Source organism: Budorcas taxicolor, chromosome 2 (assembly GCF_023091745.1).
Source record: "Budorcas taxicolor isolate Tak-1 chromosome 2, Takin1.1, whole genome shotgun sequence".
NCBI lineage: Eukaryota > Metazoa > Chordata > Mammalia > Artiodactyla > Bovidae > Budorcas > Budorcas taxicolor.
Genome location: NC_068911.1, coordinates 139,372,807 through 139,485,308, shown reverse-complemented (window position 1 = coordinate 139,485,308; position 112,502 = coordinate 139,372,807). Strand labels below are relative to the sequence as shown.

The following is a 112,502-nucleotide window of genomic DNA, read 5'->3' as shown; positions in this document are numbered from 1 at the left end:
TGGCACATAAGCTCAGTAGTTATGATGCACGGGCTTAGTTGCCTCGGCATGTGGAATCTTCCTGGACCAGGGATCAAACCCATGTCCCCTGCACTGGCAGGCAGATTCTTATCCACTATGCCACCAAGGAAGCCCAAGAAATCACATCTTAACGCCACTCTTCCCTATTCCCTTATAAACTTTGTGTATTGTTGTCCTTCAGTCACTAAGCCATGTCCATGTGACCCCATAGTCTATAGCCCACCAGGCTCCTCTGTCCATGGAATCTTACAGGCAAGAATACCAGAGTGGGTTGCCATTTCCTTCTCCAGGGCATCTTCCCAACCCAGGGACCAAACCCAAGTCTCCTATGTTGGCAGGCAGATTCTAACCATATATGTTAGCTTCCTAGAGCTGCCGTAGCAAAGTACCACACATGGGTGGCTTAAAACAACAGAACTTTATTCTCTCACAGTCCTGGAGACCAGGAGACCTAAATCAAGGTGTCAGCAAGGCCACACGCTCTCTCTGAAGGCTCTAGGAAAGAATTCTTCCATGCCTCTTTTACCTTCTGGTGGCGATGATTGGCATTCTTGGCTTGTAGCTGCTTCATACCAGTCTCGGCCATTGTCTTCACAAGTCTGTCTTCCCTCTGTGTGTACCTGTTTCCAGATCTCTCTTGGGAAGAACATCAGTCATTGCCTTGATTGTTGTTCAGTCCCTCAATCGCGTCAGACTCTGAGATCCCATGAACTGCAGCACGCCAGGCTTCCCTGTCCTTCACCGTCTCCGGGAGTTTGCTCAAATTCATGTCCACTGAGTCAGTGATGCCATCCAACCATCTCCTCCTCTGTAGTCCCCTTCTCCTCCTGCCCTCCTCCCAGCATTGCCTTGGGAGCCCATCTTAATCCAGTCTGACCCCATCTTAACTTGATTATATCTGCTAAAACTGTATTTCCAAGGAAGGTCACATTTGGTGATACCAGGGATCAGAAATTCAACATATCTTTTTGTATATTTGTGAAACTCACAATACTTACAATTACCTTTAGGTAACATTAAAAAATAACTTTCAATAAGCTTAGTTTTCTTATTGATATTTTCTCTAATTGTAAACTCACAAGGAAGTGTTCTCATCTTTCTTTCCTTACAGAAAACCTCATCTGAAATATGAAAATACCAAAATAAATAAATAAACTTACTCTAAGAAAGAGCTTTCATCAAGTGTCTTTTGAGAGCTCAACATCCCTTCCTTCAATCATTGTTGATGGAGTGTCAACCATCAGCCAGCGCTAGGAGTTAGAAATATGGGGGTGGATAAGATAGACCCATTCTTGCCTTTTGAAACCTAAAGTTCATCAGGGATCATAATTACACCAAGGGCTATAGCTGTAGTGAATCTCAGCATGAGAAGTACAGTGTGCTGTGAGGGCATATGCCCGGGGATGTGATCAAAGAAGCTGACACAGGAAAGCATACATCAGTGTGTTGGAAAAACTGCAAAAAATACCTTGTGTGGCCAAAGCCAAACGAGATGAAGCTGAGAGAACGAGTGGAGAAGGGCAGATGAGAGTTGCACAGGCTTCTGGGTGAAGAATGACCCAATCAGGTTGTGATCAGTTTGGAAAACATATTGGAACCAAGGCGAGACTGTTTGCAGAAGACTGGTATCAGGAGGGTAGCAGAGTGATGCAAGGAAGGGACGATTACAGCTAAGGCTGAAGGCTGTAGACTTTTGAAAGACATTAAGGAAGTAGAATTATCAAGACTTGATTATGGATTGGCTCTGGGGAATCTCAGAAGACTCTGACTTCTTTTGGTTAAGTAACTGGGTGGGTTTATCAATATGAGGGAAAAAATGGTAGAGGAAGATTATTTGAGAAAGAAAGAGAGAGTGTGTGTGTGTTTGTGTGTGTGTGTGTGCCTGTGTGTGCTTGTGTGTGTGTGTTTGTGTGTGTGTTTGTGTGTGTGTGTGCCTGTGTGTGTGTGCATGTGCTTGTGTGTGTTTGTGTGTGTGTGTGCCTGTGTGTGTGTGCGTGTGCGTGTGCTTGTGTGTGTTTATGTGTGTGTGTGTGTGTTTGTGTGTGGGTGTATGTGTTAGGTGGGAGAGGATGTGCGGTGCCCGGGTACAGAAGGAATAAACTTAGTTGCTTACATTTTGTTTTTTCCTTTAATCTTTGTATTAGTTGCTTACATTTTGATTCTGAAATACCTGTGGGGGTATCTCAAATAGATGCAACAGATAAGAGAACCACATACTTTCTGGAGCTCATCAGGATCTGAACTACGTTTATCAAACTGGGAGTTGTTGACTTTATATATATTGGGTTGGCCAGAAAGTTCGGTCGAGTTTTTCTGTAAGACTTTAAACTCGAACCAACTTTTTGGCCAATTCAATAGAATTGGGGCCGTAAGCATGATGGAGATTGCAGAGAGAGAGAAGGCCTGGAGGAACTTAGCCTTTGATGATTCAGTAGAAGAGCTGACAGAGGACTGACTGTAAGCGGGGTGATCAGAGAGTCAGGACAGGCCCTGGAATCTGATGCCACGGAAGACCAAAAGGCATTGTTTGGGGATGAAGGCTGGTCTGCACTGTGGGATGCTACCAGGGGATCAAATCAAATGAGACCCGTGAAGTCCCCAGTGGACCGAGGACACCAAGGACATTCGTGACTTTGATGAGAGCCCAGCAGTTTTGTGGAACAGGGAGGCAAAAGTGAAACCGGTGTGGGCAAGGAGGACTGAGCCCCAGGAACTACAGACTTGCTGTTGTGCCAGGGTACTGAGTGCTGTGGGCCTGAGGATGTGTGTGCTGAGAACAGAAAAGGGCCCCATGAGGACAGGATGGAAGCTCTTTCTAGACAAGGAGACATCTAAACAAAGTCATGAGAAAGAAGAAGGTGTTAGCTAAGATGGGGGTAAATGGAAGGGTTGGTCCATTCAGAGAGAGCAACAGGAGTATACAAAGGCAGAAATATAAGGCAAAACTTTCTGAGAACTGCCAATTCATTTTATCTGTAAAATAAAATTGGAGGTGAAAAGTGTCAGAAAGTGGAAAGGTTACCTAATCTTGTTAAAACCAATGAAGGACTTGAAGGGAGGGATGGGAGCAAATTTAAATTTTGAAATGATCACTCTGTTCATAATAGGAAGAATGTATTGGACGGGAGAGAGCAAAAGTAGTAGTAAGACCAGTTTGGGGGTTTTTTTGGCAGGTAGAGTAATTATGAGGGCCTGACTGAAGCGAGGCGGCAGCAGCAGCAGCAGCAAGAAGTGGCCATGAAATATAGAAAAGGTGCTAGATTTGAAGATACAAAGTTAACAGAACTTGATCATCTGAGATATAGGCTAAGAGAGAGCTGGGGATGGGGACGAAGAATGCCCCAATGTGTTTGGGGTCTCGACATATGGTGGAGTCATTCCCTAAGACAGAACTTCCCAAACCATTAGCCACAAATGGGTTGGGACATGGAGCTAGTGATCTCCTTAGCTCCAGAGACTGAATCTGGAGCAACTGGCGTCCCCAGGCTGGTTGCCTCTATTGTCCTGGTCATTTTCTATGTGTGCTAAATAATGAAAATGATTGAGAAGCTGTGGTCAAGGTAAGGGCTATAGAAGAAGGAGCAGGTTTTCCAGAGGCATTTGTGTCCAGTGGGTAAGAGACACATGGTCTCTGGAGGCCAGGAGAGAGATCTGGGCTGGAGATGAGGCTACAGAGTCATCAGTAACTAACTGGTAGTTTTTTAGAAGTTGATAACTATGGTGACCCTGTGGGGAAGGACCTGACTGTTTGAGGAAGGGAGACTTCTTCACTGCTTGGTCTCTCGCGCCTTTTAAATTTCATTCGGTGGGCATGTTTGACACATTCAAAAATATAAATAAGCAGAGAGAGACATATCTGGATGGATGGGTGTTAACGTTCAACCACCACTGGAGAAGGAGGAATGTGAGGAGAAAGATCCTCAAGACAGCAATAGAGAACAAACTTCAGGGCACAGGGATAAGATACCAACAGGAAGCATCTCTTCTGCCGAGACCTCAGAAAAGAGGAGAGGTGATGGATAGGATGCAGGGAACTTTGTAGGAGGTGTGGATTCAGAACAAAAATGGCAGCAAGGCCAGGTACCAGTGATCAAAGTCTAGGGGGAAGCTAGGGTTGTAAGGAAAGAGGTGAAGATTTGAAGTAATTTGTTAAGAGGAAAGGAAAGAAGGACAATGGAAAAAGTCATAATTTTCTTTTAGAGCTAAAGGCTCAATGGAGTTTAGAGACAGTGACATTTGTAATAACTCCAATGTACATTTGTGTGATTCCCTGTAATGGTGCTCAGCTGCCTGGATGCAGGAAAGGAATTCCAGAGGTATGATTTGCAGTAAGTTCCAAAATATCAGAGAGTGCTGCCACCCCTCCACTTAGAATACAAATAACATTTGGAATAAAGATGACACTACACAGTATTTCAACAAAATGCTGAGTATTTCCATGATGACTTTATGTGGCATCTCAAATTATCTTCCCAAAGTTTTTATGTTTCTCCTATTTTTTTGTATGTGTGTGTCTTGTTTGACTGGTACCCTAAATGGGTGCTCAGGTGATTTGGTCATTGGTATTGAACAAGGGAACAGAAAATGACTACACTTTTGTTACTCTGCTTGGCACTTGGGTTGGAAGCAAGTGAGGCAGTGAAGATGAGGGTAATTGAAAGAAAGCTGATAAAGTAATGGACTACAGGGGGTCTCTATTGGATAAAGAAGGAAGTAATAAATAGAAATAAAATTTAGAAAATCTAGGCAGGTGTAGGATAATATTGAAAACGTTTAACAATCAGTGTGATGCAGATTTCAACCAATTTAAGAAGTTGCTGCTCCTCAGAATGGATTAACTAGTAAAAAGAAGCTGGCAGGGTACCAAAGAGTGCCCTTAGTCATACCCAAGAAGGTTTAATGAGGTCACAGTACCAGCAGTGCAGGGAAGTGCAGAGAGACCACAAGGAAAAGAGGTTATGCGCAGAGGGTGGCTTTTGAGAACTGAGACCCAGTTCTGGCTGGTGGTCAAATCACCAGGAGTGGGCCAGACCAAACAAAGCCTCAAGACCGCATGCAGGTGGGAGTGGGTACAGAAGTCCAACAAGGAGTTGCATTTACCTCGAACTCTTGTATGCTCAAAATGTAAGGCCCTCTTTTCCTGCCTGGCAGGCAACAGTTGCAAACTCCTCTTACAATATTGACTGATAAGGCAGTCATTCTAAACTTGACTCCATTGACTGGTTGTTAGTCCTAAATTTCCCATAACCCTTGCATAGTAGAAGGTTTTCTGAAAGAAAATTACCTGATTTTATGCTCTGTTTTTATTAACAAAAGTTAAGTCATATACATATATGTGTTAGTCATTCAGTCGTGTCTGACTCTTTGCAACCCCATGAACTGTAGCCTGCCAGACTTGTCTGGCGGGAATGGAATTCTCCAGGCAAGAATGCTGGAGTGGGTAACCATTCGCTTTCTCCAGAGGATCTTCTAACCTGGGTCTCCTGCACTGTAGGCAGATTCTTTACCATCTGAGCCAACAGGGAAGCCCCATACACACACAGACACACACACACACACACAGACACACACACACACACACACACACATGTATGTGTGTTCATTCATTTGATGATGACTCTGTCACCATTGGACCCTTGTACCTTGCCCAAAACACTGTTTCACAGATTCCAAGATTAGAGCATTGAAAATAATCAGAACTTGGCAGATTGTGGAAATTTCTGCTTATTATCATATCAATGAGATAATTCATGTATGAGATTTAATCTTTTCAATTAATTTAATACTTAATTTCCCTACTTTTAGAAACTGACTTAAACCAAGAAGATGTAGAGACTGCTTTACCAACAAAAAATGATCATCAGGGACATCGAAAAGTGTCAGATGGTAGGTATATCATTTGGAAGAAAGAAGTGTGCTTTTATCCAAGGCTTAACATGAAATTTCAGAGAAAGGATCATCTGTTAGCTATAAAATGGGAGTTAAATCTTTCATCTCCCTCATCCTATACTCAAAAATATCATTGTTAAAAATCTGTTGGAATCTTTGAAGGAAAGTGCCGGATATTCACTAAGTACCTTCTAGATGCTGGTCACTGTGAAAGACACTGGGGCCCATAGTAAGGCAGTTGTGGCCACACAAACACAGGGGAAAGAGCCCTGGAGAATATGAAAAAGTAAACACCAAGATACACAGTGGATTAAAAAATGCAACAAAACAGGGCAAGATAGTACACAAAGGAACAAAGTAAGTAATCTAGAAACTCACATGGAAAGAAAAGATCCTTGTAGTGTATGAAGGAGGAAATTTAATAATATTTTGAAATCTAGTTGAGACTTGAGATGGTAAAAAAAAATCAAATGGGCACTTATTTATTTATTCAGAAACTGTGCTGGTTTAGTCACAAGGAGGAAAAAATTCTAGCAAACTGCCATACCACGATGTACATATGTTTAACAGTTCTGTACTGTAGACTTAAAATTTTGTGAAAAGGGTAAATTCCATGTTATATATTTTTATCACACACACACTCACACACACACTGTGAGAGGTGCTACAAGTGTCAATATAGATCAGACATCTTCCTTGCCCTCCAAATGCTCCCCATCTAGCGTGGGAGACAGCAAAGCAGAGCAAAAACTACCCTGTTGAGAGATAAGTGTTATGACAGAGAGAGGCCCAGGGTATAGGGAAGCCACATAAAGAGTGTTAGGGAAGGGGCTTTCAAAAAGAGAGAAAATGGGAACTGAGCCTCAAAGGAGGAGGAAGAATCACTCCTGTAACCTGGTGAAAGGAGGTGTGCTAATGGAGGGGCAGGTAGGGAAGACATTGTGAAAGGTGTCCCACCAGAAGGAAAAACAGGAGCAAAGCAGGCATGTCAGGGAGTCCAGGCAGGGCCAGAAGTGTGAAACTGTTCAGTTCAGTTCAGTCACTCAGTCGTGTCCAACTGTTTGCGATCTCATGGACTGCAGCACACCAGGCCTCCCTGTCCATCACCAGCTCCCGGAGTTTACTGAAACTCGTGTCCATTGAGTCGATGATGCCATCCAACCATCTCATCCTGTGTCATCCCCTTCTCCTCTCACCTTCAATCTTTCCCAGCATCAGGGTCTTTTCAAATGAGTCAGCTCTTCCCATCAGATGGCCAAAATATTGGAGTTTCAGTTTCCCCACCAGTCCTTCCAATGAACATTCAGGACTGATCTCCTTTAGGATGGACTGGTTGGATCTCCTTGCGGTCCAAGGGACTCTCAAGAGTCTTCTCCAACACCACAGTTCAAAAGCATCAGTTCTTCAGCACTCAGCTTTCTTTACAGTCCAACTCTCACATCCATACATGACTACTGGAAAAACCATAGCCTTGACTAGATGGACCGTTGTTGGCAAAGTAATCTCTGCTTTTTGATATGCTCTCTAGGTTGGTCATAACTTTTCTTCCAAGAAGTAAGCGTCTTTTAATTTCATGGCTGCAATCACCATCTGCAGTGATTTTGGAATCCAAAAAATAAAATTGGCCACTGTTTCTCCATCTATTTGCCATGAAGTGATGGGATCAGATGCCATGATCTTAGTTTTCTGAATGCTGAGCTTTAAGCCAACATTTTCACTCTCCTCTTTCACTTTCATCAAGAGGCTCTTTAGTTCCTCTTCACTTTCTGCAAGAAGGGTGGTGTCATCTGCATATCTGAGGTTACTGATATTTTTCCTGGCAATCTTGATTCCAGCTCTTGCTTCATCCAGCCCAGCATTTTCTCATGGTGTACTCTGCATGTAAGTTAAATAAGCAGGGGACAATATACAGCCTTGATGTACTTCTTTTCCTATTTGGAACCAGTCTGTTGTTCCATGTCCAGTTCTAACTTGCTTCCTGACTTGCATACAGATTTCTCAAGAGGCAGGTCAGGTGGTCTGGTATTCCCATCTCTTTCAGAATTTTCCACAGTTTATTGTGATCCACACAGTCAAAACATCAAATTGGTTCTTTGGCAGCATCAAATTGTATTCAGATGATAATCAGGGTAGCTGGGACAGAACAGGGAATCCAGAAAGGATGGAGAGAGCTGAAAGAGATAGGTAGAGGCCATCAGCTGTTCAGCTGAATGGTTGATGGAGGGCTCCGCAACGTGCCTGGTGGGTGGCTGGACAAAGCATGAAATGGATGGGAGCAGACTTAATGAATGAATCTAGCTCCCTCTAGAAGTTGGTCAAGCTGACCAAATCACTGTCCAGAGGAGCACAGTAAATTCAGTTCCTCTCAGAATACTTAAGAGATTTGGTCAGACAGTGTCTCTACGTATCTGGGTAACAGTCAACCCAGCTGGTGATAAGCAATGCCATGGAAAGAGGGAGCCCACTGGGGCCCCTGTTGGGGGACTGAGCAAACACTATAAGGTCTGTCATGAAGGGGATGACTGGCAGCTTCCCAGGACAGAGGAGGAAAGGCCAAATTGTAGTCTTTGCACCAGAACCATATAAGTTGTTCATTAAAATTTTAGGCTCTTAGGCTTGCTGCTGCTGCTGCTAAGTCGCTTCAGTCGTGTCCGACTCTGTGCGACCCCATAGACGGCAGCCCACCAGGCTCCCCCGTCCCTGGGATTCTCCAGGCAAGAACACTGGAGTGGGTTGCCATTTCCTTCTCCAATGCATGAAAGTGAAAAGTGAAAGTGAAGTCACTCAGTCGTGTCCGACTCTTCATGACCCCATGGACTGCAGCCCACCAGGCTCCTCTGTCCATGGGATTTTCCAGGCAAGAGTACTGGAGTGGGGTGCCATTGCTATCTCCGCTGTTAGGCTTAAGTAATTCATAAAAAATTTTAGTAGTGGTTAAGCGGGGAAAATGGGGTTGAATTTGGGTTGTTGTGGGGGCTATTTGTTTAATGAGCACTGGAATCAATTATAACAGTATGGTGTTTTCCATATTGAAAGGTGAACTGTGAAAAAATTTAGTAGGTATGAAGTGGATGTAATAACTAGCATTTTTTTTGAGCTAGAATAAAATAGATAATAAAAGGTAAGTAAGAAGAGCAGAAACTAAATATTCTATTTAGTACATTTTTCCAGTAAACTAAATAGAATATTAATAGAAAGGAAAAGGTATGTAGAAAAGAGAAGGGTAAGAATAAATTAGAAAAGGGTATTTTCTCATGGAGCTTTTTGTTTCATTACATGCACACAAGTGCAGGTATTGATCTGGAATGGGAAAAACCAAAAATTTATAGTGGGTAATGGTCAAACAAAGTTTGAAAAGCACTCGCATAGAACATCTCGTGGGCTGTTAGTTATGTTCCAAACCCACCATGTTTTATCTAATTTTGTTTCAGACTATAAAGATCTGTTTACTCATCTAATGCCAGATGATGAAAAAGGTCTAATTTTGTCGGATGGTGAGTCTGTTGAGTGATAAACAGTCTCCGCAGTGCTGATGATCTTGGCAGAAATCATCCAGTCCTAGAGAATGGCCTTGCGGTCAGAAAACACAGTCCAGCACCTGAAGTAACTTTGAAAGAACTCTCCTCGTACTCACAGATGCTTTGAAGGAGAGATGAAAAAGATGGAAGGAAATTTTATTTTAAAACCAAAATTGCTTCCGTGTCATAATCATGTCATCTCTCCTCAAATACTCTAATTTCAGCTCCAGCTCCCATGTCTCATTCTTCTCACCTTTTCTTCTCAATTCCTCATTACAAAACTCAAAATAGCTGTCATGCCAAGTCAGGATCCTTCTCAGAATGGGGGTGAAAGGAAGACCCTGACAAGCCCACGTTAGAAATCTCTTTAACAGGGGAAATCTGGAAAATTTTATACATGCTTACATATATGTATCTTGTATGTATTTGTATAGAGGCTTATATATTCTTAAAATCTGCCTAAGGAGTCGTACATCCAGAAGATAATAATAACCTATTCTGTTTCCATCTTGACTACTTCTTTACTTAAAACCATCTGTACAGGAGGGAGCCGGTAAATGCTGAAACATTGCCGGTGACCAGAGTTTCACAGGGAGGTTGGTAGACACTTCACTGAGAAGTTTGGCTAGAAACCCATTTGCCCCTGACAGTGGCTTATCCATGACACCATATAAAAGTGATCTGTAATCCCATGTGTAAAACAGATAGCTAGTGGGAAGCTGCTGTGTAGCACAGAGAGGTGAGTTAAGTGTTATGTGATGACCTAGGGGGATGAGATAGGGAGGCTGGCTTGAGATGGAGGGGATATGTGTATATATATAGCTGATCTAACATACCAGAAACCAATACAACATTGCTAAACAATTATATTCCAATAATAAACAACAAAGTGACCTGACATCTTGCAGCTTTCAAAGAGGGCAAGGCATTCTAAGGACCTTGGAGTAGAAGGAAAAAGATAGGGAAAAATGAGAATAATAGCAAAAATCAATATACTTTAAATACTAAAAATGCTGTTCTTCTAATTGTCTATTTACTGCATTGGATTTTTTAGATCTGATTCCTCAAACTGGCTCTGAAAAGCCACAAAGTCAAGAATGCACAAATAGTAGGTGGTAGACAGACATTCACATTAAAAAGTGATCTTTTCTGTTATAAATAAACTGGGTAGAAGAGCTCAAGTGTCCCTGTGATACATGATCCCACATCCCTAGGAACTCAGCCTTGTTTTCTGACTCTCTGGAGCCTGGCTCCCTACTTTAAAACCAGGGTTATGACAGTGACAACAGAACCCTTCCCTCAGAATGAAGAAGGAAGGAAGTAGACACAAATACATCTGCAGATCCAGATTCTCAAAGTTTGTAGCTGAGTTGTTAACAATATTTTACACAAACAAGGCAGACACTGATGTCTTTGTGGTTAGCCAACTCAGGATATTCACTTATGGCCTCACATGTATGCATGCGTACTCAGTCGTATCCTACTCTTTGTGACCCCATGGCCCCGCCAGGCTCCTCTGTCCATAGAATTTTCCAGGCAAGAATACTGGAGTGGATTTCCATTTCCTTCTCCAGGAATTTTCCTGACCCAGGGATTGAACCCACGTCTCTTGTGCCTCCTGCATTGGCAGGTAGGTTCTTTTCTAGCTGAAAATGTTAGAACGGGGAAACGTTAGCACTTCTATTTCTATGTCCAGTAAGATGAACAGATCCATTGCGCCTTACATTCTGAACTTGTGCAGTGTGGTAGGCTTTGGAGTGGGGCTAGCCATGGGGAATTAGAATTGGTGCATAGAGGAAAAGCAGGGCCAAAAGAGGAAATGAAACTGACAATATAGCCGCAAGCAAAATTGAGAAACAAAGGGGCCAAGAGGAACTGCACGTATAAATAGATTAAAGTCAGGCAAAGTGGCCAGAATTTAGTTTTGCTATATGAAAATATCTAGTGATGATCAGTGGTTTGATTTCCTTCATAGGGTCCCTCTCACACATGCAGTTCCTCAGCTATTGAATCAGCTTGAGTATAGGAATCCAGTAAAGGAAAGGAAGGGGGTAGCCAAAGAAAAGCCAATGAAAACATGTTGACCAATGTATTTTTAAAACAGTTACATCCTTTCAGGGATCCCCTGGTCAGTCAGTAAAGAGTCTGCCTGCAATGCAGGAGACCTGGGTTCAATCCCTGGGTGGGGAAGATCCCCTGGAGGAGGAAATGGCAACCCACTCCAGTATTCTTGCCTGAAGAATTCCATGGACAGAGGAGCCTGGTGGGCTACAGTACATGGGATCACAAAGAGTCGGACACCCTAACACTTTAGAGTGACTAACACTTTGACTTTCATATTCTTTCATTACCTTCCTTTCACAGATTCTGAAGGCAAGGCTATGGAACAGTAAGGGATCAAATCAGGCCAATTATAAGATTATTTGGTAGTATAATAAATATGGAAAGACCATCAATATCTGTATTTTGTTGTTGTGTGGTTGCCAAGTCCTGTCCAACTCTTTCCGACCCCATGGGCTGTAGCCCACCAGGCTCCTCTGTCCATGGCATTTCCCAGGCAAGAATTCTGGAGTGAGTTGCCATTTCCTTTTCCAGGCAATCTTCCTGGCCTGGGGGTCAAACCCATGTCTCCTGCATTGACAGGCAGGTTCTTTACCACTGAAGCACCAGGGAAGCCTGAATATCTGTATTCAGGGAAGAATAATTGGAAAGATTTGCTTCAGTCTTTAGCTAATATTGTCCTAGACAGTTCAATAAGAGTGGCAGCACACGCACAAAGCCAGGTCAGTCATTTTGTATTACCTGGATTCATTGATGGTTGCTTATTGCTGTCTCTGCTCTGCTCAGTCACTTCAATTATGTCTGACTCTTTATGACCCCATGAACTGTAGCCCACCAAGCTCCTCTGTCTGTGGGATTTTCCTGGAAGAACACTGGAGTGGGCTGCCATTTCTGTACTTTCTCCAAATAATTTGGTACCAACTGCTGTTTTTTGAACTGCGTGGAAATAGAATTGTCAGTCATTGCATCCCTGCTTATACATCCTTCTGAAAGAACCTGTTCCTCCCACAGACCAACCCTAAGACATGGGCCTAGTGGCCACGTTTGCTCAAATGTCCTTACCACATCAGCCTCGACTGACTGGTACACACCTGACTCAAGGAGAAACAATCAGAGCCTTCTCTTGCTCTCTCGAGAAATTTGAACTCAGCAAAATGGATGAGTGAGTTGGTGTCTGAGTGATAGCAATGGTAGTGAGCAAAAGGAGGCCACAAGGTTCTGTCTGTGGGGTCTTTAGACCTGGTCAGTTTCACGACCTTCCCAAGACTCAGCTGTGTGTTGTTTCTCCTTGGTATAAGTGTCATTAGAACAAACCACACTTTTAGTCTAAATTGAATAGATTCTGTTTCTTGACACCGCCTGTAGCCCAGGTAAACTATATTTTTTTAAAAAAAGCACAATCTTACACCTGGGCTTCCCAGGTGACACCAGTGGTAAAGAACCTGCCTGTCAACACAGGAGACCTAAGAGATACAGGTTCAAACCCTGAATCAGGAAGATCCCCTGGAGGAGGGCATGGCAACCCACTCCAGTATTCTTGCCTGGAGAATCCCATGGACAGAGGAACATGGTGGGCTCGCTTGCATACCTAGTAATTCCATGATTTAAGAAAAATTCTAGTTTTTTATTAAAGCAGTAGTAGTCATACCAGTCTGCTCATATATTTCAAGCTTTTGTTGTTGTTGTTTAGTTGCTAAGTGTCCAACTCTTTTGCGAGTCCATGGAGTGTGGCCTGCAAGGCTTCTCTGTCCATGAGATTTCCCAGGCAAGAATTCTGGAGTGGGTTGTCATTTCCTTCTCCAGGGGATCTTCCCAACCCATTGATTTAACTTGCATCTCCTGTGTCCCCTGCATTGACTGGAGGATTCTTTAAGTTTTGAAAGACCAAGAGTCATGTTAAAAACTGCTGGCACTTGTGCTTTCTCTGTAGTTTTAAATGGTGCTTAAGGTACAAATTACTTTCTGAAAATTCAGGGAGATTTCAGACGCTTCTACATTGCTTCTGTACTGTCATAATAAAATGTATGATTTTAAAACCATGGCTAACTTTGGCTTTTTTTTTTTAAGTCAGCACCTTATTTGTAGTGAAGAAAACTTAATGTTAAGGACTTCAAGTGAGGTCTTGTGCCCTAATCCTACCACTTTCCCCTGCCTCTTCTCTTGGGGTTCTCAACCAAAGCGGTGAGACCACCAAGGACAGTAGCTGGAGGAGAACTTGCCTGTCCTCAACACACAGCGAGGCATGTGACAGTTGCCCCCTCAACATGCAGGGCTTATTCATGGTAAAACTGAACTAGACTGGAACGTGTGACTCAGAAACTGCAGCAAAGCGCCCTGTTCCATTCACCTGGAGTCAGTTTTGCCCATCAGTTATCAGACGGAACTAGGAGGGAAGTCAGTGAATACAACCATGGACGAAACACCACCTTTCAAGCCAGTGGCCCTGCCCTTGAGTGAGACTCTTCCCAGTGGGTGTCAAGTGCTGACCAATCAGATAATCAGCGCTTCTCCAATAGGTGGACATCTAGGAAGGGGTTAGAGAGAGCCCTGGGCAGAGCTTCTCCTCTCTGGGGACACTGTAGGAAACACTCAGCCCCATCTCCAGCAGGCTGTATCTCCCAGTATGAATCAGCACTAACACTTGTTTGAACCACTATGGGGTGACAGGATGCTCTACGATAGACGACTCCCATAGGCAAAGAGAACAAAGTGATTTTAACCACTATACCTACTACCACACATCTGCTGAAAATTAATATAAGATACAGAATGATGGGAGGAGGAAAGTATTTGTGTTTGCTATTGGTTTAAAAGTAATGATGGTGCCATTTCAAAACTAATATCTTTCAGAGAATTACTATTTTGTTGTGTTTGTTTTTCAGCTGCTGCGCTGGTTCTCACAGTAGCTTATTACATGTAATGAACCATCCTGGAAAATTTTCAAGTCTGGTCTTCCCATTAGGAGTAACTTTAATATGAGATTATTAAAAGATAATTTCTCCATGTTATTAAAATTGTCCGATAAAGGCATGAGGGAAGAATATTCAGTCGGAATTTTAGAATATGACTCAGATAAAGTCATTATATATATAAAGTGGTTACTTTATTGGTACCTGGAGTATAGATTAAGTGTACATCCTTGAAACTGTAGCAGGCACTCTTAGTTGCCCTCTTTACAGCCTTGCTGCCTTTCTCCTGACTAACTGAACTCTGATTTTGTTGGGATGGTCAATGGGCCCAACCTTAAGCCGTGAATCTTGATTCAATATAGTCTCATTTACCAGTGATTGGTCTAGGGGCAGGCATGTGACCCAGTTTTGTACAGTGATACATAAGGAGAAGTCATCTTCCAGAGGGGCTGTATGTGTGAAAGAGAGAGAGGTGGGGTGGGGCCTGGAGATGGGGAAGGCAGAGAGAAAGAAAATGAGTGAATGATATGCAAGAAGAAAGCACTTTGACTTCTACCTACTTCCTTCCTGTTTAACACGTTCTTCTACCAGAATGTAATGCTTGCAGCTTGGAGGATCATTTTGTGGCAATAAGGACAGACATCACCGGTAGGATACCACCATGAGAATAGAAGTATAGCAAGAGAAAAACCTGATACCTGAACCCAAGGCCTCAATGACTTCAAAAGGCCTCAGAGCCAACCTTGGATCAACTTCAGAGTTTCTGTCAAACAAATGACAAGCATAGTTTAAGCCCCTGTTGTGGTTTCTGTTACTTAAACAGCCAAAAGCTATATAACTTGATGGAGAAATAGCTTTTATTTTGTTATCATTATTGGGAATGAATAGGAAATATATTTAGATAATTTAGACAATTCTCCTACTCAGGTTCCAAAGCTGTATTGACTTTCATATTTTTAGTGTTCTCAGTTCCAGTTAGTAAGTGTTGCCAGCCTAGTTCAGTCCTAGACCAGTAATTTTCAGTGTCAGCAGGAATCAGGATAATATGTCAAAAGCACATTGCTGGGCCCCATCTGCAGAGTCTCTGATTCAGCAGGTCTTACGTGGGGTCTGAAAATCTACATTCTTCACAAATTCCCAGGCGGCGCTAATGTTGCTAATCTAGGGACCACACTTTGATAATCACTGCCCCAGCTAATGGGCAGTCACCTCCTAAGTCAACCGCCTCCCCAATTCCCTTTATCGACACCTATAGTCCTGAAGCTGTGGTTTTTCCAGTAGTCATGTATGGATGTGATAGTTGAACTATACAGAAAGCTGAGTGCACAAGAATTGATGCTTTTGAACCGTGGTGTTGGAGAAGACTCCTGAGAGCCCCTTGGTGGGCAAGGAGATCCAACCAGTCCATCCTAAAGGAAATCAGTCCTGAATATTCTTTGGAAGGACTGATATTGAAGCTGAAACTCTTATACTTTGGCCACCTGAGGCGAAGAACTGACTCATTGACCCTGATGCTGGGAAAGATGGAAGGCAGGAGGAGAAGGGGACAATAGAGGATGAGATGGTTGGATGGCATCACCGATGCAATGGACATGGGTTTGAGTAGGCTCTGGGAGTTGGTGATGGACAGGGAAACCTGGTGTGCTGCAGTCCGTGGGGTCACAAAGAGTCAGACACAACTGAGTGACTGAAGTATAGTCCTGACACTCACTTTCTGGCCACAGGATTCCACTTACCAGCACAGTGTTTCAGGACTTCTTCATGCCACCCAGACTGGTCTGCCACAATCCTCTGAGCTTTAGTTTTGCTGCCTCCCCATGCTCTCAGACCACTGGCCCTGCCGAGAGTCTTATCTCACTGAAGCCTCCTTGGGTCTGACACAGTGGGGTGACCTTCCTTCTCCTGGACAAATCACTTCTTTTTATCTCAGAAAGAAGGAAATTATGGAATTCCAACAGACAGATTAAAGAGACTTTTCCTCCCTCTACTCCCCGCCAGGTGGGAAATAATGTTGTATATAACCTTCATTTGCTCCTTTGCTGGCCTTAACATGAGCATCTTTACCTCTAAAATGGTCCTTGCCCAGAGCTGAATGCTAACTTATTCTGCAGAGGACACAAAAATGTTACCTACACTGACAGCTTAGCTGCTGGAAGCAAAGCCCATAACCCTCCCAAGCCTGAGCAGCTGCTCTGTGTCTTTGATTAATTTCTTCTGGGCAGAAATTATAAGCCCTCAGAGATCTCTGATCACAAGCTTCTCACTTCATTGGTCCAAGGAAGCATGATTTCTGTACAAAGAGCCGGTAAGCAGGGTTTTGCAGAGGCGTGGTTTTCTTCTTTCCTTTAGGTACATTACCTGTCTTAGGGAAAGTGGCCCCAGGCCCGAGTGTCTCTTGCCCAAGAACAGCAGGCAATAGTCACTCAAGTAATGCCGCCAAGTCAGGTTTTCATCCACAGCCCCCAGAAATCACCGCAATGATCGAAAAGTCTCATGATGCATCCTCAGTCCTCACACAGATTTGACCCATCAGCAGTGTTTGACGCGGTGGATCATTTCCCTCTCTTTGTATCACTTGCCTTCCAGTGCAGGGCACTCCCGTGGTTTTCTTCCTACTTCATCCCATGAGGTGCCCCACTTTTTCCTCTGTATCCTAATTCCCCCTCTTCTCTTGTAAGGTTGGAGTGCTCCAAGAGTCTATCCTTGGTTATCTTCTCTATCTACACTCATCTGACAATAATTCCGTTTAGTTCCATGGCTTTACATTCTGTGTGTAGGTAACTCTTCAACTAATATCTGCAGACTTTCATCTCTTCCAAAGTTTACACTTTTCTATTTTTCTTCAAATTCCCAGTTAAATGGCAAATAGGCAAATAAATTGGCAAGTCCCCAATTTCTCTTTTATTCCAGTATCTCACACCTCTGACTTGTTCCTCCCCCAGAATCTCAGTGAAGGGGGACTTATCCTTCCAATTGCTCAAACCAAAATCACTGGAGTCACTCTTTACTTCTCGTTCCCTCATGTTCTACATCCAGTCTCTTAGGAAATCCTACTGGCTCCAACTCCAAAGTATTCTCCTGTAAATCAGATAGCACTGAAATGGAGCAGGACTGTACGGTCCTTGCCACTCCAGCGTGTCTTCTGCCTGCCTTTTGCGAAAGAATAAGTTTAATCAGAAAAGTGAGAAATGCTGAGACACAGGAAAACAGTCAAAGGAGACTAAATGACAATAACGTAGACAGTAAGCATAGTCAGGGGTGGCTACAATCTGTGGGGCTACAAAGAGTCAGACATGACTGAGCAAGCAATACACACACAAATACGTATACCAAGTACAATTCAAACATACTTGGGGCTTCCCTGTAGCTCAGCTGGTAAAGAATCTTCCTGCAGTGCAGGAGACCCAGGTTCGATTCCTGGGTTGGGAAGATCCCCTGGAGAAGGACGTGGCAACCCACTCCAGTATTCTTGCCTGGAGAATCCCATGGGCAGAGGAGCCTGGCGGGCTACAGTCCATGGGGTCGCAAGAGTTGGACATGACTTAGCGACCAAACCACCACCACTGCCAGGGACCTTTCGTTCTTTCTCAAGCGCTATAGATAATATTCTGGGCCATATCCGGTGAGCTGTCTCATAGATGCCAAAACACCAAGTGGAGAGGTTAACTACATGGTGACCAGACTGTACCCAGGACATGAGTGCCACAATTCTGAGAACTGACCACAAAGAAATGGGAACAAATGGACCCTGGAACTAAGGATTAACTGTACCTCAAACAATCAAGATGATGCTGGTCAGACCACTGGTGATCAGTTTGAAGAAGACTGTTAGAGATGACAGTGCTGTTTCTGCATGTAACCCCTCACCCCTGTCTATAAAAGCTCTCACTCCCTGTTTGTCCCGGGGGAGGGAGGTTGGCCTTTGGACAGATGTCTGCCACCCTCCACCCTCCCCTTTCCACCAACCTGTTCTGTTTATTGGCTTTTGAGCACCAAGTGGCCAGACCCAGAAATTCCTTTTGGTAATAGTATCTCATCTATGTTTAAAAGTCTGTAGAGGCTCTCAATTTACTTCAGGGTAACGGTCAGAGGATGAGATGGTTGGATGGCATCACTGGCTCAATGAACATGAACCATTGAGTTCACGTCCGGGAAATGGGCAAGGACAGGGAAGCCTGGCATGCTGCAGTCCATGGGGTCGCAAAGCATTGGACATGACAGAGCGACTGAACAAAAACAAAAGGTCAAATCTTTACAGTGGCCTCTCCCCACCCCCACACTCACCTTTGCATCTCTCATCTCTCCTTGGAGAAGGAAATGGCAACCCATTCCAGTATTGTTGCCTGGAAAATTCCATGGACAGAGGAGCCTGGCAGATCACGGTCCATGGGGGTCACAAAAAATAGTCAGACACAACTGAACGATGAACATCTGTCTCTCCTATTCCTCTTTTCCATGCTCTTCCCACTCGGCTCTGGCCGCACTGGCCTCTTAACTACGACTTACATCTGCCAAGTACTCTCCCTCCTCAGAGACTCTACCTGGCACACTCTTTCTCTAAATGCTGCTTAGTCAATGCCTTCACTTCCTTCAGATCTTCGCCCAACTTAATAGAGCCTACACATGCCACACTATTTAATACTGTCATACTCAGCAGTCTCAAATCTCTTTATTCTGCTCTACTTTTTATTTTATTCTATGGCACTTATAATAATAAGTATTATTATTTATGTATTATTACTAATTATAATGTCCATCTCCCATCTAGGATGGCAGGGTCATCATCTGTTCTCTGATCTTTTCTAAGCACCTAGAATAATGCCTGAGACAAAATTGTGATCAGTATATGTTTTTGTCCCTCTCTTCTAAATTCTAATGGCAATCATTACTTTTTTTTTGAAGTATATATAAAAAAGGGAAACCAGTAAGTTTCCAAGGAAGTGAGCTAGTTTTCTTCTAGGGTGATATTACCTAGGTAGAATCCAGCACCAAAGTCTTATCTTCAGCCTTGCACAATAAGAAGTGTGGTTCTCAGGCACTATTAACCATCCTCAAAAAACCAACCAAGACTAATGATAGAACTAGAGTGCCAATTTATAAGTCTTAGGTTTAAAATAGAACCATCAAGGATACCAGATGTCCACAGTCCTGAGAGTGAGTTTACTTCCCATGCAAGCTACATGGGGACACAGAATATAATCAGAAGACTTGGAGTCAGAACAAGGAAAAGTATTTAGATGAATTGGAAATCTGAAAACTTCAGACTCTAATTAACTTTATCTCCACAGTAGAGCCATATGCCATATGGAGTGTTTGAGACCATGGGCAGGGTACTCTCTTCCTACACAGTACTAACTAGTCTCTCCTGACTGACTTTTCCAACACATTTCTTGGGTGCTTATGACAGCTCATACAACATGGGAAACAAGTACGCAGGATACAGAGAATAATTCTGCTCCCAATTCTGATGTGTGAGGGTCTTCCACACCACTAAGGTATTCCCTGAGATCAGCTGCACATCCTATGATTCAGCTCAGTTCTTACACTGTCTACCTGGTGACAGGTTCAGATCCCACAGGCTGAGAGCTCAGTCCCAACACACACACACACCACTTCAGACACCAATCAAAAGGTCAGATTGTCACCAGTGCTTCTGACCAACGGCTGTATATCAGCAGTTCCAATGACTCCCTCCTTGGGTGAAATTAATCTCCTAGAGCATCTCACAGAACTCAGGGAAAGAGTTAACTCAATAGATTACTGCTGCTGCTGTTAAGTTGCTTCAGTCGTGTCTGACTCTGTGCGACCCCATTACTACATTACTAGTTTGTTTAAAAAAAAAAAGATATAACTCAGGAGCCAGATGGAGGAAATGCAGAAGGCAACATATGGGGAAAGGTTATGAAGCTTCCATGCCCTCCCCAGTATGCTACTGTCCCCAAATCTCCACAGCCTCATCAGCTGGGAAGCTCTCTGAACCCCGTCCTTTGAGGGTTTTATGAAAACTTCATTGTAGGAGTGATTGATTAAATCATCATTGCTCTTCAGTTGCTCAGTCATGTCTGACTTTGTGACCCCATGGACTGTAGCACCATCTCTCAGAGCTTGCTCAAACTCATGTCCATTGAGTCAGTGATGCCATCCAGCCATCTCATCCTGTCATCCCCTTTTCCTCCTGTCTTCAATCTTTCCCAGCATCAGGGTCTTTTCCAATGAGTCAGGTCTTCGCATCAGGTAGCCAAAGCATTGGAGCTTCAGCTTCAGCATCAGTTCTTCCAATGAATATTCAGGACTGATTTCCTTGAGGATTGACTGGTTTGATCTCCCTGCAGTCCAAGAGACTATCGAGAGTCTTCTCCAACACCACAGTTAGTAAGCTTCAATTCCTCAATGCTCAGCCTTCTTTATGGTCCAATTTTCACATCTGTACATGACTACTAGAAAAACTATAGCTCTGACTATACGGAACTTTGTCAGCAAAGTAATAGCTCTGCTTTTTAATATGCTGTCTAGGTTGGGCACAGCTTTCCTTCCAAGATACAAGTGTCTTCTAATTTCATGGCTGCCGTCACCATCCACAGTGATTTTGGAGCCTAAGAAAATAAAATCTGTCACTGTTTCCTTTGTTTCCTCATCTGTTTGCCATGAAGTGATGGGACCAGATGCAATAATCTTAATTTTTTGAATGTTTAATTTTAAGCCAGCTTTACACTCTCCTCTTTCACGTTCATCAAGAGGCTCTTGAGTTCCTCTTTGCTTTCTGCCATAAGGGTGGTGTCATCTGCATATCTGAGGTTATTGATATTTCTCCTGGCAATCTTGATTCCAGCCTGTGCTTCTTCCAGCCCAGCGTTTCTCATGATGTACTCTACCCATAAGTTAAATAAGCAGGGTGACAATATACAGCCTTGACGTACTCCTCCTATTTGGAACCAATCTGTTGTTCCATGTCCAGTTCTAACTGTTGCTTCCTGACTTGCATACAGGTTTCTCAAGAGGCAGGTCAGATGGTCTGGTATTCCCATTTCTTTCAGAATTTTCCACAGTTTACTGTGATCCACACAGTCAAAGGCTTCGGCATAGTCAATAAAGCAGAAATAGATGTTTTTCTGGAACTCCCTTGCATTTTTGATGATCCAGCAGATGTTGACAATTTGATCTCTGGTTCCTCTGCCATTTCTAAATCCGGCTTGTATATCTGGAAGTTTTCAGTTCAAGTACTGTTGAAGCCAGTCTTCGACAGTTTTGAGCATTACTTTGTTAGCATGTGAAAAGAGTGCAGTTGTGCGGTAGTTTGAACATTGTTTGACATTGCTTTTCTCTGGGAAACTGACCTTTTCCAGTCCAGTAGCCACTGCTGAGTTTTCCAAATTTGCTGGCATATTGAGTGCAGTGCTTTCACAGCATCATCTTTTAGGATTTGAAATAGCTCAGCTGAAATTCCATCACCTCCACTAGCTTTGTTAGTAGTGATGCTTCCTGAGGCCATTTGACTTCGCACTCCAAGATGTCTGGCTCTAGGTGAGTGATCTAGGGTAACCATCGTGGTTACCCAAGTCATTAAGATCTTTTTGGTACAGTTCTTCTGTGTATTTTTGCCACCTCTTCTTAGTATCTTCTGCTTTTGTTAGGTCCAGTTTTCTTGAAGAGCTCTCTGTGCTACATGCCTTGCTTAGTCGCTCAGTGTGTCTGACTCTTTGCTACCCTTTGAACCAAAGCCCATCAGGTTCCTCTGTCCATGGAGATTCTCCAGGCAAGAATATTGGAGTGGGTTGCCATGTCCTCCTCCAGGGGATCTGCCCAACCCAGGTCTCCCTCATTGCAGGTGGATTCTTCACCGTCTGAGCCACCGTATTTCCCATTCTATTGTTTTCCTCTATTTCTTTGTATTGTTCACTAAGGAAGGTATTCTTATTTCTCCTTGCTATTCTCTGGAACTACATTCAGGTGTGTATATCTTTCATTTTTCCTTTGCCTTTAACTTCTCTTCTTTTCTTAGCTATTTGTGAATCCTCTTCAGACAACAATTTTGCCTTTTTGCATTTCTTTTTCTTGGAAATGGTTTTGATCACTGCCTCTTATACAATGTTGCAAATCTCCCTCCACAGTCCTTCAGGCACTCTGTCTATCAGATCTAATCCTTTGAATCTATTTGTCACTTCCACTATATAATCATACAGGATTTGATTTAGGTCATACCTGAATGGCCTAGTGGTTTTCCCTCCTTATTGGCTATTGGTAAGTGATTCGGCCTTGAGGTCAACAGAGTAGGATGCAAAGTTCCAACCTGCTAAAAGAGTGGTTGGTTTCTCTGGCAACCAGTCCCCTATCCTTAAGTGCTTTGGAAAGTAAACTCATTAATATAGCCAAAGAAAATTCCACACTTTCATCCCTTAGGAAATTCCAAGAGTTTAAGGAGCTCACTGCCAGAAGGTCTTCTGGAGGAGAAAATGTCAAGGCAGGCTGCAGTCCATAGCGTCACAAAGAGTCTGATACAACGAAGCGATTGAGCACTGAGTGTGCCAGAAAAGGAACAAAGGGGCAAAATCCAAATATACATATTTCTTGTTATGAATCACAGTATCACACAGAGATAAACAAAGATCTCTTCTTCCTGCCTCTGAGGAGTTTGTTTTCTAGTAGAATCCAATAGTAAGTTAACAAATAAAGAACCCAGATGACCACAGGCTGTGCTAATAGTTATGAATAAAATGGAGGTATGTGTTGAAGCTGCTTCAGATCAGGTGTTCCTGGAAGACCTCAGGGCTTCCCTGGTAGCTGCGCTGGTAAGGAATCCACCTGCAATGCATGAGACCCAGTTCAACTCCTGGCTCCGGGCGATCTCCACTGGAGAAAGGGATAGGCTACCCACTCCAGCATGGCTCAGTCGGTAAAGAATCCGCCTGCAATGTGGGAGACTTGGGTTCAATCCCCTGATTGGGAAGAACTCTTAGAGGAGGGCATGGTAACCCACTCGAATATTCTTGCCTGGAGAATCCCCGTGGACAGAGGAGCCTGGCAGGCTGCAGTCCATGGAGTCACAAAGAGTCAGATGTGACTGAGTGACTAAGCACAGCATGGAAGACCACAGGGAAGCCTGAAGAATGAGTTTGTACCCTTAGATCAATACCTCCCTTTCCCTGCACATGCCCTCCCAACCCCACCGTCAGCCCGCAGCCTCTGTAACCACCATTCTACTTTCTGTTACAATGAGGTTGACTTTTTTTCATTTCTTTTTAAATTCCGCAGGTGAGATCATGTGCCATTTATCTTTCTGTGTCTGTCATTTCAAATTCACATAATATCCTCCAGGTTCATTCATATTTTCGCAAATAGCAGGATTTCCTTCTTTTTTAAGGCTAAATAATATTCCATTGTATATATACACATCCCATCTTCTTTATCTATTCATCCATGGTTGAACATTTATGTTGTTTCTGTAGCTTGCCTACTGTGAATAATGCTATAATATACATGGAAGTTCAGATATCTCTTTGAGATATTGATTTTATTTCCTTTGGATGTATAGCAGAAGTAGGATTGCTGGATAACAAGGTAGTTCTATTTTTAAACATAGTATTTTCCATAATGGCAGTACAAATTTATATTTCCACCAACAATGCACAAATGTTCTCTTTTCTCTATTTTTTCTTGAGTCAACTTTGTTAACTTTATTCATTAAAAAAGTTTGTCATATATGTAAATATGTATGTAAAATTATCCTGTAATTTATGTAAGGGACTACCTACACATTTTAGGGTGTGATGTGGGGTCTTCCATCCACATCACAGGGATCTTCTTTGTCTCTTGGGAGTTAGAGTCTTCAGATGTATGTATAAAAAGCTATCAGATATCAAACAGAATACTGGCTGCTTCAAAAAATAGTTTCCATCACAATAAGGAACAATCACCAGTTTCTGACTGGTATGGAGTCCGTCCAAATCAGGGCAAGTTGTGATGGTACAGGCAGATTGAACCCTCTTCTCACCTGCTTCCTCAGGGTGGAGCTACTCTTTTTCAGAAGGTAAAGACATTGGGAATGACAAAATTGTGATTTACAGGCACTACTGCCATACTGGGCTTCCCAGATGGCAATAGCAATAAAGAACCTGCCTGCCAATGCAGGAGATGTTAGAGATGCAGGTTCGATCCCTGGATTGAAAAGATTCCCTGGAGGAGGGCAAGGCATCCCACTCCAGTAACGTTGCCTGGAGAATCCGATGGACAGAGGAGCCTAACGGACTACAGTCCATGTGTTGTAGCCACGTGTCCCGGGAAACAGACTCACTCAGAAGGACAATGCAGAGAGGGGAGTGCAGTTTATTACACCCGCGGGCCCAAGGCAGAGTCTCCTCTTAGCCAAGGACCCCGACCAGTTTTTGTGAAAACCTTATATACCCTAAGCGTTCGTGCCTTAAGCCTAGGTAGTTAACAGTGGACAATTATCAATAGGCCTGTGGTCACACCCCAATAAGCATAATAGAATGTACGATTCTATTCCATTACACAGAGTATTTTTTAGGCGAGGGAGAGCCCTGGGGCTCTTCCTTCTGAGGGCCTGGTTTTCCAATTGGTATGTCGTTTCTATAGATACTGGGCATATTGCTCAAAGTCCACAGTCTGGCCCAAGATGGAGTCTTGCTTTCAGGATAGAGCCTGTTCTGTTTCCTCCTTCACATGCGGTCACAAAGAGACAGACATGACTGAAGCATCTTAGCATGCACACACGCACTGCCACACTAGTGAAAAAATGAAAACTTGTCAATTATCTAAATGTTGAAAAAATATAATAACTTGTTTTGACGTATAACCCAAAACAAACTACGAAGAAGAAAAGTCTTAATGTGACCAAGTCTATCTGAACTTGAACCACGAAGTGCAACAGGAATTAAAAACTTTCAGTTAACACAAGTAAGTGAACCTAAAACTGTCCTTGGATCTTTCATCTTAGCTATCCAAAACCAGGCAGGCTCAGGACTATCGATTTGCCTATTCGCTTAAATTACTTTCCAACATCCCCTAGTTCGTTCTCATGTACTTAAACATTTGTCTGTTTTATTATATCATTTGCCTGGAACTTCAGACAGACAACCTTCTTTTGGGGGGACAAGATTTTTGATCCATCTAATCAATCAGTGCTGGAGATTGGCTCAAATCTAAACATTGCAGCATTCAGGAAAACTTCAACCTTCCTCTGTTGCCAGTACCTCAAGTATTATGCTGTCTTGATGCACATATAATGAAATTTTAAAACTTTGAAATCTGTTCTCCAGTTTAAGTCTATATCACTCAAACAGATTTCCAGTGAGACAGATTTTCTCTGTTCCTAAATTGTCTTATCTGCTCCCAGAAAATCAACAAAATTTATATAGAGAAAAACAAATTATATACTTTCCTCCCTCCACTTGATCCCATTCTTGTCCCATTACTAATCAATTTTCATTTTTTAAATGTCCCAAGTTTCTGGTTTTACAAAACCAGTAGTGCCATACTAATACTTTTTGAGAAGAAAGGAATAAATTGGCTGTTGTTAGAGTTGATACTGATTTTTCTCATGGTGTTTTCTTAAATGTATTGGTGACCACTTATTGTCGTAGCCACACGTTCCGTGGAGTGCAGTTTATTACACCAGTGGACCCAAGGCAGAGTCTCCTCTTAGCCGAGGACCCCGACCAGTTTGTGTGAAAACCTTATATACCCTAAGTGTACATGCGCAAACCCACCTCCCTAAATTCCCTGAAACTAGTCTGACCAAAGGAAAAAGAAAGATTCGATCAAAGTTAACCCGTGATTCATATGCCTTAAGCCTAGGTAGTTAACAGCGGACAATTAACAACAGGCTTGTGGTCATATCCTAATAAGCATAATAGAATGCATGATTCTATTCGGTTACACAGATAATTAGGGTATTCTTTTAGGCAATTGAGAGCCCTGGGGCTTTTCCTTCTGGGGGCCTGGTTTTCCAGTTGGTATGTCATTTCCCTAGATACTGGGCATATAGCTCAAAGTCCACAGTCCGGCCCAAGATGGAGTTCTGCTTTCAAGATAGAGCCTGTTCTGTTTCCTCCTTCGTTATGATAATTGTTTTAGGAGCATCAATTGTGTTACAGGGAAGAGCCAACCTGACTCTATCTTGAATCTGTTACTTTAGCCTTTGCTTCCTATTGCTTTTTTCACTAAAAGGGTACCGTTTATATATAATCTCCTGCCCCAGGGAACCCTACCCCTTTGCCTGAAAATTAATTCAAAGTGCATTTGTTCAGGACCACATTCACCTATGGATGGCTACAGGAAGGAAGAAATTAACGCATCCCCTCCTGGAGGCTTGTCATTCTAGGAGATATTTGCAAGATTAATAGCCTTTTTACTTTGTTTCCACACCTCCCCCCATCTCCATTCTGTATAAGTGGTATCCAGACTCCTATAAAATGTTATTTTGAGAGATTCATGATGAGAATATGAATAAAGTCATATTCCTTGCCTCAACACTTCATCTCTTAGAGCAGAGTGAGCTTGGACTCGGTGACAGTTGGGAGCGAGGACTCCCTGATGTTCTGGTTCTCTGGGCACTGCTTCTGGAGTAATGTACCCATGCTTTGCATTCCAGCCCTTCTGAAAGACAGGTCTCCAGCAGCCTGGTGACGTTAATGGTAAAGTTCTAATATATTTGGGTTCATATGACATCATTTTTAAAAACAAAACCTTATTAGGATTACAACAGGTATATTTTTAATTTGAATTTTAAAAGGGTGTTTTCAGATTATACTTAAAACTTAAGAGGAAATGTGCATTCATAAATTATTATTATCCTTTTAAAGTCATATTTGGTACCTTAAAAAATCTATAGCTCTATTTCTGTATTCCTGAAAGAACTAATAAATGAATTAGAGTCTATTCCTAGGTCACTCTTATTACCTGGGATGGTTAGTAAGGTGGCTGTTACCCAGGATGTGGGGCCTTTCTTACTGTCTCTTAAACTCTATGGTAACCCCTGCTCTGGACAGACACAGAAGTTTCACTTGTCTCTCCCACACATATGAAATCAATACAAAATAGCCCTTTGAAACAGCGCTGTAGGAGTGGCCTTAAATTATTCATCATCTTTATTACTAATGAATGCACCTCTGTGAGCCCTTAAAAACAGGGCAGCCTCAACATCAGTTTCTTGTGTCATTGCTGGGCAGTCAGAACAGGACATTGACTCTCCATAGGAATGCCACATCTGGCAATCTGTTAGTACTCAACCTGTCCTTCTTCCAAACCTGCTGAGTAACCACTGCAGAATGTTTGACTAAACTGATTCCCCAAGGACACTAAGGAAGGTAAGGACCTGGCATGGAGGCAGATACACTGTGTTTCCAGGAGCATTGTTGATAGGATGGCAGGCTGGACCCTTCTGCACCTACCTGAGGACTTCAGGATGGGCTCAGGAGAACACCAAAAGAGTTCTAACCTGATGGCCCTTGCTACAGCTTTTCAAAACAAACCTTACTTGACCATATTTGGAACTTTCTTGGTTTGAGGCAAGTCTGGTGTTATAACTGTTGCTATCATATTTTTAGAGAAATAATGTAAATCAATTTTGTTTTGGTATCTCTCTGTAAAGTATTGCTTAACTGCCCAATAATTTGTACCTTAATTAATACACTCATTAGAAGAAGAGAAGTCCTTTATAAGCCTAATTATCATATAACTTTTTTAAACATTTTTCAACTGCTCATATTTAGAAATGCCTTACTCTTAGAACTGCTTAAGGTTTTATTATAAAATAACTTATTCTTTTTGTTGAAAGATACTCCATATACACATACACATAAACGTACACATATATGCAATAATATGTTCAAGTAGATAATATTTTTCAGGTATTTAATGTATAGCATTATTTAATATAGTGATATTAGAAATTCAAGCATTGAGAGCTTCAAATTTTGTCCTTCAAAATTCAAGTAGATTTCTACTTTCTTGAAGTGAGACTCTAGTCCACTCTTAAAATTATAATGTCTCAAAAGTTCTAAGTATTCGCCTACAGCATGATGACTAATAGCTAGCAATACTGTATAGTTTTGAAAGTTGCTAAGAGAGTAGATCTTAAAAGGTCTCATCACAAGAAAAAAAATGTATAACTGAGTATGATAATTATGTTAAACCTATTGTGGTGATCATTTTGTAATGTATACATATATCAAATCATTATGCTATATACCTTGGATTAATATAATGTTGTATGTCACTTATATCTCAGTTTAAAAAAAAGTTCTAAGTATTCACCATATTAGTTTAAGGATCTGTTTCCAGTTTCTGAGATACAGCTCTAAATCCCTAGAGATGGGACCCATATAAAAAGCCTCTCCCTGCTTTCCTATTTTTTATCCTCCAGGAGATTTCGGTCTCTCTGAACACCTTGTAGTCATTGTGCCTCAGGTAAAAGGACTTTGCTTAGCTGTCTTTTTGCTTCCTATCCCACTTGATCACTTCATAAACCTCCTGCTTAAAATATTGGTTTGTTTCCAGTTACAAGGACCTTCTTCCCAACTGTCATTCCAGGAAATTCCTAAAATGGACCCAGATAAACAAGGTAAGTATTATTATGTTTCTGAGCACAGTTTGCAAACACACAGATGTATTTTCAGACTTCCAAGTTGCAAAGGAGTGACCTTTGGTAAGTGCCTGGCTGATAAAGAAACTGTTGGGGATAGGGAAGATTTTTTCTTTTTCTAAATAGAAATTCATAATATGTTGAGTATTTGGTCTGTGGTCCCCAAAGCACCAAAAATAATTTAACAAGGACTTGATCTCAATGTAATTGCATTTTAAATTGCTATTCAAATATACAAAATAGCTTATCTCATTTATGTGTGTCTTCATTTTTTATTAAAATGACATCATTGTAGGTATTTTAGTTTCAGGGGTAAGTTTACAGTTCCATGTGAGGCCAAAAGTGGGAAAGAGACTTCCCTGGTCGTCCAGTGGTTAACATTTCACCTTCCAAAGCAGGGGTCGTGGGTTCAATCCCTGGCTGGGGAGCTAAGATCCTATATGCCTCATGGCCAAAGAAACAAAACATAAAACAGAAGCAATATTGTTAACAAACTCAATAAAGACTTTAAAAATGGTCCAGATCCCCCAGAAAAAAATCTCAAAACAAAGTTGGGAGAAAAAAGCTCACAGCTGTTACTGTATGAATATTTGACATTTGATATATGGACAGAGGAAAACTGATTCCCTCTTCTTCCAGCATCTCTGAATGCCAGGGTAGACCCACGATTGGCATGTGACAGTTTTATTTCAGAATCTAGTAGCAGCCTTATTCCTCTGGCTAAAATCTAGATTAACTTGGCTTGTTTTACATAAAATTCTGCATTCTCTTTAGTTATTTATCTAAAACGGCATTCTGAATATTTCAAATTATCTGTGGATTTCTAAAATTGGGCCTTCATACTAGTTAAGCTTCACACAAAGCAGTAGATAATGTATTCAAAGCCCACTTTTCTCTCCCTAAAGGGGTTTTCTTACATATAGTATGTCTGCATCAGAATCACTGGAGGGTTTGTTCAAATGCTGGGCTCCACCTCCAGGGTTTGTGACTCAGTAGATCCAGAGTGGGGACTGAGAACATGCATTTCTAACTAGTTCCCAGGCCATGCTGATGCTGCCCACCTGGGACCACACTTGGAGGACAGCCAGCCTAAAATATCTCTTTCTGGATCATCCAACTACATGAGGGACTGCCGAAAGAAATTTTTATTCCATTCTTAGTATCTGTAGAAAATGACACATATTTATTCAGCTAAGTAAAAATATGAGTCGTTTAAAGCAAAACTTGTTTCCCAGTTAAATTGCTTCCATGAACAAGACCATATGTAGCTTATGTTATTATTTCTTTGAACATTGCACATTATTTTGTTTATAGCTTTGGGTCTGATACATCCAGCAATTTCTCTTCTTTTCTTGAGTTTTCTCCTACCAGCAGGAGAAAGAAAAAAAAGAAGAAGAAGAAAAAGCCTTGAGGAAGCAGGACTGATGGTGAATCACCTGGGATGCTCATTCATTTTCCCCATGTACTCTATCACAGCTTGCCATGTTACGCTGCATAGCTTCATCAGATGACACTGCAAAACATAATTTGACAGGAGTGTGATGGGCCAGATGGTAGGGTAGCCATAGAATCACTCTTCCACCACGAGCAGCATCTGGGAACCTGCAGACTCCCTCGTCTGCTGATTCTCTGTGTGCATTTGGTGCATCTGAGAGGAATCAGGGCACAAAACTTGGCCACTTTCCAAAAGGAAAACCAACGTTGTACACTACATTTTTATAAGTCTTTTGCACACTATGGTGGCTACTCTCCATGTGTTTTCCTTCTTCAGACATGGAGCAGAGAGGTGTGGCTTCTTCCCTTCTCTAACACTGGACTCTCAACTGAAAGCTAAGCCTTTTTAAAACATCAGGAAATAATAAACAACAAAAGAGTTAAACTGTAGGTCTCTGATATGGTTATACCTCTTCAAAAAAGAATTTTAAAAATATGGAGGGTTTTAAAATGAGCTATCTTGTTTAATGACAGTTTTAGGCACAGCCCACATTCCCCAGAGGTAGGTGTTTTGGGGGCTTCCCTGGTGGCTTAGATAGTAAAGAATTTGCCTGCAATACAAGAGAACTGACTTCATTCCCTGGGTCGGGACTCATGACCGTATATTGATCACTGAATCAGTGTATGTTTAGAAACAGGCCAGAGGTGTGCTCCAAGGCCTCAAGGGTGGGTCTGACTTGGTTCAGTGCCATAAAACCCTTGAAAGTGAAAGTGAAGTTGCTCAGTCATGTCCGACTCTTTGTGACCCCATGAGCAGTAGCCTGCACCAGGCTCCTCTGTCCATGGGATTTTCTAGGCAAGAGTACTGGAGTGGGTTGCCATTTCCTTCTCCAGGGAATCTTCCCAACCCAGGGATCGAACCCAGGTCTCCCGCATTGTAGACAGACGCTTTACCGTCTGAGCCACCAGGGAAGTCCTAAGACCCTTGAGTGGCTTAGAATAGTGCCCAGCACTCAGTGTAACAGCTGGAACAGTTAGGACTTCAAGCCACAGCACTCAAGGGCAAGAAACAGCTGCTTGTTTGTTTGTTTTTTACTTTCTGGCCTCGGCCCATAGCATGTGGGATCTTAGTTACCTGATCAGGGACTGAACCCATGCCCCCCGCGTTGGAGTCATGGAGTCTTAAACACTGGGCCAGCAGGGAAGTCCTGAAACAGCACTTTCTGAACCAAAATCAAGTCATTATCACTTGGTATGAAATTTAGACTGAGTTGTTTGGGAAGCAGCCGTCTCGCAACAGAAATAACTCAGATTTTAATCCTGAAAATCTGGTCTCAAGTGGTCAAAACATCTGGTCTGAAGTGGCATCGTGGTTGCCACTCACCCTGCTCTTTGCCTTTGGCTTTGGGGTCCACTTGAAGACATGGGACTCCATGTCAAGACTGGATGCAGAAATCCTTGCCAAGCCTGGTGGCTGGTCTCCCTGGTTACACCATACAGTCATTCCCTCCACCCAGGCAACTGCTACTAATAGTAAGAGCAGCCCTGGAATCAGCCCACAGATTTTAACCCCAGTTAGGCATCTCCCACTTGCCTGTCCACGGATTAGCATCTCTCCCACCTCAGGGTAAAGAGAGTCATAGCTAGAACAACACTAACATCAAGATTGGTTTTCAAAGGCAAGGGAGATTCTAGAATGTCTGGATGTGTATGGGTTAGGGCTGAGGGGCCAGGACAAAGGAAGAGGTTGAGATTCAGGCTCTGAGGGATCCAGTCAGGTGATACTTACCACGGAAAAGTCCCTCTCAGAGGCAGCCTACTCTGCTGACCATCCTGCATCTTGTCAAGTTTCTTCTGGTGAAGCAGTGCACCTATTTTGTTGTGGAGGAACAACATCCCCCTGATTTTAGTCCATGTAATTGCAGTGTTGATTCTCTCCTGTGCATGGATGACACTGATTCTTGGATGGGGCTTTCATACTAAGGCCTGAGTGGGTTGAATTTGGTGTGGGCCCCTAAGCACTGGCCCCTTAAAGGATGGTAAGGAGTAAAGAGAACTTAAGCCTTGGAACACACACACACAGAAATGGATGTGGAAACATTGCCTTTTCATTCTTTTAATTCTCCCACTGCTGTGAGAACAAGGAAGGAATTAAAATCACCATAATTTATCCTGCTACCTGTTTTTGAATCAAAGAAATCTCCCTCCTTCCCCCCAATAATTCCTTGTTTTGTTTTGTTTAGGGCCTACTGTGTTTCTAGTCACAAACACTTCTCTAACACACAGACCATTTACTCCCAGTTGCCTCAGTTTTATGGTAATCAGGTGATGATAAATTTGAAAATAGCTTTATTTTCCTCAAGGCGTCTTCCCTTCAGCATAATCAATACAAGTCAGTCCTGGACTCAAAGCTTGTTTGCATGTGAAATCTTGCCTCCAAGTAAGCATTAGGGTGTAAAGTCTATTTAATTGAAATTTGTCATCACAGGAAATATTAGAGATGCCATGTTGCTTGGCAGTTCTTTCCAAAGTGTGTGACTGGTCACCTCTCTCAACGGCTGCTGTAACAATTTCAAATCTTCATCATTCCTCAAGTTTTCTGCTCACTGTCTCCTCCTAACTCTGAGTGAATTTGTTCCTCACTTCAAAAAGAAAACAGAAGCCCTTAGAATGTCCTCTTCTCCCTGCTGCTGCTGCTAAGTCGCTTCAGTTGTGTCTGACTCTGGGCAACCCCATAGACGGCAGCCTACCAGGATCCCCCATCCCTGGGATTCTCCAGGCAAGAATACTGGAGTGGGTTGCCACTTCCCTCTCCAATGCAAGAAAGTGAAATTGCTCAGTCATGTCTGACTCTTAGCGACCCCATGGACTGCAGCCTACCCTAGCCATCATCATCTCCATATTTTTCTTCCTCTCAGGGAATGAGCTTCTCCCCAGATCTAATGCCTTCACCTATGTATCTTCTCCGAACCATTGCCTCTACCTCAGGGATTGTATCAGTTAGCTATATTTCAATTGCTTGTGGGAGAAAATAGCCCAAAGAGGCCTTATTACCTTGTATAATTAATGACCCAAGGGAGGACTAGCTTGCTCTGGTCCTAGATAATGTCACCTAGGGTGTGACTTTTCTCTGTCTCCAAATTCATCTCTACTCTTCTTTGCGTGCGGATTGCATGCTCAAGCTATCCACCCAGATGAGAGAGTAACTACCTCTTCAATCTCTGATTCCAAGTTCAAGAGGAAAAAAGTAATACAGAGTCCTTGATCCAAGTTTCGTGGTGTCTTCCTTGCCTGATTTGGGTAATGTGCCCATGTCTGCAGAGGGCAATGATGCACTCACTGATCAGGCTGGCCAGGCCACATGCTCCCCATGGAAATAGGAGCATTGGAATGAACACAACTAGAATTTCATGGACTAAGATTAGGGGGAGATTGTTCACCAGAAGAAAGATGAATGGATGCTGAATGGCTGAAGTATGTGCCCTTATATGTTTAGTCTATATATAGACTTTGCTGTATGAAATACTACCTGGATCCCCACTTCTTGGACCCTCAACCTCATCCTCTCTCCTGACTCCCTGTTCTGACCCATTCACATATTCTGGAATCTCTCCTGCCTCTGAAAACAAGATTTGGGCTCTCTTCAGAGTAAGGCTCTTGAAAGAGTTGTTTTTTTACAGCCCTGTGCAGTTTGATTTTGGCCCCCATGTTCCCATAAAGCTGTTCTTTGGGAGCCTTCAATAGCCAGGTTAATCATACACAGAGGTTAGTTTTTAGCCCATAATTGATCTCCTTGTGGCTTTCAGGTACTGCAGCATTGACTTGTCTCTACTTTCTGAAACTCACCTTCCTTGACCTTTGTACCATCACTGTCTGCTGGTTTCTTTGGCTTTCCCTTCTCATCCTTCCTCTTGGGTTTCTCTTCCTCCTGTTACTTAAGTGATTATGTTTCTCAGGCATACCATTACTTAGCCTAATTTTATCTTCACTTAAAGCATTCTTCTTAGATAGCCTAATAGTTGAACATGCTTTTGCCCAAAGCCAGCACTACTGACTCCTAAATTCTATCCCATCCCAAATAGCAACCCTGACCTCCAGACACAGAATCAAAAATTGACGCCTGGTCAGCACCTGAACTGCTCTCCTCTCCCAGCCAGCATTCTCTAAAACTGAGCTGTCAGTCTTGTAGCCACTAGCCACATGCAGCTACCAAGCCCTTGAAATATGGTTAGTCCAAAACGAGATGTGCTACAAGTGTAAAAAAGACAGTAACAATAGGAAATATCTTAATAATTTTTATGTTGGTTACATCAGTTCAGTCAGTTGCTCAGTCATGTCCAACTCTTTGAGACCCCATGGACTGCAGTACGCCAGGCCTCCCTGTCCATCACCAGCTCCCGGAGCTTGCTCAAACTCATGTCCATTGAGTCAGTGATGCCATCCAACCATCTCATCCTCTGTTGTCCCCTTTTCCTTCTGCCTTCAATCTTTCCCAGCATCAGAGTCTTTTCCAATGAGTCAGTTCTTTGCATCAGGTGGCCAAAGGACTGGAGTTTCAGCATCAGCATGTTGGTTACATGTTAAATAATAACTTGATAGATTGCCTGCTTGCTTAGTCTTGTCTGATGCTTTGCAGCCCTTTGGACAGTACCCCACCAGGCTCCTCTGTCCATGGTGTTTTCCAGGCAAGAATGCTGAAGCAAATTGCCATTCCCTTCTTCAGGGGATATTTCTGACCCAGGGATCAAAACTGCATCTCCTACATCTCCTGCATTGCAGGCAGATTCTTTACCCACTGAACAAAGATTAGATTAAATGAAATACATTAAAATTAATCTCACCCGTTTCATCTTAAAATGTAGCTGCTAAAAATTTAAGCTGACATATTTGACACATATTGTATTTCTCCTATTGGACAGCAATACTCTAAAAGACTCTGATGGCTCTTCATGATGCTAGGAAATCTCTTGAAGCTTCTTATTTTCCCCACCGTGTGGAACCTTCTGTCTCTAGGCCAGCATTCTCAGTTTCTGACCTCTTACCTTTCACCTGGCCTCTGCTTGACCTCCAAGACTTCTCAGAAAGACACCTCGACCGACATGTATACCTGATCTCTCAGATCACCTTAGTTCCAGGCTCTGCAGTCCAAGGACCATGCCCTTCATTCCAAGCCCAGGCCTCGAGGGCCAAGTCCAGGTTCCACATTCCTGGATTCCCAAGTGTCTAAGAGGGGGTTCCAACTGCCTTCTGGGCATCTCCATTCAGATGTCTTATAGAAACCTCAAACTCAGAGGTTAAAAATGAATCCACCTTCCACCTCTATGTGCAAACTTTTTCCTCCCCCATTATTTCCTACACTTGATCTCCCTCCCACAACCAATCAGCCACCAATCCCTGTCAATTTCACTAGCAAATTATGCCTCATATTTCCCTGCAATTTTCTCTCCCTAGCTCCATTCAGATCCCTATCATGTTACAGAAAGTAAAAAAATTAAACCCCTCCCATAATGTACTCCTGTCCCCAGATAAATAAAGTTTGATAGATAGCCTTCCCTACTGTGTTTATTGGGTTCTTCTTTTCTATTTTTTATTATTTACAAAATAGGACCATACTAAATTATAGGCATATTACCATGGATTTAGGCTTATAATCATGCTTTAAAAAATCTTTCAACCTCAAGCTCACCAAAAATTTCTTCCTTTAATCATCTTAGAGCTTTAAAAATTCATGTTTAACTCTGTAGTACATTCTGGGGTTATTTTTGTTTATGATCTGAACTAAGGTGCCTATATCATGTTTTTCCAAAGAATTATACATCCAATGGTCCCAACATTATTTACTAAATAAACTCTTTCCTCATTGGTATAAACCACTGATATAAACCACCAGTATAAAGGGAAGTTGTTGATTCTCACTGAGTTAAAATATCATGTTTATCATATGCTAAAACCTTTTGTATACATAGGTCAATTTCTGATTCTTTCCTATTCCTTTACCCTATCTTTTCCTGAAATAAACACACACTGCATTTATTCTTACAGATTAATTTTATATTGGTTTGTCAAGTTCCAAATAATAGTTGGAATTGGGGTTGGAACTGCCTTAAATTTTGGGCTTCCCTGGTGACTCAGCCAGTAAAGAATCTACCTGCAATGTAACAGACCGCCCGCAATGCAGGAGATCTGGGTTCCATCCCCGAGTTGGGAGAGTCCCCTGGAGAAGGATATAGCAACCCACCCCAGTATTCTTGTCTGGGAAATCCCATGGACTGAGGAGCCTGGGGAGGGGGCCACAGCCCTTGAGGTCATAAGAGTTGAACACAATACAGGGACTAAACCACCAACCACTACATTAGTTTAAATTTATAGATTCATTTGGGGTAGAATTCACATTTTCATGATATTGAACATTCCTATCCAAGTATATCCAGGAATGGAGGAAATAGATGTCTCCATGTATTCATATTATGTTTAATGTCTTTCAATAAAACTTTATAAGGTCTTATACATTGTTTCATGTACTTTAGACTATTTTTTAGATGTTAAAATTACCTGTTCTAATTATTGTCAGTTTAAAACAATGGTCCTCAAAGTATAGTTCCAAGACTGAAAGCACAAACATCACCTGAGATTAGAATGCAATTCCCAGACCCCCTCCAGACTCTGGGGGTAAGACCAACAATCTGAGGCAAGATAAATTTGAAAACCACTGATACAATAGGAATTTATTGATTCTCAAGCAATTGTCCTAAATCCAGCCACCTTGCAGATGATCATCATGAATTATCTAAATAGAGATCATCCATAAATCTCTTCCTTCCTGAAATTTGTAACTCTTATTTTTCTATTTCTGTAGATTAGAATTCCAAAACAAGGACAGCAAATAAATTCCTATTATATTATTATGTACCAGCTCCAATGGACTGATATTGCCATTCTGGAGGGCTATCCTTCAAGATCTATCCAAGAGATTCTGCCCTGTCTGGCACAGTTTGGAGGGGACAGAGTTGGCCCTGATGCCCTGTGGTTTGTTTCTCTGCTTCAGACTAGTACTGGATCATAGCGCTGACATGGGGGGTGGGGCTGATTTTTTTCCTAGTTAAACTGGGATATCTTTTGTCTATCACATTTATTAAAATTTGCCTTTTATTTCTGACATTTTAAGTATGTTTCCTTCTCTTCCGAGATCATGTACCAAGATCAGTTTTTAAAAATCAGAGTGGCTGATGAATTTAACTAACATACTTTGAGAATTCACGGATTCAATAGTTTTTTCCCTTCTTTTAATATATAAACCAACTGTTGAACAAATTTTAAATTCCTAAAATAAATCTTTCTATATACTGGAACATAATTTTTAATATGTTCTTGAAAATGTTTGATAATATGTTTTATCTTTGCTTTCATCTTATATATCTTTATTGTTTATATATCTGATTTAGGGGACATTTAGATGAGATATTAGACTTTTGAGTTGATACTGGAACAATTCCATATTAGACAATTTCCTTAGGCCAGTTACACCAATTTCCTTCAAAGCTTCAACTCAGAATTTAACTACTTTCTCTCAGCTATAACAGTGTAATTTTTTCAATAAATCTTTATCAGATATTAGTATTTCAGTTATGCCAGTGTCCTAAAATAAACGGGGGAGTTTTCTGAGTGTTCCCAGTTTTTAGAAGAGTTGATTAAAAGTAATTCCTCTATCCCTTGAAAGTTTAAAGGAATTTGCCTGCAAAACCATCTCTTCTTATGGTTGTTTATTTTTGAAGACTATTTCTCCTTCTAAAAATCTTCTGCAGTAACTAATCTTTCAACTATTTTTAGTATATTTTGATGATGTCTATTTTCTATTACATATATGTTTTCAAATTTGTTGGTATAAAATTATACAGAGCCTTTTTCCATTTTAAAATATTCTCTGTAACTGTAAATATAAAGACTTTCCCATTTCCAATGTTGTATATTTTTTCCTTCTCTATTCTTGTCAGTTGTTTGCTTAATTTACTTTTTTTTACCAAAAAGCCAGTTCCTGTCCCCTCCCCCCCGTCCCAATTCTATTACTATTCTGGTTTTGCTGCTTAGGTACTTATAGTATTGATACTTCGTCATTCTTTTTTCATCTTTTTAGCCCCTAGATAGTGCTTAATTTCAACTTTGATTTCTAAATTGACCTCATGACATTTAGAAAAAATTTAAAATATGTTTCACAATGACAATTAAAAAAAAAATCTTTTCATTGATTATTTCTAGTTTTATTGTATTGTGGGCCAGAGAACATGTCATTTCTCTGGTTCTGTAATATTTCTGCTACTTTTGAAATTCATTAAATTTTCCTTGTGGGTAAATCATGATCAATCCTATCATCTGGACCTGAGTCATTGAAATAAATTCACCAGTAGTCCATTCTTCACAGCTGCTGGGGTGAGCTTTATAAAGTTTGTATCAATCCCCAGGAGGACTTCCCTGGTGGCTCAGTGGTAAAGAATCTACCTGCCAATGCAGGAGATGCAAGTTCGATCCCTGGGTCGGGAAGATCCCCTGGAGAAGGAAATGGCAATCGACTCCAGTATTCTTGCCTGGGAAATTCCATGGACAGAGGAGCCTGGGCAGGCTACAGTCCACAGGGACATAGGACTTAGTAACTAAATAACAACATCAATCAATTCCCATGCTTGCAAGAAAACTGCAAGCTCTTTAATGAACTCATACCAACCTCCGCATGCCCTCACTCCCCTAAGCTCTCTGTTCCAGCCATACTGATCTCCTTGGTCCTCATACCCCTATGCCTTTGCACCAGCTCTTCCTAGACCTGGAAAACACCCTTCCCCCAAACTCTTCACCTGACTTAATGCCCTGAAAATTCCCTATTTCTCCTTCAAGAGTCAGCTCTCACTTCATCTCCCCTGAGAAATCATCTGTCTGCATTCCTACATGTTTAGCCTATTTTCAGTTCAGTTCAGTTCAGTTGTGTCCGATTCTTTGCAACCTCATGGACTGCAGCATGCCAGGCTTCCCTGTCCATCAACTCCCAGAGCTTGCTGAAACTCATGTCCATCAAGTCACTGATGCCATCCACCCATCTCACCCTTTTTTGTCCCTGTCTCCTACTGCCTTCAATCTTTCCCAGCAACAGGATTTATTCAAATGAGTCAGTTCTTCGCATTAGGTGGTCAAATATTGGAGTTTCAGCTTTACCATCAGTGCTTCCAATGAATATTCAGGACTGATTTCCTTTAGGATTGACTGGTTGGATCTCCTTGCAGTCCAAGGGACTCTCAAGAGTCTTCTCCAACACCACAGTTCAAAAGCATCAATTCTTTGGTACTCAGCTCTCTTTATAGTCCAACTTTCACATGCATACATGACTACTGGAAAAACCATAGCTTTGACTAGATGGACCTTTGTAGGCAAAGTAATGTCTCTGCTTTTTAATATGCTGTCTAGGTGGTCATAGCTTTTCTTCCAAGGAGCAAGCACTTTTTAATTTCATGGCTGCAGTCACCATCTGCAGATCAAAAAGATAAAGTTTGTCACTGTTTTCATTGTTTCCCCATCTATTTGCCATGAAGTGATGGGACTGGATGCCATGATCTTAGTTTTCTGATTGTTGAGTTTTAAGTCAACTTTTTAACTCTTCTCTTTCACTTTCATCAAGAGGCTCTTTAGTTCTTCACTTTCGGCCATAAGGGTGGTGTCATCTGCATATCTGAGGTTATTGATATTTCTCCCAGCCATCTTGATTCCAGCTTGGGCTTCATCCAGCCCAGCATTTTGCATGATGTACTCAGCATATAAATTAAATAAGCAAGGTGACAATATACAGTCTTGACATACTCCTTTCCCAATTTGGAACCAGTCTGTTGTTCCATGTCCTGTTCTAACTGTTGCTTCTTGACCTGCATACAGATTTCTCAGGAAGCAAGTCAGGTGGTCTGGTATTCCCATCTCTTTCAGAATTTTCCACAGTTTGTTGTGATCCACATAGTCAAAGGATTTGGCATAATCAATAAAGTAGAAGTAGATGTTTTTCTGGAACTCTCTTGCTTTTTCTATGATCGAATGGATGTTGGCAATTTGATCTCTGGTTCCTCTGCCTTTACTAAATCCAACTTGAACATATAGAAGTTCACGGTTGAAGCCTGGCTTGGAGAATTTTGAGTATTACTTTACAAGCTTGTGAGATGAGTGCAATTGTGTGGTAAATTGAACTTTCTTTGTCATTGCCTTTCTTTGGAATTTGGATGAAAAGACCTTCTCCAGTCCTGTGACCACTGCTGAGTTTTCCAAATTTGCTGGCATATTGAGTGAAGCACTTTAACAGCATCATTTTTTAGGATTTAAAATAGCTCAACTGGAATTCCATCACCTCCACAAGCTTTGTTCATAGTGATGCTTCCTAAGGTCCACTTGACTTTGCATTCCAGGTTGTCTGGCTCTAGGTGAGTGATCACTTCATCGTGGTTATCTGTGTCATGAAGATCTTTTTTGTATAGTTTTTCTGTGTATTTTGCCACCTCTTCTTAATGTCTTCTGCTTCTGTTAGGTCCATACCATTTCTGTGCTTTATTGAGCCCATCTTTACAAGAAATGTTCCCTTGGTATCTCTAATTTACCTGAAGAGATCTCTAGTCTTTCCCATTCTATTGTTTCCCTCTATTTCTTTGCATTAATCACTGAGGAAGGCTTTCTTATCTCTCCTTGCTATTCTTTGGAACTCTGCATTCAGATGGGTGTATCTTTCCTTTTCTTCTTTGCCTTTAGCTTCTCTTCTTTTCTCAGCTATTTGTAAGGCCTCGTCAGACAACCATTTTGCCTTTTGGCATTTCTTTTTCTTGGGGATGGTCTTGATCACTGCCTCCTGTACAATGTCACGAACCTCCATCCATAGTTCTTTAGGCACTCTGTCTATCAAGTCAGGAAGCAACAGTTAGAACTGGACATGGAACAACAGACTGGTTCCAAATAAGAAAAGGATATGTCAAGGCTGTATATTGTCACCCTGCTTATTTAACTTATATGTAGAGTACATCATGAGAAACTCTGGGCTGAAAGAAGCACAAGCTGGAATCGAGAGTGCTGGGAGAAATATCAATAACCTCAGATATGCAGATGACACCACCCTTATGGCAGAAAGTGAAGAGGAACTAAAAAGCCTCTTGATGAAAGTGAAAGAGGAGAGTGAAAAGGTTGGCTTAAAGCTCAACATTCACAAAACAAAGATCATGGCATCTGGTCCCATCACTTCATGGCAAATAGATGGGGAAACAGTGGAAACAGTAGCTGACTTTATTTTGGGGGGCTCCAAAATCACTGCAGATGGTGATTGCAGCCATGAAATTAAAAGACGCTTACTCCTTGGAAGAAAAGTTATGACCAACCTAGATAGCATATTGAAAAGCAGAGACATTACTCTCCCAACAAAGGTCCGTCTAGTCAAGGCTATGGTTTTTCCAGTGGTCATGTATGGGATGTGAGAGTTGGACTGTGAAGAAAGCCAAGCGCCGAAGAATTGATGCTTTTGAACTGTGGTGTTGGAGAAGACTCTTGCGAGTCCCTTGGACTGCAAGGAGATCCAACCAGTCCATCCTAAAGGAGATCAGTCCTGGGTGTTCTTTGGAAGGACTGATGCTAAAGTGAAACTCCAATACTATGGCCACCTCATGCAAAGAGTTGACTCATTGGAAAAGACCCTGATGCTGGGAAAGATTGGGGGCAGGAGGAGAAGGGGACAACAGAGGATGAGATGGCTGGATGGCATCACCAACTCAATGGACATGAGTTTGGGTAAACTCTGGGAGTTGGTGATGGACAGGGAGGCCTGGTGTGCTGCGGTTCATGGGGTCACAAAAAGTCAGACACGACTTAGCAACTGAACTGAACTGATCAGATCTAATCCCTAGAATCTATCGGTCACTTCCACTGTATAATTGTAAAGGATTTGATTTATGTCATACCTGACTGGTCTAGTAGTTTTCCCTACTTTCTTCAATTCAAGTCTGAATTTGGCAATAAGGAGTTTATGATTTGAGCCACAGTCAGCTCCTGGTCTTGATTTTGCTGACTGTATAAAACTTCTCCCTCTTTGGCTGCAAAGAATATAATCAATCTGATTTCCGCATTGACCATCTGGTGATGTCCATGTGTAGAGTCTCCTCTTGTGTTGTTGGAAGAGGGTGTTTTCCATGACCAGTACATTCTCTTGGCGAAACTCTGTTAGCCTTTGTTCTGCTTCATTTTGTACTCCAAGGCCATATTTGCCTGTTACTCCTGGTATTTCTTGACTTCCTACTTTTGCATTCCAGTCCCCTATAATGAAAAGGACATCTTTTTTGGGTGTTAGCTCTAGAAGGTCCTGTAGGTCTTCATAGAACTGTTCAACTTCAGCTTCTTTAGCATTACTAGTTGGGGCATAGACTTGGATACACTGTGATATTGAATGGTTTGCCCTGGAAATGAAGAGAGATCATTCTGTCATTTTTGAGAGTGCACCCAAGTACTGCATTTTGGACTCTTCTGTTGACTATAATGGCTACTCTATTTCTTCTAAGGGATTCCTGCCCGCAGTAGTAGATATAATGGTCATCTGATCTAAATTCACCCGTTCCAGGCCATGTTAGTTCACTGATTCCTAAAATGTCGATGTTCACTCTTTCCATCCCCTGTTAAAGCCCTATTATAGACCTACATATTTTGTTTCTCTCTTGACATTGAGAACTCCTGATTTTCCGTAATGCCCTCAGTACCCAGCATAATACCTGGAACCTCATGGGCACTCAAATCTTTGGTGTTTTGTGTACATGAAAGGGGGCAAATTCATGAATAAATAAACAAATATGAATAGCTATTTTATGTTGACTTACCTGCAGACGTCTCTATAAGCAAGCTTTCACACAGAGTAGAAACTTGAGAAATACTTTCTAAATTTGTGGTGTGGTTTTTTTTTTCTACAACTATTCCTTCATACATTCATTTAACAAATATATATCATTTATTCCTTTGAAGACACAGATGATTCAAGCAAGAAGATCCCATCAAAGTTTGGCCATTAGAGAGAAATGAGCATAAGGCAAGATAAAGAAGGCCTTGGGCTGGGAGAGAGGTCAGCCGTGGCAGCGTGGGAGTGCTGAGTGAGAGAAAGAGTAATCACGGGCTTTCATGGGTCACCACCACCATTTCTACCAGCATCCTCTAAAATGATAGCAAACACCTGTAACATCAAAGTGTGACTTGCAACCCATTTGGGGGTCATGAAATCAGTTTAAATGGTTAAACTAGAACTTTTTTTTATTTCTGTAGGTTATTTATTTACTTATTCTAAATTTAAGAATTTTAAGTCCAGATAATATGAGTTCAGTGGTCAGTGGCATTCTTTTAGATTTTCCTTTTTCTATAAATGAAGGCTAATCATTTCAGTCTTAACCAATCAAAAGTTCTATTTTGAGATTGTTACATGTCTCTTAAACAAAAATCCAACTTGAAAGATCAGTGAAACAAATTAAATTGTAGGTCCTTAGCAGAAGGAAGAGAGATAATTATCTCTATTTTCTTATTTAAATCATACAAATACTCTAGGAGGAGTGTAATGTGATCCCTATTAATCTCATGAATCCCTGAAAATCAAAGTGAACTAGTTTCCCCAAAGGAAAAAGGAAAGAATGGACCTAGATATGGCTCCAGCACTTTCTCTTCTCCACATTGTGAAAGGAGTTTTTACATACTCAGTGCCTGGTAAGGGCTCAGAAATGCTAGCCACTATTGTAGTGATGTTGGTGGTGGAAAAAGAAGGTATATTAATAATTCTTTTCTGACTATAAAAGTAACATGTGCTCTTCACCAAAAATTTAGGTAATATTGACAAGTAGGAAGAAAATAACCAAGAATTCTAGCACTCAAAGATATACACTGTTAACAATTTTGATGAATGCCACTAGCAATTAAGCTCCTCGGGGCAAGAATTTTTATCTGTTATGTTAACTGCTGTATTTCAAGAGCCTGGACTCCTGCCGGGGTCATATAGCAAGAACTTGATAAAAATCTCCTAAATGAAGGGATGAATAGGTTTTCAGTCATTTTCATAGATGCATAAAGATGTGTGCACATATGAGTAGAATATGTTAACGATTTATATTCTACAGATAGTTTTTTGTCTTTGTGTTTTGTTTCACATGGTCATTTTGTTTTTATATAAAAAGCCGATAGCTTCATAGAGGAGTCCTTGTTGGGGGCTGCTTAGTGAGTGTAGGGGACTTGGAGGACGCTCTCTAGTGCCACATGCAGCCTAGGATAGTGTTGCTGTTCAAGTCGCTAAGTTGACCCTATGGACTATAGCCCACCAGGCTCCTCTGTCCTTGGGATTTCCCAGGCAAGCATACTGGAGTGGGTTGCCATGCCATTTTCCAGGGGATCTTCCTGACCCAGAAATCGAATCCATGTCTCTTATTTCTCTTGCATTGGCAGGAAGGTTCTTTACTGCTAGCACCACCTGGGAAACTTTTTTTTTTTTTTCGTGACTGCACCTCATAACTTATTGGAGAAGGAAATGGCAACCCACTCCAGTACTCTTGCCTGGAAAATTCCACAGATAGAGGAGCCTGGTGCACTACTGTCCATGGGGTTGCAAAGAGTCAGACACGACTAAGCGATTTCACTTTCTTTCTTTTCTTTCATAACCTATGGGATCTTAGTTCCCTGACCTGGAATCGAACCTGGGCCCTCGGCAGTGAAAGCACACAGTCATAACCACTGGACCACCAGAGAATTCAAGGATACTGTAGTACATTATTATTTGCTTCCAGGTAGGAAAGAGCAATGGGCTTCCCTGATGGCTCAGTGCTAAAGAATCTGCCTGTAATGCAGGAGCTGCAGAAGACATGGGTTCAGTCCCTGGGTGGGGAAAATCCCCTGGAGGAGGGCATGGCAACCCACTCCAGTATTCTCACCTGGAGAATCCCATGGACAGAGGAGCCTGGTGGGCTACAGTCCACAGGGTCGCAAAGAGTCAGACACAACTAAAGCGACTTAGTACTAGTACTAGGTTTTCCTCACCTGCAAAATAAAGTAGGGCTACATGCTCTCTTGGCTCTCCAGGTGGCTCAGTGGTAAAGAATCTGCCTTCCAATGCAGGAGATATGAGTTCAATTCCTGGGTAGGAAAGATGCCCAGGAAAAGAAAATGGCAACCCATCCCCGTATTCTTGTCTGGGAAATCCCATGAATAAAGGAGCCTGGGGGTAGGGGGTGCAGTCCACCAAGAGTCAGATATGACTTAGTGACTAAGCAGCCTAACGAGCTTGCTTGGATTTCCTTACAAGATTTATCTAATGGGAGAGTCCTTTATCTGTGATATTTCATATTTTCTTTACAGATGCTCTTAATAGTATTGAGAATTCCACTTATAGAACAGCCTTCAAATTACAATCAGTGCAAACCCTGTGTCAATGTAAGTACAGGCTTTCTTGAAACATTGAAATAACCTGACCGTAATGCATAAAGTAAAATGCACAGAGAACCGAAAACTCCCCCATGTGAGTGACTGCTGAATTCAGAAGGTTGGACCTGTGCCTGTACCCCCGACTTGTAACAGAGAAGATAAAGTGGGTAAGATTCTCCTGTGTACTCAGTCCACATGCAGCTCTGCTAATCATTTATGGACGAGAATTTTAATTCTTAAAAAAATTTTTCCTACTTTGTTTCTGGAATTATTATTTTTTGTTTGTTTGTTTATTTTTCAGGATACCATTACTGATGAAAAATAAAATCACAAAATAAGTTAGTTTAATCTAATTTGTAGATTCAAATATAAACAGTTCTAATTTCCCCCTACCCCTTAAAATTTGCATTTTTAAGCTGTTCTCCCTAGCTCTTTCTGAACCTGCAAAAGTAAGTTTTGATGAATAATCCTCAGGCCATAAATTTTAAAAATTTCTTGAGAATTTTCTGAACTGCTCTTTTGCATTAAATTTTATCTGATTGAATGCCACTGTTTCTTCTCCTATATGGTTATAATCACCAAAATTTTAACTACCATATTTTACCAAAAGATGGTAAAATATAGTAAAATGTTTATCCTGTGAAGTGAAGTGAAGTCGCTCAGTCGTGTCTGACTCTTTGCGACCCCATGAGCTGTAGACTAGCAGGCTCCTCTGTCCATGGGATTTTCCAGGCAATAGTCCTGGAGTGGATTGCCATTTCCTTCTCCAGGGGATCTTCCCAACCCAGGGATCGAACCCAGGTCTCCCACCTTGTAGACAGACGCTTTACCATCTGAGCCACCAGGGAAGTCCAAGGTTTATCCTGTAAGAATTCTCCAAAACAAAATGACTTGGGTCCTGACTATGAAAAACAATAGGCATTCAGCATATCTAAATTATTGATTTCTAGTAAGTTTTATATTGCATTTAAAAACCACTCCATGTGAAATGATTTATGGCATTTATTACAGCGGATCTAAATAAAATTTTTACATGTATATACACACATGTACATATAAAGGTTGAAATTTTTTTATACATTACTTTCTGCCTAATAGGTTAGACAGACTGCTGCTGCTGCTAAGTCACTTCAGTCATGTCCAACTCTGGGACCCCATAGACTGCAGCCCACCAGTCTCCCCCATCCCTAGGATTCTCCAGGCAAGAACACTGGAGTGGGTTGCCATTTCCTTCTCCAGTGCATGAAAGTGAAAAGTGAAAGTGAAGTCGCTCAGTCGTGTCCGACTCCTAGCGGCCCCATGGACTGCAGCCTACCAGGCTCCGCCATCCATGGGATTTGCCAAGCAAGAGTACTGGAGTGGGGTGCCATTGCCTGTTAGATAGACTACTGGTTTCCAAATTGCTTCACAGAGTAGACATGGGTATGAAGTAGGATAAGAAAGGATCAGCAAAGCAGGAAAAGAAGTACAGGCAAGCCAAGAAAACCCAAAAGACAACCCAAAAGTTGTTCCTGCACCAGAACAATTCTGTTTTTCTCTCTCTTTCATACTGCACTTATGTGCACTTATTGGCCTAAAAATTTTCTATTCATGGATATAGACAAATCACTAATTCCAGAAATTCACAAAAAACAGAATATGCTCAAAAAAATTCACCCTCAATTATGCTGTTTTCCTGGAGAATGTCTCCTAGTAAAGAAAGTTAGTGGCCAATGTTATATGAGCCTCCATCATCAATGCCTGTAATTGATGCAATGTAATTTGAGGATGTACCTTTTTGAACTTTTTATTACACCTGGCATCAAAAACAGTGAATATAAATAATACTCATGGGAAATAGTAACAGTACGCACAGGGAGAAGCTGGAAATTTCTCCCTATAGAAGATAGCCACACAAAAATTGGAAAACAAAAGGGAAAGTCCCAGACACCAAGATAAAGCATATCGTGAGCTCCAGGCAGCAGGATCTGGGGAGCTAGAGAGCATTGCTACACAAATCTGGTGGTGAGATTAATGGACACCACTATTATCTGTTTTGCTGTAGTATAGGACTCTCAGCAGAAGACACAGCATCCTGCGTACAGCACGCCAGGCCGAGGTGATAGGTTTCGCGATTGAATAATGATAAAAGAGTTTGCAGCCTCCACCACCTGCAGCCAGGTTTTTATTAAAATCACACCCCCAAACCTACCCCCTCACTTCCTTAGACTCTCCCCTTAAAAGTGGTATCAGAGAACAAATTTTAAAAATTTTATTACATTTGCTAGTTTTCTTATCTGTGAGGTTGATTTACGAAGTAGACAGAAACGCGGGGTTTTATCACTGCACAAGCGAAGCATTTAAAATGCCAGCAGCTCTTGGTGCCACTGACATCCCCATCTCTCAGATGGCATGAGTGGGTGTTTACTCATTTTGTCTGTCATTCTCCATCTGCAAGAAACCATAGGGTTGGTTCTACTTCATTCTCCCTTATCTTCATTCCCTTGTAACATTTTTAGGAGAATGTGATAAAAAAAAATATGTAAGAAATAAACCATTATTTTTTGTAAGCAACTTTGGTTTTATTAAGTGCCTTCCAGGATAGTAATACTGACAGGACCAAGATCAAAAAAATAAATATTACTAAGGCAAGGGGGAGACCTAAAGAGTCTGATAATTCAGCAGCTGTTCCCTTATAAAGATCACTGGGTTTTTTAAGTAGCGCAATTGTATTTTAACATACAATATTCCTTCTCGAGCTAGGCTATGCACCAGGGAAAAAAGTTATGTGAACATGAAAGGTGAATTTTCTCAATCGACTTAATAAAGAGTATAAAAAATGTTTTTCCCAACTTTTCACCAGTATTCTGATTTCCTCAGAAAGCTGTTTTCAAGTTTTTCACTTCTTTACCTTTTAATTTCCTACTTTAAAGTCACATCTTAGAGGTTATACTGGGAATAATGTACTAACTTTCCTTCACTAACAAACGTACTTTTCCAAAATCAAATCAACTGTCAGAATAGGAATGCTTGAATTATGTACAAGATGGTGGCTCAGATGGTGAAGAATCTGCCTGTAATGTGGGAAACCCAGGTTCAATCCCTGGGTTGAGAAGATCCCCTGGAGAAGGAAAGGCATTCCAGTATACTTGCCTGGAGAATCCCATGGAGAGAGGAGTGTGGCAGGCTTAGTCCATGGGGTCACAAAGAGTCGGACACAGCTAAGCAACTAATACACTGTATCCAAATTGTGGTCATATGTAACTCCCTTAAAAAATAGCTGCCATTAAAAAAAAAAAAGTCTTATAAACTAGATGATGTTTACTTTTTTGAAGCCTTTTGTTCCTATCACAGATGATGCAGTGTTTCCTTTGCTTCCTGCAGTGGACTTGATTGGCAGTTCTCTGATTCAGCATGTCCTACTACGTCAGAGTCTCTGGGAGGCAGGAGAAAGCACCCTCTCTGTGCAGCAGCTTTTTCAGGCTCTGCAGGAGATGTTCCAGAAAGTCAGAGTGGAAAAACCAGGACAGGTGCACCCCAGGGCTTCAGAGCTCACTCTGAGCCTTCTCACTACAATGTATGACAGGTGAGGATGAAGAGATCAAGCTGTGACCTAACAGGGGGTATGCAGTTGCCTCTGGTCATTGACCAATTGAGGATGTCTAATATTTGCTCAGGGCTTGAGTTCTAAGAAAGCTTCTTTGTTTGTTTTCCTCAAATGTATTACTCATTCAGAAGGGGAGCAAAGAAGTACATGCTTATCAACCTCACTAACATAAATGACTCATGCAAAGCAATGAATAGGAAAATCCACACTTTCATACAAACTTCATTTCCACTCTAGAGAAGAATACACACCTTTTTCTAGGGCAATTACGCATCTATAGATACTGAAAATTACACTTTTTCTTGTTCAGTCGCTAAGTCGTGCCTGACACTTTGCGACCCCGTGAACTGCAGCATGCCAGGCTTCCCTGTCCTTCATTATCTCCTGGAACTTGCTTGAACTGATGTCCATTGAGTCAGTGATGCCATCCAACCATCTCAACCTCTTTCATTCCCTTCTCCTCTTGCCTTCAATCTTTCCCAACAGGAGTCCCTGGTAATTTATTTCTTTATAACCATTTATCAGTTTCTGTTTGTGGGATAAGGTTGAATAACCTGTGCATAAATGGCTAACCTCTTGTCTTAGTCTGTTTGGGTTGCTATACAAAAATACCATAGACCAGGGGACTTAACAGACATCTGTTTCTCACAGTTCTGGAGGCCAGAAGTCCAAGATCAAAGGCAGCTGCAGACACTTGGGTCTGGTGAGAAACCACTTCCAGGCACTCAGAGATCCATCTTCTGGCTGTGTCTTCACATGGCGGAAGAGAGTGAAAGAGCTTTCTGGGGTCTCTTTTATAGTAACAGTAATCTAGTTCATGAGAGTCCCACCTTTGTGACCTAGTAGTCTCCCCAAATCCTACCTCTAAATAGTCTCTCGCTGGGAGGTAGGATTTCAACATATGACTTGGAGAGGGAAGGTACATAAACATTTCCACCTTGTCAAAGGCTTAATTATGCATGCTCTGGAGTCAGTGGTGTTGTGTGTGTGTGAGTGTATCTGTGTGTTTCACTGAACTCAAGTTTATCACTTTTTTTGCTCCTCTTCAGCTGTGTTTATCTTATGTGGTCTTGACCCAGTTGGCTTCATCTTGTAGAATGGGCTTTTAAAAACTCGCAGTGAATATAAAACATTTGGAAAGTGCAGGAAAGAATAAGGAAGAAGCAATATCACCCCCAAAGCCTGCATCCTAGAGACAAGGACAGTTTAACCATTTGGCAAATTCCTTACTAGTTTATTGTTTATTTTTTGTCATGCAATTAATATATAAATATGTTCTCAAGTGATTTTTTTTTTCTTGATTTCAGCCTCCTTAAGCATTAAGCTTTTGGCTGGCCTTTCTATATTCAATGCCTGCCTCTAACAACCCACCTGCCTTTGATACATTGTTCTGTAGCTTTTCTAACTGCATAGCTGGTGGGCACAGGGTGATGAGGCTCTAGACAGCGACCTGAGAGGAAGCAGATTATTTTAACATAAAGATTTGCTCCTTCTGCCTGCCCTTTGGTTCCTGTCTCTGTTGTTTGTTTTCTGGGCCTGTGAACTCTAAAGACAATGAGACCACCTGGTCCAGGAAGAGAAGGCGCATCCCTGGGTCCCCGGTGCCTAGGGTAGTGCTTTGCATTGAGAAAGCACCAAATAAATATTTGTTGAACACATGAATGAATAAATCATGAAGGATGAAATATGTCTATTCAATTCTTAGTCCTGTCAAATTCTAGATAGAGGAAAACAGACCATGAAGAGCGTGAACTTGTAACATGATGTCAGAAATGTTCATTCATAGTCATGGTTTTTATAAAAATAACCCTGCCTTTCCCATTCTTGCCTCTGTTGTTTTTTTGTTGTTGTTGTTGTTGTTGTTGCCACGCAGCACAGGAACGGGTTTTATCAAGCTTGCACCTGCAGCCGCTGCTTTGATCACCCTCTCAGGGGACAGTCCTCTTACAAAATACAGAGGTAACACAAGTAGGGGTTTAGAGTGTCTGAAGTGTGGTGACCGCCAGACCTCTCCAACATGTGACCTTCTTCACTCACTCCTGTATCCCCACTACCACACGGCTCTGGTTCAGCATGTACCAGCAAAACTCAGGATTTTCCAAAATGTTGATCTATGTGTTCTAACTATTCATAATTTGGTTATCCCTGATATTTATTTGTATAGAGATTATTCAGACACCAGTAGTTCTTATTCTCTTAAAGCAGTCCCTACTCCCATCACCAGTCACCAAACTCATGGTCTTTGTCATTGATGTGCTCAATGATCAAAAATTAGAAACGTGAGTGGCTCTTCACTACTTTTCAAGTTACTTAGTTTGGGAAGCTTTCAAAATAGCAAGTGGACAATCAAGAATTATAACTTTCTCTTCTTTCCCCCTTTGAACCAAAAATTAAGTGTTTAGGATTCAAAGCACATACTCTTCAAAGATATATGTAGGTATTCAATTAAAGGTTTCTCTTCCCCTTTATATGTCTAGCTCTTTTTCAGCTCTATGCAGAAAATAACAGGGGAGGTCATGATTTGGGAGCACGCATGACTCGAAGGGTTTTGAGAAACCTGCTAACAGATCTACAACAGGTAAATCTCTAATGCTCAAGAGTTCTAAATGTGTTCCAGTTACATTAATTATTAAAGGATCTTATTCTTTATAGTGTCGATCCTATTTTGATATAGTTCTCCAAGCAATCTCTCTCTTCTCTAGTCATTGGTAATATCTGAGTATAGTCTGACCTATTGCAATTATTTCCTAACTGGTTTGCCCAACTCAAGCCTCTCCTTTCTCCAACTCTTCCTCCACACAGCAGCCAGTGACTCTTCCAAATGTCAATGTAAGTGCCTAAAATTCCTCATTGGCTATGTCTATCTATAGAATAAAACCTAAACTCCTCAGTATCACAAACAAAGCTTTCTCCAATCTTCTATTTTCAAAAAGAGGTAAAATCATGATACTTATACAAATTTAAAATGAATGCCAACAAATAAATATTTGTAACTCAAATAAGGGTAACTCAAAGTAAACAAATATAAAATTTTATTCAATTTTTTATTTATTAACTATAAGAGGGCTCCAGTAAGATGTCACAACAAGTTGAAAGAAATAACTAAAGATCAGACAACCTGATAGATTCAGAATGTTGTAATAAATTTGCAGGTGGACCCAAGAGTGGCTTGGGTAGAGGTGGGAGTTGTTGCTCAACCAGGAGAGAATTCATTTGGATGTCCATAAATAGAAACTATTTGCATTGCGATCACTTGTCAACAAATTGACATTAATCTCTATAGAATTATAAGGTAGCCTCGTCAAAGAGAGTGATGCACATCTCTATAGGTTCAGATAATCCCCAATGGAAAGATATCCAGTGGTTTCCTTTGTGTATTCTACAGTGTTTTGATTTTGCCTTATACTCCTCCCAGTTTTGTGTCTCCTGCATGTCCAAATCCTCACTGTACCTGACATGTTCCACTACTGGCTTGCACAGGTACATCTATCCACAACACCACTGCCTCTCCTTTACATGACAAATACTGTTTGTCTTTCAAGTTTACTCAAAATATTAGTCACCTCATCACTGAAAACTTCTTAAACTCCTTGTAAATAACTTTGTTATAGCACTTGTCAAATTTTATTGCAATCATGTCTTAGATATGTGGTTTTCCCACTAGGCTGCTTCTCAAGGGCAGCGATTATATCTCAGTGATCTTTATGTCTCCAATAGCTTGAAAAGTGCTTGATACTAAAGTCTTCATGTGTGCATGCATTATGTGCTACGTCATGCCTGACTCTTTGCGATCCAGTGGACAGTAGCCCACCAGGCTGCTCTGTCCATGGGATTTTCCAGACAAGATTATTGGAGTGGGTTGCCATGCCCTCATCCAAGGGATCTTTCTGACCCAGGGACTGAACCTGCATCTCCTGCAGCTTCTGCATTGCAGGCAGATTCTTTACCGATGAGCCACCAGGGAAGCCTACTAAGGCCTTTAACAAGTGCTTAATGAAACATAGATGAAATGCAGCCCTGAATACTCAATAGCTGGTTTCCGTAATTTCCTATGCTTTAAGAATGTGCAAATATGACATTGTTTTCATCCAATTAATAAGGAATCTAACCTCCTTAATGTAAATATGCTTCTTAATTGTAAAAAATGATGTAACCAAGCAAGATCTTCTGCAAATGAGTTATGTAGGCTCTGGATTATTTTGTGTACAAGTGATTACTGTCTCTGTATCTTTTACCTCTGCTTTAAAGATGCCTCAAGCATCCTTTAAGGATTCTTCAAGCTCCTGTAAAATCCTTGAACTAGGTTTTCTGCACTGTGAAACTGTAGTAATTTTCTGTCATTTCCCCCCTGGTTTTGGATTGTAGGGAAGAAAAAAAAATCTTTTTCCCTTACCCATCTTAAGTTCTGTGTCTAGGGCCCTGTAAATTAGACTTGTAAAAGAATTAACAAGAGAAAAACAAACCAAAGTTTATTCATGTGTACGGTGCATAGGAACACCCAGTGATGAGTAACTCAAAGAAGTAGATACAACTCAGGCTTGTAAGCTATTTTACGCTAAACAAAGGAAAAGGGACTCTGGGCTTCTAGGTGGGGGAGGCAAGTTTATGAGAAGCTGATCAGGAAATAGATGGCGAACAAGGGTTGTTTAGTAGGGTTTGTTATGCACATTTAAGTCTGTGATTTCTCTGCTAACAAGGATTGTTAAGAGTCCTCCTCTTCCTGGTAGGTAGAGGGAGACACTATTGGTAAAAACAGATTTACTGTATAAATGTAAGTTACCTTTACAAAAGGAAAACCTGTAACCTACTTTTAGTGCTTTTTCTGCCTCTATTGGCTCTCAATGACTTTTAGTTCAAAATAATACATATGCCAAGGAGGTATATTGGGGGTGGCATATTCTGGTACCCTGGAGAACCAAGGATTCTGAACTGGGGATTATTACGCTAAGAGTGGGAGGTGGGTAAGGAGAAAGATTATCAGACAAGGAATATGATTTAGGAAAACCTACCCAGATTATCTTTGCAGGAACTTCCCTGGTGGTCCAGTGGTTAAGACTCCACACTTCCACTACAAGGGGGATGGGTTTGATCTCTGGTTGGGAATATCCTGCATGCCTGGCATGCACGGCAGGCCATGCAGTGCTGCCGAAAAATAAAATAAAATAAATAAAATATAATTACTTTTCCCCAAAAAAATAAAAATTAAAAAAGTTACCCTTGCTTTGATTTGGTCTTAATGTTAAGAGTTTATGTTCATATTGATTGCAATAATCAGTATTTAATTTATTGTGTAAATTTTAAACAGCGTTTAAGATGCTCATATTTCTTAAGTGGAGCAATGATCTTTTTTTCATTTCTAAAGTTCAGACCTCAGATGTAGTTTTCAAAGAGCTCTTCTGGTGGTTGCCCCAGCACACAGATCCTGTCACCAGTTTTCTACTGACTCTCAGGCATATCTTAAGAAGCTACTGCCCCAACGATCCCCGCATTTTGGGGGGAGACTGGGAAAATCTGCTTATGCAACCAGTCTAGTTAGACTGAAGTGGTGAAGTGGATGTGATGAAAGAAAATCTTCCTTCTGAAATCCTATGCCGCTTCCTCACTAGTACAGCTGGCCCCAGGCTGGCTCTCCACCCAAGAGGCCCTAAAAATCTGCCCTTGTTTCAGGCTCAACCAAGGTCAACGAGCTGCTGAAATGGCAGCTCCTGCAGCGCTGTCTCCCCCTCATGCATCAGTAGGCTCCTAAGAAAGCTGTTAGGAAGGTAGAGATTTGCATAGCAAATTATCATCCCATTGACTTCCATTAAGAACACAGAGATGGGTTCCCATAGAGAACTCCAGGCCCCTCTGTGTGATCCCACCCCCTCCCCCGAGAACCCTAATTATCATTTCAAGTGGTGTTCTGCCTACACTGCAGGCCCTCTAGCCAGATTTAATTCTTCCTTAGATTATCTGCAAGAAATTAGTCAAATGGGCACAAAATCTTTGTGCACACACTTTAGAGCCAGAAATGTAGGTTACAACCCACAACAGAAGTGAATTTTCTTTTGACTGATATCAGAATCCCAGAACTGGCTAGTGGATCCTATCTGATTCAATTTCCATACTGTACAAATGAGGCTAGCTCAAGATACCATCCAAATAAGTGGTTCAGTTAGTTCATCAGCATTCACAGGCCAAAGTAGGGGTAATGAGTTATTTTTTCAGACAAAAGCCAAATAACACATCATGTTTAGTTCAGCTGGTGATGGGGTTATTATTAATTTAAAGTACAAGCCATCTTGTCACAATTACACAAATGTTTGTTGACTTCTGCCTGGCTAATTGTCAGCAAAGTGGTTCTAAGTGCCACTTTCCTGATTAGAAGAATGTTTATTCGAGTTGATGGACTCAGCAGGGGGGTCTTTGAAATTACTTCTGAGCTTGGGAGCAATGCCTGCTGACAATCTGTGCTGTAGAAGGCATCAGACATGAAATTAGGACACGTGACCAAATGGGCATAAATGGAGGTGACAGGTACATGTATCTGTGCATATAGTTAATGTCAGGGCTAAGTCCCTGGCCATCTCAGCAGTCACAAGGTGTTCTTAGTCCCTTAGTTAAACTCTTTAATGTGACTGAGTGAAAGATAGAAACCACTGAGTGAGGTAGTGTTAAATCAAGCCATTGGAATACAAATCAGGTCCAGGTGTGACAAAGCTTTGGGAGAACCCCTCAACAGAGTAAAGAGTCTTGGAGGGAGATCTCATTTGTATAGTAATTCGCATCTATTTTGTTTGTTTGTTTTACCTTGAGCAAAATATCAGATCTCAATTTATTTCTTGTTGTAAACAGGATAATAACTGCCCTGCCTCGAAAATTGGCATTTATTAAAATGAGATGATGTGTGTTTGAAAAGGTTTTTCTTAAAACTGCCCTGAACTTTAATATGGTATCATTGTTATATGTAATTTGTAGGTGAACAAAGGCAAGTACAGTTGAGTCTCTCAGTCGTGTCCAATTCTTTGAGACCCCATGGACTGCAACATGCCAGGCCTCCCTGTCCATCACCAACTTCCTGAGTTTACTCAAACTCATGTCCATTGAGTCAGTGATGCCATCCAACCATCTCATCCTCTGTCATCCCCTTCTCCTCCTGCCTTCAATCTTTCCCAGCATCAGGGTCTCTTCCAATGAATCAGTCCTTCGCATCAGGTAGCCAAAGGATTGGAGATTCAGCTTCAGCATCAGTCCTTCCAATGAATATTCAGGATTGATTTCCTTTAGGATGGACTGGTTGGATCTCCTTGCAGTCCAAGGGCAAAGAAAAGTTAAATAACTAGGGTCACAAGGGAAACATGGAAGCCCTCCCTGTGTTGCCCTTATTGCCAGAACTTCTTACTCTTCTTGTCCGAGCCCCACTTCTCCCCACTTGTTCTTTCTTTGTCTCTATTGATACACTGCACAAAATCCACACGTGTCTTGTTTGCCTCATTGAAACAGCTCATCCAGCCTCAGACGCCAGGTATGTGTGACTCTTTGGCCATAAGCGCCACTGCTCAGGTGTGACTAGTGGCCACCTACTTCTCCATTTCTTAATCACTAACACAGGGTTTCTTGCCTCTTGTAGATTCCAGCTGTCGTTGGGGAAAGTCGTGCCCTGTGCTCTGTGGAGAGTGCTACACGCAGCTGTTTCCAAGGGGTGAGTGCCACGCACATGTCCTTGGGAACTGGGGGCAGACACAGCTGCCGACCCATTTCAATCACAGACCTACTACTCCACACGCATCCCAGACAACCTAATTCAGGAGGTAGACTTGCCCCACCTTTGCATGAGATAAACTTCAGCAGAGTCAACAGAAACAGAGGCAGAAGAGGAGGTGAAAATACACTTTCATCTCTACAAGAGACTGCAGTCATGCTTGGAAACATATTTGACTGTGCTACTGCTTTTCAGGTGCTGAGCCCAGTAATCAAAGAAGAGAAATTCCTGTCTTGGTTGCAGTCTGAGCCTCCCATCCTCTTATGGATCCCAACCTGCTACCGACTGTCAGCCACTGAAATGGCCACTCACCCTGTTCGGTGTAGAATCTGCAGGAACTTTCCCATCACAGGACTGAGGTACAGTCACTCACCACTGTTACACAGACTGTCACTCTCCAAATGGATCTGGAGTTGGAGCTTCTTCTCTCCAGATTCTTGTGGTTGTCCTAGTCACACTTTCAGAAATCAGCTGATTTGGGGGGGAGGGGGGAATAATAATTTCCTGTATGAGTGATCCTGCTTATATTTTATTTTCCCTTCTATAATTAATGGAATATTAAGTTCTAGGGACACATACTCAGACCAGTAGATATTTTTATTCCTTAAGGGGAAATTTTTTTGTCTTTTGTTACCAAAACTCTTTTAAATATTTTGTAGTTAACCATAACAATAACAACAGTTTACATTTTTTGTTCTTTAAAAATATTTTTGAAGTATAATTGATTTACAGTGTTAATTTCTGCTGTACAGCAAAGTGGTTCAGTTATACATACATGCATTCTTTTACATATTCTTTTCCATTATGGTTTATCATAGGATATTGACTATGATTCCCTATGTGACAGGACCTTGTTAACGTTTGTTAAATGTTGAACAAATATTAGGTTGTGTGGTTCACATGGTTCGTTTGTATAAAACGTATGGTGTCATTATGCCTAATGGTGGTATTATTACTATTTAGCAGAGAAGCTAAATAACCTAAGCTTAGGCTCACATGGTTAGCAAGTGGCTGAGGCTGTGGACCGAATCCAGAGGCCCTGCTCTGCAGCCGTGATGCTCTGCTGCCTCCTTGTGCAGACAACTGAGAACATTCCTTGAAACCAAAAAAACAATGAGGCTTTATAGGAGCTGCTCATGCCAGAGCTTGTCTTTTCCTGGAGGAAAAGGCAGATTTGAAAGCTAGGTTTGGAAACAGGAAATTCAGATCTTTCCATGGCTTTTAGATGACAGTCAAAATCCTATCTTAGGAAAAGGGTGTTGTAGGTTTCCTCTAAATAAAACAATAAAGAAGTAAAATTTGAGTTATTATTAAAGATGGGGAGGAGAGAAGGAAGCCAGCAAGTGGGGGCCAGGCAAGTGGGTGACCATCACCATGGTGGGTGAACACAGGTGTAACAGGGGCTAGTGATGTGGTGAAACTGACGAGCTAGGACAACCTGGGAACTCCAAACTGGTTAAAAAAGCGGGTATACGCAGAAGGGGCAGGAGAAGTGACAAAAATAGGTCTGATATAAAATAAGTCTGTTGAGCTCACTGGAAATCAGGTTTCCATTTTGCTGAGAAAGTGAATTGATTTTGCTGAGAATTCTGAGGGCACAGTGAAATTTCACTCACAGAAACTCTTCACAAATAACACAAGTTGAAACAATAAAACATACCAATGGCCCCAACTGTTGGTAATCAAGCAACCTAAACCAAAGAAATATCCACACGACAATGAAAAGTAAACTCTTTTTTTAATTGGGCAGTGGGAAAACATTAATATGATTTTCTATATTACAAGTATATCATAATCATTTACTCAATAAACAAGTATTACATAAGCAGTTACACCGTATCCTGTACTGGGCCAGAGACAGAATTCATTTTTGCAGTTACATAAAATACAAATTTAACATTAACATGTTTTTTTCAAAATCATTATGTATAACATAATGCATGTATTATTATTTTTATTTTATCAAGGAGTCTTAGAATGTGAATGACTTGCTCAGGTCACTCAAAAAAAAAAAAATAGCAAAAGCATAGGGCCAAATATGCCATATTGTAAGTTTTTGGTTGTGTCCCTACCTACTAAGAGTAAGATTAAGCTGCTTCTTAGAAATGCCTCTGTGTGACCCATCTTTCCTCCTAGAAATCTAAGGCAATGTATAGTTCTCATACATGCAGACAGCTGAGTCATCTGGGCATGACCTTGAGCTTCTCTAGACCACAGTTCTTTGTAAGCAAGAGAAGGATGGGTGAATCAAAGCATGACTTAAGCTTCTCTTAGCTGTAACCATCTGAGCTTATTAGAAAGTGCTTGAATACATTACAGGTCTAACCTTAAACCTGTGCTTTTGGCTCTCAGAAAACCACAGCTGTAGCATCAAGGCTTTTAGTTTCAGTGAGAGTCATGAAGTCATCTTAGAGCAGAAGTGCTTGCAGATCTGGAGGCAGCAAGAAGAGGGCAAGACTTAGCCTCCTAAAGTCAGAGAGAAAGACCAGAGATTGTGCCTAAGCTGAGGGTCCAATTTTAGCAGGATGTGTCACACGTATACTCCTGAATAGCCGGGTAATTTTGAAATGAGATTAGGGGGAAATAACGTGGTTCTTTGTGAGTAAAAGCTTCAACAACAGACCACCTCGTTATCCACACTGCACCCTTTCTCATGCCTCTGTCGGTAGTTTCAGAGCATGGAGGAGCTAAGCCAAGGTTAGGGTCACCATATTGTCCTAAGGAATCAACTGCAACCATACAGTAAAGCCAAGTAAAGCAGCCAGTCCAGATGGTTCATCAAATCATCTTAATAAAAAATACTTCATGTTATACACTTCACGTCTCCCCGAGTATGCATGTTGAATAATTTTCAAAGTTTTGTAAAACTTTACAAAGGCCTCAGCTTCCCTGGTGGCTCAGATGGTAAAGCGTCTGCCTGCAATATGGGAGTCCCGGGTTCAATTCCTGGGTCGGGAAGATCCCCTGAAGAAGGAAATGGCAACCCACTCCAGTACTCTAGCCTGGAAAATTCCAGGGGTCGCCGAGAGTTGGTCACGACTGAGTGACTTCACACTCTTTCAAGGCCTAGTGGTCAGGATTTACTAGCCCCATTTTCCTCCTTGACTCCTGCCTTTGTATTCTATTTTATATATACATTTGGTGGTGGTTTGGTGATTTAGTTGCTAAGTTGTATCTGACACTGTGCGACCCCATGGACTGTAGCCCACCAGGCTCCTCTGTCCATGGGATTCTCCAGGCAAGAAGAGTGGAATGGGTTGCCATTTCCTTATTCAGGGGATCTTCCCAACCCAGAAATTGAACCCAGGTATCCTCCACCTACAGGCAGATTCTGTACCAACTGAGCTATAAGGGAAGCCCTTATATATACGTGTATTTATTTATTGTTTACTTACTTGATTTAACCAGGTCTTAGTTTCAGCACACAGGATCTTTTAGTTGCAGCATGCGATCTCATAGTTGTGGCACTTCGGATCTAGTTCCCCGACCAGGGATCGAACCCAGGCCTCCTCCATTGGGGAGTGTGGGGTCTTACCACGGGACCACCAGAGAAGTCTCCCCTTGGTGGGGAAGTCTCCCCTTGGTGGTCTATTACATGGGTTAAAATAGCTGGCTCTCCAATTCAGATGGTATCCCTGGGCTCAAAGCCTAATTAAACCATTACCAAGTCATTGTGTAACTTTGTGCGTTTGCTTAAGATCTCTATGAATTTTCAGAACTGATTTAAAGAATTCAGTTTCTTCAAATGAGGGTAACAATAAGAATGCCTTCCCTTAAAGATCTTTCATGGGGATTAACTATGTCAATGCATGTCCCCTGCCTGCTGCATAGTGAGGGCTCAAAAATGTTTTCTATGCTACTATGATAGCCTTTCAACACTCTATTAATACCCCACTGTGAGTCTAGGTGTCAGGGACAGCAGTGAACAAGGGCCGTGAGAGTTGGTCTTATGGCACTTGAATTCTGCTTTGCCTTCCAATGACTTTGGTCAAAAACCCTTCTGCCATCTGGCCTCAGGAACATTCCAACTTTTAATTTCTCTGTTCTCCAGAGTTATCTGTAGGTCTGATAGATCTGACAAGCTCTAAACCCTTCTTCACCCTAGTCTGCGTTACCTCATACCTCCTCTTCTTTCTATGTGGGATTTCCTTCACCTTAATCTCCCACCCAGCATGAGCCTCACTTCTTCCATAAAAACTAATCAGATCATCCCACTCCCAGGTGTCTTCGCCTCTCTCTCTCCTACTCCATTTATTTTCCATGCCTCTCACTCTGCACTTTATCACACGGTACTTAATTTTGCTAGCTAGTATACCTCAAGTCTCCCTACCATGTCTTTGCAGCAAGATACAAAACTTGAAAACTATAGGAATCTTGTCATAGTTTTACTTTTGTAAATTTGGAAACAGGAATTGAAATCTTAAATGCTTTCTGGGGCAAGACAAGTATATAAATGAGGGGAAGAGGATAGGGAGGAACTGTCCTAAAAGAAAAGCTGCTACTTTGCTCTCACCCATTGTTGCCACTGATGGGGAAGACATGACTTTATGTCACAGAAACTGTAGTTGAATATCAGGGTAAAAGGTATAGATAAAGAAGGGAACCCTCCTACACTGTAGGTGGGAATGTAAATTGATATAACCATTATAGAGAACAGTATGGAGGTTTTGTAAAAAACTAAAAATAGAGCTACCATATGACCCTGCAATCCCAGTTCTGAACATATATCTGGAAAAAAACACCGTCCAAAAGGATACATGCACCCCAGTATTCTTTGCAACACTGTTTACAATAACCAAGACATGGAAGCAACCTAAACATCCATTCACAGAGGAATGGATAAAGATGTTTTGTGTGCAATATATATATATATATATATATATATATATACACACTATATAATGGAATATTGTTTATATAATGGAATATTATATATAATGAAATATTATCTATATATTCCATATATAATGGAATATTACTCAGCCATGAAAAAGAATGAAATTATGCCATTTGCAACAACATGGATGTACCTAGAAATTGTCATACTGAGTGAAGTAAGTCAGATAGAGGAGAAATATTGTATGACATCCCTTACATGCAGAATCTAAAAAGAAATGATACCAATGAGAATTCCATGGACAGAGGAGCCTGGCAGGCTACAGTCCATGGGGTCACAAAGAGTTGGACACAACTGAGCAACTTTCACTTTTGGGAGATACATGTACACACTGCTGTATATAAAATGGATAACTAACAAGGTCCTACTGTATAACACAGGGAACTCTGCCCAGTGTTATGTGGCAGTCTGATGGGAGGGGAGTTTGGGAGAGAATGGATACATGCATGTGTATGTCTGACTCCTTTGCTGTCCACCTGAAACAATCACAACATTGTTAATCATCTATACCCTAATACAAAATAAAAAGCTTTTTTGGAAAAAGTATAAATCCCTGATATTTTACAAACGGTAGGATCCTATTCATCCTTGAAAGTTACTAGTTCTTGACTGTGTGGTCTCACCAGCAAACCCCCCTGCAAAAGCACAACATTCTCCCTAAGTGCCTAGAGACACCCTTGCTTAGCAGAATGTCTCAAGATCGCCTCTCCTCTGACAGGCGATTTAAGGTTGTAGCTGTTCGTAATAGAGAGTCTGAAGTACTGACGTGTTAACAAACTTGGCTGTGTTTGTCACTCAATCTTGGCTGTTAGAGAAGGAAATGGCAACCCACTCCAGTACCCTTGCCTGGAAAATTCCATGGACGGAGGAGCCTGATGGGCTACAGTCCACTGGGTCGCGAAGAGTTGGACATGACTGAGCGGCTTCACTTGGACTTCGACCTTGGCTGATGAGGAACTCCCGCTCTTCACTGTATTCCTTCCTATGTACAAATTTCTAAAAAATGACACATTTATTTTAGATTCTTTTACCTATGATTTTATTTTCCCCAATACTACATAGGAATGCAGGTCCAATATCATCACATCTCACAAATTCTCAAGAGAATTTAGAATTCTAAGTTTTTGGAAATCTCCCAGGTTTCTTTGTTGGCAATCGCATTGAAATTACTCAGACACTTAGTGCAGCTACGCAAAATGTGGCCACAAACTTCACAGTGTACCCTAAGTGTTGTTGCACACAGTCCCATGCATATAAAAGGCACTTGGTATTTTTTGGTGGGAGAGAAGATATATCAGGCCTCTTTACTATAGTTTGTTGACAAAATTATATTTATTTAATGTCATATTATAAAAATGATAAAATAAAAAGAAGATCTAACTGTATACTCACTCAATAGCTCAGATACCTTATTTATCTTAGGATGCTCCTTCTTCTGAGTAATATTTTCTTTGCTCACCTATTAATAGTGATATAAGTCACACTTCCACTTTAATTGGCAGACACCGCTGTCTGAAGTGTCTCAACTTTGACATCTGCCAAGTGTGTTTCTTATCTAGTCTTCAGCGCGAGTCCCACCAGAAGTCTCATCCCGTGGTTGAGAACTGCATCCAGGTAACATCTAATGCAATGTACCAAACTATTCATAAGTCTTATCTGTGAGAGCTACAGCAATGAAAAAAATATTTCCATCAGGAAGACCACAGATTCTACTCCTTTCATACATTACAATATTTAAGACTAAAGAAATGGCAAGCTCAACCTTAAATATCTCTCAATATACACATACTTTACACTGTAGATTTTAATAAAACCTTTTGGAGACAATAGACCAGAGTCTAATCTGAAGCCATTGACCGGGTACTATGTGCAAGAAAATGTCTGAGGAGTAAGAAAGAGGGAGAGGCATTGAAAATGGATACAGATTAAAAATTTAAAAACTCTCGTTTGGTTAAAAAAAAAAAATGATGCAATGAGGCCTCTAGTTGCTATTGCATTTCAGGAGAAGTTTTCTTTTTTAACATGTCTTTTCCCCAGCACTAAAATTCAAGTATGTTTCGCTTAGTAAAAACAAAAGAGAAAGATTACTATCTCAGTTTTGACTGGAGCCAGTATAAAACTAGGCTTTATAGCTGACTTTCAAAAAAATTTTAAATATGCAGGAAGAGAACTCAGCTCATGAAAATAACAAAGAGAAATAGGATACTTTTAAGGCAGACAGCATTTAAGATTTTCCAGAAATCACTTAGTAGAAATCAGTTCCTCCATGCAGCTGGCCTTGCTCTCAAATTTCAAATAGTAAAAGCTGTTGACTAATTACCTTTACTGTTGACAATTTTCCCTCATGATCTCTTTACCATGAATGGTCCACAAAAGTCAAGCGCCTCAATCTTGCCAAATAATTTTTCAGAGGATATTGCTTTACTAAACTTTATTAACTCGGATTCTCAGGTTTATTAGCGTATGATCCTCCCGCCTGGGGAAAAATAGATCTTATCGATGTTAGACTGACACCATGTGGTCATTTTGTTATTACACTTTCGATTTTAAGAGTGGAGCATTTTAAAACTTCTCATTACTTTGTTTCCTTTTGGCTTACACGTGGGGTCCGTGGATGGACTTCCGGTGGCCTGTGAATCCACTGAACTTTTATGGAAAATTAAAATTATGGACATTTTTCTGGAAATAAATTTCCAAAGAATCCCTCCAATTAGCATCCATAGACTTAGTTCTCTTTCACATCCTCTTTTAGCTTTCAAATTCCACATTCCAGAAGAGGAGTTATTGTGGAAGTTAGGGGGTATTTAATTTGGAAATGGATATTATATGTATGTGAATAGAGAGAGACTCTGAAGACGTTCAGATAAGATGGAAGTAAGATGATTTTTCTGTGGACATAAAAGTTAGTGAAATAATTTCAGAAACTCATGGCAGCCAGTCCACCCAAGTAAGGAAAGAAGACCACGTTAAGGCTGATCTGATACCCTTTGTACTGTTGGCCATTCCAGCAGATATCAGCAAAGGACAATACAAAACTCATCCTCAGGACTCTCAGAAACAATCTGCTCCAAGGGTGCTGTAGGAGGAAAGAAGCTGCGAGAAGGCAATGGCTCCTGGACAAGGTGAATCCAAAGGATATGGCTAACCATGTACAGGCCAGGTGAGTGGATTCCTGCAGGGTGACAACCTGAAGCCTGGTACTGGGTTTATGCACCCAGCCCAGGGTATCCACAGCAGGGGAAGGGGTAAGATGCTGTTCGCCTCTAGAAACAAACTTTAATTTAAGTAGAACAAGAGACAAAACTACCTTTAAGTGGCCCATCCCATCATTTAGTTATCCCAACTAAAGACCTCAGACAGACGCAGAAGATTTTTAATATTAGAGGATTTGAATAACTTTCTCCAACATCTTTCTTTTTCATTGGTTTACTTTGGAAAGCCTAATTCAGAATTAATGTTTTATTTTAAAAAAGGAAAAGACACATTCCATCACTCACAGCCATATGCTGTTCACATTTCAGTATTACCAAATCAAGAATTATGCTGTAGATACAGATTTTCATTCTTTTTTAAATGGAGAGCATTTGTCCTGCCATTAGTGGCGCTGGTGGTAAAGAACCCGCTGGCCAATGCAGGAGACAGAAGAGGTGGGTTCAATCCCTGGGTCAGGAAGATCCCCAGAAGTAGGAAATGACAACCCACTCCAGTATTCTTGCCTAGAGACCCCCATGGACAGAGGAGCCTGCTGGGCTATAGTCCATAGGGCCGCAGAGTCATACAAAACTGAAGCAACTTAGCATGTAGCTTCCAAAATATCATTTCAATGACCTCTCTCTCATCCTTATAAAGAAGTGCCATAATTTAGAAGTAATCCCTTAACATTTTGATTCTATTCAAATTTTGCCCCTCACTAAAATTCTGTCAACATCCTTATACGTGCATTTTCCTATATGTTTAATACTTCATTAAGGTAAATTCGCCCAAGTAAAACAACTGCATTAAAAGTTGTGAGTTTTGTTAATCCTCAAAATTCAGACTGCCAATCTGTGTTCCAAAGGGTTACTCAAAAGACACCCATCACCCTGGTAACTGAGATCATCTATCACACACCTGAGTACCAGCCTAAAGACGACCTTTTAAAAATCATCATGACCTTAAAGTGTGAAGTCACTATTTCTTTATAATTTAAAACTCCAGAAGAGAAAGAAAGAAGCACTGTTTCCATGGGCTTATCATCATCAAACTTTTGGGTGGAAAACAGCCAGAATAATCCATGCACTCTTATTTGATCTACCAGAAGTGTAAGAATAGATCACTTTAATCAAATTGATATTCATTTGTTAATTTCTTCTGTAATTCTCTAAACTTTTCTCAGACATCTATCAGCATATTTCCATCTCAATCCTAGACCCTATTTCTGTGGTCATTTTGTCACTATAGTTTGGTGTAATTTAATATATTTTTATAGCTCTTTGAAAGGAAAAATACATATTGACTTAGAAATTAGATACCATGCCTATACCTGTACCACACTTACCTAGCAGGTGGTTATCACTGGATTCATAAAGTTAGAGAATTTGGCTAATTCTTACTCATCTTTTTTTTTTTCTTTTTTTTGCTGTACTTGGTCTTTATTGCTTTTGCACAGGCTTTCTCTAGTTGCGGTGACTGGGGGCTACTCTTTGTTGTGGTGCGAGGGGTTCTCATTGTGGTGGCTTCTCTTGCTGGGGAACACAGTCTCTAGAGCTCCGGCTTAGAAGTTGTGGCACAGGGATTTAGCTGCTCAGTAGCATGTGGAATCTTCCCGGGCAAGGGATCAAAGCCATGTCCCCTGCATTGGCAGGCAGATTCTTATCCACTGCGCCGTCAGGGAAGTGCTGGATATCATCTTGATGTATATCTTTAATATAGCACAAATAATTTAAATTTAAAAATAAAAGCAAAGATATCAGGTACCAATTCATCTGCCATCTTCAAGCCATTTATTTCACCTTTCCCTAGTAGAGTAACACTAAACTTTGACAATTAGTCAGCTGGATTTATTGCATATTTGAAATCTTCTCCAAATCCCTCCATTCTCATAGTTAGAACACCAAGATCTATACCCTTGTTTGCATTTCTTTTGGCCACAGAAGCCTGGCTGATCTTTTAAAAAAACACACACAAAATAAGATGGTATTTCTCATGCACTTATTTCCCCCAAACTTAATGTAGGCCTTAAGCCCCTCCAGTAGCTTCCCACTGTTTCTAAGCTAAAGACTGAACATTTCAAGATGACTTAGAAAACCCCTGCATATTTGAGTCACCCTGGGAACCTCTCCAGTGCCATTCTCCCCTCCACACCTCTGTTCTCCAGTTATGTCCCTCTGTCCTCACCATAGGACTAAGCTGCTTCCCTCAATCTCAATACTTAAAACCTTTACCTTAAAGAATTGGTATCTTTAGACCACCTCTCTGCATGGCTGGACTCCTTACCTCTTAAATACTCGCAAAAGGTCTATTCAGATGTCATCTCATCCTTAAGGCCCTGCCTGATTACCTATTTACCATTTTAGCCCCTGTTCCCACTCTGGCACTCCCAAACCTCCTCCCTTGTTTTATTTCTCCTCAAAAGTATTTTATCAGCATCTGACATTCTATGTATTTCACTTTTTTCTTTTTTTGCTTTAATGGAAACTCCATTGGGGGAGGGAATTTTTATTGTTCCCAGTTGTATTTCCAGAATTTACAACAGCATCTCAATATGATAAATGCTCAATAAATGTTTGCTGAATAACTGATGGACTGAATAATAAAATGGGTGGATGCATGATAGAGGAGCTGATGGTTGGTTGGATTGATAACATGGGTCTCTTAGAATGGAGTATGAAGTGTTACAAGGAGTAATTAATTATCCACTGTTGGAAGACGTTAGTGACATTTAAACCTGGGACAGAAAGACAAAGAAATCTTGTTCTTAGCCAGCTCCATGAGTGGCCTTGGGGACTTTGTTTTTTTCACCTGAAGATAGAGATAACTTGTTCTTCCTCCTCCCAGAATAGTGTTTGTGGAGATAAGACGGAGAAAGGGAATTGCAAGCCCTATGCAAAGCTAAGACTTGCCAACATCCATTGAATTATAGAAAAAGGAAGAGAATTCCAGAAAAACATCTACTTCTGCTTCATTGACTATGCTAAAGACGTTGACTATGTGGATCACAAAAAAACTGGGGAAAATTCTTAAAGAGATAAGGATCCCAGACCACCTTACCTGCCTCCTGAGAAACCTGTATGCAGATCAAGAAACCAACAGTTAGGACTTGTATACAGCTGTATACATCAAGGCTGTATATTGTCACCCTGCTTATTTAACTTATATGCAGAGTACATCATGAGAAATTCCAGATTGATGAAGCACAAGCTGGAATCAAGATTGCCCGAAGAAATATCAATAACCTCAGATATGAAGATGAAACCATCCTTATGGCAGAAGGTGAAGAAGAACTGAAGACCCTCTTGATAAACATGAAAAAGCAGAGTGAAAAAGCTGGCTTAAAACTCAGCATTCAAAAAATCAAGATCATACCATCCAGTCTCATCACTTCATGGCAAATAGATGGGGAAACAATGGAAACAGTGACAGATTTTATTTCCTTGGGCTCCGAAATCACTGAAGATGGTGACTGCAGCTATGAAGTTAAAAGACACTTGCTTCTTGGAAAAAAAAAAAAAAAACTATGACAAACCTAGACAGAACATTAAAAGCAGAGACATTACTTTGCTAAAAAAAGGTCCATCTAGTCAAAGCTATGGTTTTTCCAGTAGTCATGTATGGATGTGAGAGTTGGACCATGAAGAAAGTTGAATGCCGAGGAATTGATGCTTTTGAGCTGTGGTGTTGGAGAAGACTCTTGAGAGTCCCTTGGACTGCAAGGAGATCCAACCAGTCCATTCTAAAGGAGATCAGTCCTGGGTTTTCACTGGAAGGATTGCTGCTAAAGTTGAAGTTGCAATACTTTGGCCACCTGATGCAAAGAGCTGGTTCATTAGAAAAGACCCTGATGCTGGGAAAGATTGGAGGAAGGAGGAGAAGGGGGATGATAGAGGGCAAGATGGTTGGATGGCATCAGTGACTCGATGGACATGAATTTGAGCAAGCTCTGGGAGCTGGTGAAGGACAGGGAAGCCTGGCGTGTTGCAGTCCATGGGGTTTCAGAGTCAGACATGACAGAGCGACTGAACAGCAATATGCAGAGCTAAGGGTTCTTAAAATGTCAATGTGTTATATTCTGTTCGCCAGAAAATGCTGGCCCCTTAAACACATAAGTGAAGTGTACCACAGAGTAATCACTTATTTTCTTATACTCTCATTGCATTCTGTAAAAATAAGTGCAATATGTCAGAAATGATTGTATTTGTCTGTTCATTAGATGTAAATTCTCTGTGAGCAGGGAGTTCTCTGTTGTTGTTTTTTTCTAAGTCTTTTTTGTCTGCAATAACTCAAGATGGTAAGATGCTTTAAATAGTTTTTGAATAAGGGAAAGAAATTAAATGCAGTTGTATAAAATGAAATATGCCTGACCTTTAACTAGTCTACTCTATGCTCTTTTAGATATGTTGGTAATAAACACATCTGCACTTACCCCTAGTATCTGACCTGGACAGGATGACCTGGGAGATTTTCTGTACTCATCCCTGAACTTCTTTACATTCTCGTTTCTAGATTATCAGGAGGGAAGGGAATGGATGTTTTGTTCCTCTTGTTGGTTAATTAGCTCTATATCAACTAAGTAGTTGAAAGAGAGAGAGAACAGAGAAAAAGCTGAACTACTTTTTTTTTAATATATATTAGATTGAATAACTCACTTAACATTTTCTAACAAGATTCTTCTCAGTGTCACACCTGATCATTAAAACTTATTACAACCTCTCATAAAATTCTACTCTTATAACAGGCTCTCCATTCAGTGTAATAGATCTGAAGTACCAATGTATGAGTGTACAACTGAACCGGTAGAAACAGCAACCACAGAGATCTTCAAACAAATGCCTCAACGACCATCTCGAGCTCAGCAAACCAATGGCAGCAACCCACACCAGGAGGTGAGACCAAAGAGGAAAAGAACAACCAAAGCACAATTAATCTGGACTGGCATTGGTGCGGTGAACTGCCACGGGCCATTCCTTAATTTGGGGAATGTTTTCAAGCTGCTAATATGATTAACGAAAAATCTAGGTGCGTCTTTCTTTTTCAAAGCTCATTACAAGCTGTTTTTATTGTCATTTGAGCTTCAGAATTATCAACACAGCTAAGAACTAGGTCAGTAGGTTTTCCTTCTTCTAATCCACCATTCAGTTCAGTTCAGTTCAATTGCTCAGTCGTTGTCTGACTCTTTGTGACCCCATGAATTGCAGCACACCAGGCCTCCCTGTCCATCACCAACTCCCAGAGTTCGCTCAGACTCATGTCCATCGAGTCAGTGATGCCATCCAGCCATCTCATCCTCTGTCATCCCCTTCTCCTCCTGCCCCCAATCCCTCTCAGCATCAGGGTCTTTTCCAATGAGTCAACTCTTTGCACCAGATGGCCAAAGTATTGGAGTTTCAGCTTTAGCATCAGTCCTTCCAATGAACCCCCAGGACTGATCTCCTTTAGAATAGACTTGTTGGATCTCCTTGCAGTCCAAGGGACTCTCAAGAGTCTTCTCCAACACCACAGTTCAAAAGCATCAATTCTTCGGCGCTTGGCTTTCTTCACAGTCCAACTCTCACATCCATACAGAACATATTTTTTAAAATAGCTTATTTCCAGTTATAAAGTGCTACATATTTATTGTAAAGTCTGGAAAATTCAGAGACAAGCAAAGAACAAAATTAAAATTGCACTCAATCTCTAACTATTGTTAATATTTTTGGTTTGTTATTTTCTCTGCAAATATTTCAAAGGGATAAAGTTTACATCACACTGCAAAATGTATCTATTATGTAGTTCTATAACTGTAAGTTATATTGTGGCTGTTTTCCCATTGCTGTTACAATTCTTCAAGAACATCTTAATGGTGGTATATTTTTTACTTAAATGTAAAAATTCAGTATTTATCTAACCCAGAAGTGGGAACATTCTGAAGATTCTTCATACAAAATTGCTATTTAGAAAGAATATACCAAATTACACTCCTAGTGAGTTCAAGTAACTCTCTGAATCTTTGCTGCTGCTGCTGCTGTTGAAGCTAAGTCGCTTCAGTCGTGTCCGACTCTGTGCGACCCCATAGACGGCAGCCCACCAGGCTCCCTTGTCCCTGGGATTCTCCAGGCAAGAACACTGGAGGGGGTTGCCATTTCCTTCTCCAATGCATGAAAGTGAAAAGTGAAAGGGAAGTCGCTCAGTCATGTCCGACTCTTAGCAACCCCATGGACTGCAGCCTACCAGGCTCCTCCATCCATGGGATTTTCCAGGCAAGAGTGCTGGAGTGGGGTGCCATTGCCTTTTCCAATTGACTATTAACATTTTAAATTTTGTTAATTTTATGAGGACGATATAGTTTATTTGCCATAATTTCCATTTCTCTGATTAAGGGTGAAATGAAACTTCCTTTTCCCCACATAGTTTAGAAGGTAGTTATATTTCCTTTCTGTTGGTGTCTGCTGCTCATTTGTACTGATGTATCAACTTGATTTATTAATGGATTTTAACTTTTTAAATGTTAAATTTAACTGTGCAGAACATTTCTTTATAGTTATTTTCTTTGACTTTAGTTTTCTTTGACTGTATGCGACTTGTTATATAGACATTTTCAATTCTTATGAAAGTGCTCTCAATCTTAACATTCCTGACTTTTTACACAGCTTTATACTAGGAAAGTTTTTACCATTAAGAAATTAAATGACTTTTTAGTTGTATTTGTTTTAACACTATTTGATTGTTTTTTAACATTTAAAGTTTAAATATACCTGGCTGTTATTTTGATACATGTTAAAAAGTGAGGGTATTCCCTAACTCTTACTTTGCATTTAAATAGCCAGTTTTCTCTGACTTCAAATGAATCTTTTCCTTTTTAAAATTCTATGTAGTGGTTTCTTTAGTATATATTGTAATTTTCACCATTTTAAAGAATGTGTTTTATTGCCATCTATTTGGCTCAGCTGCCTTTAATTTTATTTTTAACACAAGAATATTTTTTAATCATTCTAGCTTTATGATACCATTAGCATATTATGGAACAAGTTTTTCTTTTTCTTCAATTCAAAATGTATTCATTATGATCTTTCATACCATCAATTTAACTCACATGGGATAATTCACAAAGTAACCCAAAGTTGATAGTTTCCATTTTTGTTTGCTTGTTTTTCCTATTGAGATAAAATTGATATATAACATTACATTTTAAGGTACAACATAATAATTCAACATATGTACAACTGTGAAATGCTCACCATTAGTCTAGTCAATGTCCTCCACCACACATAGTTACAAACAGTTTTTCTTTCAATAAGAATATTTAAGATCAACTCCCTTAGCAACTTTTGAATATACAACTAACTATATTACTAACCATAGTCACCATGCGGTATCAGAGCTAATTAATTTTGCAAGTGGCAAAATGTCCTCCTTCGTATGGTTCATTTATATATTTCATGTATACACAGATAGATATAGATATATCACATTTTCCTTATCTGTTCATCCATCAGTGGACATTTAGGTTGCTTCCATGTCTTGGCTATTGTAAACAATGCTGCAGTGAGCCTGGGTGTGAGAATGTCTTTTCACGTTACTGTTCTTGTTTCCTTTGGATAAATATTCAGAAATGGACTTTATGGATCATATGATAGTTCTATCTCTGATTTTTTGAGAAATCTCCGAACTGTTTTCCATAGTGGCTGCATCAATCTACATTCCCATTGATAGCGAACAATGGTTTCCTTTTCTCCACATCCTCACCAACACTTGTTACTTCTTGTGTTTTTCATAGTAGATGTCCTAATAGGGATGAAGTGATATCTCATTGTGGTTTTAATTTGCAAGTTCCTGATGAGTGTCTTCTCATGTTCCTGTTGGCCATTAGTATGTCTTCTTTGGAAAACTGTCTATTCTTAGATTTTCTGTTCATTTTTAAAATTACATTATTTGTAGTTTTTGTTAGTGAGCTATAGGTCGTGTGTGTGTGTCTGTCTATCTATATGTCTGTGTGTCTTGACATTTTTCCTTTGACCTTTGTGTTAGTTCAAACTGCTGTCTTTGTTTTCAGTGGTCCTGAGGCATCTAGAATGAAAAACTAGGAAGTCAAGAAATACCTGGAGTAATGGACAAATTTGGCCTGGGAGTACAAAATGAAGCAGGTCAAAGGCTAACAGAGTTTTGCAAAGAGAATCCACTGGACATAGAAAACACTCTCTTTCAACAACACAAGAGAAGACTCTACACATGGACATCACCAGATGGTCAATACTGAAATAATTTTGATTATAATTCTTTGAAGCCAATGATGGAGAAGCTCTATACAGTCATCAGAAACAAGACTGGGAGCTGACTGTGGCTCAGATCATTAGCACTTTATTGCCAAATTCAGACTTAAATTGAAGAAAGTAGAGAAAACCACTAGACCATTCAGGTATGACCTAAATCAAATCCCTGATGATTATACAGTGGAAGTGACAAATAGATTCAAGGGATTAGATCTGACAGACAGAGTGCGTGAAGAACTATGGATGGAAGTTCATGACATTGTACAAGAGGCAGGGATCATGACCATCCCCAAGAAAAAGAAATGCAAAAAGGCAAAATGGTTGTCTGAGGAGGCCTTACAAACAGCTATGAAAAGAAGAGAAGTGAAAGGCAAAGGAGAAAAGGAAAGATATACCCATTTGAATGCAGAGTTCCAAAGAATAACAAGGAGAGATAAGAAAGCCTTCCTCAGTGATCAATGCAAAGAAATAGAGGAAAACAACAGAATGGGAAAGACTAGAGATCTCTTCAAGAAAATGAGAGATACCAAGAGAACATTTTATACAAAGATGGGCTCGATAAAGAACAGAAATGGTATGGACCTAACAGAAGCAGAAGATATTAAGAAGAGGTGGCAAGAATACACAGAAGAACTGTACAAAAAAGATCTTCACAACCCAGATAATTATGATGGTGTGGTCACTCCAGACATTCTAGCATGCAAAGTCAGTGGGTCTTAGGAAGCATCACTATGAACAAAGCTAGTGGAGATAATGGCATTCCAGTTGAGCTATTTCAAATCCTAAAAGATGATGCTGTGAAAGTGCTGCACTCAATATGCCAGCAAACTTGGAAAATTCAGCAGTGGCCACAGGACTGGAAAAGATCAGTTTTCATTCCAATCCCAAAGAAAGGCAAAGCCAAAGAATGCTCAAACTACTGCACAATTGCACTCATCTCAGTAAATTAATGTAATTTAATTTACTAATTTACTAGCTAGTAAAGTAATGCTCAAAATTCTACAAACCAGGCTTCAACAGTAGGTGAACCGTGAACTTCCAGATGTTCAAGCTGGATTTAGAAAAGACAGAGGAACCAGAGATCAAATTGCCAACATCCGCTGGATCACTGAAAAAGCAAGAGAGTTCCAGAAAAACATCTACTTCTGCTTTATTGACTATGCCAAAACCTTTGACTGTGTGGATCACAACGAACTGTGGAAAATTCTGAAAGAGGTGGGAATACCAGACCACCTGACCTGCCTCCTGAAAAATCTGTATGCAGGTTAAGAAGCAACAGTTAGAACTGGACATGGAACAACAGACTGGTTCCAAATTGGGAAAGGAGTAAGTCAAGGCTGTATATTGTCACGTTGCTTTTTTAACTTATATGCAGAGTACATTAAGAGAAATGTTGGACTGGATGAAGCACAAGCTGAATTGAAGATTGCCGGGAGAAATATCAAAAATCTCAGACGTACAGATGATAGCACCCTTATGGCAGAAAGTGAAGGCGAACTCAAGAGCCTCTTGATGAAAGTGAAAGAGGAGAGTGAAAAAGGTGGCTTAAAACTCAACATTCAGAAAATGAAGATCATGGCATCTGGTCCCATCACTTCATGGCAAATAGATGGGGAAACAGTGGAAACAGTGGCTGACTTTATCTTTTGGGGCTCCAAAATCACTGCAGATGGTGACTGCAGCCATGAAATTAAAAGACGCTCTGCTTCCCTGGTGGCTCAGAGGTTAGAGCGTCTGCCTGCAATGCGGGAGACCTGGGTTCGATCCCTGGGTCAGGAAGATCCTCTGGAGAAGGAAATGGCAACACACTCTAGTATTCTTGCCCGGAGAATCCCATGGACAGAGGAGCCTGGTGGGCCACAGTCCACGGGGTCGCAAAGAATCAGACACGACTGAGCGACTTCACTTTCACTTTCACTCCTTGGAAGGAAAATTATGAACAACCTAGACAGCTTATTAAAAAGCAGAAACATTACTTTGTCAACAAAGGTCCATTTAGTCAAAGCTATGGTTTTTCCAGTAGTCATATGTGGATGTGAGAGGTGGACTGTAACAAAGAAAGCTGAGCACCGAAGAATTGATGCTTTTGAACTGCGGTGTTGGAGAAGACTATTGAGAGTCCCTGGGACTGCAAGAGACCCAACCAGCCCATCCTAAAGGAAATCAGTCCTGAATACCCATTGGAAGGACTGATGCTAAAGCTGAAACTCCAGTGCTTTGACCACCTGATGAGAAGAACTGACTCACTGGAAAAGACCCTGATGCTGGGAAAGACTGAAGATGGGAGGATAAGGGGACGACAGAGGATGAGGTGGTTGGATGGTATCACTAATTTGGTGGACATGTGTTTGAGTAAACTCTGGGAGTTGGTGATGGACAGGGAGGCCTGGCATGCTGCAGTCCATGGGGTTGCAAAGAGTCAGACAGGACTGAACGACTGAACTGAAAGCATCTAGAGTGCGATGAGGCAGGTTAGACAGAAGCCACTGCGTTAGACAGAAAAAATCAGAATAGTGGACTGTGGTCCAGACGTTTCGTTTCTTCTCCAGGCAGAAGCTGAACTGTTCTTGTATTGTTGTTCAGTCGTTGTATCTGGGTGGGAAGGAGATCCAGGGCTTCCTTTCCCACCGTCTTGATAGCATCGCCCTTATTTTAAAAGTGTTGCTGTCGTTCAGTCACTCAACTGTGTCTGACTCTTTCCAACCCCGTGGGCTGCAGCACACCAGGCTTCCCTGTCCTTCACCATCTCTTGGAGCCTGCTCAAACTCATGTCCATTGAGTCAGGACTGTTATTTACAATTATCCTTCTAGGAAAACTTTAAGATCATTTGTAAGTTGCCAAATTAGTCTGTTAGTATTTCATTTAGATTTGCATTAAACCTACATATTGTTTTGGGACTATCTGTCATCTTTGTGGTGTTAAGGTCTCTACTTTTTTCAGCTCTTTTTCTAGCTCCTCAGTAAAAGGTTATATGTAGCTTACTTCTTATCATTCTGTGTTTCTCACTGGGGACACCCTGGGTATCACATATTTGTTGCTATTGTGAATAAAGGTTTTTCTAATTTTACCTTTTTTTGTAATTAGATTGATGATGGTTATGGATTTCTGAATCGTTATCTTGTAAAGAAAAGCCTTTCTAAACTTTCGGTAATTTCAAATATTGCTTTAGCTTGAACCTCTTGCTTCTAGGTAGGCAATCAAAAGGTTTGTTTCAGTCTCTTTCTTTCTAGTATCTAAACCTCTCATTTCTCTTTCATGTCTTCATTCCTGAGAGGCTCTAGATCTTATACAACAAAATTGAGTAATGCAAGAGATGATGAGGCTTATATCAGATGATCTTAAATTGGGTCAGCTTTAATGGGGCATTTTTCTAGTATTTCTTCATTAAATACTATGGTGTTAGTTGTCTGTTTGAGATTCTTTCTGGTATGGGGAAAGTCACTTTCTTTTTCTTTTTTAAGAAGCTTTTTGGGGGTATGCAGTCAGAATTGATTTTGAATTTATTTGTTTTGTATCCCATGTTTTCTCTTCTTGGAAGCATTGCGCTAATAGCGTCCCTGATAGTAAATATTCCTGGGATTGTGGGGACTAGAAGCTAAACTTGTTTATAGTGAATTATTCTCTAACTACACTTCAGATTTTATTTGCTCATTTTTTATTTAGAAATGCATTATTTATGAATCAGAATAGTCTCTCTTTCTCTCTCACTATGATTTTTGTTGGTTTTGAGCATTTGAGACTTGGTAGCTACATGTAAGCAACTAGCTATTATTCATCTTAACAATTTATCTAACATAAGGACCATTTATTTCTTTAGACCAGGTTCAAGAATAAAAGCTTAGGACATGGGAACCTTTATAATTAGATAAAATTTTCAGTTCGCAGTTCAAGAGTTAAATAGACACAGTTCAACAAAACCCTAGGACTTTGGAATCTTTATAATATTTAGATAAATTTTTCTGTTTCTTCAAGCTTAATAATCTCTTCATACTTCTTCATACTTTCTTCAGTTAACTTTGATAATTTAATTTTCTTGAAAAAATTATCTGCTTCACCATTTTCAATTTTAATTAAGAAAGATATTTTAAACTTATCATTTCATTCATTTTTTAAATCTTCAAATTTCTTTTAATTCAACTCAAATAATCTCAGCTTTTACCCCAAGAGAATAAAGTGGCATTTGTATCAGAAGGATCAAACTAAATATGTTAGGAAAACTTGTAATACTCTCAAAATACAAAACGGCATATCTGTCTTTGGCCTATTTAATACACTTCATTGCATAGCTTTTCCTGAAGATAATAGATGAGGTTAATCTGATGTTCACAGGATCAAGTACATCATAACTTTTCTATCCATTAAGAACTATGAATTAATGGCAACAGTGGTACATGCAATTAATTACAGTATAATTTGTATTGCCCATTTGCAGCATTTTTAGAATGCATAGTGACATCCTTAAGGAGATACAAACCTATCCTCATTTACATGTAGCTGAGGAACATGAATTTTCTCTTACCTGTTGCCCCCTAAATAGTGTGCAGTTCCAACCCCAACACATGCTACCTCTGATGTACAACTGTCTTGTTCACTGCCTTAGTAGATAAAGTTTAACTTTGAGAGGATTCTGCCTATTCAATTTTGATATCTTTAAATTACTCCAGGGTCCATAGATAATAAGCCTCCTCCCAAAACTTCAAAATAAAGCTTACATACAGACAAAGCTTTCTTCTGCCCACAATTCCTTAATTTGACAACTCAGTATTCTAAGATTCTATGTATTATAATTTAAAAGTCGGGGAAGGGGGGAAATTAGTTCATCTGTACATAAAATGTTCAGGAATTTTCAAAGGGAAGAGTTGAGAAGGAAAGTAAAAGAAACATAAGAGAGAGGAAACTTAAAAAAGCAAAATCCCAGTGAAATATTTTTCATCAAAGGGATTAGAAATGCTTCCTGGTTTTTTAAGCATACATTCTGCAACTACTTTATCATGTTTTCAATCAGTTGTTGATTTGCCCTCCCATGTGTAACTCCACTTGTAGGCGTTCCTTTCATCATCGTAATCAGTACAGTCAGACCCTAAGGAAGGTCTTCAAAATATGATCATCTGTGATGTTTTTCAATCAAAGAGAAATTAGAGTTCCCATATTGCAGTAGAAGTGAGAGTGGAGAGTAAGCCTTGTGACCACCCAGGAATGGGCTGTGCAGCTGCCTCTGGGTGATGGTCTTTCAGGTCTGTGTGTGTTTTCATCAGCAGCTCAGGCAGCTGAGCCCCTCAGACTACCTCACTGCACACCCAACAAGGCTGGCTGGAGTGCCTGCAGAGAGCTCCACTTTCTGCTTTGAATAAAAGAGGAAGAAAAGTCATTTTCACAAAGCAGTATGTTTCACTTTATAAATTTTTATCTTTTTTTAATTGGAGCATAATTGCTTTACAATGTTTTGTTAGTTTCTGCTGTACAATGGAGTAAATCAGTTATATGTATACATAAATCTCCTCCCTCTAAAGCCTCCCTCCCACCCCTGCCCCCACCTTACCCCTCCAGGTCATCTCAGAGCACTGAGCTGAGCTCTCTGTGCTACACAGCAGCTTCTCACTAGCTATCTGCTTTATACATGGTAGTGTATATATCTGGAGAAGGGAATGGCAACCCACTCCAGTATTTTTGTCTGGAGAATTCTATGGACAGAGAAGCCTGGTGGACTACAGTCCATAGGGTCGCAGAGAGTCTGACGTGACCGAACACTAACACTTTCACTTTTCAGTGTGTATGTATCAATCTTACTCTCCCAATCCATCTCGCCCACTACCCGACTGTGTCCATACATCCGATTCTCTACATCTGCACCTCTATTCCTGCCCTGAAAACATTTAAAATTATACAAATAAGACTTGAATCTGTTTGCCTTATATTTTAAAACAGTTAAAATATTACAGATAAGGGTAAAGTCCTTTTCAGCCATAATTCCCTGCCCAAATCTGGTCCCTAGTTTTCTAGAGGTTATCAATTTGGGGTATATCTTTCAGACTTTATACTACACATACAACTATTCAAGTATTCATATGTGTGTGTGTGTGCCCAAAGGGGACAAATGACTATTATCTATTAAACTTAGAATCTGGGGGAAAAAAACTTAAAACCTTGAACTTGCACATATATGCACAAGAAGATATGAACCGCTTTGTTCACTGCAACACTGCTTATTAATTCTGAAAAGCTGGAAACAGCCTAATATCCTTTTATTGCAAATGACGAAATAAGTCATGATACCTGTTCTCTGGATATACCACGATACATCCAATATGTGCTAACCTTTAATGCTTCTCAGTTGCAGAACGGTATGCATCATATGATAACATTCATATTAATGATGTAGATTTCACTGATTCACTGTGACCTATGCTAGGCATGTAGAAATTATTTGAATATTTGAATGAAAAGGTAGATAGGCACAAGTCACTCAGAAGGGCCACAGAGAGCCAGTACCCAACCAGAGAATGTGACTTCAAGTCTGTAGCTCACTTTTTTCCCCTGCCCCACCCTCTTTCTCTTGTTCTATGGAAGAACATTCCCCAGGTGCCCAGTCCCTCTTCAGATTATTTATAGGGAGGAGAGAAGGTCACAGAGTATAGCTGCCTATCAATGTAGAATAATGAAATCTAATCTCCCATCCAGACCTGTTGACTGGTACATGGTGCCCCAGGAGCCTGGGCCAGGCTGGGTCAGGTCAGGACTTGCTCTTAGGGTGCAGTTCAGGAAGTAACTTAGTTTGGTGAGAAAATTCTGTATGAGAACTGAGCTGATGATTATTAACTCAAAGAGACTCAGTGAATGCAAAGAGAAATGATGAATCTCAGGGCACATGAAATGGAAAGATAAGAAACTTTCAGTAGGAGGTACAAGTGAAAGATTTCTTGAGCCAAGAGAAATAAAATAATCCAGCTGCTTTTTGCAGATGCCTTTGGGGAAGATATTCCAGGCAGCAACAAAACTCAGGCAAAAGACTATTGTGACTTATTTTTAAAACCTAAAAATTTTACTCATGTTTGTATATCTTTAAAGAAAAGTGCCTCATGTAAAACTGAGATAATGTGGTTGCACTTTGAGCCTACAAACACTCGCCCCTTTTTGAAAAAGAAAAATTTTGAAATATCATTATCATGTTATTATAAATTTTTAGGAATATGGATTAAATTCAAATCAAAGACTTATTTTCTTTATTTCTTGCTTCTCTAGACCATACTCAGCATTAGGAATGAACTGTGGAGTACCCACGAATCCATTAATGCTCTCCATAGAGACAGAAGGTAGGAACCACATGTATGTGGACAAATACTAACAGCAGAGACACGTCAATAGCATTACAGTTTGCTTTTATAGAAAAGAATTTTGCAAAGTTTTTAGTGCATTGCTTCTAATCTGGAAACAGTCCTTAAATGGAGAAATCCTGTGATTCCATATGAAGGTAATGGGGAGATTTGAGTGGTTAAGCATAACAAAAACCACTCGGATAGTTAGATTAAATTTTAGGTTTTAATTTATTTTATTTCTTGAAATTTGCTTAAGCATTTTCAGAGAGGTATTCTGTGTGTCTCTTGTGTGTCTTACCTGCCTCTATAGAAATCAGTATCCCTTCTCTAGCAGCATCTTTCTCGAAGATTTATTAGGTTGGTTGGAAACTGTTTACCATCTTAGTGTGTCTCACAGGCAGATCATTCTTGGAGTCCCTGTATCCTGTTGTCATTCCTTTAGAAGACAGAATTCCTGGCCCTCAATAGGAAGGACCCCTGAGGGAAGATCTTTGTTTGCAGGCACAATACCTAGTATCTAGTAGATGCTCAGTAAACTAATGTATAAATATATGCTAATAAATATGTATTAAAATAAAATGCTGTCAATAAATCCATTGAGCATTTAATATAGCTTCATCATATATGTACCCATATATACATAATGAGATGTGCTTCATAATATAAAAATATGACAGATAAGGAGCATTTAAAAATTCTATAATAATTCATTAAAAGAAGCTTAACAACACTTTTATAAATAATTTAATGTTAAAAACAATGTTGATCGTTTTTCTTTTTCATGATGTCAGTTCAGTTCAGTTCAGTTGCTCAATCATGTCTGACTCTTTGCGACCCCATGGACTGCAGCATGCCAGACCTCGCAGTCCGTCACCAACTCCTAGAGCTTGCTCAAACTCATGTCCATCGAGTCAGTGATGCCATCTCATCCTCTGTCGTCCCCTTCTCCCGCCTCCAATTTTTCTCAGCATCAGGGTCTTTTCAAATGAGTCAGTTCTTCACATTAGGTGGCCAAAATATTGGAACTTCAGTTTCAGCATCAGTCCTTCCAATGAACACTGAGGACTGATTTCCTTTAGGATAGACTGGTTGGATCTCCTTGCAATCCAATGGACTCTCAAGAGTCTTCTCCAACATCTCAGCTCAAAAGCATCAATTCTTCAGTGCTCAGCTTTCTTTAGAGTCCAACTCTCACATCCATACATGACTACTGGAAAAACCGTAGTTTTGACTAGGTGGACCTTTGTTGGCAAAGTAATGTCTCTGCTTTTTAATATGCTATCTAGGTGGGTTATAGCTTTTCTTCCGAGGAGCAAGTGTCTTTTAATTTCATGGCTGCAGTCACCATCTGCAGTGATTTTGGAGCCCAAGAAAATAAAGTCTCTCACTGTTTCCATTGCTTCCCCATCTATTTGCCATGAAGTGATGGGACCAGATGCCATGATCTTCGTTTTCTGAATGTTGAGTTTTAAACTACCTTTTTCACTCCCCTTTCACTTTCATCAAGAAGCTCTTTAGTTCTTCTTCACTTTCTGTCATAAGGGTGATATCATCTGCATATCTGACATTATTGATATTTCTCCTGGCAATCTTGATTCCAGCTTGTGCTTCATACAGCCTGGCATTTCTCATGATGTACTCTGTATATAAGTTAAATAAGCAGGGTGACAATATGCAGCCTTGACATACTCCTTTCCCAATTTGGAACCAATCAGTTGTTCCATGTCCAGTGTTAACTGTTGCTTCTTGACCTGCATACAGATTTTTCACGAGGCAGGTCAGGTGGTCTGGTATTCCCATCTCTTGAAGAATTTTCCACAGTTTGTTTTGATCCACACAGTCAAAGGTTTTGGCATAGTCAATAAAGCAGAAGTAGATGTTTTTCTGAAACTCTCTTGCTTTTTCAATGATCCAACGGATGTTGGCAATTTGATCTCTGGTTCCTCTGCCTTTTCTAAATCCAGGTTTAACATCTGGAAGATACGGAAAGTAAATTAGACATAAACTTAAGGAAAATAGTATAGAAATAAAAAGGTGTTTTTGAAACAAAAAATGTAGAACTAAAAAGGTAACTTTGAAATTTAGTTCTTAAAATAACTGAACCAAGAATTCTGTCTTAAAGAATGACAGCAGGATACAGAAACGCAAGGAATGATTTGTCCTTTGAAACACAATAAGAGTATCTCAAGCTATTGTTTTAAACTAAATGATTCCATTTTATATACTTCATGCCCACTAAATACACCTTTGGTCTCCTAGTAAAGTATTTATCAACACAAAGAATACCAGTGTGAACTTAACTAATGAGTAAAATCTATGTGAAGGCTTTATCTTTGTTCCTGTGTACACCACTGTGTTCATCAAAGATTTGGATAAAATGGTAGAGAGCATACTTCACAAATGTGTGTGACATGATAGAAAAGGCATAAATAATAAGTCAAAATAGTCTTAAATGTCTAAGATGCTGCAGTCTGGAATAATGGGGTGATTAATAAAGACTAAATTTTAAAAGATTAAATATAAATCCTATAATTATAGGCCCAGGTTCACAGTAAATAGTGTGGAAAGGCCTGAGATAATAGAGTCAACTGTAAGTTTAATAACAGACCACATTGTGTCACTGATTATTTAAAAAGCAATGTAGTCTCAGGCTACATTACAAGAAAGAGTATCATTCAATTACTAGCTATCTATTTGTACTCTCTACTAGGTGCTGATCAAGGAAAGTAACTATCACTACTCTGTACATGATTAATTTGCCTTGTGAATATTTGTGTTCTGTTTGAAGGCCTCCTACATGGGAGATTCAAGCTCCTTAACTTCAGAAAGCAGAACTACATATAAAGATCTAATTTATAAAGACTGATTTCAGATCGTTTGAAAGGAATTCTTTCTCAAATAATCTGAACCATGTTAGCAGTGAATATTTGCACAGAAATATGGGCACTAGGTAAATTATGTTCACCAGAAACTATGATAATTTCTCCATTGAAGTGAAGTCGCTCAGTCGTGTCCGACTCTTTGTGACCCCACGGACTGTAGCCTACTAGGCTTCTCAGTCCATGGGATTTTCCAGGCAAGAGTACTGGAGTGGGTTGCCATTTCTTTCTCCAGGGGATCTTCCCAACCCAGGGATCGAACTCGGGTCTCCTGCATTGGAGGCAGATGCATTACCCACTGAGCCACCAGGGAAGCCCAATTTAAAAAAAAAAAAAAAAAACAGAGTCAGAAAAGAAATGCAGGCTTTCCCTGCTTTCACCTGGATTGTCAGAGATGAGAATGTGTGTCTATGAGCTGTTCAAACATGGTGGATGGGCCAGAAAGGAGGAAGGGGATGGCAGTGATGGGCAATACAGGAAAAAATGGATGTCGTTACTGGTCATAACAAGCACAACACTCTACATATGAAAAATACTGTCTAGAGAAGCTTTTGGAGAATGTTTCTTTGCCGTCTGCTATATAAAATCTCTCAGCTGACTCTTCTGAAAAGTCCATCATAAAGATGTGCTTGAAATTCTAATTACAATCAAAAATTTTAAAGTCCGACTCTTGTCCCACCTGTGAGGCTATCTGGAAGTTTGAGAGCCATCTTTTAGAGATGCCGGCTTTGGATATGAACCCCACCTAAATTCCAAGACCTCTCCAATATCTGTGGCAATTAAAAATGTCAAAGGCTCTAACATTGAAAATGTTTGTTTTGTTTCCTACCAGGGAGCCAATTTCCACAAATTCCACAAATAGAACAGTACTGGTCAAAGAATAAGACAGTACTTTAAAAAGCCAATTTTAGTTGTATACATACCTTGTCATAGGAACTGTTTTAGGCCTGGGTTTGGGGATATGACAAGAAATAAAATAGAAAAAAAAGTTGCCAGAATAAAGACACAAGAAGTAATTATTAAGTAACAGAATAAGTAAAATACGAGTGAAGTAACAAATAAAGCAGGTAGTGTGTCATAAAAGTGACTATCCAGAAGTCTGAAGGCTCGAGACTGAGTCAAAGTCTAGGATTGTGTCATGTTCTGTAGCAATTAGATGTGGCAAAAATCCACGGACACAAGGAGATGGGAAGGACTGGGGAAGGAGATGGGAGATGATGGAGGTGAGGTTGGGGTTTCTGGTTTGCAGTTTCAAGTAGAGCAGTGAGGGAGAGCCTCACTGAGGGTATGATGGTGAGTGGAGGCTTAAAGATGATGAGATGAGCAAAAACCTAGGGGAAGGAAGATTCCAGACAGAGGGACCCAAAACAGCCAACTCTGAGGGGAGTTCCAGCAGTTGCTAAGAGCTCTGTGTGACTGAAGGACAGTCAGTGAGCAGGAGAAATTAGAGATGAGGTCAGGAGGGAAGGGAAATCCTGGCCATCTTATCAAGTTTCGTCTGCCTCTGTAAGGACTTCGGTTTATTCTAAATAAAGAGGGGGAAACACTGGAGGACTTTGAGCAGGGGAGTAACATGACCTCCCTCATGTTATGGAAGAATTACTCTGACTACTTGATTCATTCTGAAACCAATGAACAACTAGGCTAGACTTAGGATGAGAAGCCAAGACAGACCCAGAATTCACGAATTGCATGATTGTTCCCTCCCTTGTGGTCTTAGTCAGATGTTAGGTATTTAGCCATGACATGCACGCCGTCATTCTAAATGGAGTATTTATGGGCAGAAGGATGATGAATAAAGTCAGTATTCACATTTAAGGAGCTGCTGAAGGTATGCTGTCAAGGTAGTCCATAACAAGCATGATGAGTTTCTGAAAACACCTCTAAAAACACTGAAATTCTTGGGAGAACTGTGTGTATAGTAGACATGAGAAACAGCTGTACAGGGTGAACAGGTTAAAGCAGGACTAATGAATGTTAGGCGTTATTAGTCAAGTCCAGGCTTCTCCAGCTCCTTCTCCCACAGAGAGGACCCGGAGTACATTTCCCTAGGGCTATTGCATCTTGCTATACTGGTCTTGCCCTTCCAAGTCACTCAGACCTGTCCTTTATGCAGGCTCCTTAAAAAGCAGTTAAACCGATACAAAGACAAGTTGCAAGCCATATACGCCTGCCAGGAAGAAAAAAGTTGCAGGTATGATACAAAGATATACGAACTCACAATCAATCGGGACAGTCTGTGGACCAAGCTGCAGCTAATGGGACAGGATCTACAGGTAGAGAATGTGGGAGACACTAGCCATCTGGACCGTCTGGAGGTCTGACCTAGAATCCTTGGGCTGAGGGTGGGCTGCAGCCTGAGGCTCTTGCGCCTCACTCTGATCAGCCTCCTCCCTTTCCCACTTTTCTCCATACCCTAATCAACTCCCCCTTTCATCAGTCGGATGATATCTTCCACTTTTCTGAAGGTGGTGCCATTGGGAGAGAACAGCATGGGTACCATTTACTAACAGTAGACTTGGGGCAGAGAGGTACTTTATAGCATTGATTCTTAAACCTTTAGTCTCAGCACCCCTTTTAGATTTTTACAATTTTTTGAGGTTCCTAGAGAGCTTTTGTGGGTTATGTCTATTGCTATCTACCCTAATCAGAATTAAGATTGATAAGTAAAATGGTTTTAAAATAAGTTTAACTAATTTGAAAATGAAAATAATAAGCCTATTATATAATGTAATGTTTTAAACAGTAATTATATATTCTTGTGTTTGTGTGTGTGTTAGTTGTTCAGTCGTGTCTGACTCTTTGCAACCCCATGGACTATAGTCCACCAGGCTCCCCTGTCCGTGGAATTCTCCAGGAAAGAATACTGGAGTGGGTAGCCATGCCCTCCTCCAGGGGATCTTCCCAACCCAGGAATTGAACCCAGGTCTCCTGCACTGCAGGTGCATTCTTTACCATCTGAGCCACCAGGAAAGCCCATATATTCTTAAACATGTATTTAATTAGAAGACTGGCATTGTTTTATTTTTTTTTACAAATCTATTTAATGTCTGGCTTCACAAAGACAGCTGAATTTTTCCTGCTTCAGCATTCAGTCTGTTGCAAGATGTTTTGGCTGAAGTATGTTAAGAAATCTGGCCTCACACAGATTTGCAGATGAAAAAGAAAGAAGCATTTTAGTAGCCTTTTAAGATAATTGGAGATCTTCCTTGATACCAGATCAAAACATAATAAATGATTGTTTCATAAGAGAATGGTTGCAATATTGAATCTTAAACCACATGTCTTTTATACTCTGTTTCATTAAGACGCAATATTCTGTTGTGCTTTTTGAATGAATCTTCTGTCTAGCCATGATTTTGTACCATCATACATCGGTCAGTTGGAAACTTACCAAGCTATGCTGAACTTCCTAATGCTCATCCATTTCATTATGAAAGATTTTAAAAATCATATTCATTAATATTACCATGAATCTTGTCAGAAAAGTCGTTAGGGATTGGAATGGAGACAAGCTCATGTTAGTGAATGAAAGTTTTCCAAAATTCTAATGTTTGCTTAAAAGCTCAGCTCTTAAAACTGTCCTCAGAGAGCATTGTTTTCCTTACTGTAATAGCCCCACTTCATTCATTTTTGAAAAGGATGTTTGCCAAATACCAAAGCCTAATTCTTTTGCATGAGACAATTTTTTTATTTCAGTAAACATCAGAAATGTTTTATGCATACATCACATTTCATCACATACAATATTAAGGAGACATGTTACTGAGAAAAACAAGAATTTTTGCTACACCTTTGAGGATTTTCTTTTTTTCTTTTTTATTGGAGTATAGTTGATATACAATGTTGTGTTCCTTTCAAGTATACAACAAAGTGATTCAGTGACACATAAATACATATATTCCTTTTCAGATTCTTTTCCATAAAGGTTATTACAAGATATTGAATATAGTTCCCTATGCCATAGAAAGAGTCTCAGGGACCTCCAGGAGTCTGTGGACCACACTTAGAGACCTGCTCTTTATAGGCTGCACATTCCCTAGATTTTATACCTATGGCTAATTTTGAAACCTATCTAAGTAGATCATTATGAACTTTTTATTGTAATATTTTTATCTATCAATCCAATATATCATGACATTTTCAGATATTCCTTTGATATTTTAGAACTTGAACTTTCAGAACCTAAAGTTTTCCAAAATTCCTTATGATTATTCCCTGTGATCTTTCTAGAATCTAAACTGTTCTAACTTTTGTAGACAGTTTTAGGGTGACATTGAATTAGTAGCATAAAATAAAATCGCTGATAATGTAGAGTCAAAAAAGAAAATATTGCATTAAAATTTCCTATTGAAATTTTGAAATTTAACACATAATGAAAAAGTAAGAAAAATGTTAATTTCTTCATAAATAAAATGTTCTTTACCCAGGCAATGTTGCAGCGCCTCCATCCTTCATCTTTTTCCTGGCAAAATGTGATTGCCAAGGGTGACCATCGAAAGGGTGAAGAAAGATTTCAGAAAAGGGGAGGAGATTCTCCCCAGATCAAGGGTTCAACTGAGGACGGTTCACAGCAGGAAACACTTCCTAGGTCCACTGTGATTAATGGAAGCCACCGAGGTCCAGCAAGTGCAAAACATGCTCTACCAAACTCGGAATTACCAGAGGCCACCTCAAAGCTGAGGCCAGTGCAAAGCCCCAGAGCACAAAGCCGAGCACAGAAGACCTCAAAGGAGACCTCTAGCACCCTGCCCAGTTAAGGATGGCTACAGGACATCCCCAAAATTCCTCTTGTTGAAATGACCAGTCTTGCTCTGGCACCAGTGGAAAGGAAAGGGGCAATGAACATCCAGGAGGGGAAGGATGAGCTAGAGGGAGAGCTGCAAGAACTGCTGTCAAAACTCACAGATGCCTTCACTCCAGAAGTGCCTTCTGGTAAGATTCTCACAATCTCTAGAGATAGTGATGGCCAGGGGGTCAGGATGCCTTTTAAAACACTTCAGTCCATAATATTAGCCCAACAGCTGTAACTTATCTAGTGAGTAACCGAATTGTGAGTCTTTTGGACATTAATAGCCTCTTTGATGGAGTAAGAAATGGCAACCCACTCCTGTATGCTTGCCTGGAGAATTCCACAGGTGGAGAAGCCTGATGGGCTCCAGTCCATGGGGTTGCAAACAGCTGGATACGACTGAGCAACTGAGAACACACACACAACGTCTTTGAACTTGATTTCTAGTATTGCCTAATTGATAGTGTCATTGTGAGCCTTAGAGGTGGTAAGCCATATGAGATTTTATTATAGCACCTGGCACATACCAAGAATTCAATAAATGGCTATTATTTTGTTGTGGCAATTGTCATTATCAACAGTACTAAAACATATATAACTGGGCAGCCTGATGTGACCCTTTTAAAATGAGAATAAGAATGATAGTCTTTCTCTGGAGGATAATTGATGAATGTTTCTACAAGTAACACTGTCATCATCACCCTTATAAGCTGTGCTTGTTGCTAAATCTGAGTGTTCTTTTTATTAATGCTTCTTTATTATAGCTATTTCTTCTGTTTTGCCATGACATTGTCTTATTTATAGAAGACTTTGTCTTCTTAATATATCTATATCTGTATTTCCATCCCTTTTTTTTATGTTGGAATGAGTCATCTAGAGACGAGCAATAAAACAAAGGTTAATATTCTCATATTTTTTGCATCAGAGAAGACCTTCCCCAAATATTTCTGAGTTGATGTATTAGCTTACTAGAACTGCCATAATGAAGAATCACAGATCGGGTGGATTAAACAATTAAATTTTTTCCCTCACACTTCTGGATGCTAGAAGCTGGAGATCAAGATATAAGCAGCATTGTTGTCTTCTAAGGCCTCTCTCCTGGCCTTGTCAATGACTGTCTTCCCCTTGTGTTTTCACACCATTTTCCTCCGTGCATTCTCTATAATGGGCTTGCCAGGTGGCTCAGTAGTAAGGAAACTGCTGCCAATGCAGGAGACATGGGTTTGATCTCTGAGTCAGGAATATCCTTGGAGAACGGAAAGGCAACCTGCTCCACTGTTCTTGCCTGGAAAATTCCATGAACAGAGGAGCCTGGTGAGCTATAGTCCCAGTCCATGGGATCCCAAAAAGAGTCAAACACAGCTTAGTGACAAAACAACAAAATGTCTCTATCCAAATTTCTTCTTTTATATAAGTCCACTGCTCATACTGGGTTAGGATACAGCCACACAAACTTCATTTAATTTAACTAACTCTTTATTTTTATTTTTTTTTAAGTTTTTTATTTTTTTAATTTTAAAATCTTTAATTCTTACATGTGTTCCCAAACATGAACCCCCCTCCCACCTCCCTCCCCATAACATCTCTGTGGGTCATCCCCATGCACCAGCCCCAAGCATGCTGTATCCTGCGTCAGACATAGACTAGCAATTCAATTCTTACATGATAGTATACATGATAGAATGCCATTCTCCCATATCGTCCCACCCTCTCCCTCTCCCTCTGAGTCCAAAAGTCCGTTATACACAGCTGCATCTTTTTTCCTGTCTTGCATACAGGGTCGTCATTGCCATCTTTCTAAATTCCATATATATGTGTTAGTATACTGTATTGGTGTTTTTCTTTCTGGCTTACTTCACTCTGTATAATCGGCTCCAGTTTCATCCATCTCATCAGAACTGATTCAAATGAATTCTTTTTAACGGCTGAGTAATACTCCATTGTGTATATGTACCACAGCTTTCTTATCCATTCATCTGCTGATGGACATCTAGGTTGTTTCCATGTCCTGGCTATTATAAACAGTGCTGCGATGAACATTGGGGTACATGTGTCTCTTTCAGTTCTGGTTTCCTCGGTGTGTATGCCCAGCAGTGGGATTGCTGGGTCATAAGGGAGTTCTATTTGCAATTTTTTAAGGAATCTCCACACTCTTCTCCATAGTGGTTGTACTAGTTTGCATTCCCACCAACAGTGTAGGAGGGTTCCCTTTTCTCCACACCCTCTCCAGCATTTATTGCTTGCAGATTTTTGGATCGCAGCCATTCTGACTGGTGTGAAGTGGTACCTCATTGTGGTTTTGATTTGCATTTCTCTGATAATGAGTGATGTTGAGCATCTTTTCATGTGTTTGTTAGCCATCTGTATGTCTTCTTTGGAGAAATGTCTATTTAGTTCTTTGGCCCATTTTTTGATTGGGTCGTTTATTTTTCTGGATCGGAAGAATCAATATAGTGAAAACGAGTATACTACCCAAAGCAATTTACAAATTCAATGCAATCCCTATCAAGCTACCAGCCATATTTTTCACAGAACTAGAACAAATAATTTCAAGATTTGTATGGAAATACAAAAAACCACGAACTGCCAAAGCAATCTTGAGAAAGAAGAATGGAACTGGAGGAATCAACTTGCCTGACTTCAGGCTCTACTACAAAGCCACAGTCATCAAAACAGTATGGTACTGGCACAAAGACAGACATATAGATCAATGGAACAAAATAGAAAGCCCAGAGATAAATCCACACACATATGGACACCTTATCTTTGACAAAGGAGGCAAGAATATACAATGGAGTAAAGACAATCTCTTTAACAAGTGGTGCTGGGAAAACTGGTCAACCACTTGTAAAAGAATGAAACTAGATCACTTTCTAACACCGCACACAAAAATAAACTCAAAATGGATTAAAGATCTAAATGTAAGACCAGAAACTATAAAACTCCTAGAGGAGAACATAGGCAAAACACTCTCCGACATAAATCACAGCAGGATCCTCTATGATCCACCTCCCAGAATTCTGGAAATAAAAGCAAAAATAAACAAATGGGATCTAATTAAAATTAAAAGCTTCTGCACAACAAAGGAAAATATCAGCAAGGTGAAAAGACAGCCTTCTGAATGGGAGAAAATAATAGCAAATGAAGCAACTGACAAACAACTAATCTCAAAAATATACAAGCAACTTATGCAGCTCAATTCCAGAAAAATAACTAACTCTTTAAAGACTCTAGATAGAAATATAGTCACACTTGGAGATAGTGGAAGCAGGACTTCAGTGTAAAAATTTAGGAAGGGAAACATGATAGCAATTGGTGAGCTGTAAGATGGGAACATGATAATGTCAGTTATACATTGAACTTGGCAGAGCCAAGTCAATGAAGTAATTACTGGGTAATTCTAAAAATCTACTGTGAAGAGAGCTGGAGTTATAATCGGGTATTAGAGAACGTAAAATCACAAAAATGCCAGAAGAATGCTCAGACTGCCTGAGACAAAGACTAGATGAGAACTCCTTGTGCCTGATTCTTAGGCCAACACGAGATTCCACCCACTTATTTCCATCTAAACATCACTGGGGTCATGATGAGTATTCTAAAATAAAGTCAATATCCACTAGACCTTTTAAGGAAAATTTCACATAAAAATGTGGTTTTTATTTTAGAAACTCCTCTAGGATTTCACATACTCATCCCATTTTTATTTTTTGTTTTTATTTCTCCAATTGAATTTATGAAAGCTATTGATTTTTAAAATATTAAAAATATTGGGTTAGCCCTCACAAATGTGGCTCATTTCAGATTCTTAACAGACTACATCTGCTACACGTATTTGGGAGACAATATCCCAGCTCTGTATACTGGCATAAGATGGTGGAGTAGAAGGACATGTGCTCATCTTCTCGCAGCTGAACAACCGTTGACTGGAGAATGTTGGATTTTGCCAAAAAAGATACCCCATGTCCAAGGGCAAAGGAGAAGCCCCAACAAGATGGTTGGAGGGGCAAAATCACATTTAGAATCAAACCCCTTACCCACCAGAGATGCTCAGAGGGCTCAAACAAACCTTGTGCACACCAGGACCCAGAGACCCCACAGAGACTGAGCCAGAACTGTGTTTGAGTGTCTCCTGCAAAGGTACAGGTCAGCAGTGGACTGCCACAGGGGCAGGGGCTCTGGGTGCAGCAGACCTGGGTATGGCATAAGCCCTCTTGGATGAGGTCACCATTAACCCATCATAGAGCTGCCAGAACTTACACAGGAAACACACTCTTAGAGGGAAAAACAGAACCTTTTATGCACCAGGACCCAGGAGAAAGGAGCAGTGACTCCACAAGAGACTGACCCAGACTTGTCCTTGAGTGTCCCGGAGTCTCCAGCAGAGGTGAGGTCAATGGTGGCCTGCTGCAGGGTCGGGGGCACTGAGTGTAGCAGTGCCTGCATGGGACATTTTGAAGGAGGTTGCTGGATCATGGAAAAAGCAAGAGAGTTCCAGAAAAACATCTATTCCTGCTTTATTGACTATGCCAAAGCTTTTGACTGTGTGGATCACAATAAACTGTGGAAAATTCTTTAAGAGATGGGAATACCAGATCACCTAACCTGCCTCTTGAGAAATCTGTATGCAGGCCAGGAAGCAACAGTAAAAGGTGTACGTCAAGGCTGTATATTGTCACCCTGCTTATTTAACTTCTATGCAGAGTACATCATGAGAAACGCTGGACTGGAAGAAACACAAGCTGGAATCAAGATTGCTGGGAGAAATATCAATAACCTCAGATATGCAGATGACACCACCTTTATGGCAGAAAGTGAAGAGGAACTAAAAAGCCTCTTGATGAAAGTGAAAGAGGAGAGTGAAAAAGTTGGCTTAAAGCTCAACATTCAGAAAACGAAGATCGTGGCATCCGGTCCCATCACTTCATGGGAAATAGATGGGGAAACAGTAGAAACAGTGTCAGACTTTATTTTTTGGGCTCCAAAATCACTGCAGATGGTGACTGCGGCCATGAAATTAAAAGACGCTTACTCCTTGGAAGGAAAGTTATGACCAACCTAGATAGCATATTCAAAAGCAGAGACATTACTTTGCCAACTAAGGTGCGGCTAGTCAAGGCTATGGTTTTTCCTGTGGTCATGTATGGATGTGAGAGTTGGACTGTGAAGAAGGCTGAGCGCTGAAGAATTGATGCTTTTGAACTGTGGTGTTGGAGAAGACTCTTGAGAGTCCCTTGGACTGCAAGGAGATCCAACCAGTCCATTCTGAAGGAGATCAACCCAGGGATTTCTTTGGAAGAAATGATGCTAAAGCTGAAACTCCAGTACTTTGGCCATCTCATGCGAAGAGTTGACTCATTGGAGAAAACTTTGATGCTGGGAGGGATTGGGGGCAGGAGGCGAAGGGGACGACTGAGGATGAGATGGCTGGATAGCATCACTACTCAATGGACGTGAGTCTGAGTGAACTCCGGGAGTTGGTGATGGACAGGGAGGCCTGGCATGCTGTGATTCATGGGGTCGCAAAGAGTCAGACACAACTGAGAGACTGAACTGAACTGAACTGAACTGCCATTATCTTCATTACCTCCACCATAGTTTGGCCTCGGGTCAAACAACAGGGAGGGAACCCAGCCCGTCCATCCACAGAAAATTAGATTAAAGGTTTACTGAGCATGGCCCATTAGAATAAGACCCAGCTTGCCCCTCAGTCAGTCTCTTTCATCAGGAAGCTTCCATAAGCCTCTTATCCTTATCCATCAGAGGGCAGACAGAAAGAAAACCACCACAGAAAACTAACCAAACTACTCACACAGATCACAGCCTTGTCTAACTCAATGAAATTATGAGCCATGCCACATAGGGCCACCCAAGACGGACGGGTCATGGTGGAGAGTTCTGACAAAACGTGGTCCACTGGGGAAGGGAATGGCAAACCACTTAAGTTTTCTTACCTTGAGAACCCCATGAACAGCATGAAAAGGTGAAAAGATAGTACACTGAAAGATGAACTCCCCAGGTCGGTAGGTGCCCAATATGCTACAGGAGATCAGTGGAGAAATAACTCCAGAAAGAATGAAGAGACGGAGCCAAAGCAAAAACAACACCCAGTTCTGGATGTGACTGGTGATGGAAGTAAAGTCCGATGCTGTGAAGAGCAATATTGCATAGGAACCCTGAATGTTAGGTCCATGAATCAAGGCTGATTGGAAGTGGTCAAACAGGAGATGGCAAGAGTGAACACTGACATTTTGAATCAACTAACTAAAATGGACTGGAATAAGTGAATTTAACTCAGATGACCATTATATCTACTACTGAGGGCAAGAATCTCTTAGAAGAAATGGAGTAGCCCTCATAGTCAACAAAAGAGTCTGAAATGCAGTACTTGGATGCAATCTCAAAAACGACAGAACGATCTCTGTTCATTTTCAAGCAAACCACTCAAGATCACAGTAATCCAAGTCTGTGCCCCAACCAGTAATGCTGAAGAAACTGAAGTTGAACAGTTCTATAAAGACCTACAAGACCTTCTAGAACACCCAAAAAAGATGTCTTTTCATTATAGGGGACTGGAATGCAAAAGTAGGAAGTTAACAGATACTGGGAGTAACAGGCAAATTTGGCCTTGGAGTACAAAACAAAGCAGGTCAAAGGCTAACAGAGTTTTGCCAAGAGAACGCACTGGTCATAACAAACATCGTCTTCCAACAACACAAGAGAAGACTCTACACATGGACATTACCAGATAGTCAATACTGAAATCAGATTGATTATATTCTTTGCAGCCAAAAAGGGAGAAGCTCTATACAGTTAGCAAAAACAAACCAGGAGCTGACTGTGGCTCAGATCATGAACTCCTTATTGCCAAATTCAGACTTAAATTCAAGAAAGCAGGGAAAACCACTAGACCACTCAGGTATGACCTAAATCAAATCCCTTATGATTATACAGTGGAAGTGACAAATAGATTTAAGGGACCAGATCTGAGACAGAGTGCCTGAAGAACTATGGATGGAGGTTCATGACATTATACAAGAGGCAGTGATGAAGACCATTCCCAAGAAAAAGAAATGTAAAATGGCAAAATGGTTGTCTGAGGAGGCCTCACAAATAGCTGAGAAAAGAAGAGAAGCTAAAGGCAAAGCAGAAAAAGAAAGATATATCTATTTGAATGCAGAGTTGCAAAGAATAGCACGGAGCGATAAGAAAGTCTTCCTCAGTGATCAGTGCAAAGAAACAGAGGAAAACAATAGAATGGGAAAGACTAGAGATCTCAAGGAAAAACTAGAGATACCAAGGAAACATTTCATGCAAAGGTGGGCACAATAAAGGACAGAAGGGCTATAGACCTAACAAAAGCAGAAAATATTAAGAAGAAGTGGCGAGAATACACAGAAGAACTATACAAAAAAGATCTTTATGACCCAGATAACCATGATGGTGTGATCACTCATCTAGAGCCAGACATCCTGGAGTCTGAAGTCAGGTGGTTCTTAGGAAGCATCACTATGAACAAAGCTAGTGGATATAGTGGAATTACATTGAGCTATTTCAAATCCTAAAAGGTGATGCTATGAAAGTGCTGCACTCAATATGCCAGCAAACTTGGATAACTCAGCAGTGGCCACGGGACTGAAAAAGGTCAATTTTCATTCCAATCTCAAAAAAAGGCAATGCCAAAGAATGTTCAAACTACTACACAACTGCACTCATCTCACATGCTAGCAAAGTAATGCTCAAAATTCTACAAGCTAGGCTTCAACAGTAGGTGAACCATGAACTTCCAGATGTTCAAGATGGATTTAGAAAAGGCAGAGGAACCAGAGATCAAATTGCCAGCATTTGTTGGATCACTGAAAAAGCAAGAGAGTTCCAGAAAAACATCTATTTCTGTTTTACTGATTATGCCAAAATCTTTGACTGTGTGGATCACAACAAACTGTGGGAAATTCTTCAAGAGATGGGAATACCAGACCACCTGACCTGCCTCCTGAGAAATCTGTATGCAGGTCAAGAAGCAACAGTTAGAATTGGACATGGAACAACAGACTGGTTCCAAATTGGGAAAGGAGTCCGTCAAGGCTGTACATTGTCACTCTGCTTATTTAACTTATAGGCAGAGTACATCATGAGAAATGCTGGGCTGGATGAAGCACAAGCTGCAATCAAGATTGCCAGGAGAAATATCAATAATGTCAGATATGCAGATGACACTGCCCTTATGGCAGAAATTTAAGGTGAACTCAAGAGCCCCTTGATGAAAGTGAAAGAGGAGAGTCAAAAAGTTCGCTTAAAACTCAACATTCAGAAAACTAAGATCATGGCATCTGGTCTCATCCCTTCATGGCAAATAGATGGGGAAGCAATGGAAACAGTGAGAGACTTTATTTTCTTGGGCTCCAAAGTCACTGCAGATATTGACTGCAGCCATGAAATTAGAAGATGCTTGCTCCTTGGAAGAAAAGTATTGACCAACCTAGACAGCATATTAAAAAGCAGAGCCATTACTTTGCCAGCAAAGTTGGTCTAGTCAAAGCTATGGTTTTTCCAGTAGTCACGTATGGATGTGAGATTTGGACTGTAATGAAAACTGAGTACTGAAGAATTGCTGCTCTTGAGCTGTGATGTTGGAGAAGACTCTTGAGAGCCCCTTGGACTGCAAGGAGATCCAACCAGTCCATCCTAAAGGAAATCAGTCCTGAATGTTCATTGGAAGGACTGCTGCTGAAACTCCAATACTTTGGCCACCTGATGAGAAGAACTGACTCATTTGAAAAGACACTGATGCTGAGAAAGATTAGAGGCAGGAAGAGAAGGGGCTGACAGAGGATGAGATGGTTGGATGGTAGCACTGACTCGATGGACATGAGTTTGAGTAAACTCCAGGAGTTGGTGATGGACAGGGACGCCTGGTGTGCTGCAGTCCATAGGGTCGCAAAGATTCGAACATGACTGAGCGACTGAACTGAGCTGACTGATCAGTTTGATATCTAAAAGTTCCATGCGTATTTTAAGTAGCTTTACCAAGGTCTATACATATAAATGGAGCTTCCCTGATAGTTCAGCTGGTAAAGAATCTGCCTGCAATGTGAGAGATCCCAGTTTGTTTTCTGGGTCAGTAAATTCCCCTGGAGAAGGGATAGGCTGCCCACTCCAGTATTCTTGGGTTTCCCTTATGGTTCAGATGGTAAGGAACCCACCTGCAATTTGTGAGACCTGGGTTTGATCCCTGGGTTGAGAAGATCCCCTGGAGGAGGGCATGGCAACTCATTTCAGTATGCTTGTCTGGAGAATCCCCATGGACAATGGAGCCTGGCAGGCTACAGTGCATGGTGTCACAAAGAGTCGGAAATGTCTGAGTGGCTAAGCACATACATATGAATGGAGGCTTCCCTGGTGGCTCAGCAGTAAAGAATCAGCCTGCAATGCAGGAGACTCAGGAGGCAGATGTAGGGAAGATCCCCTGGAGAAGGAAATGGCAAACCACTTCAGTATTCTTGCCTGGGAAATCCCATAGACAGAGGAGCCTGGCAGGTTACAGTCCATGGGGTCTCAGAGTCAGACATGACTTAGCGATTAAACAGCAGCATATATATTGATATATCTATATATACACCCATCATTAGATCATTAAAAGGGAAATCATGAAAAGGCAAAGTTTATTTTTAAATTCTGATTATGCAATAATGTAAAAAGATATGATTAGCATTATCCAGTCTCGTAGATAATATAAAAAATATATATCTCAAAAAATTTACCTGTTTCCGTTTACCGTAGCACCATTGAGATGCTTCTGCAGGAAGCATGCATTATTATAAAAACATGCTTATGATATGAACAGGAAAGTACACCTTTCCCTTTTTGTTGTTTTATTGCATTGTATACTTTGTGATAATTCAGCAAGTACTATCTCTAAGGTTTAAATTTATTGTTTTATTTCTTTTACATCAATTTAATTTCTTTGAGGTTTTTAAGCATAGGATCTATGTATATCTCCATGGCTACTTTTAAAATTTGTTTAACACTGCCATTCTTTATGCAAATGTTTCTTATTAAGTTTGTATCCTCATTTAGTGATATATTGAATATAATCCTATTTGTAAACTCAATTTAGCCATTGTTGATATGGATTATAAAAATACCCCCTGTAATGTGTACATAATCTATGCATGCCTACCAAAATCACACCAAATGTAATCAGAGACACAATGTGATAACCACACTTACGAAGATGTGGAAAGGCAAACAAACTGAATTAAGGTATTGGTCATTATTATTTTATTTCTATCTCTGTTACAGATGCATCAGATAATAGCAGGACGTTTCTAATCATTTTACTGCCTTAATTTTTTTTTATTTGAGAATTGTTAGAAAAACTGGAACGATGTATAGTTTGTAACATACTCATTTACTCAGATTATCAATATATTCACTCAGTGTTGTGATTATCCTAGTAGCTGTCTAGCCTTCTGAGTTGGCGCTTTGCTAAGAAATCAACATATTTTGGAAATTAAGATGAACTTTATATGACTATATGACTCGGGCTTCCTGGATAATGCTAGTGTAAAGAATATACCTGCCAGTGCAGGAGATGCAACAAAAATGGCAAGCTTCACGGTCAGCTTGGGCATAGTTGTTGACATAACTGAATAGAGTCATTCAGTATCAAGATCTAGGGTAGCAGAATTTCAGGAGACTCTGAGAACTTACTGGAAAAGAAGAAGTGTATAGAAGGGTCTCCCCAAACCCATTTAAATTCCAAATGTTGGATTGAAAATCAGTGGGAAATGATTTGTTCAAACTTGCAGTAAAGAAATTAGATTTGAGAGAGCATCTAACACTATTTTTATGGTGACCAAAAAAGGGCAGCATACTCTAGTCTTACTTTCTCATTAAATTATTTTCTTTTCATTTATGAGTGAAATTTCCTATGTAAATTTCTGAAATTCTTTCCCCTACTTCTCTTCCATCTCTCCTTGCCGTCTGTTTACCACAGCATGTTTCAAGGATGAGAGGCAAGGCAAGGGAGTGATGATGGGGTTAGGAGGCGAGGTTAAGGGGGATGTGGGAGAATTATTCCGTTTCCTTTTTTCCCCACCTGGAACTGTCATCTAAACTATTATTTTAAATAATCAGAAAATGAAGCTTGAACTTCAGCAGACTGTAGAAAAATAAAGAGCAGTGCTTAAGCAACACTGGATCTTTATCTCAAATATTTAGAAAATAGACTTCTCAAAAGTAGCCATGAAGGTATACGTAGATATACTGCCTAGGAATCCTAAGAGTATGTACTGAAGTCTTGGTAAGTCTTTCTCTCTTTCTCTCACATATATACATGTACACACATATATGCATATATATGAAAATCCTTGATAGGAAATGGTACACAGAATTCTAGCATTAAGCTCCATGAAGGTAGAAAAAAATGAGTCTAGTTGGTTCATCATTCATTTATTCAACAAATACTAATTGAACTTTATGTGCTAAGAGCTGTGTTGGATACTGGGCATTCATTTAGAAAGGGGTAGATTTCTGTTTTTACAAAACTGACATTATGTGGAAAATGACTTGAAGAAGGGCAAGAGTGTTTGTAAACAGACTGGATGAGAGCCTATTGTAGTCTAGGCAAGTGACAGTGGCTTAGCCTGGGTGGAAGGTTATATACTTATTGCAATGAGGAAAGCTGGGAAAGCTGAGACAGAGGTCAACACATCAGGAGTTCTGTTTTGAACACATTAAATGTGAACTGCTTGGAAAGAACCAAATGGAAATATCAGAGGCAATCATCATGTGCAATCTGGAGCTCAAGAGAGAGGTCTTAGTCCAGAGTAAATATTCAATATATATTGGTTTGCCTAATTAATTATTCTAGTAAGGAAAGCATGGGCTCAGTATTTCCATTGCCAGAATAGTAATACAGACTAGGTAATCTAATATGTTTAAACCTCTGTACCCATTATTTTGATAGCCTTCTCTCACATCCTTAATTCATTCACAGCCCAGATAGATTGTTAGTTACATTCAAGTGAATCATTTTCCCGTTGCAATTTCCTCTGGACTGTTGCGTGACACAGTGGTAAAGAATCCACCTGCCAATGCAGGAGATGTAAGAGATATAGGTTCGATCTCTGGGTCAGGTAGATCACCTGCAGGAGGGCATGGTAACCTATTCCATGGTGAATTGCCTGGAGAGTTCTGTGGACAGACGAGCCTGGCAGGCTACAGTCCATAGGGTCGCAAAGAGTTGGACCCGACTGAAACAACTTAGCATGCACCCATGCACACTGATTTCACACATGTTCCTGTTATAGGAAGGGGGACCCCTTCCAGGGCCCAAAAGTGGGCTCTTGTATAACACATGGAAGTGAATTGTCTGAGGAGACACACATGCTGACAAAGCAAGAGACTTTATTGGAAAAAGGTGCCCGGGCAGAGAGCAGGAGGGTAAAGGAACCCAGGAGAACTGCTCTGCCATATGGCTCACAGTCTTGGGTTTTATGGTGATGGGATTAGTTTCTGGGTTGTCTCTAGCCAATCATTCTGACTCAGGGTCCTTCCTGGTGGCACATGCATTGCTCAGTCAAGACGGATTCCAACAAGAAGGATTTTAGGAGGTGGTAGGACACATGGCCTCTCTTTTTGATCATACCTGAACAGCCTTAATGTGCTCCTTTCCCAATTTGGAACCAGTCCATTGTTCCATGACCAGCTCTAACTGTTGCTTCTTAACCTGCACACAGGTTTCTCAGGAGGCAGGTAAGGTGTTCTGATATTCCCATCTCTTGAATTTTCCATAGTTTGTTGTAATCCACACAGTTGAAGGCTTTAGCATAGTCAATGAAGCAGAAGTAGATATTTCTCTGGAATTCCTTTGCTTTTTCTATGACCCAACAGATATTGGTGATTTAATCTCTGGTTCCTTGGCCTTTTCTAAGTCCAGCTTGTACATCTGGAAGTTCTCAGTTCACTACTGTTGAAGCCTAGCTTGAAGGATTTCGAGCATTACCTTGCTAGCATGTGAAATGAGCACAGCTGGGCAGTAGTTTGAACATTCTTTGGCACTGACCTTCTTCGGGGTTGGAATGAACCTTTTCCAGTCCTGTGGCCACTGCTGAGTTTTTCAGATTTGCTGGTGTATTGAGGGCAGCACTTTCACAGCATCATCTTTTAGGATTTGAAATAGCTCAGCTGGAATTCCATCACCTCCGCTAGCTTTGTTCATAGTGATGCTTCTTCCTAAGGCCCACTTGAGTTCACACTCCAGGATGTCTGGCTCTAGGTGAATGGTCACACCATCATGGATATCCAAATCATTAAAGCTCTTTTCATACAGTTTTTCTATGTATCCTTGCCACCTCTCTTTAATATCTTCTGCTTCTATTATGTCCTTACCATTTCTGTCCTTTATTGTGCTCATCCTTTCACAAAATATTCCCTTGATATCTCCAATTTCCTTGAAGCAGTCTCTAGTCTTTCCCATAACACTTTTTTCCTCTACTTCTTTGTACTGTTCATTTAATAAGGCCTTTTATCCCTGCTTGTTATTCCCTGGAACTCTGCATTCAATTGGGTATATCTTTTCCTTTCTCCCTTGCTTTTGCTTCTCTTCTTTCCTTAGCTATGTGTAAAGCCTCCTTAGACAACCACTTTGCCTTCTTGCATTTTTTTTTCTTTTGGGTGGTTTTGGTCACTGCTTCCTGTACAATGTTATGAACTTCTGTCCATAATTCCTTATGCACTCTGTGTACCAGATCTAATCCCTTGAATCTATTTGTCACTTCCACTGTATAAACATAAAGGATTTAGTTTAGGTCATACTCAACTGGCCTAGTGATTTTCTGTTCTTTCTTCACTTTAAGCCTGAAATTTGCAATAAGGAGTTGATGATGTGAGCCACAGTCAGCTCTAGGTGCATATCTTCGGCTATTTTAACGTTTCAAGGGACTGGAACTTAAAAAAATAAAAAAATAAAAAATAAATTTTTAACAAAATGTATGAAATGGAGTGTTGTTTCTCTATTCTTTATTACTGTATTTAAAGTTTTTATAACTATGGGTTGAGAAACAAAATATTCTAAAATAAGTTTGCCTCTGGACAAGATTTTATTTGGGCAATAGAATATTATTTATTCAAGGTTCTTGTAGTTCTGGAGCAGTGTTAGAGAATAAACAGTAAAAAAAAAGGCATGAACCCTCTCCTCTTATGTTCAACAGAAAACAGTACAGATGGAGCCAAAATAAATCACGTAACTGAAGTGTATAACTAACAAAATAAGCCTTTCCAAGTTTTTGTTTCCTGCGATCTTATTTTTATTAATTACACAAACAATATTATATGACATGCTCATTGTAAAATTAAAATGACCAAGTGCACATCCTTTTTAAAAATGAATTCACCATCATGACCTGACACCTGTTTCTCAGAGGTAAACACTGTTGGCAGTTTAGTGAATTTTTCTTCAGGCTTTTTTTCTTTGCATTTATGTGTCTCTACTTTCTTAACATAAATTAGATTGTACTTGTTTTTGCTCTTTTCACTTGCCAATATACCTTAGACATTGAGCTATGTCATTTTTAAAGTGCTGCATAATATCCAAGGGTATAAATATACAATAATTTACTTACTGGTGTGTAATTAAGTTGCTCTCAATTTTTTATTAGCATAAGAATGTTTTGGTGAGTATCCTTATGGCATATATATTTGTACTCATATGTAAATATGTTTGTAGGATCAATTCCTAGAAGTGGAACTTTTAGCTTAAAAGTTATGCATATCAATTTTTTGGTTGATAATTGCCAAACTGAAGATCTTTCTAGAGCACGATTCCTATTACAGTAGATCATAGGGGACCACTCAAACCATTAATCAGTAACTCTAGAGCAGAGGTCTCAAAGCATCATCCCTAGGCCAGCATCAGTATCACCCAGGAACCTATCAGGAACATAATTTCTTGGGTCCCATCCCTGATATACTATAGCAGTCTGAGTTCTCCAGAACTGATGTCTCCTTTTGAGTCCAAAAGCAGGAGAAAATTGATGTCTCTGCTGGAAAACAATCAGGCAGAAGGAATTCTCTTACTCAGACCTTTTCTATTCAAGCCTTCAATTGATTGGATGAGTTCTATCCACCTAATTAGGGAGGGCACTCTGCTCTGCTCAGTCTACTCATTTAAATGTTAACCTCATCCAGAAACACCTGCACAGATACACGCAGAAAAATATTTTACTAAATATCCAAGCACCACAGTCTATTCAAATTGACACATTAAATTAACCCTCGTACATACTGAATCTGAACTCTGAACCTGCAACCTAGCTATCTGTTTTTGTTTTGTTTTGTTTTGTTTTGTTTTTTAGCAATCTGTTTTAATACTCTCCAGGTGATTTTAGGTTTTCCCTGGTGGCTCAGTTGGTAAAGAATCTGCCTGCAGTGCAGGAGACCCAGCTTCAATCCCTGGGTCAGAAAGATCCCCTGGAGAAGGAAATGGCAACCAACTCCAGTATTCTTGTTTGGAGAATTCCACAGATGGGGAGACGAGCAGGCTACAGTCATGTGATCATAAAGAGTCAGAAATGGCTGAGCAACTAACACAACAAACAAAGATGATTTCAACATACACCAGAGTTTGAAAACTGCTGCTCAAGAGTGGGCTTTCTGGCTACTCAGAATTTTGCTTGAACCTATGGGAAAATTCTCTTTAACAACCACAACTTGTCTCGATTGGTAACTGATTATGGTAAATGATACCCATCTCATTTGCAGGCTGGCTTAGAGAAAGAGCATTGCCACCAGGAACTGAAGAGAGATGGATTTTAATTCTTCTCTGTGCTAGAACTTTATTAAGATCAGTTTAAGGACCTACAGGTGCTTTCTCTGAAGGACTTTCCTGTTTGTTGATTTCAGACCTGCAATCTTCAGTAAACCTGGACCTATATTGTGGAGCTGAGCGAGTGTGCAGGGCCTTCTCTGCCCTTATTGATCAGATTACCTTGACCAACCTGAAGTGAAAAGGAACCCAGATACCAAGGCCCCTTAAGGTGATCACAAAACGTGTTTTCAGAATCTGTACTGACCGCACTAAACCTCTTTCTTGATAGTCTGGTATGAAGCATGATGAAAATTTATTTTTTTAATCTCTCTACTCTTGTGTCTTAGTTCTTCAGAGTAAAGCCTTGGGAGTGAGGATGGGTAGAGGGAAATGGAAAGAAGAAGCAATTAAAATCTACTTGTGCTGTGCTTCCAATACAGGCCCTTTCTTTGAATACATTGGTAGTCGTATTCAAGTGTGTGGTCTACAGGAATTTGTGCAACTATCTTCTTTAATATCTAAATTTTCAAATTGATGACATAATTTTCTGTCCAGATGCTTCTGCTGGAGAACAGGCTTGGCAAAGAACAAAACACACACACACGAGTGCATGCAGAACTGGTCAGATCTGAATAAACTGTGCGGATTCTACCAGTGTCAATTCTCCGGTTGTTATTGTACTATAGTCATGCAAGATGTTACTATGGAGGGAACCTGGATGAAGGGTAAATAGGATGTCTCTGTACTAGCTCTTACAATGTGTATGTCTCTGCAATTATCTCAGAATAAATTTATTTTAAAACATAAATGTTTCTCACTAAAATCTCACATTCAATGAATTTGATCAAAGTACTTGTGTGCTTCCCTCCTCTGTATGTATGATTAGGGTATTTAACTGAATAAAGTTCAAAGTAGTAGCTAACATTTTTTTAACTGGGAGAGTGTTTAGCTTCTACACACCATATATATACTAGCTCATTTAAACCTCACAACAAACCTAGTAAATAGATATCTCATTTTATAAGAAAATTAAGGCACAAAGATGGTCAGTAACTTGTCCAAAGTCGTTTGGTCACTACTTGATGCAGTTGAGGTTCAAACCCAGCTCTTGAGCCTGTACTCCAACCACTGCTTTCAACTTTCAATAAAAATAGCTTTGGTTCCATTATTTCACCTATTGTCTGGATGTGCAGTTTGTCTTACATTTAGAGAGACTGTGTGCTCTTTTTCATATGATCCATAACTTCTAGTAATGTTTCCAAAGTGAAATAATGTCCAGCTGGGTAGGGTTAGGACTATGTTACTCCTATTCAATCTCATCCTAATCTTTTTGAATTTGCTTTTCAGTCTAACATGAGGGGTTTTTTTTTTTTTGGTTTTGTTATTCAGCATATTCACTCTTTCTTACTTCCTCCCATCTTGTTCCTTACAAGTTTGATAAGGATGCCCCAGAGCACTGGTCAGCAAACTACAGCCCAAGGGTCAAATCTGCCTACTGCCAGTTTTGTAACGGCTGTGAATGAAGAGAGGTTATTACATTTAAAAAAATAATAATTGGAAAAGGTCAAATGAAGAATAATGTTTTCTAACACTTGAAAATGACTTGGAGTCAGATTTCAGTGTCCACAAGCAAAGTTTTATTGGAACACTGCCATGTTCATGTATTTACATGTTGTCTACAGCTGCTTACATTCTACAAAGACAGAATTGATTAATTGCACTAGAGACTAGATGGCTCACAAAGCATCAGAAAAACTTGGCAGCCCCTCTCGTGTAGTACCGAGGTGTAGGAGGAGTAAGGGGCAAGCCTTGCAAGAATGGCATCTCTTCAACGATGTATAACAGATAATGAGTTTATGTGATACTTTTTAAGAAATTGATTGCTTCATTAGTGAAAGTAGCACAAAGGCAAATCCATGACCCTCTGTAGAAATGGTAGTCAAAGAATGGCAGCTCTTAATGTGCTCATTCTTCTAATCAAGTTAAAGCTGAGGCTGGTTCCTGTTTTCACTTCCTTCCCCAGACTTTGGTGAATCTTCAGATGCAGCTATATCTTCTAATATTAACCCTTTGGGTAAGATTTATCATTTAAGGAGGCCCTAAACCTTCAGTGAAAACACTTACTGAGACTTCCTTTGGATCTAGGAAAGCAAGTGAATTGCTAACATAGCTGAAATTCAAACTGGTTTTCTTTTTTTATTATTTTTATTTATTTTTATCTTTTTTCTTTTTTTTTTCAAACTGGTTTTCAACCATCAGTTATAATAGTCAGAAATGACTGGCGAGATGAGCATAATTAGAGATAAAAATAGCATTGTGTCTGGAACTCAAATAAATTTGCTAATTGGACTTGTGATGAACCTTATTCAGGCCTGGTCATTTTGAGGAAAAATATTTTTATGGGTTCTTTTCTTATAATGCTTTTTTTATTTTTAGTTTGTTTTTCAAAGCAAAGTGTTATCAATTATAGTCTTAATATTTAATCCAATAGAAAATATACTAATTGGAGAAAAAATTTATACTTACTGCTATTTTGTTAGAGTTTGGATTATCATTAACGGTAACACTGAATGTTGAAATAAAAAGACTTCAGTAACATTACTTGGGGTCCAGAGCTTTTATTAATTTTGTTTCTGTTAGTAGAATGCTTTATTTTCCAGTTGTTTAATTTTGTTTTTTGCATCACTCAGTTCAAAATATTAAAAAATATTCTTTCAAACAAGATTCAGGTAATTAGTAAGTATAGTCTCATATGCCTGTGCATAAGTAATTCAGTGATTGATGTCTTTGAAGCCATGCAGTGTATTCAAATTAAATGTCTAGCACTCTAGTTCATTAACAATATTAACACCCCAAAACAATGACCAAAATGAATACAAAGAATCTGAGTAGCCCCACCCAAACCCCTCCAGCATTCTTGCCTGGAGAATCCCATGGACAGAGGAGTCTGGGGGCTACAGTCCATCGGGTCGCAAAGAGTCAGACAAAACTGAAGCAACTTAGCATGCACAGGTCCTCTCTTTCAGACAGTGGGATGATCTGACAGCAGTGTCACCATTTGAAGGAATGTGCTAGAAGCCTAAAAGAATAAAGCTATGTACTCTGAGACAATGTGGCTTAATATTTATCTTTTTACACTCCCACCATTTCAAGTAAATGAATGATCAATAGTCAAGAAAAATATATATATATTTGTTTAAATGCCAAGATGTGTGTAGCTCTGAGGTTAGATTTATTTTCTCTTTGTTTCCAGGCCACTGGTCGCTTTTCCAATGAACTTCGATCTGCTCCTATGCACATGCATGCTTATCAAGTCTTCAATCAACTCTTTCTTCTTTAGGGAAGGGTTTCTTGGTTGTTGAGAATAGGCACCTGGAAGTAAAGAAAAGGAACTAATCATTAGATCACCAAAATATTTTCAGGCTGATTAAACATCAATGACTTGGTTTTACAAAGAAAGTTTTCTGCCACTCTACTATTTCTGCCACTCTGCAATTAAGATTCTGTATAAATTTACTGCAGAGGTATATGTGTAAATTTTTATTTATGCAAAATTTTGTGTCCTATAAGGTTTAATTATGTAATATGAATTAAGTAGATTATAAGAAATACATTTCCTATTGGATTAAGATGTATTAAAATATACTTTTCTGACTAGAAAAGTTTAAAATTGTTATATAATATAAAATTAAAAAAACTTTAAACCATTCATAGTATAATCTTCCAAAGAGAATCATAATTTTATGCATATATACTTTATGCCATAATTTAATTTACCATTACCCAACTATGGGACATTTAGATTATCTCCAATTTTCTGTTACTGTAAATAATATTGCAATGAAGAACCTTGTACTGCAAAGTTGACTACAGCTCTGAATGTTTCTTTAGAAAGATTTCTAGATAAGTAATTTCTGAATATGCTACTTACAAAATTTCTTATAGTGAGTAAAGTAGAAAATCAAGCATTTGTCAATCTAATTTGTATTTTTAAAGCATTGTTTTGTCTTCTGCTTAGTGTTTAAAAAATAAGCACTATGAACATTTGTCAGCTAGACACCAACTGCAAACATCATCAAATTATAAACCTAAATGTTAATTTTCATGTCAAAGAGGAAAGCAAAGACTCACAATTTTTCTAGACCATCCAAACTACCAAGCTCAGGAAGGCAAGTTTTTCTGCTCCTCTCAGGGGCAGAGCAAGATTTGTTGAAGCAAGAAATCATCACTTTTGATACCAACAAGGATATGCATAAAAATCCTTTCATTTGTATTGAAGCCTTTATGAACCCATAAGTTAACCTCAACTCTGTTATTTTCTACTTGGGAGACATTATCAGCTTACACTTTTCCTAAATCAATTTATCATTTTCTCTCTCATTCTCTCTGCCTCTCTGCCTACACAGAATCCATCATAATTTAGTACTTAAGACTGGGTATAACCTCTTCAGTCTTCTGAATATTTCAACATTCAGTTATTAGCTTGTATTTTTCTAGACAAATTAATGATGCCCTTTTAAGTCTTTTCTCAAACAATGATATCTTCAGTTCTCAGAATTTTGGCAATTCTCATTTCTGGATCACCTCTGTTCCTGCTTATCATTGTTATAAAGCACCACAGTGTCTAGCTCATCACTAAGCTCAGGAAGTTATCCTTGGAGTAAAAAGCTCTTTCAGATTCTTTCTATAGGTAAATCCATGCTTTTCATACATTTATTTTTTATAAAGTCACAGAACATCAGAACATAGAACCTTAAGAGACATTATGGGTCTTCTAAATTTTTCCATACCCCTCTTTTTCAGATGGAGAAACTAAGAGTTAAATAAGTCAATTAGCTTGCCCAAGTTTATATAGCTATTTGATATCTCTTGTTTTTGTATTTCCTGACTCAATATGAACAAATATATTAACATACAAAGTTATATAGGAGTTCGGTGTTTTTAATAAGGCATGATTCATTGCAACATTATTCAAGTGTATTTAAACTATTTAACTTGAAGCCATCAAAATAGCAAGAACCTTTACAAAAAGGTTTTATGGAGACACTTATTTTAGTTCTTCTCTTCTGCTCTGATGATGTAATTTTCCTGAGAACTATGGGGACAAACACCTCTTCACTCTCACCCCATCCCAACCTGATAGAATATTAATTCCCTGGGGACAAAAGAAAAAAATTAGTGGGGAATCTGTGCAGGTACATCCAGAGTCTCGTTGAGCCACTAGAGATTTAATCAGGCCTCTTGAGATAAAATCTCAATGTTCCCGCAACTATTTAGCTTTAAAACATGGTGTCTCCTTGACCCAAGACCCTCTTTGACTGTGACTATACAGTACAAATGGAAAGTCTTCCTTCCTGGGATGCAACAATTGTTTATGTCAAACATTAAAATAACTTCCCTAAAGTACAATGTTTAGTCCTACTGCTTGCAAAGTTTTCAGACCAGCTGGGTCAATAGCATCCCTGTAGCGAGATGAAGGAAGTGAGTTCCAATGCCGAGGACACATCCATTAGATTTTTTTAAAGATAGAAATGTTGAAGTGTGCTCAGAAAACTACATGTAGTCTCAGGCTATTTCGATAGCCTATTGCAAACAAGCAAACTGAAACCATTTTTTGAGATTCTATGTATATATACATAATTATAATATAGAATTATAGTATATAATATATAAGTAGTTATAATATAATTATATGTGACATATTTATAGATTATTTTCATGTTAAGTTGAACACAAATATTATTATTTTCATTTATTCTATAGATAAAGTAATTCAAAGTGAGTGTAAAATACAAAACCAAGAAATACTGGTAGTAATTTGAGTACAACAGCTATATAGGATAAGAGTGATGGGAGAAAAAGTCTACAGTACACATGAAGAAAATATACAGTGCTTACTAATGTCACTATCTCGGCAGCCTCTGTTCAAAATATTTTTTAAATATTGGCAACCAACATTTATAGACACTAATTTTGTACTTCTGCTTTAGTAACTAAGCTGGTGAAAGAATATTTCCTCTAGGTGACAATATTTCCTCTAAGTGACAATAACACTTGCCAAAACAATAAATTTATGTATAAATAATACCAGTGGATTATCTGGTCTTATGGGTCAGTTAATCATATCTTTTGTTACTGAGATTAAAACAAATTAAATATTTAAAGGTTCTCCAATATCTTGAGAAAAGATTTATCTAGAACTATCACTGTTAATTGCTATTTTAATAGATTTTTCCATTTTACAATTATATAACAATTCTCACAACAAAATGTACAAATAAAAAATTATTTTATTCTTCAGTTTTCCACTACTTCATAAACAGTTACTACCACTCGAACAGCCCTTGTTGCAAGTTTTAGAAGCTCATTGGTTGAAAACAACATAGAAAAAGGAACAAAAACAGTATGAATAAGGCTAAGTTACCTCGCAGCTTACTCACAGTGCTTCATTCACCCTCATTCTAATTCTGTAAAGGAAATTTTTTTCTAGTGCCCCCAGAGAAGACTGATATATATAAGACTGAAGACTAATATATATTCAAATATTACATATTTGAATATATATTTATTCAATGAAAAGTCTAAATTTGTAGGAAATCCCAGATTTTTAAAAATTAATTACTCAGCTTGCTTGAAGTTAATTACTTATTTGAGATTTGTTCAGAAAACAAGGAAGAGTGAATTTGCAAGCCAGATGATTTTTCTACCATTTATATCATCAACTAAGTAAATCTCCAGGAGTCCTCCCATTTATATGAAAACATTTGGGTTATTTTTTCTATTTAAAAGGGGTAAGAGCTTGTGTGCTGTAGGTGTTCCTCAGGCTTATATTCAAATCTTCCTGATTCCATAGCAAGTAAACACAGGTTATGACTACCAATGTTCAGCCTAACTGAAAAAAAAATGTAGATTTTGGGGCATCCCTTTATACCTTGATATTGTGTTTTAGGAATCATATCTTTTCTTACTTGTCTATCTGATTCTTCTTTGCTGCTATTTACCAGAAGTATGAAGATGAGGACAATATGTTGATTTTAAAAAAGCTACTGCAAATTACAAAAGGAAGTGTTATGTATCTTCCTATCATTTGTGTGTTCTTTGGGTTCACCCCCAAGAAGACTATGTGTGGCAATGGATTCCTCTAAAGCCATTTCCCTGTTCCTCACAATTCAGCACATTCATACTTGGTTGACCCTTTCAAGAGACACGGGGCCTGGGGTTGACCACCTTTTTTTCTCCCTGTGTGCTGTGGATGCACTGCTGAGATCTTCACTTCCTCTCCAGTCAATTGTCTTCTTCCTAAGCCGTGGTTTCTGGAGAGAACACAGTCCACATAGATGTCCCAGAAGAGTTGGGCCAGATCCCAAAACAATGCCCCATGCTGCAAGTTTTCAGATGACTTCAGATAGATCATAAAATCCCAGAAACCTGAAACACTGTTGGAGATTCGAGGCTTCCACATTTCCAGGAGGAGCACTGAAGAAGATTCCCAGCACTGAGGATCAGCTTGGTTAAGAGCCAGCAGATCTGTCTGGCTATGACAGAAGAAAGGAGACACACAGCACATCCCCACAATGAGCAGGGAGCAGGTGAGATTCAAGGGGTGGTAGATCTTTCCTCTGTTTCCAGGATCGGCCATGACCTTGAAACTGCACAAGATGGAAATATTTCATATGAGTCCCTACTTGTGCTCTACTCAGTAAAGAAAATAATTATGTCCTTTAAGAACCTTGGTGCCAGCAATGGAAACATGCCAGTATCTCCAGGAAAAGGCTTATCTTACCTCCCACAAGCCCCACTTTATCTAAAATGATGCATTGTCAAGCCAGGTAGCCTAAAACAATGATAGTTAGATTAAGAAACATTTATTCCTAAAAAATGCTCCTTTGTAAGATAAATAAAGCCGTTTTCCCCTAGTACTGAGAAATATAGTTTAAAGGAGTATTAAGTGAAATTTTTCAGTCCTGCTACATGGCTTTATTATTTTATAATACCATAATTTAGCCTAGCTATCCTAAATCAAGACTCCCACACAATTAAGGATTTGAACATATTTTACCCTGAATGCTTTCCTATTCTGGTTCCTTTCATTATTAAAAAAGGCATATGAATTGTAAAATGTTATAAATAAAAATAAACACAAGACAGTGTGTTAAAAGTATGGGATATATACTTATC

General features: G+C 40.1%; 2 protein-coding genes across 2 annotated transcripts; one reads left to right on the top strand and one right to left on the bottom strand.

Moving 5' to 3' along the window:
• The first annotated feature begins 44,197 nt into the window (after positions 1-44,197).
• DYTN (dystrotelin) lies at positions 44,198-104,523 on the top strand. Its single transcript, XM_052653305.1, is given in 12 exon segments — positions 44,198-44,219; positions 45,798-45,872; positions 49,227-49,428; positions 51,323-51,408; positions 51,927-52,027; positions 57,059-57,130; positions 57,386-57,549; positions 63,590-63,701; positions 65,099-65,247; positions 85,841-86,000; positions 88,155-88,659; positions 104,420-104,523. Coding segments are annotated over 12 exon segments (1,752 nt in total).
• A 3,033-nt stretch (positions 104,524-107,556) lies between these two features.
• Positions 107,557-111,963, bottom strand: FAM237A (family with sequence similarity 237 member A). The gene is made up of 2 exons (XM_052652154.1): positions 111,552-111,963; positions 107,557-107,696 (listed from the first exon to the last, which is right to left on the bottom strand). Exons 1-2 carry the CDS (start codon positions 111,961-111,963, stop codon positions 107,557-107,559), a joined length of 552 nt encoding a protein of 183 aa, XP_052508114.1.
• Between the last annotated feature and the right edge of the window lie 539 nt (positions 111,964-112,502).

Excerpts from the sequence above, each read along its gene's own strand:
- FAM237A (XM_052652154.1), bottom strand. The coding sequence starts at position 111,963 with ATGGCCGATCCTGGAAACAGAGGAAAGATCTACCACCCCTTGAATCTC. Across the intron at positions 107,697-111,551 it reads GCACACAGGGAGAAAAAAAG|GTGCCTATTCTCAACAACCA; the intron begins GTGGTCAACCCC and ends CTTTACTTCCAG.